Raw genomic sequence first — 144,179 nt, forward strand, 5'->3', positions numbered from 1 at the left:
AGACTTTACACCTGCCTACAGCGCCATAGGGCTCCAAACATCACTATCATTTAGGAGTAGAAGTTTTAGTTAGATTGTACCAAATGTGTACAATTCTCCCTGAATTAGACCCAACAACATATTGAGGACTGGCTTAGGAAGCAAATGCCCTCAGTCCTCCTGTCACTGAGACAGCAGCAAGTGAACGGGGAGATGTGGTGGATTGGCTGCCAATCCATCGATAGGCAGCCAGCTTCTCTCCCCCACACTTACCAGTTTTGCTGGTGCAGCTGTACTGGCAAAACTCCCCACTACAGCAGAATCGAAGAGTGGGATCAACAAATCAGACAAGCAAAATCAGCTTCATTTACCCAGCACTTTTATGCTGGTATAACTGGTAGGGATTGTGCAGCGAAGCGGTGTAATTAGAATAAAACAAATAAACAAACCTTTGCTGCCAGCACCCTGCACTGACCAAACTTGGAGGCGTGAATCTGTTTTATCCAGTGGTCCTCTACAAACCAGACACAAAGGACTATTGCAATTGTCCATGAAATGCTCCCGTCTTTGGGGTGAAATACAGAACCAGCTTAATACAGAAGGTGCTTTGGCTGAGGTAAGCAATCAAAAACACTGTAAGCTGCTGGAAATGGAGGAAGGCAGAGAAACAGAGGAGTGCTCTTAGGATGAGATTTTGGCCACTGTTGCTGTGGAACTGATGTATTTGGCCACTGGAGTGGAGACGCTCCGAGTTACTGGATATATGCATGCTGGGGTGTTTGGTGTCTCACAGCCGAACTAGAGACGGGAATTTCCCTGTTCGCACCATTTATTGGAATACCTGTTCAGATGTAAGAGCAAAAGAATCACTTTAGATGGGACCAAGAGACTACCTACCAGCATCCTGTCACTGAGGGGCCTAGGCAAGGAGCAGATCAGAGTGAGTAGGGAACTGCTGTTCCACAGCACAGCTCCCTGCTCCCAGCAAAGCTGCTGAGGGGGAACAGAGACTGCTCCTACACGCACCTTCCCTCCTCACAGCCTGCTCTGAGCTGCCTGGCCTCCATCTGAGTGCAAACCTCCTTTCTGAATGGGACCACACTTGAATTGTATTCTCACAAAACAGCCAAACCTTTCTGCTACAAAGCAAAGACAAGAGTTCAACAGTCAGAGCATGTCATACTTTTTTTTTTTTTTTTTTTTTTTTTTTTTTATGGGATCCATTTGCACATTGCCTAACCGAAACCCCTATGTATTGAAATCAGAATTAAGCAGGGCCGAAAATTGAAGACTGTAGAGACTTGAATTTCAGAGGGCTAACACTGAGGCTCCTATTTTAAGTCCTGTCAGATCTAAGGCTGTCAGTCAAAGGGTCACATTTGCCTTCAAAGACTGCTGTCCTATTAGGGATTTCCTGATGCTAAGCATCCTGGCTTAGCTGCCCGTTCGGTGGCTGGCTGGGAGCTGCAGGGAGGAAGCTGTGAGACCAATCACTTCAATGTATCAAATACCCACGAGCTCAGTGCTCTTGTGTGGGGGATACAAAAAAGTACATGAGCTAATTTCATTTTCAAAGTGGTGCTTAAATTTTGCTCTCCCTGGAGAGGGTATGTGACAGAACAGAACCGCTTCTCTTGTACAGTTATGAATCCTGCAACCACAGCTTGAAAAGCAAACCCATTGCCTCCTCTGCCAGGTAACTGGGGCCTTCTGCCAGGCTTGAGAGCTCTTTCCAAAAGCCAGCTGTAAGTGAAAAGTATGGCCATGGGCTCTACCACCTCAAAAACATTTCTCCTCTTGGCAAGAGCATCCTGATTCTGAGGGGAGGGCAGCTGCTCCCCTTCTGCCAAGGCACAGTGCACCCCTTAGTTTGGACCACAGCTTTTGCCCCCAGAAAAAAGGACTCAGTAGCTACAGCACTGGGCACTGCAGAACTTTGGCTCATCCCACCCCAAATCTGGACATAGAGCTGGAGATCTGGGAGGTTGTTTCAGCTGGGATTTGTAAACAGCAAAGGAAAGGCCCAAAGATGTAGGAAGCCCAGTGGTGTTTGAACTTACCTTGCTGACACAGTCCAAGGGCTCTGCTCCTGCTGTCTCTGCCTCCAAGAGGCCCCGGCAGTTTTTGCTTCCACTGTCTCCCCTCTCTCCAGGGCAGGTTCTCCGATCAGCTAACACAGCTCTGCTAAGAGGGAGGAGATGGGTGAATATAGCCATGAGGCCTCTACACAAGTGCCCTGGGAAGGGGGGGGCTCTGCCCAAGGCAGCAGCTGGCACTGACACACCAAGCAGGGCACAAATATCTCCCCTTCTCCTCCTGCTGCCTTGCCAAAGCATTTACAACTAATTTTGAGTTTCCCCAAGGGAAAAAAAGATTAAGGAATGAGTAAGAAAACCAGAGTCAGCTCGTACTCCCACTTGCACTTGGGGGTTCAGCTTTGATACCTGCAGCATGTGGAAACTCCCATTTTGACTCCCAGGGACCATTTTTTCACCACACCTTGTACTCCCACCAAGTTACCCTCCTTCACAGATCTGCCCCCAGATAGAGTACCTCTTCTGCCTGAAAGCTCTTCTCAGATCAAACCAGCAGTGCCTCTTTGTAGGGAAAAGAAATGTGTTCAGAGTTCAGTTTTGGCAGTGCATCTGTGCTGCTCCTTCCCCAGCCCAGAGCAATTCGGGTTTTTGTCTGGTCTGATGTCTGCACAAAAAAATCCCTTTACATTCTCCATGATACTAAAGGTACCCACAGCTCAGGCCATCAGGAGCCCTTACTTCCTCTCCAGGTGTTTTTATTTTATTTATGTATTTTTTTTTCATTTGTGTTACATGAAGACAGATTTGTTAAAAAAAAAAAAAAAAAAAAAAAGGAGCTGAAGTGTCTGCTGGTGAAAGGCACAGGCGGGGGGGGGGAGGTGAAGCTCCATGCTGGTCTCTCTGAAAGACCTCCCTTCACAGGTAAATTTGGCATGGCTGACCACCCAATCTGCTTTTGGCTGGCTGATTAACACCTGTACAACACATCTATGAGAAAAAAAAAAAAAAAAAAAACAATGGTGGAAATAACAGCCATTCCCATACGGACTGTGTTCCGCTCATGAACAACCTGTTCTGAGCAACCCCGAATCCCAACACCAAAAACACCAAAGCAGACCTGGGCATCAGCCCAGGTATTGACCAGAGGCAGCCCTTTCCAAACAGATCTGAGAGGTCTGTGGAATCGTAGAGCCCAGCTCCCTTTGCCAGCTCCACGTGCCTGCACTGATGCCTGCTGGAAAGCCAGAGTGTAGGCAGGGTTTGTCACACCTCCCTGCTGCTATCCCAAATCAGAGCCCAGCGAGGGGCTCATCTTCAGTGGTAACTGGTGGGGAATATCCTGACAGGGAATGTGTTTCTGTGTGGTGTGATGCTCTGTATTTACAGGAATACAATATCCACAAAAAATACACTGGGGACTCACCCAGCTGGCAGAGCCGTGGCGGTCTCCTGCAATTATACATGACATGCGAGAGATGGGATGCCAGCTAACACCTGCCTCGTGTTTATACAACACCACAGTACAACAGCTGCTCTATGCCCCATGCATCTGAGACTGCTTGGAAGGTAAATACACCAAGTACAGGATAACCTGAAACTGCTAGGCAGCTAGGGCAAACACCTGGTGCAATTGCTGTGCTCTGAAAAGGAAGGGCACTCACGCAGGGATCCTTACCAGTGCTGACAAGGTTATCTGGGAGGGAATTCCCAAAATATTGATGCCCATATGTGTTTGCTTCCCAGAAAGCCGCATCTCTTCCTTCTTTCCTTCAAGTCATTATGGTATTTGCAAAAGCCAAGTGAAACCTTGCAATCACACTTGAACAAACTCCGAGAAACAAACCTCCACCGACAGCTTAGCTGGAAGCACTGATTGCAAGAGCAAGCGAGGCCTCTAAACGCTGAGCAAAGCCAAATTTCAGCCCAGGTGAGCTGCTGTGTGCAGCGTAGGCATTCGTGGCTCTGGCTGTTGCCTCTTTACAGAGCAGGAATCAGATGTTGCGGGCTGGGCAGGAGGCACTGTGTGTAGATGACACTGTTTTATGATCTGGAGAAAGAAGAGACAGTAATTCACAGCAGAGAGCAACTCCTCACTGTCTTGCAGGACAACACACAGGCCTGCAGCACCACGCAGGGCAGCTGGCTGCACCCTCAGCTCTGCTGCTGGTTTCCTCCGTGATGCTGCAGGCGTGACCCAGGGTGGGGGTGCAGAGAGCAGTCCCCTCCCAGCTCCATGCTGCTGCTGGTCCCAGCACCGCCCGGTGCCCGCACACAGCCAGGCCAGCTCTGCCCTCCGCCTGCTCCTACGCCGACATGCTCGGGGCGAGTACTTTGCCCCATTCTCCTTGAAAGTGCAAGCAGGTGGTTAGCTAGTGCAACCCCAAACAAAAGCTCACAAACTTTCCCCTGTGCATTTTTAATTGCTGTGTGTAGCACAGTGACACTGAAGAAAATGAAGAGCAAGGGAGAGAGCAACAGAGAGAAATGGGCCGGGTTGGCTCTGAGCAGGCCAGATTCTGCCAGGCGGGCTAATTTACAGTGTGCAGCACTCGGTCCCTGTTAAATTTAGCAATGCTAAACTCTATGAAACAACAGGTAAAAGAATATTCACAAGTGCAGCTGCCAAAATACATCCTACTGGGAGATGTGACAAACACTCCATGGATTTCCTTGGGATCACAGCAAACCTATAGCCAGGGCTGGTATACCAGGATTTCAAGGTGACCATCTGATTTCAGTGTACCTTTAGTGTGGTTTCAGAGACAGACTTCGCCAAGAAAAAACAGAAGGAATTGAAAGACAAAAACAAAATCAGCAAAGGGGTTCCAGGACCTTCAAATCAGCAGATGCCTACGGATCTACACCACGAGGGTGGGTGGATTCCCTCCCTGCTGCCTGAGAAAGGCTGAGCCACCACCGCAGCGTGCCCTGCAATGGGGCCGCAGACAGAATCTCTTTCTTCCACCCAGCCACCTATTTCCACAAACCTCTAAGAATTTAATGCATTAGAGGCCTCTGCTTTTCAGTCAGACATGGTTGAAACTGCTCCTACAGGTTCCAGTCACTTGGGGTGGAGGGAGTTACCGAGGGCCTACACACACACACGGTGTGGTGGAACTGCACTCGTCTCACTTCTTCAGGCCCTGGGCTGGAGGAGAGAAAGTAGGGGCTGCACAGCACCCAAATACATCTGCTCGCCCCAGCTCCTAGGCAGACGAATGGCTGAGCCCCAATGGGAGGGTGGCAAAGAGCCAAACGCTCCCACTTCAAAGCTCAGCAAGGCGACCAGATTGTCTGTTGGCTTTTATTACGCTGCTATTGCTTGCGTGGTGAATTCCAGACAGGGGATGTAATGATAGACAGGCTAGAATTGCCTCGCTAATGATAAAGTTCAGGTACAATGTGTAGCCAATAAAGAACAAACCTCTTGAGTTTCATTTGGAAATAGCTGCTCTCAGTCACAGGAGTTTGCATAGCATGAATTCAAGGCATAATAACCGGCAGCGTTTGTCATTTGGGGGGAGAAGGTGAATTTTTAGCACGGAGTAAGTAGTGCAGGTGGTCAAAATGCAACAACCGAGTTTATTCTTGGTAAAGGCTGGCCAGGCTGCTGGAGTCTTTGAGCAGGGTGCTATCAGTGAGTGCAGTGAGTTGTGGAGCCTTCTCTTCCAGGCAGAGCTCAGCAACACTCTCCTTCCAAATCTTTCTCTCCTCTACCTCTTCCCCATAGGATGGAAGGAAGAAAGAACAAAGGATGGGGATACTTAAAGAAATAGCATGGGACAAGTCTCAAGAAGGAAAATCATAGGATCACAGAATCATTTAGGTTGGAAAAGACCTCTGAGATCATCAAGTCCAACCGTTAGCCTCACATTGTCAAGTCTACCGCTAAAGCATGTCCCCAAGCAACACATCTACGGAAAAAGGAAAAGTACAGCAGCAAGGCACTCTTAGAGAGCAGAGCAACAGAAGGGCTGGGCCATTACTATGCCTGCCAGTAGTCTACTGTGTGACTTTGGGGGAAGTCATGGCATTTCTCCACCTCACTTTTCCAGTCCATGGATTTATTTAGACAGCAATGTTTGCAAACCAAAGAACAAAGGTACGGTATATATAATAGGCCTATTCAAGCCCCGGGAGCTTCTGTTTGCTGTGTTTAGAAAAGGGCCCATATCTCGCTGTGTCTTTCAAAAACAAAAGACAGCCAATCACCTCTAGCTGAAATTAAAGACCTGTTTTCTTTGACAACAGCTCTTACACATATCTAATGCCCAGCAGTGGCCCAAAGGTGTAGAGAGCTCCATCAGTCCTTGTGGTATCACACCACTAAAGTGCACAGCAAAGGAGAAAACAGCACTGAAATACTATGAAGAGCCAAAAATTATCCTACACCATATTCACGAGCAGGTGATAAGTGAGTAACCATATAGCCTGAGTATTTGGGACTTCTGGCATGCCTTAGAAAGTGAGCCTATGGGCTAACATCCCAGAGGCAGGGCCTGGCACAGCAATGGGTTCGGTCACAGGCTGACAGCACCACTCCATATGGTGCTGAGGCTCTTGGAAAGAAAGGTGCTGATAGCAAGAAGGGGATGCCTGCCAAAACGAGCCTGTACTGCAGCTCGCTCACTCAGAGCTGTCAGGCAAACACCACAAAACATCACCTGGGGAGCCAGGCTGACAAGGCTGCTGTGCACAAGGGAACAGGCCTGCTAACAGAATTACACAGCACAAGCAGCCCCGCTCAAGGGACACCTGAGTCCTGGCCCAGCTCCAAACTAGCTCTGGTCCCTTTGAGGTGTGGGGACAGCTCTGTGTGGCTGGGCAGCACCCAGGATTTCCTATAGGACTGTTAACATGGAGTAGGCAGCAAGCAGTAGTGACACAGCTGCTTCCATCCCCACCTGTCCCTGGCAGCACCCTCACACCACCCCTGCGCAGAGTTGTACCCAGGCTCAGGGGGCTGCCAGGTCACTCATCTCCACACACAGCACGGTGAGGCAATAGCTGGAATATCCAGCAGAAGAGATATTAGTAGCCAGCTGTGCACATCTGGAGCAATAGACACAAGGAGGACACTCAGACACTCCTCTTCCTAAGACAGGCTGGAAATTCCTTGGATCCCCTAAGGCACTGATCCACCAAGACCAGCACTATTTGCACTGACATATCCTCAAAAAAGCTGGAAATATGCCCTCACTTTGCAGGAGTGACAGGCTGGGGAAAGGACCAGGGAATATGGGGAATGCCCAAAGTCAGACAGCAGTGAGCATGTGCTGAATCAGCTTAGACAAAATAAATCAATAGGCACTAAAATGGGAGGGTCCCTCACAGAGCCACGCAGCAGACAGAAACCCGCTGGAAGGACTGGAATGTGTTACTGGCAAATTAGCAGCTCTCTGTAAGATATGATCTGAACCAACCTGAAGCAGCCCCAGACAGATGCACCATCTGCTCAGAGCATTCCACAAGGACATCACAGTGTCAAAACCAGCAGACAGATCAAGGAGCGTTAATACAGAACATATCCGTGAGCCAGCCGGCAGGGAGAGATCGCGGCAGCCCTTTGGAAGGGCTGTCTCAGGACCATGCCTTCTGCTCGAGCCAGACTGGAATTTATCAATGACACAGTACACACAGAGGTGTGACTGCTGCTGTAATGCAATGGCTCTCTTGGAAGATGGAAAGGAATGGCAGGATGGACGTCAGACAGCAGCTGACAAATCATTCAACAAACGAGACGGCTGCCGCGAGACAGAAGATGAGGCATCCAATTTTAGTGCTCTAACAAAACAATCCAACAGTACAGGAGCCCCCATACAGGATCAGGTTTCACAAGTATCGTTGGTACGCTTGCAAAAAGGATCACTCAATCAGATGATAAGAGTAGCAATGAATTCACAGCACTCTTCTCAAGTTCACCTACTTGGTGTGGTCTCCAGAGAACTCCCGAAAGATGCAGGACGTGGCTAACAGGACCATGTGGCTCACAAGAGGCCTGCACATCTCCTGTCCTGGATGCAGCACAACCTTAAGATCCACTGTGCATCTCTGGAAGAGGCAGGTAACCTCTGCTCTTCTTTTCCTCGTGTCAGCTCCTGCAACAAGAAATTCAGTCCTGAGACCTTGTGGGCAGGCAGTGCAAGTCCTCCTGTTCCTGGGCCCTTTGCGGCACACAAAGCAAGGCGGGATGCTGGAGCACTGACTCCTCTACACCTCGCCTCCCCGCATGCTGCAGCGAGCACAGGGTTAGACCTTCAGTCTAAACTCCATGCGCCAGGCTTAGCCCCACAGACTCTAGAGGATGCCACCCAGCAGAGATCCCTCTTCCCCTCACCTGTGCCCCATGGACCTGGCAGCATGTGTGATTCTCAGACACCCTCAATTCCTTCAGCTCTCTTGCCACCATCATTTTTCAGTTGTCTCAGGTCCAGCAGTGAGGCAAACCAAACAAGTTAATTTTCGCTCCTGCCCCTCAGCTCCTTGGTATGTTTGATGCACTAGCTCTGCTGTCAGTACTCCACTCTGTGGCGAAGGGGGGGAGCAGGAGTCACGTTACAAACCCAGTTTTCTTCCTGAAGGATTTTGAAAGGGGATGGACATTACTGGGGAAGGTGAGGCTTATTCCTCATTTCTTTACAGGAAGGCTCTATCAGTAACAACACTGGTAATAACCAAAAGAGGCAGCTCAGGACTCTGGCTGAACATGTTTCTTATATCTTACAAGTAAGACGTCTCAGTGTAAGTAAAACAAACAAACAAACACTGGAACCAACCAAGGGCTAATTAGAGCTGTACAGCATTTGCCAGAAAAGCCCCCTGCTGAGATGCAGCTTACCCTGGCAAGGGCAGTTGTCTGTCTGTCCAGACAAATCGCATCCTGGACTAGCTCACGACCAGCTGATGGGCAAGACGGCTGCTGGGGGTACCCCTTGTGGCAGCTCCCTGCGACATCCTTACCAGCACCCTGCAGGGAGAGGTGCCACTTTTACTCCCAGAAGACAAGGCTACACTGTGAAAACTCATTTAGGCTCAAGGAATGCAATCACTGGAGGACAAGCCTCTTCTGGCAGCCTGGATTTTAAGAGCAAAATGTGAACGTTTTACAGGACTTGCAGGAAAAGCTGGAGCACCCCCCGCTGCTTGCAGTGCAGCCAGGGGACACTGCTGCTCAGTGCAACTATCCGCTCAGGAGGGCTCAAACACACAACATGTTCACGCCTGGCTTGTTCAGTTGATCTTATTCATATCTGAAAACAAGGCAGGCTATGGGAACCTAGTGTATTTACTGTGTTCGAGGTGCATTTTGAAAGCTTGATTCCTACTCCATTAAAATTGATTAACTTGGCAGAGAGTCTGTAAAAGACTTCATTTCGAGACATACGAAGAAATGAAGATGGTTAACGCAATTATGCTGACAGTAAAATGTTGAACTTAATTAAGATCTCAGCAATGATGACATATTTATGATGATTAAATTCAAGATCTGCAGATAAGAGGACAAAGGTAAATGTCTTGGTTCCCTGGACTCTCTTTTCTTACCTTCTATCCTAAAGAAAAAAAACTCACTACAAACCTCAGTCTCTTCCTCAGCCTGTCATTCCTTCCCAGGGATGTTCATAATCCCTAGCTAAATTTAACAAAGGATCAAGGATCATCGAAAAAAAAAAAAAATCAAGTTATTGTAAATTAGTGAATATGGGCACCTGGGCTGAGGTGAGCAATCCTGCAAGAGGAATTCACCTTTTGCTTGGCTGAAGAGGAAGAATTCACGGATATGAAGGAGAGCAGATCCAACCAGATGACACAAAGCCATGGGGAACCAAGCTTCATCGTTCCCAGAAAAGCTTGCCAGATGGCAAGTGTGAAAGGAGACTTTCTCCTGGAGGCACACAGTACACTACAGATGACATTAAAAGATAGCTTCATCTCTTTTGATGGCTACTTGTATTGCACAAGTGCTAAACAGGCAGCTTGTTACTGCACACAGTGCTGCACACCCAGAACAAGAATCCTTCTGCTTCCACAGCAAACTTTCCCTTGCTTCTATTGCAAAACTAAAAGTGAGTTCCAACAAAATTCCAGCCACCTGGGGCTGCTAGAACAGCCCCCTCCACTCACGCCCATCTCCTGGCCAGGGGGCAAAAATGACTGCTTTCTACACCTTTCCCTTTATTAAAAAAAAAATAAAAATGAATAAATAAAAATTAAAAAAAAAATAAAAGGAAAAGAAAAAAAAAATCGTACTGAAATAATACTACTCTAGTAAGCTGGAGCAGACAACTTCCATCCAGACTTGGGTTACTGCATTAAACAAAAAAAAAAAAAAAAATCCAGATATTTATATCGAGAAGCTCTCCTTGAAAACCCTGACAACACACTGGCAGTCCTACCAGCATTAATAGAGTCATGGAAGTGATGGCTGAAAGGGACCTGTGAAGGTCCCTTGTCTAAACCTCCTTGAAATAGGGCCATTGTCAATGGTTGATCAGAAATGGTGTCACTTTGTCTAACTAAGCCTCAGAAATGACAAAGGATGGAGATTCCCTGATCTCCCTGGGAATCCTCTTCCAGTGCTGGACCACTCTCCCTTGTGAGAGGCAATTTCCTAATATCTAATCTGAACCTTCCCAGCTGTGATGTGCAGCCACCGCCCCATGTTTCACTATCTGCCACTAATGAGATAAGCCTGGCTCCAGCAGCTTTGTAACTGCTCTTCCAGTCACTGTAGGACACTGCTAGATTGCCCTCAGCCTCCTGACCAGACGGAACAAGCCCACCTCCCTCAACCTCTCCACGTACCTCCAGGTCCTCACCACATTGGTAGTTCCCTGCTGGGTCCCCTCCATATTCTCACAATCGTTTTCACCCTGGGGCCCCAGAACTGGACATTACTGCCCTTGCCATGGGCACAAACCCAGAGCCCTGTCTGTAGGCTGGCAGTCAGCATTTCTGGAGCAGTCTGGCACTGGGTAGTCTTACATGGGTGACTTTTATCCAGCAGGACGACAGAAGAAGTGTTGAAGTGAAATACCGGACAGTCTAGAGGGAGAAAAACTTCTAATGATCTGTACTAAAGCGTAATATTATTGCTGAGAGTTACCCTGCTCAAACACAAAGTAGGCAAGTGCGGGATGCCATCCCTGTTTGCACTGCTGCGCCAGGACAGCAATCTGCTACAAGTACCAAATGGCGCTTCTCCTGCCTGCCCCAGACACTTCCAGCACACCATGATGGAGCCCCTGTAGCCTTTGGGGACCCTCAGGTAGTGGCTCAGTTTAAAAAAGGAAGAGGAAACTTTTATTTAGATGAGAAACTTTCAAGATCACTTCCTCCTTCACATGAAATCTGGGTAAATAACTTTATTGATACAACAAAGAGGCAGACGTCACCGGAGTAAATCAGTCAAGCACGCTCCCCATTCAGGCCTGAATACAAACATCATAAACTTTTTCCTAGGAAACACAAAATGAATAAAAGCAGGCCTTGGTGTTGAGACCAGATCCCCTCTCTTAACCACTAGCCTACAGGTCATATTCCTCCTCCTTCCAAGTTCCTCCTTGGAGCTCAGCTCTTCTCTTCTTTATAAACCCATAAGACATAAACGACTATTTAAAATCAAAATAGTCAGACTAACTTTTCCTAGAAGAGAAAATCCAAGAAAACACAAAGGGTTTTTGGCGAGATGACTGTGTGCAGGGAGGTGCTGAAGGAACAGCATGCACTCATGGTACCCACTGAACACAACCCACACGACAGCCAAAGGGAACTTGGGGAAGTTTCTCTTGCCTGTCCTTTGAAATACACTGACCACCAGAAGAGTTTCACTTAAAAACACCACACACTTTTGGCAGCATAGTGAATATTAAGGAGTATGTAAGTAACACGTTGATTGAGAAAATGCCTCTGAAAAACATAAGCATACGTCCATCTGACCCAGCTCCAGAGGATGTAAAACTGTTTGGGAGAGATGGAAGGAAGAAATGTGACAAACTGAGGGAGTTCAAGATGAGGTGACATGCCCAGAACGAAGGCTGGAATCACAGCCCCAGGTGGAAACAGTACTCATCTACAACTACCACAGTCATCCCCAGCCCTGCTGGGCATACTGCTCCTCACCAGTCTTGGCAGCAGCAGGGCTGGCAGTGGAGCAAGAAGCACATGTCCTGCTGCTACAGGAAGGCCCTCACCTTGCAGAGTGCGGTGCCAGGTCTGAGTGGCCCTCCTTGCTCCACAAAGAGCAGCACCCATGAGCACTGTCCCTCAGAGGAGGCTATGACCTGTTGACCCCGTTTGACTCTGCAAACCTTGGTCCAACCTTCCCAGTTGGCCACCCATGGCTGGCGGTGCCCTGCAGTGGTCTCGTGCTTCACCCCCTGCGCTGCAGGTCCCTGCCATGCCCTGGGCTGAGCTCTCCTTTCTTGTCAAGGTGAGGCCCAAGCTCTTTCTAGGCAGCTGCAGGAAGCAGGCTCAATCTGTGCCGTTTGCATTTCAAGCACCAACAGGTATGTACTTGCACTTTTGCCCATGGTTTCCATGATGAAAGTCCCTAGAGGATCTGTTTACATTGACATCTGGGGTCAAGCCTGAGGGTTGGCTCCACTCAGCTTTGGCCTACCTCAGAGTTTGCACCAAAGCCATCCACTCTGTCCTTCCTGACCCTCCAGATGAGCTCTTCAAGGAATCAGGCTTGTTTCTCCTTCTGGGCTTGTCTCTACATGTAGGTGTCAGTGACAGGAGGCAGGCCCCACAGCAGCTCTAAGCCAAGACCGGGCAGTTGAGGATTTGGTGTTGGCCAACTGCTCGAGCTTGTATCTTGCAGGTGAATGGTTTGATTCCAGCATGAAGGCATGAGACTGACAAGTTGAATTCTTCTCAGACCCTGGAGTCTAGCAAACCTGGGCCAGAAAGCCTCCCAGAGCAAAGCTAAAGGAGGCACCAGAGAAGATGGCTAGCAAAGCAGGAACTGGAAGTGTCTCTGAAGCCAGACTTTAGGGATTTCCCTGCTATGGCCTGAGACCACATCCCTGACAAATTTTGTGGTATATACCCACAAATGCTTGTATTTCCCTGACTATACAGCCTAATAATCACAAGTTGCTTGCTTCAAAGATCGGAAGCCCATCACGGATACTCCCATGACTCCCTGTCCCACCTTTCAGACCTTCCACATACATCTCCTCCACTAAACCAGTACTATTTTACAGACTACCTTTTATTTTACAGACTACCAGCTTCTGCACCTTCTCCAGCATATGCTTCTCGTGACACAAAGGAGCACAGGGGTTCACCAGCCAAAATCCCAGAATTCTTGCTTCCCAACGTTTCTCTTTCAAGTTACTGTTACTCGCCAAATACTTAATCAGGTACAAGCAGCTTTTGAAGTGCCTAATCTCCTACATTTCATTGCATTATTTTTATCCACAGACAGTTTAGGTAGCACAATTGTCAAAAGTGCTTGCTGGGATCCCTGTGGCTGACTACAAGCCATAGGCCACAAATCTCTATTACTGTGGACATGTTCCAGGCTGTCCACAGGCACTTCCAGGAAACACATCTACACAATTTGAGGCATCTCTTGCCATAGAGTCAAAAACAGGATTTATACAAAACATGAGCTACCAAAACAGGTACCAGGACTCTCAGGTAAAGGGCATTGGTCTCTGTTTCTAAAATATTTCTCATTTTGGCTTAGAAAAGACCGTGTTTATCAAAATTGACCATAAAATATATGCTATTCTTGCTAAACAGATGTGTTATATGCAATGTGAATGCACATCTGCAAGAAACTATGAAAGGAGACATTTTCTAGAGCATTTCACAAAACACACAGGGGCAAAGTTCAGAGCCTGATTATGTAGGTGTTAATCTGATAAATATAAAACCTGTGTCCTGTCAACAAACTTGGAGTGTCATTGCCAGAGGTACAGACTGGGAGTAATCCTGGCCATGCACTGCATGTCAGAAACAATGTTCTGAAGGGCACATATTTAAAAAAGCTTTCAGTCTTAGGATTGTGTTTAAGGGCTTCAATACCTTGTCTGAAGAAAAAGTAAATTAACCAGAATACTTGAAAGTCATTTAGGAACTGATGAAGATATCTTACAAAGGAGAACTGGTGATGTAAATATCACTGTTACAACGATAGACTAACTTGCATGATGAAGTAAGCTCCCTAATTAGGATAACTTTCAAATACCAGAAATACTAGAGAAATCAAATACAAGAGGCTTCCCCAGAAGTACCACAGAACTGCTCCCTCAAACACTGCAGGCAGATTTATTTTTTTTTTAACCTGACTAAAAGCACTCCATACTTACTTTAGACAATTTATTCTCACTTCCCTGAAGTAACTTCCACAAATACAATTAGATAGATTAAGCAATGGTCTTTCTAATCTCAAATGACATGGGATCCTGCCATTGTCACTGACAACAGACCACAGTCTCAGTGGTAAAGGTTCAAGCAGTTTGCAGTGTTGTATCTTAGACTTCTCTCTACTGGAGCCCAATAGGTTGAGGAGAAAGAATGTCAACATAATAAAAATGTCTGCTAAAATCTTTCAAAGCCAGATCTGTATTTAGGACTATCAAATATCTGAAAAGAACTGGTGAAGGTGAGCTGTCACCAACAAACTAGTGCTTAATGCTCAAGGATAACCTGAGATGGAAAGTCTCTTGGTAGAAACAGAGTCCTGTCCCAATGGACTTAAAGATACAACCAAGATACAGCTGAGGCAAAATAATGATGAACTTGAGGTCTTGGGAATGGTTACCATTTAATGAAAACAAAGTTGTGCCTATTTGTGGGCAAGAAGACAACACTACCACAGAAAAATAATTCACTGGCATGGGAAGCCATTACCTAAACAAGCCAGACACCAAAGAATGGGCAGGCACCCTTTCTCCTGGTCCCACCAGAGCCCACTGGCACACAAGGCTTTTGTCAGTGGAGCCTCACTGCCCAGCACCAACCCAAGCCAGCAGAAAGAGGCTCTATTGTCCTCCCTACTTGCTCACTACAGCCCCTGTCCATGTGTTGCATCTGAGCATCAGAAATACCTTTGCAGTGGCAGAAAACAGGGCACATCCTCACAGTCAAAGGGGATTCCCAGTTTTCACAGGGAGTGAATGTAATCTTGGAGCTCTTTTGTGAGTGGACATAAGCCCCTTTTGAATGTTATGCATTAATGTTGTTGCTGGCATGAGCCTTTCTTCTGTGCCCCAGAGAGGAACGTGAGCATTGCGCCAAGTCTGATGATAAACGACAAGGGATAGGAAAAGCCTTAGGGTTTTTCAAAGGGGCAACAGATCCTCAGTGCTCAAGGCAGCAAACGTGATTTGCAGTGGCAAACAGATTTGAGTCCAAGAGAAACTCAGCAAAGACTGATATTTAAGCAGATTTTCCTCTTAGGGTTAAACATCTCTTTTTAATAGTAGAGAAATCAATAGCAGTAGAGGGAACTACCATCAATTTGATAGGGAATGCTGCAATCCTCTCTGTACAGCTTTCCTCATTAACTTCATTTATTACCTATAACCTGTAGCTCTTCCAGATCCAGCATGCTCCCCTGGTCCTTGGCTCTGCGGAATGGACTAGTTTTCATCAGAGACTAGGCAGGAGACTAATTAAATGTACGCATTTCATTTGTGAAGGGACTCTGGGGAGATGAGGAGGGAGAAGATAGCTCTTTGCTTGCTCTGCCACCTAAACAGTTTGTATTTGTAAAAGTAATTCGGATGACAGCAAACTGATGCCTAAGGAGCAATTCACTCATTAACCTAACATCCACCACAGTTTACACCCACCACCATTTATATGCACCATTAATATTTATAAGGATGACGTGTCTCTTTGACTAGAACTTTTTTTTTTTTTTTTTACCTCCAACAACAACAGATGTTACACCATTTATGAAAGAAACTACTCAAGCATTTCCAAAGGATCCTGTCCATGCTCATCATGTCTTTATCCTGTGCTCTGATTATACTATGCACAGAGAGCCTGGATGACCTACTCAAAGTTCAGATCATGTCGGTCTCAAGCCCTAGAATATGGAAGGCAGCACATTTGCTGACAGAGTCATCAGAACTTCTCAAGTTGCATTATATCTCTGTGGATGTTCTTTGGGGAGCTGGAGAGCTTTTAAATGCAACTGATAGCTCAAGTGTGCAAGACATTACATGGCAGACTCTCCCAGCCCACAAGGATTTACCACTTACCCCTGGGTCTCTAAAACACACAGCGAACAGCCGAGGCTGCAGGATTGTCTTTGCCACTGCCGCCACAGCTACATTAGTGACCGCATATGATCTGCGAGGAATTAAGAACTGTTATTATGTGCTGCATGGTAGTGCTCTACATACAGACTTGCAGGAAAACACATTCTGCAAAGCTCTGATCCCATTTATCTCTACATAAATGTGCTTCTCTTTGGCTAAACTATAATTTACATCAAGCGTGGGAGGTGCAGCCTCTGGCAGGACATAGATCCCACTTTAGCAAAGTTAAACTCTCACCCTCCACGCAGGAGAAACCACACACACCTCACCATCAGCAGGCAGCAGTATGGCTTTAACCCGTAAAGAACTGCATGGCTATGTCGAGGGGCTTCCGAAATCTCTTTCAGGCACCACAATGCACAGGCAAGCACTGAGGTATTAGACAAGGTATCTAAGGTACATTTTCTTTTACTAGATTGCAGTTGACATTTACATTAAAATGCATGAGGTTATCATGAATCACTTCACCTGATGTGATGGAGCTCATTCCAAGTGGCACAAAAATGTCATATTACCCCTGTGGGCTAGAGCAGATAGCCCACAGTGACTTCTTCCTCAAAATGGCAGGTCTTGTAGTGCCCTGATATTTGTGGCACATACATTTTTAATGTACAGCACAAATGGCTCCAGCATTTGTCAACTCATCTGACCTGCAGCTTTTCAAAGAAAATATAAACAGACATACTCCACAGCAAGAGCTGGCCATGTGTAAAATGTGTGGCCATCAGTAGCCACCAAGTCAGAAAACAAATAGGAAGTTATATGGTCTCCAGCCATTCTTGGCCAAGCTCTGCTAGCAGGCCACTGTCTTCGGTGCACTTCAGGCTAGATCCTAAAATTAAAAACAGGTGAGACAAATCTCTGTGTGAATTCAGGAGCTCCTTCAATTCCTATTTACCTAGTTAGACAGCACAGCATCTCTAAGCTAGCTCTGAATCATACCTGATACAAACAACTGTGATTAAGAGACCTGGCAGATCTGGGGACTGAGTCTTCAGCCACAACAGCACAATGTTGCTTGTGTAAGCCAGCAGAATTCACAACAGCGTAAAACCCACTGTGTGTGTCTCTGACTACATGTACTAGGACATACTGAGTTTTCTTTGAAGGGAAAACAAGCTCACAGACTCTTTTGCAGTTCATCTATTACCACACAACTATATACATTCAGTGTGTTACTACACATTTTATAAAAGCGTGCCTGTGTTTTTATATGTTTTCATGTGTGTCTGCTGATGTTACATGCCCAGCTTTGGCTCAGAATAAAGACAGTCCCGTCCAAATCAACACCCATCACTTCACTGCAGTTTGCATCCACACATCTGCCTTTTTTTCTTACGCTAGGCCAGTTACGAATAGACCGGACACAAATTGCAGGCACAGGTGTCTCTACTTGTTTGAAGACCAAACTGCCATGCACCTGGCCCGGCCTAAGTGACACCTGTGCTTAGTCTGCATTAATTGTATCAACAAAAAGGATCAGCCCAGTTCAGCCTTGTGTTAGGTGGTGCACCGAGCTCGTTGGATCCGGCAGGATGGATTTAGCCAGGCCTTCCCAGATACTGTCCAATTTTGTTCCTGCCTAGCGCAATGAGATGTGTCACCTGGAGAGCGAGCTCTTTGCCAAAACCCAAGTAACCACCGCTTTAGCATACAGTGGCAAGAAAGAGAAACGTAACACAAGTACCTTTCTGACAATGAGATCTGCCAGCTGCAGCACAGAGAGGCTGAAGCTCAGGTCTCCAGCCGCGACGTGCCATGTGCCAGCTTTATCTCTGATGTGCTCCTCTCTGCGGCCGTGAGGGACGGCACCAAACATCTCTATCCCGGGTTCCCTTTATCGAGCAGGGACCAGCCTGCTGCAGGCAGCATTCACACAGTGCCTCAGAGACAGAAAGCACTACGAGGGCACGGCGGAGCTGACAGAGTGGCGTCACCCAGCGGGGCGGGCACCCACAGGTGACACAGGCCTGTGCCAGGCGGGGAGCACACACCAGCTCAGCAGAAACACTGAGAAGCTCAGGACCATGATTGCAGGCACAGACCACAGAGCAAGGCCATGGCATGGGGTTCATACACCCCGGGGATGCCCTGCCAGCGGCTGGCTACCCCCTCCCCCGGGGGCGCGCAGCCCACCCGCACGCAGCTTCTCTCGTGGCACTCGGGGAGCAGCAGCAGCAGCTCCCCGGCCCCAGGAGCAGGCTCAGCCCGCTGGGGCCGCCCCCGGAGCTCAGCACGGAGCAGGGCAGAGTTATGCCGAGCACGTCCAGGGAGCCGGGCTGCGGGGGGCTCGGCGCTGCCCAGCCGAGCAGGGGATGCTCTCGCCCCCCCCCTCGGGCGGGGAGGACGGGGCACGCATTAGCGAGGGGAATAAAAGGAGGGGAACAAAGGAGCGGGGGCGAACACCTGTCGCTCCCCTCGGGGACGAGCCCCGATGCTTTTATTCGCTGCCGTCTGTCGGGGGAACTGCAGCTGCCAACTGTCAGCAGCGTCAAGTTACCGCACAAAGCCGCCCGAGGCCTGGAGCACGGCGGGGCTCGGGGGGCCGGGGGAGGGCCGGGTGGGGGGGGGTCCCCGCTGCCAGCCCCCGGCCGGGTCGGCACCGAGGGGCCGGCCCCAGGCGGCGCTGCCCGCGGGCCGTGCTGCCAGGAGGGGACCGGCGTGCCCCAGCGCCTCCCAAACAATTAAAAATAAATAAATAAATACGAATTTAAATAAATAAATAAATAAATAAATGAAAGTCCCAAATAATTAAAAAATACCCCAAATAATTAAAATAATAATAATTATTAAAAAAAAAAGGACGAAAAACTTCCAAATAATAAAGCCCCCGATAATAATAATAAAAAAAATCCTAAATAATAATAATAACAAAAACACAAATATTTAAACATAAATAGAGACACCAGCGAGCCGCCCCCGCTGCCTTCGCGCCCCCCCGCCCCGCGGCACCCAAGGGCTCCCCCGCCCGCTCCCCCCGCCCCGCCCCGCCCCGCCGCGCCGCAGACAAAGCGTCCCGCTCCTATTGGCCCGTTCGCCCCACGCTCGGGCGGCTCTGTGCGCGCCGCAGCCAATGGGCTCATTGAGATGCAAATGAGCGGCTATAAGGCGGGCGGCGCGGCGCGGGGCGGGGGCCGGAGCGGGGCGCAGCGGGGGCAGGGGCCGGGGCCGCCATGGCGCCCGCGGGCAGGGGCCGCCCGCCGCGGGGGGACGGCGACGGGGACGGGGACGGCGGCACGGGGGGGGCCCGTGCCGACAGGAGGGTGAGCGGAGGGGCCGCGGGGAGGCGAGGAGGAGCCGGGGGGAGGCGGCGGGCGGCTGACGGCGCCGTGTTCCCGCAGACGAGGAAGCCGCTGGTGGAGAAGAAGCGCCGGGCGCGGATCAACGAGAGCCTGCGGGAGCTGCGGCTGCTGCTGGCGGACGCCGAGGTGAGGCGGGGGGAGGAGGAGGAGGAGGAGGAGGAGGGGACCGGGGGTGTTGGCGGGGGCCGGGGCCGTGCTGACGGCCTGGGCGCCCCGGGGCAGCTGCAGGCGAAGCTGGAGAACGCGGAGGTGCTGGAGCTGACGGTGCGGCGGGTGCAGGCCGTGCTGGAGCGCCGCTCGCTGGGTGAGTGGCGGGGCCGGGGGGCAGCGGGGGGGCGGCGGGGCCGGGGCCGGGCAGCGCCTCACGCCGGCCCCTCTCTGTCTCTGTCTCCCCCTCCCCGGGCCGCAGAGGGCGGGCGGCTGCAGCGCGAGGCCAGCGAGCGCTTCGCCGCCGGGTACATCCAGTGCATGCACGAGGTGCACACCTTCGTCTCCAGCTGCCCCGGCATCGACGCCACCACGGCGGCCGAGCTGCTCAACCACCTGCTGGAGTCCATGCCCCTCAACGAGGGCGGCTTCCAGGACTTGATCGCGGACGTTGTGGCCGAGCCCTCGCTCGGCCCCTGGCCCGGCAGTGAGGCGAGGGGACCTGCAGACGAGGCCTCCCCCGGCCTGGTGCTCCCTGCCTCAGCGCCCTCGCCAGCCCCCAGCGAGGAGACCTGCTCCGACTCTGATGAAGCAGAGGCTGAGTTGGGCCAGACCTCCACCGACGGACTGGATGCCTCCCGGACACGCAGTGTGCCATCGCCCAGCTTACCCAAATCCATGTGGAGACCCTGGTAATGGAGCGGTGCGCCCAGGAGTCGACGTGGAGCTGCCCGGCGAGGAGAGCGGCCGGGCACTGCACGCCCCTGTGGCTGTCGGACCTGCACGCCTGGCACTGCCGCATCCTGGGGCTGCGTAGATGGCACTCTGACACTGTCACCCCCCTGACAGGCTAATAGCAAAACACGTTAACATTTCAGCTGTGTGTATGTTGCGTGTGTGTGTGGTGTTTTGTAACTCGGGGGTTGTTTTTTTTATGAGAGGTCGGGGATGGGCTGGGGGAGGAGGGGGCTGGTTTTTTAGTAGCAAAGCTCTTTGGTGGATGCACACCAGTTATCTCATAACCCTGTCTCATGCTTTTGGCCCTTATAAGTGGCCCAAATCTCACTACCTTTTTCTCTTAAGAAAAAGCCCTTGTGCATTTTAAAGCTTAATGGTTAAATCCATGAGAAGTTCAGTCTGCATGCACAGTTTTAAGTGTTCTAGTGATAGCAAAGATCCCTGAAAGGGGTTGGTGTGGTTAGCATCTGTACGTGGTAGCAGTCTGGAGTCTCACCTTCAGTGAAGGAAGAGAGAACTAGAAACCTGTTGGAGTTAGATAAACATCTAAAATATTGGTGGCAGGGTGCCTTTTAGAAATGAGTGTCTTTATGCACATTTTGCTTTTAGCACATCTGAGTTTATTGTGACTTTATGTATATTAGGGTGTCAAATGTTTTTTATTTTAATCTTTAATAAAAAACTAAATTCACAACTGATTTTATGTGTTTTGCAGTGTGATACACTTTAAGTAGTTCACAAACTTGAACACAGTGCCCTATTGTTAACTACTAACAACACTATGTATATGTCTTGGAACAATGCTGGTAACTAAGCACTTAATTCATGTACTAAGCATTGTTAGCTCAAGTATTGGAATTCAAATGTTTCTTTTGTTTAATAGTAGCAGACACTTACCTTACTGCAGTGGGCAGTGTAGTACTGTAGGGTTATCTCATGCCCCAGGCTCCTGGGCAAGCAGTTCATGTGGACACCAGGCTCAAACCTCATCTCCCTGCAGGGGGTGGTGGTCATACAGCTGCAGTCCACCTTCAGAGGCACTGGACAAAGCTCCTGGTGGAGTTTTGTCTTGTGTTTTTGTTCTTGAATGCAGAGCATGCAGTGGACTTAAAGTATTTCTGAAGAGAAAAAAAAATTTTAAGGGGGCTGAACTCAGCCCTCCTGTACATGAGGTTTGTCATACCTCGTGTTCCTACTTCTGGGAGATAGCGAGTTACTTATGCTGTGTAATTACCTTTGAGAGCTGCCATTGTAAAGAAAGAAACAAAAACAATTGTGAAGTTATTTAATACATGGAAGTTCCCAAACACAGAACAAGCAAGAAAGGAAGCAACCTAACTACCAGGGGACTGGACCTGTAACTTTCTTTTGTTAATAACCCTCTGGAATAATAAAAATGGAAACTAAGATACCAGTAGGCCTCCTTTGTAATTTATTTAAAGTTACCTGAGGTGGGGGGTTCTTATTCAAAGATTGCCATCAGATTGGTTTAGCACAAAAGCCTCCCTGCTTTTCCCCAATTTCCCTTTGAACTGTGAGGGCAAAAACCAGCTTAACAGGAGAGCTGCTGTAATGACCTTTCTGCTTTAGGGAGGAAGGGAGGTCAGCATTTTGAAGTGTAAATGAAGGAGGAACCTGGGACACTTGCACTAAAAGTAACACCCTACACTCAAGCTGACCTCTTGGACTCACCCTGCACCTCTCTAGCTCCAGTGCAATGTCACTTTTTTTTTTTTTTTTTAAGCAAAGCTGCTTCCCCAAGGTGTTAGTGTTTGATACTTCACTTTTTGCTTCTGCTCAACTAGCCCAGGTAATGATACCCCCCTCAGTAACATGGTACACATTGTGCTACGTGACCCTGCTATGCCATGACAGTCCCTTTCAGTACCTAGAAAACAGCCCTCCTGTCAGGTGCCCTCACAGGGGAGGCAGAGCCACAGCCCCTGCCTGTAACACACAGGGCCAGGCAGCCTGCGGAGCTGGGCAGCTCGTGGTGGAGCACAGGACCAGAGGTAACAGCCACGCACAGCCCACCCTGTGTTCCTGCAGAACAGCAAGCACAGGGCTGCAGCCACTCGCCTGAGCTCACTGAAGGTTTAAGTCCTAAGGTTTGACATCCAGGGCTGCTCCGGGGCTGGCTGCAGCTGCTGCGGGCACAGTAGAGACAGCGAGGCTCAGCTTCATTTCCATGAGATGAAAGGCGGCCGGGTTAGGGCTCTTCTGCAACGCTGCGGTGAGAGCAAGTGCAAATCCTGACACTTTGGTGACAGAAACACAGCTGAGAGTCAACATAAAAGTGCTAGCTTTGGTTCAGCAGTGGATTTGGGGGGCTGGCAGCAGAGTTACCACTGGTAAGCAGCTTTGCAGACCGGTGAGGACCCTTCCTAGTTGAAGCCAGCCTTACCCATTTACCTGTTCCCTTTCAAAATCCAAAGTGCCGTTGCCCTTCCCAGAGGGAAGCCACTGGTGGGGCCCTAAGTGCTCCCTGCACACTTACACCACGACAGGACTAGAGAACCAGGCAGACCCTGCTACCTGTGGTACTGCAGAAGGAAACACAGAGGAGCTCCGGGCTGGCTGCAGCCTCCTGGCCAGCCGCATCAGCTGCTTTCCAAAGGCCACGATGGTCAGGGAGAGCCAGGGCAGGAGGGCAGCAGGACTTTCTCAGGCCTGTGGTGGTTGAAAAGAAAAAGCCAGGTCAAAGTGCCGCTATTACAGTTTTTTAGAAAGCATCAAAAGCATTTCCAGAATGTGTTAGCAATAAGGCTTTTTTTTTTTTTTTTTAAATCCACAAATTAGGTTCACAGAATGTTTACATCCTCTGATTAGGTGCCGCTGGATTTCTCCATTTGCATTTCTGTACCTTACTGCAAAGGTGTCAGATCTGACACTTCCCCGACAAAGGCAGGAAGAGGTGAGCTTTGTAGGGGCTGGACTGGGGAAGAGGGAGGGAAAGGAAGGTTTCCAGCAGCTCTGATGAAAAAAGAGCGAACCCTTTCAAAGCCCTTCTTTACAGAAAGGACTGCCTTTACTCTTTTCCATTCCAAAGTAATATGAACAGACTGACTGATCTGACAGTGCGCTGCATTGTAAAAGGAGAGAGGAACAGCACACAAACAGAGGGACTTTCGTTTGATATGCAGTTGAAGAATAATTGAAAGGACTCATCCTCCCCTCTCTTTGCATGTCAGTCACTCACACCTGCTGCAGGGGAGAAGCACTCCGTCCTACACCAGGTCAGCTGGGAGGACTTCTGTTCAAATCTTCTCCTGAGCTGCTGGCAACACAGAACAGAGCTTTGTCAGAGCCTCCAGCCAGGGGCAAGATCAGGCTTCAGGTTCTCCAAACCAAGTGACATCTTCTTTTGTCACCCACTAGCAAATATCATGTAGTTCTCTGCAGAGTCTTTCACCTCCAAATAAGTAAATCTTTCAGCCTCTATTCCAGTATAAGGTTGAAACAGAAAAGATGACAAAAAACAGATACAGAAAACAGAAGAAAATTTTAAAAAATCACTCCAGAACTCAGCAGCAGGGCTAGGGGAGGAGGCCAACTTCCATGCAGACATCTACAGAGGGAAATTTCTGCTAGGCAGACAATTTATTCCTGCCTGCAACACTGGCAGCTTATGGCTATTACCATCCAAGGTGCTGTCATTAAGCAAAGTGCTATTGAAACAAATCACAGAAAAGGGGGATTTATTTCTGAGATATGTGCTGGGATTAACCAACATTATCCCTGGCATCCAGAGCTTTGCCACGTTTTGGTAAGCTCTCCACAGATAACATCCCAAGGGGCCATCCAATCTTGACATCTCCAGCTGTTGGAGCCCAGTCTTAGGATTCAGTTTATGGACCCACCTCCAAACAATCAGCAACCTGCACATGAGCACACACACAAGCAGGTCTCCAGCCCTACTTCTCCTCCCCACGAGGATGTGGGTGCAGATACTTAGGTTTTACAAATCAAACCTTTAGCTTTTGGAGCACACCAAGACTTTTGCCTGAGCAGTTCGTCCTTCTCTCCACTGAAGAGGATGACCAGGCCAAACAGCATGTCCCCTGCTGAGCTTCCCCCACCAGCCACAGCTTGGCACCACTGAAACACACGAGATGGTATGGATAAGACCCAGGAGAACATCCTCTTGTTTGCATCCACAGATGGATGCAAAGGTTTGAACAAGGTCACGCAGGATCAAACAGTCCACCAACCCAGCTGGCTGAGCCAAAAGCCTATCCTTCTTCCGCTTCCTAAGACGTATTTCATTTTGTTGCATGAGATCCCTGGTTCAAAGCTCTTTTTTTATGCACTCTCATACAGATACCCTGAGCTCACAGTAACCTGAATGGATAGGGTCACTAAATAGTGTGCCTTAATCCTGTAAGGCTTACATGAGCTAAGAGAAGGGAAAAGGGGGGAAAAAAGCCAGTCTGTTTCCTTCCATGGGATTTTTAGCTGCATAAGGAATGTAAGCATTTCTTTGTTGTTTTTCATTATTGTTTTCAGCAACTGTAATCCTTATTTCTGCATTTTAAGAAAGTTAAAATACATCAAATCTGGTGCAGAAAACATTCAAGCATGAAAATACACATTACAGTAGGAAATTTTAAGCTTACTTTAGTTAAACAAGATGATGATTGATGGTGATCTGATTGGTCACACTGCATACGTTGTGTTACACTGCACTCCTTCCAGCTGAGTAAGTCATGGGTTCAAAAGGCCTTTTAATCCAACAAAGTAGAGTCTTAAATGCCAAGTGCTAGATAGGGGATTCAAACTGTTTGAAATGAGAAAGTAAAAGATTGAAGTCAGACACTGGAAAAGCCACAAATTCCCTTTTTCACTATGTCAGCAGGTCAGATGAGACAGTATTCTTCCAGAAACAATTTTTTTTTTTTTTTTTTTTTTTTTTAAACACAAAGGACTTAGTAAAACTACAACATACTGGCAATTAGACTGGATGATCCCTTCTGGCCTTAGATTTCTTAAGCATAAAACTACTTCACTTTGTAGTCTTTTAGTTTTTACATTGATCTCAGACTAAAATTAGAGTGAAAGTACAGTGAGTACATTTTAGTGTTGGCTTTGTTGTTTTTTTTCCATCTGGGAAAGTGCAGACCTAGGGCACCCTGAAGCACACTTTTGCAGACAGCTTCAGGAATTGCCCAGAGTGAATTACCCTCAGCTGAACTCTGCAAAAGCATAAACCATTTAGGTACAAAGTAAAGCAGCTGAATTTAAAATCACCAAAGACACAAACCTTAAAAATATCCTTAAAAGATGTGCTCATTAAGAAGAAAAGGAAGTTACTGGGCATCGCTTGGAGTTCGCGTATCTGCTCTGTTATGTGCTTCAGAAAGGACTTCATCTAGTGGCCTTCTTTGTATTCATTGTATTTGTTCATTTGGACTATCCATGAATGAGAGGCACACTAGCAAAACTTTAGCATTTCATTCTCACTACACTGACGTTGTCAGAACCAACATGGGCTGCAGAGAGTCACTACAAAATCCCTTCTACTGCCACCCTGCAAGTCTTCACAATTGGCATTCCACAGATGGAAAAGGGAAAACAAACTCCTGAGACATTGTCAGCCCCGTAACTTTTCCACCAAGGCAGAGGGGTTGTTCACAGCACCAAAATGTTTTTTTTTCAGGCCTCAGTGATGCAAGTCCTAGCTAATTTGCCTCCTTTGGGTCAGCAAGCACTAGCTGGTGTTTACTACCTGCTTTCTGTAATGAAGACACCTTTGTGTGTCTTCTTGAGCTGAACTGGCCAACTCAATTGAAATACCCCTTAAAATTCATATTCCAAGTCCTCCTATGGCTGAAATAGGAGACTTATTGGTATTGGGTGAACTGCTACAGTTTGGCATAAAGTGTCAGCATACAGTGTTTAGCATAAGCATTGATATACCTCAGTCAAATGACAAAGGTACATGCTCGATCTTCTTGCTTTATTTGCTCACCCAAACAGGTATATTAAGTCCTATCCATCTCTGCACACTTCAGAGAAGTTATCCTTGGCCAGCCTGGCAATGACCACACTGAGTCAGCAGCACACATGCATGTAAAATTAATAGATGTAAATGGCATAGACCATATGGGAAATGAAATATGCAAACAAACATAAAGAGAATCAGTGTAGTGTAAAATAGGTAGATCAAGAAAGAACAGTTACATGCAGTCAAGCATGAAAGGTCTTGTTGGTTTGCTTTGGTTGTTTTATGTTTTTTCCTCTTCTACTCACAAACAGCATACTTTGAAGCAAACTGGGAAATTTGGGGTCTGCCTACTTTGGAAAAATGGGTCCCCAGAGTGCTGGCAATTATAAGAGGGTTCTCAATTATTATCTCTTTCCTTGAATAAACTAGATGCTACTCCAAGTACTTCTAAGTCTCCTGTACACAAACAGGTGGGCTCTTTGGTCTAGTAATCAACCCTCCAGCAAGTTACCTTCACAATACAGCATACACAGTCACCACATTGAATCGTCAGCAAGAAATAGATCCTTGCTGCAAGAAACCAGCAATGCTTGGCCAAGCAAGAACTAAAGGAGTTAGGTGTGGATCCCAGTGTTCCTCTGAGTACATTTCCTCCAGAAATGCAGCAGAACCTTACACTGTAATGGGGAAGACTCACCCCTCTGGCCCAAACCGGAAGATCTGGCCATCTGGTCCCTTCTGTAGCTGAAGAAGATGTTCAGTGTTCAGCCTCCGTTGATTTCCTATTGGAATCCCACAAACTGGCAGAGGAATCAGTATTGCTGGAGCAATGCAGGGGAGCCTACCTGGTGCCACTGGTTTGTTTTCTGTAGTACTTGTAACCATGGCATCTGAGCAGCAAGAAACAAACACGCAACATCAAGAACGGAAGTGCTTCTACTTCCCCTGTCCTTCCCTTGAAACAAACACTTCACACGTTTTGTACTTACTGTTCTTGTTGTTAAGGAACATCAGTATTAAGAAACTGTCTAGACAGAGTTATTTTATACATCAATCTAAATAAAAACTACAGATGGATTCATCAAATGGCCCAAATATCTATTTAGGTTTTGGTTCTCAAGACCACCAAAATCTGAAGTATCTGGAGACAAAACTTTGATTTAACTTAGTTTTTAAATGTTATTTCTGAGTTCTGATCTGTACTTGGACTCTGACCATTCTGGCATTTGGGAATTTAGTTTACCAGAAAACCCAGGTGGACACAGCCCTTCTTGGGGGTTGGGGCTTGGTGCTGTAGCTTCTTTTGCCAAGTGCTCTAATCCTCACCTTTCTTCCCATCCCTTCTCCCCCTTTCTGCACGTCCACCCCCCCTCTTCCTTTTGTCTAGACAATTGTGCAATTTCAACCTTCCCTGTTTTGGCTACCTGCTCATTTGTTATGGTCATAGCCCATGGAGGTGCTCAGATTTAACCCCTTTGTCTACCTTTTGTGTCTGCATTTTAAACACTCCCTGTCTCAATTCAATTTAACTGATTTTTAAGGTCCAAGTATCCACAATGTCAGAGACATTCATCTCAATCTTTTTCCTCAAATTCTGACAAATAATCGTTATGTCTCTCCTGAAGAAAGATAAATGGTGTTTTGCTGTTGATAAAACTATTTTTAAAAAGGTGGTAAGTGATTTCAAAGAAGAGGCAGTGCCCTTTGGACCTCTGTCGTTATCCTCTTCCTTCAATTCTTTCTTGAAAGTCACAAACCAGAGTGCAGCAACCCAAATGTTTCCAGAGCAACAAACTGTCAGGTTCTATATATAGCCCAAGTGTCACAGTTCAATCCTCATCTTATCTAAGAGCCTTAGAGGTATGACACACACAATGCTTGGAAAGTTGTGGATACATTTAATAAAGCAGTTTACTCACAGTAAGTCTTGGCAATCAGCTTCAAGTAACTATTACATGCGCTGATGATGCCATGAAGTCAGGGAAGGCTGTAAGCACCCGTACACCTGGAGAACAAATAATACATGTCTTTCCCCTACATGCCCCTCTCAAGCCAAAAACACGTTTTATATCCGAAAGTTTTTAACATCCCAAAGTTTTTAAAGCCCTCTTCAGAAATACTTGAATAAGCAAGTTAGACTGGGCAAGTCAACCAGGTGATAAGAACTTGAGTTTATAAATAGAGATGGTATTTACAACACATTAGGACACAGTGCTATGCTTTTTGGACCTAATTTACTGCCAACCCATTCAGACACATCGACCACTTACATTATGCTGGCCAAGATATCCCAACCTTCCTTTGCATCACTTTAATTTGTCCTCTTGAATGGCGCCATGGGTAGCATTAATGCTCAACAGCTTCCAGAGCATTTGGGACCCTCTGATCCTGTCAAATACGTTCAGAAAGACTCCATCTGTAAAGCCACTTATCAGTGTAACAAGTAAACGTTAACACCATAAACTTCACAAGCCTATGAGCACTAAATTAGGTGACAGAGGCAGTCCTGTATCACTTCAAACTAATTCTGTCAGTAAGTGAAACCTGTAAAAAAAAAAAACCAACAAACATTTACAGTATGTACTGTGGTCCAATCTATATCATTCAGCTGTGAAACTGATGGAAGGTGATAAATGTTTTTACAGATTAGGATATAGACAACCTTATTTTGCTGTCCTGTTAGCTTGATTATCCCCCTTCTCAGCCAGCATTTTCCCTGAGAACCCGAACCACAAGTCCTGAAAACTGTTCTTTAAATTAAAAGATTTAAGCATTGCCTCACAATGGCAAAGTACATAAAAAGAAAAGATTTTAAGTGGACTGGTAGGACTGATAACACAATGTTGTTTTAATAGTCAGGCCTTTATATTGATTTCACTTAGTTTCAGTGCTCAGGTAACACAAGGTTGATTACCAGTAAAGAGCTTTAAATACACTGCCTAACTAGATCCAACGCTTTAAGAACGTCCATTCAAAGCAGTTTGGTAATTACCTTTTTGGTAATCATCTCTTCATTTGTACACAAATGAAGACAATGGAAGAAAGATTTTAGTTCTTTACATTGTGGGACTCCTTTGTTGTTGTCGTCAAGTGATTATGTCAGCTACCAATTTTAACATACTTCTAACATAGAGATATTTTATACATAGATATTAGGATTTTTCTTATACATGTATACTTGAATTTTTCTCTGAAAGGACATCAGGCAGAAGGGAACTTCAAGACAATCAACAGCACACAAAAGCCTCTCAGTGAAGCAGCAAGCAGGGAGGTGGCGTTTCAGAAGAGGTACACATCTTCTAGCGAGCAGACCCGAGCAGAAAGCACTCCTGGCCAGCCCTCCCCGTCTTCCTGGCCCAAAGAGCCTGCCCAGAGCAGCTGGGAGAGTCTTCAGTAGTCACAGCCTCACAGCAGCACTTCAGAAATAAAAAAATGAGGGGCTGGTAAATACAACAGCATACAGACACCAGAATTAAATTCCTGATCACCACATTCTTCACATTGTCACTTTTGCACCGTGCCAAACTTTGTTTTAGTTTCCCATACCCAAATTGCCATTCGTGAAGCCGCTGCTTTTGGCCCCACTCTGGCAACTGAGTCTCTGTACAAGAGCCTGAAGGCACGGATGGAGCAGCCCCAGGGCTTTGGGAGCTCAGCTTGAGGGCTAGGGTTGTTAACCAAGACTTCCATGCCAGTCTGGAGAAAATCATGCAGCCAGAGTGATTTCAGGTCATTCTTTCTTTTTTCATGCCCTGCGGCAGCCACATACTTTTCTTTAACTCCACTGCTTTAAAAAAAAAGTCTACAGGAAGTAAATTAAAACATCATTTATCCCAAAGAGAAACAATTCTAGTAAGTAGTTATTACATTGCACAATCCAAGATTGTAAAATTGATTTTAAATTTGACTTAAAAGCAATTATATGAAAATATACTGGTTGGCACAGTGAGTTGCATTTTATTCTTGCAATGACAATACATAAGATGTTATTTTGTTTCTCAGAATTCTGTATAGCTGCAGAAACAGCATTTTAGGACTCTAAATATACTGTACCTCTGGCACTACAGCTATCACAAGACTTTGCTGCTCCTGATTGCTTAGCACAAACTTGCTCTGCAATTTAATTAAATATTTTCATTGTAAGCCTCTGCTTTTACTAAATCTAGAAATGCAACTGAGCCACGGAAAACCTTTTTTTTTTTTTCCAGAATATGGGAAGACGTGTCAGGATTCAAAATTCAAACTGAAAGTTAAGGAGAGTAGGAGAAATGCATCAGCACAAGCACAGGAACACTCAGACCAATTTATGTATTACCTTCAGTCTTTAAGTGCTCCAATAGATTTGCATAAGCTCCCAGTAAAACAAACATTTGATGGTTGAAGAGATGCAGTCTGCAGGAGCACAAGTCAGAGCACACAGACCAGACATGGTGCAGAGCAAAGCCTTAGTATAAAGTGCCTGCCTACAGGCTGTGCTACAGACATGATCCTTACCTGGGCAGCTGGAGGAACTGAGCAGGTCTTGCCAGGACTCCACAGAACTGAGCCACTCCAGCGCTTGAGATTGTCCAAATGAGAGAAGAGGCAAATGCAGGCTGCCCAGCCTTTCTGCCGGTTCTTGCAGTACTGCCTGGCTTGAAATTTGTTTTCTCCTTCCGTAGCAAAGAACAGTAACAAAAATGAGATTCAGTTTCAACTTAGTCACAGGGCTAAACATTAACGTGCTACATGTTGTGACTTCGCCTTTTCACTGTACTGAGAGCACAGCAGCACTGGTTCCATTTCAGCTGCCAGGCCTCAAATTTTATTTCTACAAGTACTCTCGCACTACAAAGCTTTCTCCCACCATATTCAGTTTCCTGTTGTCACATAACAATGCTAGTTAGTTCCCGGCTATGGCAAGAGTACTTCGCCTGGCTTCCAAGGCACGCAACACAGACAAGATACAATCCTGGCAGCAGCAGCAAGAGCTGGAATGCCATTATCCCAGTCAGGAAAAGCAACAACACAAAAATTTGGGGAGCAAACAAAATACACCTAAAAAACCTGAAAATTAAAGCCACCTGGAGAAATGCATTTGTTAAATTTATCCAGCCAGCTTGTTATAAGGGCTTTTATAATTAGGTTGCTGGGTTCTCTGGTTTCTAGGTTTGCTTTTCTTTTGTTTCCCCTAGGGATGGGAAAAACAAAAACAAGAACACAAAAACACAAAACAATTTAAAAAAGCCAACACACAGGAAACGCAAAAGTGAGTCAGCTAGTGACAGCAGAAGGGAACAACAGCAAACCTTACCTTGGACAAGCAATAGTCAAATTCATTTAGAAGTACATCAATATGTGTTTTGTTTTTTTTTTTTTTTTTTTTTTTTAAACAGTGCAACAGTAATACAAAGAAATGGCTTTTAGACCATTTGACAATTAAAAGGGGGTAATAAGTTCGCTATATCCTGTATGCGTGTATTAATACAGTATGCCTTGACAAATCTTAACACACCAGGAAACTCTAATACATCTTCAGATTTATTCTTGTTTGGTCTAGTTAAAACACATGAAGTGCAAAGCAGCATGGCCAGCTAGGGCTGGTGTAATGCCATCCCCACCAAAGACAGCTACCCCAGTGGCAGCAGGTGCTTGAGATCCTCCTTGCTAACTTCCTAATTCTGTATTACACAGAAATCATCGTGTGCACCACAGGAAACACACGTTTTACCACAGCACCCACTCATTTTGATTAATCCAGTGTTGAAAACAGTCCAGTTAAAAAATACCACAAAAAAAAACAAAAAACGAAAACAAGTGTAAACTTGTGTCCTGTAACTAATATAAACAGCAAAGGGCCTGCCACCTGAACTATTTATAGCACCTTGGGACATTCATTGTCCTTCACTGGGAATTTTTTATTTTTGGCTAAAAAGCATTTTCTTTAGTAACAAATGGCAGGTGCTCTCATACTTCCATGTTGTTCATTAAGGTTAAAACAGTGTTCATGTGTTGCCATAGCAGCTTTTTTGCTGTTGTAGAATGAAACCCCATCATGCACACTTCAACCTAATGTACTTTTGAACTTTTCAGCAGATGCCAAGACAAGTACCCATGATCAAAACTCCAGCATTTCAGTTTCTTCCTGGACTTATACTTTTCACACTTCGGAAGCCTGACATAAGTCTTTCCAAAAAAGAAAAATGTTAACTAGTAAAGCAAACTGACCAAGCTAAAGACATTCTGTACCATCCCCTGAACACTGTCCTCTTCCACAGCCTCTAACAGAAAGGGGATGGTGAGCTGCTCGCTGCCCTGATCAACACATCTAATGTTTCTCAAGCTCACAAGCCTTTGTAATCAAGTAAACACTGGAATTTCTGGAAATTACTCTTAAAAACTTTGTTTTCCTTTTAAGTCATCAGTTTGTCGCTCTGCCAGAAGTATGCAGCTCATTTCATCATGTTTGAGTCAGATTTATCAATGCATTGGTTTCTTTCCACCCTTCCTGGGAACACAAGGAAAGAAAAATCGAGGATCTTGATGCTCGAGTAAAGCAAAACACTTGTTCTCCAAATTCATGCCAGCTTTAAGTGGACTAAAATCCGATGCTTTTCAGCAGCCTCTCTCCCTCTCCCAAGCAGAAAGTTTATATTTGTTTCCTATTTGTGTTGATTATCATTGGGCCAACAACTCTTCATTATGAGTTTTCCCACCACATTATCTGGAATTCTAGCCACAGATCTCTTATCAAATGATGTAAGAGCAAACTCAATAGCCCGAGAATACAGGAAGCTGAATAGAGGAAGTACAGTGGCAGCAAAATAGCCAGATTTAATCAAAGGACACCAGTGACGCCTAGGGGCTACAGAGATGGTAAAAACTCTGACAAAGACTGCTCCCAACAGCCCTGCCCCGTAAAGCAAGCTGTTATCTCTGAGTGCCGACAATGCAAATGCCTAAAGCCACATTTAACTCGTACTGTTATTACACTTATGATTTAAGAAGAAAAAAAAACACAAAGAAAAATACTCCTGCTTCTGTTTGTGTGTGCTTGTAACTGTGAAACATTACCTGGTAATTTACTGCAGCAGCACCACCGCTCTCCAACAGTTATAGATCCATTATCACAACTTACATCCAAAAACCAGCATAACACCATCTCTACTGAGTTGCAGAGATCCCCATATTTGGGCATAACTCTCAAATTTGTAGTTCTGTAAAATGCTTTATTGGTATCTTTCTTATCTGCGTGTTTCATTAAGCAAGGAACCAAGGTGCTATCATGACAAAAACGGATTTCAGATTTCATGTACACAGAACTGCTCATGTATTTAGGGTCAATTCAGAAGACTTCAAAGGGATTTGAGTGATAGGTTCAGCAAGTGTACCTTAGAACATCGTAAATTCAGGCAACAGTGCACACCACACAACAATTGTACCCTTGGTGTGCATGCAATTCACCTGCACAGTGCACTATTTTTTTTGCACGTAAACACCATGACTTTTGCAGCACATGTCTCCCTCATGACTACATTAGGAATTGTACCAGCTTTTCTGTTAAAAAAAAAAAGTATCCCAAAATAGAGTCAGGAAAAAACATACACAATGGAGTTATGATAACGTGGGTTCTTCCTAAACTGGAGGAGGGCAGTGGTCCAAATTTATATTCCTCACATGCTGAACTACATCATAGCTATGAGAATACACGTATTCACACCTCTCCACGTTCTCAACCCACCAGAGTATAAAACAGTAAAAAAAAACAGTAAAAGGGGTAAAATCCAGCATAAAAGTTCAAACAATCTTCAGTCTTATACCACCACTTAAGACTAATAATCATTGTACAAATCAAATTTATGGGGCATAACAAATTCTCTACCTCTAAAGCTAGAGATGGCTGCAGAAGAAAAGGTATTTAAAGATGACATTAAACAAAGCAAGAAAGGACAGCATGCCGTCTACAGGTTTTGAACATCACACAGAAAACCCAGCTGCATATCCACTTCCAGGTACTAAATGTGTGCACATTTTCAGCATGACTATTCAACATAAAGACTTGCAATTCATAACTGAACTTGTGAGTCAGGCAAGCTGGCAACAGTTTTCTTTCAGGATAGTGAGCCACCAACTATCTTCACAGCTTACAAATTCTTCTTTGAAATGCCACTTCATGTACTTGCTGCAATGTATGTATTTTTGCTTCTTACATGGAGTAGAAGGCTCAAGAAACAGAAAGGCAACTAAAAATATATCTGTTTTATTTACCAGTTTTCTAAAAAGCAAAGTCATAAAAATTAGTCACAAGTGGCAAAACCAAAATATATTGCACAGTGTACAGAAAACATTGTTGACATGTTGACAAAGTGTCATCACAAGTAAATCATCTTACAACAGTTTGGAAAAATTACAGCTTCAGAATCTTATCTATAAATGGAGGCATGTAGATTTAAAGTTACAGGAAAATATTTAATACCACCCTGTAAATGCAAACACTTTAAGGATGCAAGATTAAGTCCGTAAGTAAGCACATCCACAAAATGCTCTAAATATACTTCTCTCTTCCTTTCACTAAGTTATGGTTACAAGATGGTCATTGACAAAAAGAAATGAGAACAAAAAAAGTAACAAAACAACAAAAAAAACACAACCAGGAAAAAAAAAAAAGCATGCTAAAGCAAAGTTCACAAAGTGGTTGAGAAGTCCCTGAAAAAAATTGAATTATGATGCGCTCCTTTATATAAAGCTTTTATTTTTCCCAAACCCTGGTCCAATTAAAATTGTGTTTACTTGTAACAAAAAAAGGAATATGTAATATGCTGGTATAGCTGCACTGTTCCATTTATGATTAAAACATTTAATACAATGGACTTGAACTACAACATTTTTCAAAGTTTCTCATTTAGTTTATATTTACAAATAATAAAGTTTGACCTTGCTGAACTATTAAAGACAGGAATCAGATCATACTGGGTAGTGTTTCACACTACATTTAGATACTTTAAGTTGTAATTCTACTTGTTTCACAAGTTCACACTCTTTGCTAACTGAAGAACCTGCCTCCTTTGAAAATTTCTTTATGACACTGTCCAATTAATAACCAATTCCCTTACACATTTCTTCCACTAAGCAAATACCAGTTGCTTCTTCATGTTTTTGGTGGCGTCAGATCGACCTTCAGGTCCTCTTTGTATAAAAAGTGGACTTTTTGTAGAATGAAAATAACCTTAAGTTTTGGTGAAATGTTATGCTAATGAAAACAAAAAAAATATGAAACACATTCCATGAAAAATATTTTAAGACAAACATCAAAAGTTAATTGAATTTCTCTTTGTCTTTCACCTCCAAGACCTACAAGCTGGCATCTAGCAGTGGTGCAACTAAATGTCCTTTAACTAACAAATATTAAGTTACTTTTTCTCTTCCCACATCCAACATGTACAAACAGTGCAAGAACATAAAGCGCATATATTCAAGTTGATACAGTCTCAGAGGCATTAAAATTAAATCCTTTACAGCAAAGGATTCCAGTCACACCAAGTTTTAGATTATGCAGTTCAAATGTAATGAAAGTCAATGGTATTCTCACAATCTCTTATTATAAAAAGCATCTTCCAATTATGATAAATGGCTAATCCTTCCTTGCCACGTGCAAGTTTGATGTATGTTTGTTTAGCCAAACAGAAAAAAAAAGCAATGGCCAACTTCCTGAAGGAACAAATCAAAAGGAAGGTAAAAAGTTATACCAAGCTTTGTCTAACAGTCCCAGGAGCATAGGCAATTAACCTCTGGGGTTTCAGTTTTTAAATCTTTATGCTTAAAGATTTCCCATGTATAAGTTCTCAGAAATGATGCTTCAGGATAACAATCAGTTCATAGGATCGCAGCGTCCATTTAACAAAAGGCTACAGAGTAGTCAGCACTCACCCATACTTTCTTACATATCCATGTAAATATTTTAACCAAAGATCATTTTACAAAAGTAGTTTAACATTCCTCTGAGACAAAAAGTGTTACTATAGTCAAAACTACAAGAAACAAAGAAGATGAATTGACTGGTACACAAAGGGCAAGTGTGAATTGATTTTCTGGCAGGTTATTTCTTCTACTATGCTGGACCACTTCAGATATTAAGAGCAATGCTAAAGAGCCACTAAGCAAAATGCCTAGAACAATGTATAATGCTGAATCATTATCCAAAGGAGATTTGAAGAACTGTTATGTTCGCAACGGGATTTTCAGTACTCATTGACCCACTCAGTAGGCATCAATGAAAGCTTTTATAAAGAAATACTTGAGGCATGTAAGTGCAAAATATGAGTCTTTTTTAAAGAAAAGCTATACCATCTTCAACAATGTCCTTACTGGGAAGAGATTGCCACCATTTAAAAAGAGATTCTTTCACAAATGACTCTTAGAGCAAGAAAAACACATTTGTTTTACGAACCAGATTCATCTTGCTGGAAACAAGATTAAAACTTTTACGGATCATCACCATAATTTTGAAGCAGCTTTAAAAGCAACAGGCTCAAAGGCTATGTTTGTTCTTCACTGACTTGACTCAGAGAAACCAAGTTGTTTTCCCCACTGTCTTCAATCATTTCATTAAGGTCCATTTCATGGATTTCTTCATCATATGATGTATAAAAGTTGCTCTGTATATTGTCCTCACAAAAAATACATTCCTAGAGAAAAATATAAACATTAATAAGTCAAAGGAAAAAAAAGCTTTTCTAAACACTAGTCCATCTGTATGTGAACCCTGATTCCAAGGGAACCTTTCAATCTGTGCTACACCCGGTGTATTCCATTCCCAACTTTTCCTACACAATCATTTTATAACTTGTAGTAAATAATATAGATACTTGAGAGCTCTACTGTAAGCAGTTATGCACAGATCATTTACAATGCTGACATTTTATGTGCACTACAAATCACATTCTCCTACATTTGATTGCCAACACTGCAATAATTTGTTCACATCAGTTGCACTGCTAGGACTTCACTGCAGTTCTGTTACTGACTTTTGAAATGACTGAATAAAGAGAGCCTCTCCATTTGATAGCTGATCAGGGAAAAAAAGCTACAAGTGATGCTCAGCTTAGGGATGCAGAATGCAGTCAGTCATTTGTACATACAGTGAAATTCACAGATAGGCAGTACAACTGAAAGGATGCCATTTTGTTTTCCAAGCTATTAATCAACTTATACAACCAAGAGTTGATCCTGCAGGAAAAATTTAATACAAAAGTGAATGGGAATGCCCTGTTCCTCTGCATACTTTAAAGAAAGTTTAAGTTAGAAAAAAGAAAGCCTAAGTTTCTATACACAAGATTGAAGTTTTTCAAGTCATATGAGATTTTTCTTTTTTAAAATCAGTGCAGCCAAAAGTTTTATTACATACAAAATTGCAATTAGATACAAGAAAGCTAGAAATAGCAAGGACATCTCTTACACTGCATTCACCACTACTTTAACTTTCCCATTGGAAAAAGACCTGTGATAAATTAAATCAAGCCTGAAATAAACTTTTTCCCAGCATAACTGACCAAGCTTTTGCAGCAGCCAGAATGGAAAACTAACACAGGCAGCTAATAATTTAAGTGTTGTTATACACGCAAAAGTAACCAACTCATTTAAACTTACAGAATTAGCAACAGTTTTTGGCAGTCCACCTTGTTGGATCCATGGATGAACTTCAATGAGCTCTCTTTTCTGTTCTTCTGTAAATTTTGGCTGTAGTTTCTGCATTTGCTTTAATTTCTGCTTATCTTCTTTTAAGACTGTTTCCAAATCTCTGAAATAAAATATATTTAGAAATTGAGCTTGAACAGTTTCTGGGCTTTATGCCTACATAAGGTTAAACAAATACTAACATTTTTAAAGACTATTTTTGTTATGGAATGTTAAGCTTACAGATCTTATATTGGAAGAAAATTAAATGTGATTATTTCAGCCTTCTACACTTGCAGACAACTTTAACATATCTCTGCTGGCTCATTATCTTTCCAAATCCCAGTTAAAACAGTTTCCTTAGAACTATTCAGGCCGCATCACCAGTGAAACGAAGAACTAGAGTTTCCCCCTGCTGCAGTATGTTCCAAGTTCCCCTTCACTAGGATGACAACCCAAAACAGACACTAAATACATGTATGAAACACCAGAACCAAAGAAATAAGGTATGTTTAAGAAGGCCATCAAGAATGGATTTCAGTACAGGACAGAGGAAGAGATTTAGAATACGTAGCTCTATGTCAGCTGACAAAGCTCCTCCACACCCCACCTTGACTAAGAAACTTAAAAACAGGAGACACCCCACACCCAACATTTACAAGGTGTACACATCTGTAAGAGATGAGTACAGGAAGATTCCAAGAAACCCAGTGTTAATTCTTTTCCTTACGGCACACCTAAAAACCAGTTGGCTTCTCAATATAGGCCTAATATATATGCACCTCTATATAGGCCTAATCAAATAATTCTTTTTTAGGATGTATTGTGTAGCATGCAGAAGATAAAAAGGAAGCAAGAATTCTTCTTGACACCAAGCTAAACATTAAAACAAATTCTCTTCTTTTGAGACAGTAATTCATATCTTGTACACATAAGCATTTCATGAGGTACTACAGCATGAGAATTACCGAGAAGGTATCTGGTAAGTCATCATAACAGTGTCATCTGTGTTCGCCATCAAAAGCCATATAGGATCCTGAAGGACATACTTAATGAAGTGCTCGCTTTCTTCCATTTCTGCCTTCATTTTTGTTTTATGATGATTTTCTGAAGAGTCAATACTCCCGAAGTATTTGCTGGTATGACTAGTTTCACTACTACCTTTAAAAATAATTTTAAAGCTTCGTTATAAATTTTCAAATACATGGATTGTTTGAATATTTTCCAAACTAGAGAAGGCTAAAAAGAACTAAAAGTCTAAATACAACAACTGTTTTTAAACAAACAAAACTCCCCTTCCCCCTTAGGTAACTGCTTTGTTTTTAAAACATGAATTTTCAAGCTAAATCTCTATTAAATCGCAATAGAAAAATAAACTAAAGAAGTCTGAAGTGAGACGCCAAGGAATACGTTTTCCCTTCATTATTCCATCATACCTATGCAGAATTTTACTGGCTATTTTACATACAAAAAAAAGTTCAGAAGTTTTATACTGTAAACCAAGCATAGTAGAAAAACTATCATGTGATGTGATAAAAGAAATCTAGAATAAATTGTACCATGAGGATTAAAGACAAGAAAGATTTTTCCCATAAAGCACTCAATGTTCACATTATGCTTGTAGTGCATCATGCCCCAACTCCTCTAAAATGCCAGGAGTATTCGCTGCCAGGGTTACCTGTTCTGCTCCCTGACATGTCACAGCCATTAGAACCAGACCCTAGAGATTCAGCAGCTGCAGATACACCGCTCCCTGACGAAGCTGAGCCAGTGCCTGAACATGCGTCTTCTTGAAGTAAAATGTCAAGCAGGACACTGGACATGGAGAGTGCATCACTATTTTGAGCATCCATTGGAGATTCAGCCTGGTGATAGGAAAGCAAGAGAAACAAACACAGAAAATAAAGAAAATGAAGGCTATTTCATTGCTAATTGCTTACGTTTATACATTTATACTTCACATTATAATCTCATATGTTTAGTTATTCAAAGACAGACAACAATCAGTAACATATGCCAAGACCAACTTAGGAATAATGAAGGGGATTGGTTGGCTGACATATGGTCCCTTCCAGAAGATAGATATTGAAATACAATTTCTCTTTAAAAAAGGAAAACTCACTGTTTAATAAGGAAGGCATCTGCTACTCAGTTTTGACAGCCCCTACTATCCTGGACTCCTCAAAACTTAGCCAAATCCACTAAGACGTACTAACAGTTGGTTGCTCCTACTATAGTCTACCTCATATTTGCGTGAACAGTCCCTCACTTATCACTCTCAATACATGATGAAAAGGTAGTTGTTCCCAGATGCAAGCTGACAAAAGCAAAAGACAATTTGTATGTTTAAGGGAAAGAGCATTAACTATACTGATGTTGATTATTTTGTTTTTTAAGCAAGCAGTTACAGCACTGCCCCACTTACCCCACTTATATGGAATATTCAAAGTTAATGTTGACAAAGAATTCAGCAAAAATACATACCAGCAGTGGGAACTAGCTTCAGCTATATCCTTAATGCTTTCCTGAACAAATGTCTGTCTCGCCCTCATGTTCAAATGATAAGGAGATTAAGAAAGTAACGCCTTTCAGGTTTCTAAAGAATAGGAACTAGCCTTGTGAGTAGTCAAAAGAACGTGCCACCAGAATTAATATTTTGTTATCAAGCTTCTTTTAATCTAGTAGTGGCATCTGAGAGCATGCTGTAAGTTACAGACAGTCACAGATGCACTTCTTTACCAAAGCACAAGTCAGAATATGCTTATCTCTAAGCTTTCAGAGATGTCACATAGCACACAGAATACTTTAGTCCACAAAAAGGCACTGGATGCACATATCACTGAGAATCAGAAAATGGCATTTGCATGACCAGTGTGATACAAAACATTGTTTTCATTTAAAAAAATATTTGTTCTCAAGATCATGATCTAGCAAGCACTCAATAACAGAATGTAGTAAGTTTTTATGCTCTGTCAATCAAGTTTGGAAGTTCCGCTACAAAAACATATAGACTCCATCTCTGTTCTCCCTCCATTCATCCCCATTAAGAGTCAGTATCAAGAATATTAGGTAAAATAAATCATCTAGAAACCAAGCACAGAAGTTAAACACAAACATCTAAATGGAAGACCTGAATGTTCTTCAGTGGGGGGAAGAAGCACATAAGTTTTTCCTTCTTCTTCCTTTACAACTTCTAGTGTAGGTACGTGTTTATGACTTTGCTGTGTAGTCTAAGTCATCTAATCAGCTGTTAGCATCAACACCAATTATACTTTTGACTGACTACTTGCTGTAGTTGAGATCTCAGGCATGCCTATAAATAAAACCATCCAATGCCTCCTTTCCTTTATCAGCAACAAACCAAGTTCTACACTTTAACTACGTTATCACATGCAGTGAACAGCTGTAAGCCACAAGCAGAAAAGCGTAAGGGAAGAAGCAGTCACTCTAAAAGGTTTTGGTTGCATCCCAGTGACTTCATTAAAAAGATACCCTATGGAATCTTTAGACAACACTAATTAATTAGTCTACATCATCACCATTGTGGAAACCTTTACAGACAGTCATATGGAAACCTCAGATGGAGTACTATGGTAAGCTGATCCATCAAATTTAAACGAGACAGGAAAAAAGGTGAAGTTACCATATGGCTTAGTACAGCTTTAGAACCTTAGGTAAAACAAAGGAATTGCTAATATCTGCAAACAATTCATTCATTCATTACTTTGGCTAGTTTGTAAACAAAGAGGCGATTTTATTTACATTAGCTTCTTTCAAAACCACAGTTACAGATAATTTCCCCGCTTCACATAAGTTCACTAGCCCACAACTTTGTTAAACACTAAAAAAATAAAGTGCACAAATGATTTGAAATATATTTCAAATTACTTCCAATAGGAATATTTGAATTCAGATTAAAAAAGTAACACAACTATTTTAGAATTCATTTCCAGTTTCTTGTGTAACTTTAGGAGAACAACATTATTTTAATTTTTAAAGGTTAACATTATTCTAATGATTAGATCTCACTTTTAATTCAATCTGCTGAAATTCAAGCTTGCAAACTACAATTGTGAGTCCATCTCTGGGGATTATAGAGTGATTACTATCATTAAAAAATAAGGACCACAAAGTTTTCAAAACAATGTACCAGAGACAAGGAAATAGAGGGGGAAAAAGAATCATTTTTAGGCATCTGTATATATTAACAATCTCAGATATGTTCCGAGTACAAAGACTTGGAAAGAAAAAAACAAAACCCACCATAAGCCCATCAGCATACTTACTGGTAGGGATCCCTTTCCACTGCAGTTATCAGTTGTCACGATTTTGCTGCCTATGGCTCCTTCCTCATTTAAAGCTCCATGAAAACCCGCAGGAGCTCCACTTTCCACAGTTTTTGTGGTTTCCTCTAATTGCAGAAGATTCAGAGGAGAACTACACCTTGACTGGAATAAAGGTGGAGAAGCCTGGTCTTGAGCACCCACTGACTGTGGAGTGCAGGAACGGGATGGCTCATTTCGTGTCTCTGTGGCAGGCACCTTTTCACTTTCTGCTGGTGCATTGTAATGGAATGGTTGTGTTGGAAAAAACGCCTGCTGCGGGAAAGGGCTGGGAGTACTGAATGGTGTCTGTGCTGGAAATACTGTCTGTGAGGAGAAAGGAGATGGGGTAGGAAAGTTGGCTTGGCTGTGGTAAAGCGTTTGAGGTAAGCTACTGTTCATCTCTGGGTAGACGTAGTTGGGGAGCACAAGAGCTACAACGGGTGTCATGAGGGGGGCAGAGAACTGGGATGGTTGCATAGGGCAAGTATTTCCAGAGTCTGGCAACTGATTAAAACCAGAGAGCGAAGTCTCAGGAGCTGGTGGCACAGTCCCTGTTGCTGGAAAAACGGGAAGGGGATATGCAGGCATAACGGTGGGAAAAGACATCGCTGAATAGCTTGCTTGTGAAGTGTCTGATGGTGACCAAGCAGTAGTATTTAAGCCTTGAAGAGGAAACCGATGGGGAAATTTAGTTCCAGAAGTTGTACTGTCTGAAGATTCCTGTGGTTTAATGCGTTTTGACTTCCTGTTTTTTCCACTTTTCTTCCAAGGCTGATCCATTCCAGAAGTGCCATTTCTTTGTCCACGGCCACCTGAAGGAAAAAAGCCTGCATCAGGATGGGTCCCTCTGGAAATTTTAAAGATTCTCTGTGGTTTGGCATCCCAAGAAGTTGCTCAAAATTGTAGTTCTTTGTAGTTCTGGACTTAGTTTACCCAAAAGGAATGATCTGGGAACAGATCAGGCTCACTCTTTTGCCTCTAGCACAAGAGCTGAGCACACTGGGCAAGGTAAATCATGCTGACACACCATGGGGGAAATACAAAAAAAACAGAGGATAGCAGTGCATCAGTTGAGGCTCAAATGTGTCACCCAATCAGTACAAAGGAACCACTCCGATCACTTCAGCAACTACAGTGAAAGCAGTAGAAGAGAACTGAAAGCACTTCTAGATAGTTAAGGTCACACAGGTCTGTAACTAAGAACATGAAGAAAAAGCAGCACAGAAGAGAACATACACGTAGATAATTTTCTAAGGGGAAAGAACATGCTACCTTTAAAAACCTTAGGAAGAAAAGCATGGAACCAACCTTACTTTACAAGTCTGCACCAATCAACTCTTCCCTAGGTAAAGGCTGTCAGTTCTCTCATTACAGAGATGAGGAAATCCATAAAATATCTTCTATATCTAAATATTTAAATATCTAAAAGCTGCATAAGCTTGGTCTAAGTAAGCTTTAGACAATCTGAAAGTTTAGCAAGAATAAAGAACACTAGACTAAGTTTTTCCAGAGAAGGCTTCCTATGTCAAGGACTTGCATAACTATTTATATCAAAACAAAGATAAGAATCATGGGGGAGAAAAAAAAACCACAAAAACAAACAGATGCTCAGCAGTATCTGACTTTAGTTCCAGGTCAGGACTGAAATGGAAACAAAGTCAGGTCAATACCAAGCTCTTCTAAAAATGCCATCCTGGGTCCCTAGACCTAACAAAAACCAGTCTCACTATTACAGCTTGTCTGTTCCATTTCCGTCTGCCACTGGTCACATTATTAACTTAATAGCAACCAAGCCATTACTGTTTCACCAGTGACATGGTATTGCAACAGGAGAAACTGGATGTAAACCAAAGAGGCTGAAAAAAAACCAAAAGATAGATAGAAAGGTAGAAGGAAAAGAGCAGCAAGAGAATAGAGAAAGCAAACACAAACACAGGAAGGAAAACATTCTAAAGTGTGTATTTCTTGTCTCTTGAAAGTAAACGCATAACAGTAATAATGCAATGGATAGATAACTAAAACATTAGTTACTGAAGCATAAGTTAAGAGCAGAATATAGCTTTTAATATAATCTTCAAAGCAAGACTGTAACCAGAATTTCTCTATGGACTTAAACACAGTACGGAACTGTCGCTGTTCCCTGTGGTTCCACAACAGAGCTAAAAATGCAAGCATCATCTCAACAGGATTCACCACCTACATGAAGGCTACTTTTTAATTGTGAGAAGTATTGCCATACCACGTTCAGCAGGCCGTCCTTTGGGTTTATCTTGTAAGTAGTAATTGCAGTGGGACTGAAAAATATTAAATCTCTTTACTTCTTTGAACTTATTCAAAAAGCTCTGCTCTTCTTTTTGTGTATGCACTGCAAGGACTTCCTTTGTAAGTCCCAGTTTTTTAAATGACTCCTTTTCCTGATTTACATGTACAGAGCTGGATGGAGGTGCAGTAAGTTGGCTATCTAAGAGTTCTGCTCCACTCGGACCATCTTCTATCATTTCTACAGAAACAGAAGGGAAAAAACAATCATGATAAAGAACAGCTCTGGAAATTCACTTTAAGCTATTATAATCTGTACTAATTTCTCAGTAAGTTTAAGATACAAATTCTGTTCCTATTTATTCAATTTCTCTAAGAACATCTTAGATATAAGAAAATATAAGTCACAAGTAGGTTCTACGTGTTCCAATGTTTGAAGTTTAAACTTACTAGCAATCACCTTTTTGGAGATGACATATTAGCAGAAATCATACCTAATTCAGGTTGTGTTTTCTTGTCTCCAACATGAACAATGGTGCTACTGTAGCTGCACTGACTTGTGAGTGATACAACGCTTTCAGGCTTGCCAGGTAAAGCCAAAGAAGTTAAGTGAGCACCAACTACTGGGGGACTACTTGATTTGCCAGATGCCTTCAACACAGTAGGGCCTATTTAAAAAGAAAAAAAAAAAGTATGTTATACATTGCAGATAAGTAATATGTCGCTACAGCTGCAGAACAGCTGAGACTGAACTGTGCTTGCTGAAACACAAAATGAGCATTTTATTTATTTCACAGAATCCAAAAAGAATGTTTTAGAAATAGGATGATTTCTGAGCAACCAAATCCAATCCTCTACTTTCATGCAGACAAACCACATCTTGTCAGTGAAGGACTTCTTGATCTTTCCTGGGCTTTATCCATCTCTGATGGTATGACTTTAGAAGTTTCAAGTCTCCTCCAGCCTAAGATTAAGTCCCTCTCAGCTCCCATCTTGTCATATACTAATCTCTCATTACCTGGTAATTAGCTGGCAGATGCTAAGCTTTGCTATGAACATCTGCCTACTTAAGTTTTCTCACCTGAAAACTATAAGCAGTAATCCAGCACATCATACCAATGCCTCTAACCAGCATCAAAACATTCCTTCTTTAGTACAAATACTGAGCGTAACTTACACTGTAAGACCTAAAGTTTGCCTTTTACCTGACTAGAGCATGCTAGTGACTTGGTCATTGCAATCATCAGCACACCAAGAAGCTAGCGAACCTACATCCTTTCCTACCAGCTAGGACTGCAAAGACTCCAGATGACAGCATAAACTGTGTTCTTAACTGCATGATGCGAGTTCCACTACTTCTTCCTCTCTACTTCAAGGTCCTCCAACTCCTTCTAAAGGATACTTTGTTCCTCTGTATGCTGATTATATCTTCCAGTTGTATTCTAAAAACTACGTTAGATTTTTTCTTCAAGCTTATCAAAAGAAAATATTGATAAAATAATTCCCAAGACCAATTTTTATAAAACTCTTCTGGTCACCCCCTTTCAGCCTCTTATAATGAGGCTAAATCAGCAGGTACCTTGTTTATGTGTAGCTCTCTACTAATCTCACAACTCTTGTACTAACCAACCAGTTGCCTTTTCCACTTTAGCTCCCCATCCACACATGGACCATATCAAATGTTACAACTAAGTCCTAACAACTTACTGTTGTGTTTTTTTCCCAGCAGACTTTGTAGGTACCTATCTTCAGTAATCCCCATTGTTATTCCATGGCTGGACAATTCCTTTAGAATGAGTTCTTACACCTCACACAGCACTGAGAATAGCATTCTACCCGTTTTATCCCTTTTTAAAAATTCCCACAGAGAAGAAACAGAAGTGAAATATGCAAACTTAAAAATGGAATTTTTGCTGCCAATAATCAGCAGACAGGGTCTTCAGCTGGTTGTTCCTAGAAGTACTGACTGTGAAATGAAGTTTTCACATGTGGTAATGATTCAAGCCCTAAAACTGCAAATCCTGCCGTGTTTTGTACAGTATAAACAAGCTTGCTACATCTACAATCAGACATGATATTCAATTAATTATTTTAATTCTAGTGAAAATGTTAATGTTAAGTTAGTTTATCAACATGTAAGGTTAAGAAAATGGCTATGAGATCATCCCTAAGCTACACCTGTCATTATTTTGACAAGTAACATCCAACTAGCTGCTAAAAAAAATTGAAGTTGTAATGTAGAGATACCTCCCAAGGGTTGTATAGCATTAACAGCTGCTTTTTGTTCATGAACACCAGAATTCACACTTGAAGAAGGTTCACATTTTCTTTTTGCTGTACCAGGCACATTACAACTCTCCAAGTATCTAAAATAAAAGGATTTAGCAATATTAGATATGCAAGTCTTAAGTCTACAGATCAATGGTAATTTAAACAGTAGTTCCTTACCTGATGACACTGTCCAAACAGCTAATCTGTTGATAAGAATACACAGGTTGTTCTTTCCAAGCCAATTCTTCAGTAGCCACATTTTTAGGAGCAGCTGTGACCGCAGTATCCTTTCCTATTGCATCTTTCACCTGAGCACCAGGACCACTTTGTTTTTCTGTTAAGAGATTGTTATTATGCAATCACAGCATTAGTCTTTGGAGTTTCCCCTAAAATATCAGTAAAACAGTAAGAAATACATCCAAATAAAAAAAAAGTGCTGGAAATAAACCCAGCACTTTTATCAGTTAAATCTGATTAGAAAAGCCCCTGCATTACATCACATGCCATTGCAATAAACTAACACTTAGTTCTAGCGTCTTACCTGCAAAAGGCTCTCTCTTATGCTCCAGTTTTGCTTTATTGTCAGTGAAAATACGTTGTCCTTTATTTTTGACCTTCCTGGCATCTTGACCAATCTGAAAGCAGGTCATTAAAAACAGTTCGTATGAAATTGTTTCATGTATAGCAATTCCTCAGTAAGGCTAAATCTAACCTTAGTTAACTTCTACTTTACAGTTAGTCTGATCATGGGAGAAATCCTGATGTACAGGATTTTATTGTGCAGAAGCAGAATTTTAGGAACTAGAGAGCAGAAATGTAAAATAGTTCCTCATATACAATTACTCCATATTTTGTTTAATATGGTTGAATGATTTTGATAGGACAATATAAAGAAATGGTACAAGTAAGACTTCAGAAGAAAACAGTATCACTGGTAAATAAAATATTGATGCAAAGACTGAACTTCTTGCACTAGAAGTTTCATCAGGCACTGACAGGATGTTACAACATTATACTATAGTAATCATAACTATCTGTAGAAATGGTGAAGGAGAGGTAAGTATCTATTCCCCTCAAAATAGGCGGCCTCTTTTTCTACAAAGCTCTGAAATGTAGTAATTCATCTGTGAAACAAGATTTCCAGAAGCTTCACCTACTCAAGATGCTAGTGTTTAAGAACTGAAAGCCAGCAAAAGCGACCACCTTGGAAAGCACAGCAGTCTGCCATGCCTAATCACAGAAACATAAATCAAGTTCAGGAGATTCAGACTATGAACAATGTAATTAAGTAAAGGAGATAATTAGCTTTCAGAAATCAAACAGCATTTGGGAAGACTAATAGAAACGCCAAAAAGACTTTAGACGATAGTGCAGTTCCTTTGACTGCATCCACATTCAGGGTTTACTTTGCCCATGGAATAGCTCTGATAAATGTAGGCACAAGTTTAACTATGCTGTTTTGTTCAGACTAACGAAATTTGTAAAAGTTACATCTCACTGTCAACCGGATGAAACAATGACCTGGAAAGCTAAATGTTAAGCAAAAAATAATTTCTAATTCTATATTATTCAACGTTTTTGCAGCATAAAACCATTACTATTGCATTTTATCTTCGTAGTTTCTCTTGTGAAAACAAGAGGTACAGACTTGCACCTCCCAAAAGAAATTGTTTTTAAATATCCACAGCTGCTTTTCCCAGAAACAAGCATATAACATAAAATAGGTATTAGAGTATGTTAACACACCACCCAGGTTTAAATTTTTTTTATACACACTTACTTTCATATCTACAGGGTACTGAAGTACAGTTGACACTATCTATACCAGAAATGTTTAATATGGAAAAAGCTTAGAAGTTTTGTATCTCATACTTGACTAAAAAAGTAAAAACCTACTGTTTTATCCTTTTGAGTGTCTTCATTATTATTTCCTGTGCTGTCACTGGAGGATGCCACACTCATTAAGTGTTCATGTGAGCCATTGCTACCTAGGCTTCCATAGCCACTGGATCCGCTGTTGTGTACAGGCTGTTAAAAACAACAGTATATGCATGTATATATACACACACACACATATATATCTGTACAGCAGCTTTCAACACAGAACTGTTACCAATAATTCCATGTGAGATGAAAAACAATTTTTGGGGGGTGGGGAGTTTTGTGGGGGTAATTTTGTTTGTTTTCTGTGTGAGGACTCCATACATGTAGCTGCATGAAATCCATAAAACACCAACAGGAGCTTTAACACACTTCAGTTAAGTCATATCTGGTAATCATGAGTATAAATAATTTCCAGGATTGCAGACAGAAATCCCAGTATAGTAGAAGATAGCTATACAAAATTCACATGAAGGTAAATGCCCTTTCTTCAGTGGGAAATTAAAAGTGTGTCATTAAAGCAGATGCTGTACCTGCAATAGCAGCCGATATATTTGCTCTGTGATTTCCTGAACACTAGGGTGAAGGATTCTGTCCTCTGTATAGTTGGGAGCAGCAAAGACATCTTCATTTAAGGGACCCCTGCATAAACCAAACATTGGCCAGTCCATTACAAACTCAAGTACTTTTTCCAGTTTCAGTGCACATCTTTAATTTACCATCCCTATATAAGGATCACTTACCATCACTATTTAAGGATCTCTATATATTATATCTATGATATTTCAATCTCACAAGACATATCTTTACTCACTCTCCTTAAGCAACTCTTGACAGTACTGACAAAGCTTGAAGCATGTCAAATTTCCTTCACTTAAAGCAGTTACTATATCACCAAACCCAAACATAAGGAGTGAATAATTTGTATTATTCCTGCCCACTCACCCTGTTAGTCCCTTAAATCTTTTTAGGAATCACCATATGATTCCAATGAAAAAGAAAATTTAAAAATAACTGTTTATTGACTTACGTCCTAACTTTGTGTCTTCCAATGATAAACGAAACTTTTCGACTCCAAGGATTGATGAAACTGGACCAGCTAGTGTCCATGGTTATATAATCTCCATTTCTAGTGCAAAACCTGATTGGTGAATAGTCAAAAGGCTGTCCTCCGTACTGAAGAACTGCAATGAATGATTTAAAAAGTCAGTTTAATATTTACACTGTTCTACTTAACAATTCAGAGTTGTCACAATGATTGAAGAGACAGCTGTACGTTTCCATACATTAACAAATTAACTTGCCCTGAATGTCTTTCTTCTCTTTGACTATTTACAAGAGAAGACAGACTACAATTTAAAATATGACAAATTCTATCATTGCATTCGCAGCACAATTTTCTTTATGTATGAAATAATCATGTATGGTCAATTTGTTTACAGCAGACATGCTTCAACTCATTTTCACCAAACATGAAATTGAATGGACTTCTCACTTTCATCAATTTACATTAAGAATCAAGTTGTAGAGTAAAGGAATACTTCAGTATTTAATTACTTGCATATTTAATTACTTGCAGAAATTTTTTTCACCTCCTACTTGCTGAGGTCTCTGTAGCTGTTACTATTTACTTTTAGGAATAAAAAGAAAGGTATTTTTGCCACAGTAAAGAGACAACATACTTTTCTTGTGAATTGCTAGCATTAAGGGCCTGTCATTTGGGTGAAGATGCACCAAGACTGGTGTTCCTATTAAGTCCTGAGGTAGGTATCCCAACAGAGGTACCGCTCTGGGGAAAGAAAAACAAAGAATATTTTTTTAATTAAATCAAGCAGAATAAAAGTATACTTCAAATGGAAGCACTTAAAACAAATGTAAGTTTTACTTGCTTTTTCCTAGAAAAAGATTTAATAATTTTAAATCTGGGGTGCCATACCAGTACCAGCTTAATAGCAGTAACTCTCTTTGAGCAAGGCATTGATTTTTGTTTTGGTGTTTTGTAGTGTTACTGACTAAAGTGTTTAGAAATCTGCTACAGCAGTTCTCCTGTATTTTCTTATGCTGCCCAGGCTCTACAGGATGCGTACTTACCCTGAATTTAAAAAAGCATTAATAAAGTTTAATCTTATAAAACTCTCACGAAAGCAAAGAGCCCTGATCTACGGGCTGCAAGCCAATGCTAAGGTTCACACAGGATTTCTGTAGCTGAACTAGCAACCAGTAGCTGACTAGGGATCAAGAAAACTTTCTCACAGGCAGGTTAAGAGTTTAACTCAAAGGAGCTGCAAAGAAGCAAGCTTATTAATTAGAATAAAAAATTAAAAGTAATATTCCTGAATTCCTGCACAGTAACATCTTCTAATGACATGAGGAACTAGTTTATGTGATGAAATCACCTTAAGTGATCATTTAAAGCGTTAAGGAAAAAGAATGGAAGTTCACAAATGTCATTTTGTACCTTATCCTGAAAGCTATCCTCCAAAAATATGATTTGGTAAATATAAATTACATCAAGTAACGTTTAAGAAGCTGCCACACACCAAGTCACTTTGTGAACTCTGATGTATACCCTTCCCCTGCCCCAGTTGCTGATGAAGGCCTAGGGAGAAGTACGATGCTCAGCTATCTGAATGCTTTTAATGAGGAACTTAACCCTAGCGCACAACAGACACAAAACTGTGTTGTATTGGAACTCACAAACACTATGGAACAAATGCCTTCGACACTGCACTTTCAAGCCCACTGAAATTAGATCAGTTCCACAGAAGAGATGACATACCCTTCTGGTAAAGAGGCTGAGATATTCAGAGAAAAACAAGGAGAGCAACTTATGCCTTGTTAGTTAACTAATTGCTTCAGTAGTAAGACTTAAGAGCTTATTAACGATTTAAAGCAACAACTTCAAAAAACTGGAACTGGCATGACAACTCATACTAAATAATACCATTCTGACAATTAAAAGCACTGCCAAGGTCAAAGCAGCAAAAAAAAAAAAAAGAGTTATATGGCTAAAGGAGTTGAAAATACCTATCAACTCAGAATTACTTCAGTTAGAAAGAACTTCCTCAAATAAAGTTATAAAAAGAAGTAAACGTGTTTTTGTTGTTGTTCTTTCTTCTTTGCTCTGTTCCTACTCTTTGCTACCTGTTTTATGAAAACCCGTGCTGGAACAGAGCACTTACTCCCTTAGGATATCCAATTTTAAACTTATTTATTGCAGTTATAAAGGAAGAAGCAAATTCAGTAGCTTCAATGCAAAGGAACTACATGTTTTTAGACCAACATGAAGGTCAGTAGAAGAGTCAAGGATCTAGATTGTAAACCTATAATTAGAGATTGAGCTGGGCTTGCTTGTCAGATGAAGAGGAAGCTAAAGAAATGATCCAGTAGCTTCTAGGAATGATGGATTTATCTCAGATACTATTATTGTAGCCAACTTAATTTTCACTAAGGATAAAAAAATCCTACACATCATGTAATATAAACCATCACAAGTAAAATCTGACATAAAACAAGGAAAAGAAAAAAAAGCAGGAAAAGGAAGCCTCTGTTTTCAGCTCAGTAACAAGCTAATTCTCTTGTGTCCTTCAAAGTATTATGATATTTCAAAGTACAACCCTGTCCTTAAGAGCTTTATGATAATAACTCCTATTCAGCCTATGTCCCCAACTCTTCTTGAAGGAGTATCTTTTGTTCTTTTCATAGAGCTCAAATTTCCATCACCTAAACATCCTCTGACAGGTCATAGGCAAAAGCAGTCCTAAAGACTCAGGGAAAGCCTGGTTTGCACCTTCGTTCCTGAACCTCTTTGTATGCCTTAACATCACAGGCATCTTATGTGTCTCTGCTCTGAAACATGGGTAGTTTCATATGCACTAACTCTAACAATGCAACATGAAACCTTCAGCCAGCAGAATCTGAACCATTTCATCTCTGAACACAGAATGTCTTTTTACATGATCTAATGTTATATTTAAAAGACACTTCTCTAATTGTACCTCAGCCAACAGAAAGTAACAGCAGAATATTGTTTGCTAATAATTCGATCAGACTTAAAAAAAAAAAGTCTCAGATGCGTCATGCTTGCTGGCACAGGAGTAGTCCTGGCAGTGGGTTTCACTGACTGAATTTATGTCCAGATTTGCCCCAGATAGACGTAAAATAAGAAGAACAACTTGTTAGCAGGCAGTTTTACACTTCAAGTGTGAAAATGCATTACAGTGTGGTCTTAATGAAAACTGGGAGATGTACCCTTCCTGAGTTGAACAACTTATTGGTAGTTACACAAAATTCTAACCCCGTTATTAAACCCTAGAAATACCTGAAAAGTTACTGGACAGGTTGTGTAAACATGTGAAAAACAGTATTTAGTAATTTACCTCTCATCTACATCCTGGAACAAACAGGTTGGTGTGTGTGTAGTTGTAAAAATTCTTTTGTCAGGAGGAATTCTGGGTGCTGAAAGAAAAAAATAGCAGATTAAAAAGTATTTTTGGCATACATATAGTAGTTTACGCTGCAAGTTTCTATTAAATACTGAGTGAAGTCTAAATGTTTGCATAAGAGCACGTAGGAAAGCAGCTTGCTAGCTAACAGACTATCAGCAAGGGCAGAGAACCAAACCAGCTACCTTCCACTTCAATAAAACTTGAGGTCACTGACAGTACTCATGCAAGTTAGCTTTCTTAAACTGAAATTCAGTTTTATTAAACTGCTGAACTGCACAGAAATTCCTGTAGTAAAACAGAACAGTTCTTAATTTCATGAAACCAAATTACTCTGTCTGCTGGAAGGATTACCTTCATAACCAGAATGCACTTTTTCTGCAAGCAACACACAGCAAAGCTGGTCTTCTGCTACTTCCGGATCTTGTACTTTGATAAGGTAAGGAGTCATCCGAAACGGGTGATAGCAGATCTCATTTTCACGCTCCTTCCCTGCACTAATAATTAAACAGAGTTGATTTCAACAGATTTATCTCACACTAAACAATTTTTATTTACTGTAACTTTCTTAATGACAAAAAGACTGCATGATAGCTCCTAAAACAGCACCCAAAAATTTAGCTTCCTTAGTTTTCAGTAGAACAGAACCTAATTCTGATGGCACCCTTCGCATACCAACTACAATAAAGAATAGTCCTCTTTAGTCCTGAATGGTCCTGATGGAAGTAAGACCTACACGTGGAAGTTTGATGAAGAGAAAAACCCACTTCTTAATGATAAAGTTGTTTTATTGATCCACTAATCCTAATCTGATATTAATCCCCATTTTACCCTCCAAAGGAATGGCTTTATAGTTTTATTTTATGAAGACTGCTGTATTATCTCAGTTAAGAGATACCTTCTTTTACTCAATATGTATTTTGATTTTAAATAAGTCTCATAAATTCTTACCTATAACAACAGTTGCTAACTTAAGAATACAAAGCGTAACAGCAAAAACAACCATTCGCACAGTGACATATATATACACACACACGTGAAGTAATAAGGTTATAACAGCACAGCTTTACAAAGCTAAAGCTTTTGGAATCAATGTGAATTAGAAGAAAGGAAGTCTATAATCACGCCAGCAGTACCTTTACAATACATCCAATCCAACTCTCTGCAGTAGAACATTCTAATTTGTTTAAAACTATGCTCATATCTTAATTATAAGCATTTATTTACTCCAGAAGTAACTTATAGGACCCACAATTTCTTTCCAGAAATGCTACCAGAGAAGCAACAGGCAGCACGAAGGAAAACAAAAAGAACTATACAGCATCTAGTGACAGCAAAAAAGAGAAACCAAGTTACTCTCATACATCTACCTATACTGGACATACGGTATGAATTCAAGATCTGCCGTTAGTCTTCTAGAATGAATGAGGATCTGTGGCACATGCTAAACAGAATAGTTTAATTAACTTGAAGTAAAGACTTTCTGCAGCTGTGAGAGATATCGTATCGGCTCCATTCACAGTGCAAAGGTCAATATTCAGACTGATTAACTTCTAAGATGCAACTTCCTGCAACCACTTTGCAGTTTCCTGAGTAGCTTCTGGAAGTTAAATGACTAGAGGACAAGCATGTGTTTTACCTTATGTTCACACTATGCAAAAATACAAAACTTGCATAACATATGATTCTTATAAGAGTTGAATACTTCTGTAGTGCAATTTCATAGCATAACACTAAGTCTCATTATAGTACTGCTTTACCTGATGCGACAGAAAAAAGATTTCTCTTCCATGCAATCCTGGGTGGAAGACTCTAGAAACATTAAATATTTATAACAAATTACTATGAAGTTACAACATTTAAAACAATAATTCTTCCCAACAGGATTAAAAGTAATATAGTTTGAATCCATCAAAAATTTTAAGTTCCCCAAAGCCTTTTTTTTTTTAATTTATTTACTTTATGCTTTTCTTAGGCTGGTGTGTGAATCACAGCTGCTTGCTTCTTAAGTCTTCTGCCAAAAACATATCTAAACAGCTCTCCAGTTTGAACTGTTTGTCAGCTTTTTCACTAACTTACACCATTGATCAAAGAAGTTTCATTCTCCAGGACCTCCCAAAACCAGACCTCTTTCCTAGAAAGGACAGCTAAAGGATCAAATACTTTTGCTAAACTCCCTCTGCCTAGCCCACACTCCCCAGCAAAACCCAAACTTTATTTTATTTTAAGCAAAACCTTCCTTCCCTCCCCTATGAAGCTTATTTCCCTCCTTTTCAAGAGTAGCCAAGCTCTGATCTTTCAAAGGCCTCAATATGCAACACTTCTAAACACTAGCTAAGGCTGCCAATACGTGGAATAAAGTATGTAGTTCTACCTACTGCATTTTTGAAATATGAATCTCTTATAAACATAATAAAACTAGAGAAAAATGTTTCAGGAAAAATAGATTGTATAACTGAGTAACATGCACAAGGAGGATCACATGGTCAAAGTTCACAACTGAACCTTTTTTGACAGATGCTGGACTAGCAGCTTCACAATTACTGTGAATTGTTTTTCATGTTGAATATGGTTCACTCTGTCTTAACTTCATATACTTATTATAGAGGGATTGGAATTTCAAATATTCAGAGCAGACTTTGAATTTCAAGTGTTTGCTTAAAAATATTTGGCAGCTATTTCTCAATTCCCAACAGCTGTCACTGCACAAGTAAAACAACCCTCACACAAATATCAAGTGCCCTAAGAGGTCTAATCCTTCACCATCAGCATGCCTGACATCCTTTTTCCTAAGGCTAAAAGAACAGATACACAACTACACTTGGTTACTGCAGTGACGTTAGATGAAGTACATCTTCCTATACAGTAACCAAGGTGTACAGTACTCAAATCATACATATTTTAAAAGTAAGAAGACAAAAATATTGTGCTCCTTATATCTAAAGAGAATGTTTTTTTTAAAGAAAAATTGTGGTCACTTGATAGCAAGAAAATCTTGAAAGCAAATCCACTTTCAGCATGCATACTTTCTTTGCTTTCAATCATCAGTTGGATAAAAGTAGCCTATGAACCAATGAACAGTGGCAATCAAAAAGCTTTTAGCCAACAGACAAGCTTTGGCAATTCATAAAAAGCATGTTAAACACCTCATACTGTTCAGAGATGTTCTAGTAATGTGTGTTGCACTCTGATGAAGTGATGGAGAAGGATGAAAAGATATTGCAAAAATTGGTATTTGCATCTGCATGCCTGAAGGAAGGTCAAAGAAATACCTGCTGTGGAGACCACTCACCAGCTCTATTGCAAATATTCCAAGATGGCAATCTGTATGGGGTAGTAGAAGTATAGAAAACACTGACATCCTGAGGTGCCAGGAATTCCACAAATTTGGCATTTTTAAAATAACCTCTCTTACAGCGAAGAATAGAAGCAGCTTGATCAGAGATGTAGACAATTTTCCCAGTAATCAGAGAAACAGCTACAGCAAACATATCCTAAAAAGAAGTCTCAAATTTAGACAGTTGAAAAAACAACACATTCTTCAATCCATAACATATTGTTTAGACAGTAAGATAAAACAGGACACCAAGATAAAAGCATTAATAAGTTAAAAGTAAAAATTAAGGAAACTGAATAAAGAGAGTTAAATCACATTTGTTTAGGGGGCAGTAAAATAATTTTGATGCCCTTGTGAAGCAGATGTATACAGCACACTTTTTGATCTATGCAGTAAGATTAATACACTAGGAACTTATCAGGTTACATGCCTTAAACCAGTATTAGGCAACAATAGCATATTTTACAATGCAGAATTTACAAAGTAAGAAATGAGGAGCTTTCAACTTTAAAATTACACATTTTGGTTTCAAGAAAGCGTCAGACATATTTTACACCCATGAGATTGAGCTGTTTTGAGAAGAGTTGTTTGCCTTATTTTATTTATTCACCACATAATGAAAATAAGTACTCTATGCCACTTGATAAAGTAATGAACAGACAGGTGAAAAAAGAGCCCCAGACAACCATTCACAAATTCCACTTGCATCATTTCATGCATTTTTTTAATGTATTTTTTCCTCAACACAGAAGAGTTTCCTGCGTCACAACCTTCATTGCTCAATCCGGTATTACTATATACAAACTTAAGAACTATCGTCAGAATACTGGTTTTTACAAGCTCATGTTTTAGATCAATTGAGCAACGTTTATGATATTTGGAGTCCTCAGTTATACTCTAGATTGCCTATTTGTTTTACCTTACAGGCAATTCATAGGTACAACAAAAAATACCTACATGAAGCTAGGGAACATCCCCTATCTGTCCATTACTTTATTAATTTCAGAACTGCATACGTTCAGAGGGTTCAGAAAAAAATTGAGGAAGACAGGCTAATAAACTTATATGTAATTATTGTTTAAGACTCCATAATAAACACAGAACACTGAGAATACGGAAAATAAAATAATCATTCTGTGACTGTGATTATCATTACTGCTAAAAACTACATTGATCATCATAGTTGTTCTCATCTAAAAAGAGAAGACAGTATCACTAGATCATAGAATAAGCCTGTAACAGTTGCAAAGACCAGACAAATACCATAGAAGAGAACACAACAACACGCAATGGTCCAAATGCATTGGTCACTTTTAAGTCTCGTTAACAGAACTGTTGAAACATCAAATAACCCCTACTGTAAGCATTAGCTGAAACAACTCACCGTGTGCCTTGACTAAGCTTTGGACAGAGATACCCTCCAAGTTTAGCCACTATTCTAAAATGACAACTAATGATTTACACATCTTATACTGCACTGCATCACGTGGATATTGAGATGTATCATGCCATTGTCTCTAAGCACGAGGTATGAGTCAGAAGACCAAGAATTTTCACTTATTTCCCATTTAGCTGTCAGAAGAAAAAAGCTTTAATTGAGCTGCTATTGGCAAAGTCTACATGAAGGCCTGAAGTTTCTACTGAACATACACTTGAAGGTAAATCAGCTTCTTCAGATTTTGGCCTAGCCAGGAACTCCAACCTTGTAAGGAGAAGGCATGCCAATTCTAGAAAACATTTTACATACATGCTGCAGGCTTGTGTCAGCATACTCACTGCATTTTTCATGATGTATTCTGAGGTTATAGTTTCAACTTCTTCCACCGTGTAGGATGACACATTGAGTCCAGAAGGCTGGGATTCATTAATCATCAACAATTGGTAATACTCCTCATTGGCTACATGAGAACATTAAACAGTTTATAGTCAGAATTTAAGGTCTCATCAATAAATAGCCTGGAAGCAATAAACGGAACAAGTGGTTTTCTGGCATAAGCACAGAATGAGCAGTTGGAAAGTCTAGGTACTATTCCAAGTTAGTTGTTCTACAGTGGAGTTTCCTTATCAGCAACCCATACACATTTACCCACCTTAAAACACCCACGTTAGCATCATAATATATTCATCTACTGGCAACCTTTAAATCCCAAAGAAACCCAAGTTAACAGTCCACAAATGAGAAGACAAATATTTGCTTAAAGAGTTTTCAAACAAACTTAGCTGTAAGCAGACAACCACAATTAAATTCTTATTTAAATGTTTAATTTTATCCAGGTCATAATTATTTAAGCAGTGTCATACTTGATTACCTTTAACTTGTTTAATGCTTTTAAGGGCATATTTCAACGTTGTTAGGATACTAGATTTGCCTTTAACTCGCTTTTCTGAAGGAAGGTGAGCTTTCAGCTCTTGTAAAGTTTTCAACAACTCCTTTTGTGTTTTGGCTTTAGTGGACTGCTCGCTACTGTAACATTAAAGACAAATAATAAAAAGTCACTGGAGTGCTTGAAGTGACACACCATCCTCATAGAAACCCAAACACACTGACATTTGTCACATGCCTAATTTTGCATAGCTAGACATTAACTTTTCCACTACATAGTGTAAACATTCAGAATTTGTAGTAATTCTTATATTAGCTAGAATCACTTAAAATAGATTTATCACTACCTGAATTTTTAAGATATACCATCTTTTTATGAAACACACTTATACACAAAAACACCAGAGAACTTTTTTTTTGCACCAGTTTCCCTCCCCCTTTTTAGTGGTATATCCCTTAGAGTTCCTTTCAAATTCAAACTCTCAGAAATGTTCATGGACTTCAAAGTAGAGAGCAGGAGGTCCACTCAAGTCTTCACCTCCTGTTCGAGCAGGTTCTCATAGGAAAGGTCCCTGAAAAGGGAATGGCAGTGGGAGAGCATCAAGTTAACAAAACAAATGGAGAAATGCTTGGAAAAATGTATTCCAGTTAAGCATGGCAATACATTAAGTAAGATAAAGAAACTTGACTAAATATGAAAGGTGAAGAATCAGGAGGCAGCTGGAGACAGAAATTGTATTCACATTTCTTAGGTGCATGCTCAGAAGTACTGTCTCAGTGCAGAAGGTCAAACTACAGTGATAATCAGCGCAAATGTCAGAAAACTGCCTTCCTTTGCAGTTCTTGATCTCCTCATCATTTAAAAATGCTGACAAAAGTCAAAATGGAAAAGGAGGGAGGAGAAAGGACAGGAAAGACGACAAAAGATGGGTGGGTCAGGTGGGTAGGAAGCAGTGAATCAGTCACAACAACCTAGAGGATTCTAGACTTTTCCTTAAATCTTCCTAAAAAGCAATTCTTTCCTATCAAAAGGAAGATTTTCTATTACTACACAATCATCTTGGCTGTTACTCTCTGCAAGGTTACCCTATGGACCCCTGCAGAAACAGTGATCTTGGCAACTGTGCTGCCCTATCTGAAATGCCCAGTGAAGTGGCTTCAGCTTCCAGGTAACTTTTTCAAGGGGATTTCTGAATACTTTTCTGAGAAATTTGAAAAGTTCTTCAGGGAGACCAACTCATCTGACAGGTGTTGGGTATATTTCACCCAAAATGATTAGAAAGTGACAAAGCTGGGTTGTACTAGAATATGCAGTCATAGCTCTTGTTTACATCATAACATACTATGATAAACATATCATTCACTGAATCATTGCCCATTTTACATTGAGAAACAAAGACAAGGGAAAAGAAAATAACGTAGTACTCCCCTGGGAAGCTTCACGTTCACCCTGTACACTAAAATCTTATCTACAGTGTGGCATGACAGTTTCAACTGATGCAATCAGTGTCTTGTTAACAGAAGAACACTACACTGGGAGCAGGGAGGAAGAAAAAGGGAAAGAAGGCGAAATCACAGAGCATACTGTGTTCTTTGTAGCCTTTGGGCACGCTTCAATCAACATGGTCAGAATCTTTTGCAGGAAAAGAAACTTTTCCAAGTTAGCCTATAGTAGCTGCAAATACAGAAGACTGGCTTCCTTGGAAAAATCAGTTATATTTTTTTTTTCCCTGAAGAGACATTGTATTAGGCGCAGTAGAAAGCCACAGAGAAGGCTTGGCTTGCAGAGTAAGAATCAGTGAATTGCACAAAAACAAGAGCTTTCCATTTTGCTTTATGTGGACAGGAAAAGGTAGTTGAGTGGTGCCAACACTGAATTCAAAGCTCAGTACTCACTGAATCAAAGACTAACCCTAAAGCTTTTCATATTATTTTAATCATTCCTTTCAAGACCAATATCTAGGTATCCTCAGTCAACTGAGGTTGTCAGTCTTCCATTCCCAGAAGATGATCAAATTCTGCCCTGTACAGCTCTGTGCCTGACAGCTGGGGAAATACTGTACAATCTGGATTCACATTTATTTCTGAGCAGGGAGCTATTACTGAAGGTTTAAAAAAAAAAGGTATCAAACTGAGATAAGTAACCCTCCAACACCCTGCAGTAAAGAAAACTGAGTCAGTGGGAAAGGATGATTAAGAAATCCTTTTGGTTCACTCTGTCCTTGATATTGAGCAAAAAGTGAACTCCAGAACAATTTCCACTTGAAGATACAGCACGGAACAAGATCTTCTGGTGTCTGCAAGGCAGACGCTATGTTCATCACGCACCAAATGGTGCAAAGGTGTGATTTTAATTTACCACTTCTTTAGGCTCTGCATCATGTAGAAACACTTTCGGGCAGGTACATGTAGATAGGGATCTTAACATCAGCATGCTAGAGCTAGAAATTGCTCGATCTGCCTAGGATCAGGTTCTGGTCTCCTGATCAGAGGCTGACTTCATTAAAAAAATAAACAAGTACAGTAGGGCACTCAGAGGTGTCCAAATTTGAGCCTTCAATGCCATCAGGTTTCTCAAGGCTATCAGGGTCAGAAGCAGAGTTCATATAGAGGTATTCCTGCAGCTGATGTTGGTCTGTCCTTACAGACTTGAAGCTTGAATCCTGGCGAATGGAACACAGGAGAGGCAGATCACATGGCTGCTGGACATCAGAACACGTCCAACTCAATGGGTGAATTCTGATTTTAAAACACTACTAGGTTTTTCCCAGGAAAAGGCTTCAGACTAAAATCTGAAGAGCAGAAAATTTAAAGGAAAGTCTCAAAAAAAATACTATATTTGAAGTGAACCACAAAAAAATGGAGGTTAGGCTACCAAATCCAAAAAAAGTAAGATAACCTCTCAAGTCATCACACAGCTCACACGGAACAGCTACAAAAACCTCTAATTCAACCGAGTAGTTGAGAGGACATGATGCTGATTATGGACAGGAAGAGAATCAAAGACAGGACCACACTATCTCCTACATGTACTCCTCTAGGTTTAGCCAAAAAAAATACCCAACCTATTTAGTTTTCAGTCTTTGGCCTCACATACAAGCAAATTACTGAAAATATATGCATATTGACTTACCTGCATCCGCTGCTAGACTGATTGTGTTCAGAGTTTGCGATCATCAGACTAAATGCATTTGAGCTTGAGCTAGAACAAAGACATTAATATGAGTAAACTTAACGTAACACTTATTTCATTTCAGCTTTACGTTTTCTTATTCATGTCTGGCTGTCTAGAACATGAAAATTAAAAACATTCTACTTGGAACAACAAATGGAAACTATACATGTTAGACATTTAAGAAGGTTCTTCTTAATCTAGTTTTGCTCTGTACACTAAGCTTTTTAAAAGATGAAAATAGCACAGTTGCATCCTGACTGTTAAAAGAGGCTGACACTTTCTGCTATATAATTGAAGTTGGTTTACCAAAAGAACACAAATAGAACCAAGCAAACAAGCAGTGATAAAACATACAAATTAAGCTGGCTTTGAGAAACACTAGAAACCTGCTCTTTATTAATTATACAACTTACATTATACAAAACGCAGGTTAACTAGGGGAAAAAGAACACTAAGCCTCAATCTGAAGACACACTTTATATAATAATTACTTGGAAATTAGATTCAAATGGAAAAAGCTTTCAGTGCCACAAACACAAGTGGACTTTATTTAATACCAACTACTACCTTTTATGACAGTCTGAAGATTCCATGAGCATTGCTGAATCTTTCCCATTTTCATCAGATTCATGGCCATGAGAATCATGCCCGCTGGAGTAGTTTTCATTTGTTTCATTTCCACTGAAGTCATTTCCACTGGATCCACTGCTCATCTCAATATCTTCCTGAAGAACTTCATGAGAGTGTTCAGGCTTTGTCTGAATTCCTGAATCTTCAGCAATCATCTGGTTATGACTACTTGCAAGTCCAGAATACTCACTCATTTTCTGTTGCTCTTTTAAAGAGAACAATGAAGAAATGCGTTCACTGATACCAGGTTACTGCTCAGGGTTCTGCTCCTCAGTGCTAGAGTAGAACCCCCTGAACTTGATACTGTCCATGGGACACTCATTAGAAACACTGCCAAGATCAAGTCAAGCCACATTCAGAATTTTCTGTCTGTACAAATTCTGCCTGGAAGTACAGACCCACAAATCTGAGGAAGAAGGGAAGGAAGAAAAAAAACAAAACAGAAAACTGTTTTCTTGTTTGATTTTGCTGATAAACTAGTTCTTACTGAGCGATGAAATTAGTAACATTCACTGTTAACACACTCAGCATTTCAACAATGAGAAGTTTAAGTTAAATATAATTGCAAACCTAACACCATACATTAGTATTAGTAGAAAAAGTATTTCTTTTAGTGAAAACTCACAGAAAACAAGGAAGTGCAATAAACGTGAAGAACTCCTTAGAAGTTCAAATATTCTGTTTGCTATTTTCCTACCTAATTCTTCATAATTTTACTGCCTGGATTTGGACAATAGCTATTAAAGAACATTTTATTATTTTTATTTAAACCATTTTGCTGGCTTCTAGTTTACTGTGGTAAACAAAAAGACCATTCAGACATCAGGGATTCCTAACTGTTTGGAATCTTTTTCTTTTATTTGCCTTTTTTTTTTTTTTTTTTTTTGCAAAGATTACTTCTGCCATTTTGACCAATTCTTCAATTCTTTGTCTGTACAAAAGCCACTCACACAGGCAGACTGAACATACATTGGGAATCATCAACATTTATCAAGAGCAAAAATTAAGATACATATAAGCCAGAGAATAATTTTATCTGACTACCACTAATTCTGGAAAAAAAATCTTCATTGTTTAGAAATGCAAACTTAGAGCAAAACAAAAAATCCCTGCTTTTAAAGCAAATTCCAGGCTCAAAATTGAAGTGTAGAAGGAATTTAATGAGTAAACAGACTACCATTAAGAGCCAAAGGAGAAGTACTAGATAGGAGTTCATCTTCATGTACAAAATAGAGGTACTTAATCTGACTCATATCCTCATCTAGTTCAACAACCTACAGACAACAATACTTCAAAACCACCAACTAAGATCCTCTGAATAATGTAATTCAGCAGAGAAAAAAAAAAGCTTGTTTTAAAAGAACAGAACCATTTTTGTTCCCTCCTTTCTTCCTTTAAAATATTAAAGATTGCAGTTGTTGACCAATAAACCACTGGAATATTTAATGACCAATGACTATAATAACAGGAAATAAGAAAACCTGCACTTAAGTTTTGCTAGTATTAACTGCAACAACTTGCTTTTAAACACAATATTTTATTTTAAAGTTATTTTATTTTAAAGGCTAAATTAATATTCATTTAAATCACACTATGATTCTACTTCCCTCCCACTGAGTAAGCATCAAAACTATTTTTTTTACCCTCCCAACTGCTGCTTTTCCAGATATGTTTATTTGAAGTTTTTCAGGAGAAAATACTACTGTTCTCCTCCTTCCTTGACTATAGAAATATGCAAGGTATCTACTTTCATTTCAAAGACAAAGCATAGTTTAGGGACATTTATTTAAGCCATCAGCAATGGTGATATACTTTGTATCTTTCTATACACTTTATACACATAAATATTTTTTCCAACAAGACCTTATTAGATCTCCATTATGGGTAGTAAAAAAAACTTCAGATAAAAGAGAATACCAACATCTCACTACTGCATCTATTCACTCCAGTTCTGCTAAGCCAGACTATGTCAATATCCAGTTATGCTGCTGCACTCAGCAGCAGTACACAGACAATAAATTTTGCTTTAGTGCTCTAACAGTTTTTTTCTGGATTAAGTAAGCCACTTCTGTCTCAGAAATTACAGAACTGGAAAATGTAGTAACAGTATTTACTTAGATGAAATTCCACTATTATTTCACAATGGCACATACTCTGGTAGCCAATGATTAACTGGATCAGATATTTCATCTCCAATTTAACCTCTGCTGTAGATAAAAGCTCACATTTTCACTTGCCTTACCTACCTCCACATTTTAATTAAGCTCTGTCCCTGTCTAGAGTCCACTCTTATTATCCATGCTTGTAAAGAGCCCGACTGGAAGTGCTGCAAGTCAGTGGTACCCGTGCTACTATCTGCAGCATCACAAGTAACTATACAACTGGCTTTCTTTGCTAGTGACTGAAAACACTAAAGGAAGGGTAAATACAGAAGGCAGCACTGGGGAAATACCAAAGAGGGAGTACATAAGGAAAAAAAACTCACGTTACTGTACAAATAAGGAGCATTTTATAAAGTGTTAATCCATTCCCATCTAGTAAATGCTCTCACTACTGCAAGTATTGTATACATATGAGCATCCACCTGGTTAAAAAACACTGTTAAGAAACCATTCTCACCCTTAAGAAGCCACTTAGGCGTCATCTGTATTAATATTTCTCAGGGGGCACTGAGGTTGTGAAGTTCTGTGGAGAATTCAGTGAGTGGAGGTACTCCAGCAAGCTATTCAGCCAGCAATGGGATGGCCTTTGACCTTCTCTGTAAGGTTTAACGTGAGCTTGACTATCCATCTGCAGCCTTTTGCCCATTTCCAGTAAATGCCTTATGCACATCAAGACTGTGTAGTTTTGGTTTCCCATCATGATTTTCCATGACTGGGAGAAGACATCCAAGGCATTACCAGCCCAGTGTCACTCAGGAATTTAAGGTGAAATATAGCATTCCTCATACAGTATTTCTTGACTAACGCAGGGGCTTTGCTTATATTTTTCTGACCAAGAACTACTCACAAAGAGCTTAAAATAGAAGAGAAAACCATACTGCTGTAACTGAAACAGCACTATTGGCTAGTAACCTACACCACACAGTGGTTTTTTTTTAGAGGTAGGAAAGAAACTGCTCTTAATAAAAGCGCATGGGCTACTATACTTAAACCCCTTAAAGAAAGCTGTATACATCGCTACTGATAGATTCATAACCATGAACTGCCAGAAGGCAAACTGTTAGCACAGCCCTAAATACTTCACAGGTAAATGGTCCAATATTACAGTAATGCATAAGTCTGAAAATTTGCACTAATTAATGATTATGGCACAGCTTTCCTACTCCAAATGCAAACATTTAGTATATAAGTAAGTGTGTGAAACCTTTTCTCTGGAATTCTGAAGCCAAAGGGTATTATAAATGATGCCATAGTCTCAGTCTCAAGAGTTGCCTGCAATTTATTTATTTATTTTAGGAACAAGCTTTCTTTCCCCAAAGTCTTCTCTCTAATCTTTGGAAGTTTAAGAGTCAATGAAATTGTGCCATTGGCCAAATGCTGAGGTTTATGGTTTGAAATTCTGAGATGAGCAATTTTATTTATTTATTACCTCCAAATGTCATCCATTCTCTTCTCTGCTTTCCCTGACATCTAAGCAAGCTTTGCCAGGTATCTGTAGCAAATTTCAACAGAGCTTCTTCAGGTGGGAGAGGATTGCTCTCAAGAATATATAGAAGCTTTGCAGTGACTTTTGAGATATTTCACATGCCTCCTTGAACAAGAGCTTATTTATTTATATACTTTAAAGCAATGTGTTCAAATTAAGAGAATCACTAACAGAAGAACTAGGTATTGGTTTACAGGAAATATCATGAATTTGCTTCCTCTTGACACCTGACAAACAATTATGTGAGGAACTGCTTATGTTGCGTGACATCTGTCTCTAGCTAGCTAACCACCAGAGCTTTTGCAGGTTTGTGCACAGTAAGTAGTTATGTAGGAACAACACAGATATGTTACACTGACTACAATTTGGAGCTCAAGGACAGTGATGATAAAAATAAGTATCCCATTGATGAAGAGACAGGCTTGACCTTCCTTTTACAAGCACGTTTTGAGAAGAGTTGTCTCAACTCCTGGTATTTTTAATTCAGGACTGGAACATTACTGCCACTAAAACAAACAGTCTTGCAGAAAGTTTGTTTCAAAAAAATCTCAAAAGCCTCCATACCGTAGATATGTAACAGAGTAAGGACCAGAGAAAGAATAAGTGGGAAGAAACAAGCAAAAAGTATGACACTTCCAAGGGCTTTTTGGGGAAAGCCCTGATGCATTCACTGGCAACTGCAATCTCCCTAATGAGACAGACATTAGCTAGGTCCACAGTTAGTACAGAACTGTGCAAGAGAGGCAGTATTTAAATCCAGTCATCTTCGACTGCAACATCATGAAGGACCCCTTAAGAAAAATCCCCAATGAAAAAAATTTGTAAGTGCATAGGGAAAGGTGTAGAGGTTGGGGCATATGAAAGAAGGAAGAGGAGTGTTTCCAATCCAAGAGCTTGTATGATAAATAAAAAATTTTTCTTTTTGACAGTTTGCCTAAGTCTGGCATTAAACTGAACTTAACCAATATTCAAAAAAATCAAACCAACAGGCACACCACATATCATGAATTTAATTTAGTCATGTCAGGGATAGGGGACAGTAACTGTGTTAGGATCAGTAGGAGTCATTCCTCGTGGTTGGACTTGTATTTACTTGAGGCCTTTGCAATGAGAATGTTTTCCACATATCTTCTGGAGGACTGCTTAGCAAAATGGCAAAGTTTCCTTATTTGTATGATAAACAACTAGCAGTGATTTAATCATATTATGCAGTTTTAGAAAAAATGGAAATTAATGTCTACAATGAATGCACTCTCCCTGTGCAATTAGACTATAATTGAGTGCTTGGTAGTAGCAAAGTGTCAGGAAAAAAACCTGTAAACAAACAATCTGAGAAGTAACATGTCTCACTGTACAACTTCACCAGCAATAAAACTAAGAGCTTCACTTTTTGCAGCAGCAGAACAATTTACAAAGTATCTTCACTAGGACATATTCAGAGAATGGAGCAAGAAAGGAATTGCAGTATTTTCAGACTTCACTATACTAAAAATAACAAAAGATGTGTAAAAATTTCCTGCAGGACTGCTTAAAGATACCAAAATCATCCCTGCTTTTTTAATAGACTCCTCATCCTACTGCAAGCCATCATAAAAAAGTTTTTAAGAAGGAATGAAGTATAAGCTAGAACTTGATATCAATTTATGAATATATCAAATTACCATTAACATCTAGAACAACGCAAATACTTCACAATCTGACTTCACAGCATTTCTTTCATTTGTTAATAAAGATCCATCTTGAAGTTCAACAAAACCCTCAGTACAAGACCATTAGTTAAACAAAAGTAAACATTTTCAAACAGGTGATCCTACTTAGCCATCACTTACAGCTGCCATTCCCTTTACAACAGAAGAACTGGCCAAGACAAAGCCTTTATCCAGAGCCATCCAAGTGCCAGACCCTGAAGTAAGAGCAGCATCTATGCAGAAAGAGATCGGCATAGGCATCAGGCCAGGCCCTTGCATCTGTAGCAAAGACACTTGCATCTACATTGCTTTCTCAGTGGAAAACCAAACAAAACAACTCAAACCTGATTTTATGAATAAGCATACTTTAGCTAAAAAAAATAGTTTTTGCTTCAATTCAATAATGCAATTCCCAGTTTATATCCAAAAATAGTTCTGAATGAATATGTATACGACTGAAATCAAAGTTTAAGGTAAAAACAAACAGAACAATGTATTTTCTTCATGAGGTCTATGGGAAAACAAAAAAAATCTGTCCATTAATATCAATCATAACAATTATGCATGTTCCTTACCTGTTTCTTCCTATGAAAAGCTGGTAAAAATGTTTATCAAGTTCCCTCCCAGCTAGCATCAAAAGCATGAAGTGCCTAGGTCCAGAGTCTCCCACATGCATTTAATTCTTGTCTCATCCTCTTCTACTGGAAATCTTTGACCATTACAGAGTCCGGACACCTCTACAACTATAAAATATAAAAGAAATACCTGGGCCCCCCAACAGTGTCCTCTTCAAACAGATACCAGAGAGATGCTCACAGTTATGCCATTCCTATGTAGATAAACGTTGGTTAAATATGAAACTGTCATCCAGCAGAGGAATCAGATACAAATTTGTGTTTTAAACACTTATGGTCTACAATAAGGTCTTGTGAAGTTTTAAAATAGCAGAACCTTCCACACTAGATAAAATAACTTCTCTCAGCAATAACTTCTGATCCACTATCAGTATGGTGTCATACTATGCACAATAAGGTCTGCACAAACTGATACAACCACTACGAATGAAGGGCTAAACCCTCCAGTAGAGAAGAGCAAAGCGCCCAACGTATTCAACAGGAGGTCCACATGCTTCAGTTTATTTAGAATATCCAGTTTTAAGACTTGATCTAATAAATCTAATCTCATCTACATCTCTGTAGGCTTGCTATGAGACGTGGGGAGCTGGGGATCTGCCTCTTCTCACAGGTAGCTAGTGATAGGACTAGAGGGAATAGCCTGAAGTTGCACCAGGAAGGTTTAGGTTGGAAATGAGGAAACATTTCTTCTCAGAAAGAGCAGTCAGGCATCGAAATGGGTTGCCCAGGGAAGTGGTGGTGTCACTCCCACTGGGGTTGTTCGAGGAAAGGCTGGACCTGGTGCTTAGGGACATGGTTTAGTGGGTGACATTGGTAGCATTATAATGGTTGGACCAGATGATCTTGGAGGTCTCTTCCAACCTTAATGATTCTATGATTCAAGTTTTAGGCAGTAAGCAAACGGCAATTCACAGAATGGCTGAGGTTGGAATAAACCTGCGGGGTTTATCTGGCCCAACACCCTGCTAAAGCAGGGCCACCCACAGCTGGCTGCCCAGGACCACGTCCAGATGGCTTTTGATTGTTTACAAAACTAACCATTTTGGATGACAGCCATGCTAATATGCGTTAATTTAAAATGCAGCACATCTAGCAACTGCTAAAAGTACATTTGTGTTGGCCAGACTTAAGGAAGAATTTATTCACAACGTTCCATTCTGCATAATGTCACAATGCTGATGTGCTCTGCAAGTCTCAGATTATGGCACAAATCTGCGTACATTAGTTCTTTAAGTGTTTTACCTTTATCATCAATTGATAAAACAGAATTTAAATAAGCTTTGTATCTCTGGCCAAGAGAAGTGTTAGGAAATAGCTTTATTCAAAGATACTTTCAGATTTTGCAGATGTTGAAGATGTGGAGTGTCTTTTAAACAAAGATCTAACTAGTGTTGAAAGTCAGCTTTTCCACTTCACTCACAACTGACTCACCTCCCTGCATTCCATATTTCCTTTATAAAGTTAAGGTATATCACTAAGATACTCAGAAAAGTCACAAGGATTTGCCCAACTATTTATGAGGGGACACAGCACTTTTCTAGGTTAGTGAGCTCCATCATGACATTTTTACACAGAGGCTTAAAGTATACATTTGAAAATACGTATGCTATGTATGCTATTCACAGTAGCAACATGTATCATTTTAATTGCTTATATTGTTTTCATCTACTTAATGTAATTACGAAGGTATTAGAAAAAAAGTCTTGTAACTACTTAAAATTCTCATCATAAGCCTCTCTACAAATTAACAAAGCTAAGACAAATCTACATCAAAAGGAGTTTCATCTGAAACTCAATACAAGTCATTCAAGCCAGGGTCTTTCATCAGTCTGAGTAAAACTAGAGACAGTTGAATCTAATCTTCTGGTTTATTATTATCCAGAAGAAATACACAGTTGACTGAGTAAGCCTGGTTCATCTATCTATGGCATCTGAGAAAGGTCTTTTCCACAGAAAGTCTAAATTGATCAATATAAAAAGATTATAGAGTCCGTGAAAACACTTTCTTTGATGTGTATCTATCCAAAGCATAGAAGACTTCAACATTAGAAAAGAAGAAACAACCTGTTTTAGGGAACACACCTGTATTAGAGAACCCCAATCAAATAGACTTTCTGAAGAGCCATGAAGTCACACCTGTAGTATTGAAAAGAGAACAAACATCATTAGCTTTAAGAACCTACTAAGTTCAAGTTTTGTAGCAGCAGAAAAACTTTTTTCCTAATGATTAAAACAAAAATGGGTAGTATAGTATTAATCCTCAAAATACTCAGTTTCATCTGTCTTGGAATATTACAGTATTACCCAGCATGGTTGCTTCCCTCTCCTTCCTTAGGCTAATACTGTCCCGTTATCAGATCATATTTAACAAAATTAGACGATGTGCCTCCTCCATTAGCTGACGATCTGTTGGGTTTTCTTATTTTACCACACATACTCCACAAGTTACAATAAGCTTCTTTGTCATTAGTTTCTAACACATTCAACAGAAACATGTACAACTCAGTAGCTCTGATTCCATGCACTCAATTTCTAGAACCGTACCAGAACCATACCAGAACCATTATAAGAAGCTATAATCTACTTTACAAATCAAGTCTTATATTCATATTTTCCTTTTTTTTTTTTTCCTCCTGAACTATCATTCTAATTATCTGAACAACATGAACAACTTTGTTTTAAGACTCCTTAACACACCTTCAAGAGACCGGAATTTATCAATAACTATTGTACAGCAAACAATGCAGATGTGGACTAAATAATTTCAGTTTCCTAACAATTTAGAGAAGCCACATCATTTCTATGTGTTCAATGATTTGTGAAAGTCTTAAAAATAACATAATATCCTGATTATCTTTTCAGTTCTCAGCACTCTGACAGACTACAGCTCAAGGGAGCTATCCAAAGCAACAACAAAAAATCAGTTTAGAATAAACTAGAAATCACCTTCTTGAGGAGATCATAAGACACTCACTCACCTTGATGAATGTACTCAGTCTTTCCAATTCTGGAAGCGTCATCAATATATTCCTATACAACAAACAAAAAGTTAGAAGTTTTACATGCAAGATACAAAATTATTTATGAAACATAAATCAGGTCCATTTAATAATGGAATACGAGCCCAACCATATAAGGTATGTACTCCACAGATGAAGAGCAGTTAAAGACTACAAATACAAAATGAGAGAAAGTGTTGGAAATAGTAGATACCTATCAATAAAAATTATCATAACCTATGTTCCAAATTTCCCTCAAGGAAGGCATAGAGTAATTCACTGAATTCTATTCCCGTTGTAAATACAAGGGGAAAAAAAAGAATTCCATCTCCATAATATCCATTTATTTTTAGAACGTTGCTTAGATAGTACAGATATCAATACAGTTTACTTCAAAATCAACCACTTACTCATTTCAGAGCATCCATGCTGAAAATGAGTAAGACCTAGTATAAGATGTGGATCATATATTTGAATTCAATTTGTTTCTTCTTCTACATACTACTATTTTGAAATATTTCACCACCAAAATGCCCATTCCAAATTAGCCTTTGGAGATAAAATAATGCTGCAGAGCACCAGTTCAACTGAGTGAAAGTTCTGACATCACGACCAGGACTGGTTTCCAAAGTACAGGTATGCAATCTTAAAGCAAAAGCTGTTCTCAGCTTAGTAAAGAGATAGGCTTCTGCTGCTTACACCCGAAACATATAAAACGAATCACAGAATGGCCTGGGTTGGAAGGGACCTCAAAGACCCATGGCTCCAGCCCCCTGCCCCCAGCGCAGGCTGCCCCCAGCCCCATCCAGCCTGGCCTTGGGCACTGCCAGGGATGGGGCAGCCACAGCTGCTCTGGGGAGCCTGGCCCAGCGTTCCACTGCCCTTATAGTAAAGAACTTCTTCCAAATACCTGATCTAAATCTACCTTCTTTTAGTTTAATTACCCCTAGTCTTCAGCTGCATCCCAGAGAGCCAAGCAGAACACAAAATCCCTCAGAGTACCCCACAAATGGTTCCTAAATGCACCTACCATCAATAACTCTAGCTTCCTGAAGCATCCAAACTGACTCTATTAATTTATTTCCGTCCGTTTAAGATTGGTTCTGTTATTTTTAAAGCTGTTTTCTCCGTGGGGTAACTAATAGCAGTGTTTGCCTGAGGTAACCGGACAAAGTCAACTCAATCTTACTATGAATAGCAGGACATTGTTGACCTTAGCAAGTTTACCTCATGGAAGGTCAAACAATCTCACCTATGCTGTGCTCACTAACCTGGGCTGGCTCCTGATTCATCATTTGTTCTCCTGGAGCTGTAAGAAGCCAGTCACAGAAGTAACCCCCAAAAGCAGCCAGAGCAGCAACTCAGCCACCTGGCAGGGACCATCCTTTTCTGAGGCAAGCACACCACTCTCTGCCGGCCCCACCGTGGATCTGGAGCGATCAGCAGACAGAAACAGACTTCCTCACATCTACTCCTTCACCACGAGCAACAAACCCTGGCACAGAGCTAAGTTCAACTGCCAGCAGGGCAGGCACTTTTTGTGAAGAAAGAAGAGGTGCCAACACAGAAACACACCCGTGACAGACAAGACCGCTGCAGCCTGTGCTGGAATATTTCATGAAGAGGCTAAATGCAGTCTCCTTCACCTGTCCTGGGAGTTTCCAGGCATCCTTCCTTCCAGTACTACAATAGGTTTTGTGTACTTTTTAAAGGTGAACTAAAATGCTTTCTATTAAATGTAAATTTAAGGATGTTTGATTTTCTTTCTAAATAGAAAACTATTTCTGAGGGGAAAAGTTATTAAACGAGAAAACTGATAAGAACTCTGTTTGCATAAGTCAACTCTTCTCCTCTAGGGGCAAAATAAATGTGATACATCTGAGAAAGCATTGTCACAGAACCGAGGGAAAAATTAGCATGCTCCACCATCCAGTTACATATTTCACTACTAAAGCAGATCCATATTTCAATTTTACTGTTTGGTAAGAACTCCTCTCCAGGGGCTGACAACAGCAAAACTGCACCACGCTGAAGGTTCAGGTGAGTGCTGCTCTTTAGAGATGACTACAGCTCATGCCTCTTACTGCAGTCAGAATGGGAGTCCCACTCTGGAAGACTCTACGGCAAGTCATTAATACACCCCACAAAGCACAGTCACCTCACAAACATGATGTACTTGTCCTGCAAACTGGATACATTAGTACAGAGACAGATCAAATCACCCAGCAACCTATGGCAGAGATGTAATTGAGAGCAAAGAAGTGCTTTATGTACTGAAGTTCTTTGTACAATTAAAGAAACGAAGTAACAGAAACATAAAAGTACATGAAATAAGGTCAAGCACAAAAGTCATACCAAGATACAAAAGAGGGAAGGAATAAGGAGAATAGGAAGCAAGACCAATGAAAAATACAAGTACTGGACATCCTGAACACTTCATCTTGTATCCCTAAGCATAAATAATGCCAAATACAGGTGTTGTTTTCCACAATTTAAGGACAGCATGTTGGAAAGATGGTATGGCACTGGCTCTACGTTAAAAATGCTCGTTAGCAACACCTACACAAGGAACTCTCCAACAATTCTATCTATAGGAAAAAAAACAAGCATTAAAAGTTACTACAATATACTCAACAACAGCTGGAAGCAAAACCCCAACGCCTTTCTCCCTCATTTTGGCATACAAACACACTCTCTTCCCCCCATCTCATCTTTTCAGGATGAGCGTCAGCCCGTCCTGCCCACAACTTCTGCAGTCACGCTCAGTAACCTCATATTCCTGCGCACAGAAATGGGCTGCTCTGTGTATCTCAGTCTACTTGTCATGTATACAGCATGTTAAGTCTCTATCAGTAAAGCTTTGCTTTCTGCTGGGAGAAAATGAAGCAAAGCAGATCATACTCCATGGTTATTTATCTCAAGAGAGGTAAATTCAGCCTTATTTCTTACCATGTTCTAGAAGTGGAATCATTTAAATCAGACTACCAAAACAAACCACAGGAATCAGAAGGCTCCTCCAAGACTTCCACATATTATTTCAGCAGCATTTGAGCAGCAGCTGAGAACATCTGTACAAAACTTTTCTTGGCCTTACAGTGGCTCTCACACAAAAAAATCTCATAACCTCACTGGTGTGCATGGTGAGGAACACACACTCCCAACCTACTGCCTGTGCAGCTTACAAGAAGGTCGATACACTGCTGCCGTCCCTCAGGAACACGGCAAGAAGCACAGACAGCCACGTAAGAGAACCTTGTACCGGACTGGTACAGGTCTAACGCAGGCAGTTAGACATAAAGATCATATCTAAACTTGAAGGATAACCTTTGAAATACCAAACAGAGGCACAAAAGACTGATCTGCCTGTGCACTAGCGCTGCTGGCAGGCAGAGCAGAAGCAGGCTGCACAAGCATGCCTGCCTGGTGATCTACTAAGCCACTTACTAGAGTACCAGATCACCGCCCATGTGCTCAGACATGTGGATTCCCATGTGTTCGGGTGCTTCCCTGCCACACGGGGTTGCTGGTTCGCTGCCAGCAGGAACAGATCGTGCTCCAAAGAGTAGCTTCGGAGCCTCTCCTCCGCCTCTGCAGGCATACCCAAACGCTCTGATCCTCCTTCATTTCGGTCTTCTGCCGCTCCGTCTTTCGCAAGAGTGGCTATGGGTCACAAGATCTCCCAGCAACAGGTCACAAAACAAACAGCCCATGAAGTGTGTTTCTGACAGCCACCTTCTCTTCTCCAACACCCTCTAAACATGCTTCACAGAAGAAAGTATTTCACCTGTAGCTAAAAAAACCAAAAAACTTCTCTGCTTGTCAAAAGGTGGACTCGTTCTTGACTAGGCAACAACTAGGAAGCCAAAGGTTTGCCTCACTACCAACAGCACAGGAGGGAGCGACATCCTGGCCCCACAACTGCAGCATTTCAGCTCAGGAAACAGCTGTGAAGCAGGAGAGGGGGTGGGCACTTTTACGCACTACACAAACCATCGGCAAGCAGCATTACTATTTCCTGCACCCAACATCACCTGTACCAAAACCACAAGTCAAGCCCTTCAGAATCACAGAATTAGCATCTGTTATTCTTTGTGATATAATTGACCTATTTGCTGCTCAGTGCTTGACGAGAGAGGTTAACATAATAACTAGTCAAGAAGTTTCCAACTTGCGCAACGGGGATATAACTGGATGCGGACAGTCTGAGTGCAGCAGGATAATGCAGCTAGGAGTTTCTGTAATCCACCATCCTCAGCCAGGAATTCTAGGCCATGCAACCACCACTGGACACTAGAATTCCTTCTCAGAAACACCTGATTATCCAGTAATTATGATGTGGTAACGGTATCAATATAATGCAGTGGCTACAGTGCACTCATGCCAAGTATTACACAACACCCCCGTAGGAACATGACGTTCCCTTTTAACACAGGCCAACGACAGCAACCCTATATAAAACACTATAGCTGATCTAGACTAGTGATAATTTACTTGCTCTACTGGTTAGTGACAATTTACTTGCTTTTCTACTACACCACACCAAATACACCTCATCCCACAGTAACTTGCCCATGTGCCTATACTTTAAAAGGTTAAAGAAAACTTTTCTACAGCAAAGTGCATTTCAATATTGTAAAGGTGTTAGAAGAATACAGGCGTGGCAAGAACCCAGGAAGAAAAAAAATGGTTTATCAGTCTGCATCTAAAGCAAACACTTCCTGGTCATAACAAAGTCTGAGGTAGAAGAAAAGTCTAGAACTTTTACTCCACTTACTCTGATCTCACACTGTCGCGCACACACAAAAAAGTGTTTTTTCACAGCGGAAATTTATTACTATGAAAGTGTACTACCAAGGGACAGACTCAAATAAGTTTATTTGGTAAGCTGAGACTGTTACATATTTTAATCCTAGTGACTGAGAAAAGAAGCGGGGAAAAGGCATTACGCTAAGAGCTACCGCAATACGCTGTCTCTTTATGACTCCCTGTGGAAATATAAAAGGAATACAAGTAAAGTGTGAAAATGAAGATTACAGATTGCATTTGTGTTAAAACAAACATAGGAAGTTTACAAGTCATAGCAACTGACAAATAAACAAAAGTGTTGGCAAAACCACTTAGTCTTTGGGTACACAGCAGCCTGAATCCTTCTTCTTGCACCTTTATGTCCTGATTAAGGCAAGCCAAGTTGCAGGGCAGGACAGGTTCTCTCACCACAAGGCGCTGGACACTGCTTTACTTGGGTAGTTGGCAGCTTGGGTGTCCTCCCTTCTACCTTCAATTAAACACCTGGAACAGCCCAACACACACCAAAACTGAAGGATACGACTTTCTTCTTTCACCCTAGGCCACAGGTCCTAGTTTTTAATTTTGTGTCTAAGATAACCAACCTGCTCAGACCAACAGCAGGCCAGAAGGACTCCACATCTCAGGACATGCCCTAATCACAAGGCTAACAGCAAAGCCTGCATCAAGTGAGGACACTGTCCGGGCCTCCAGTAAAACTTGCTCATTTTGCAGAAAGCAAGCTGCAGTAAGAAACAGCAGAGACCAGAAGAGCATGCAAACACGCACATGCATAAGCAAGAGGGGAACTGATGCTACAGCACTACAGTGGGGGCACTCTCAGTGACATGAGCCCAATTCTAGGCCCTGCTCCTAAAGTTTGTATCTGAGATCTGCTGCGCACAGCATATACACAGCACTGGGCCCAAGGGTAAGAGTACTAAGGACAAGCGCAGACACTGAGGCACTCCAGAAGGCACGAAAAGCTTGAGTTTTATCAAGTTCAATGGCCTCAAGCGATCCAGTAGCACTTAGAGGCACTTACAGAACACACCACGTGTGTAACTGACAGCTTGGCATGACTGGGATTTATGAGAAAACGTGTGTTATCAAAACTAATCATTTGCACTTAGTTCAGTATTCCTCTCTGCCACCACAGCAATGGATTTGGTTTTACCTGGCCAACAATCACAGGCCAGCTCTGACATCCCGCTGTAGCTCTGAGAAGCGCTAACTAACGTTAGCTGCCACCTGCAAAGAAACTCGGTGGCCGAAACAATCCTGGCAACCTGAAACCGCTTCTCACTGGACTCACTCAGCTTCCCACTCTGCTTTCGGCTTGAGCAGACAGCCCCACTAGTGGGAACGCCACGGGATTTCCACTTTTCCTCCTTTATTTGTGAACGCACAAGCAGGAGCCCCTCGGTGGCTGATGCACCCGCCCGCACAGCTCGGGGTCCCACAGCTGGGCGAGGAAACACCGCGGGACGAGGGCTCCTCACACCCAGCACCCCCCGGCCGCGCTGCCCCGACCCCACCCGGGACCCCCCATCCCCGGGGCGGCCCCGCTGTGCCCTGGGCCCCCCTCCAGCCCCCAGCCCCCCCCCGGGCCGTGCCGCCCAGCCTCCCGCCGCCGCCCCGCGGGCACGGAGCCGGCCTTACATAAACCGTTTTGTAACCGCACATGGAGCCGCACGCCGCCGCCCTGCGCTCCCCACGGCCACGGCCGGGCCCTGCCGCCGCCCACCTGTGGCTACGGGCACGGCGCCGGGACCGGGACAGGGACCGGGACGAGCCCCTCCAGCTCCCGGTGTCCCCCCCTCCACCCCCTCGGCTCCCGGTGCTCCCGGCCCGGCCGCCCCCGGGCCCCGCCGCCCCCAGCCCTGGGCACAGCGAGGGGATCCCCGAGGGGCTGCAGGGGGGGGTGTGGGGGGGGGGCCCGGTGCCGGTGCCGGTCCCGCCCCCGCGGCGGCCGTTACGTAACGAGGGGCCGGGGGCAGCCCGCCCAAACCCCCTCCCTGCCCCCTGCCGCATCCCCGGCCGCGGGGCAGCGCCCTCCAGCCCCGCACTCACCGCGCGTCCCCCGGCCCGTCCCGTCCCGGCGCAGCCCTGCCCGGCGCAGCGCGGCGCAGCCCGGCCCCGACTTCATACAGGCAGAAACGTGACCGGCCGCCCGGAGCCCGCCCCCGCCGCGCCGCCATTGGCTGCCCCAGCGTGACGCCGGCTGCCGAGCGCGGCGGGGGCGGGGCGCGCTGCTCGCCCATTGGCTGCGCCGCACGCCGCTCACTTTACATAAGCCTCACGTGTGGCACCATGTTTCCAGCCGCCGCCGCCGCCGCCGCCGGGGCCGCCCCTCCCCCACCCCGCGGAGCCGCCCGTGACGTCAGCGCGCGCGCGCCCGCGGAGGGGCGGGGCTCGGGGCGGGGGCTCCGTGACGGGGGCCCGGGCCTGGCGGGCAGCGCTGAGGCGGCCCCGGGCTGAGGCGGCCCCTGTGGCGCTGCCGCCCGCTGGCCGTGTCCCCAAGCACCGCGTCCCCAAGCACCGCGTCCAACCCCTCCCTTAACACCTCAGGGACGGGGAGCCCTCGTAGCTACGAGGAGGAGCAGGGGACGCTGCCAGCCGTGTGCCACTGCATAGGTGCTGTCACCCCACGGGCTGTAAGGGAGCCATCAGGGCTTCCACTGTTTATCTGCAAAATGAGGTTAATGCTGCTGCCCTCTCGCCGCGGTGTTAAGGATAAGTCCATTAGGTACACGGATATTTAAGCAACTGCTGTGACAGAAACAGCTTGCGAGTAAAGCGCCCAGCAGTATTTAACTCCCGCAGGAGAGAGGGGGTGGGGAGTGGAAGCATTAAGACCAGATCCTGCAGCTGGATTTGTTGCAAAGCACCAGGCAGCTTATCGGGATCCCATTTTTAGTTTGTACTCCTCTGAGGAGTCTAATTTAAAGACTAATCCTAATTAGATATTCTCTGTATAGTTTGGTCAACTTACTGGTCTTAGTGCTTCACATCCGGAACCTCATCATCTGGTTAAATTCTCCTCTTTGGGGTTGGGGGGATGCAGAACGATGTTCTTGGGTTCCTTGGGATAATGTTTATCACATCACATGCCAAAATTACCCGTCTCTAGCTGGTGCTGAGGGCTCCACCTCTAGCCACAGGTTCCAGGTAAGGCACTTCCACCAAGCAAAAACTTTGAGGGCCCGCCTGCCCCCACCTTGTCAGAGTGCACACAGGGGGAACTGGAGGTAAACTGTGGCACTGCTCTGGAGCTGAATGAGCTCCCACAACAACCAGAACAGGAGACACATCCATCACTGTGGTGGAACGAGCCAGTTCTAGCAGGGGAACAGTAGTTACCTTCACCAGAAAAAGCCAGTACTTTCTCCAGCCTAGTAACAACCAGATGCATCACTTCAGTTCTGCTTACTTTAAAGGAACACTGAACAGTTATTTTGGTTAAGCTCCACACTTGCGGGGAATCGGTTTAAAGTTCTATTCTTGACACCTTTTAGTATTTATAGCTTTTTAAAATAACTTAAAAAAAGAAAAGAAAAAGTTACAGATATGGGGGAAACTTACTTAAAATGTGATTGTGCAACTGGAATCAGTCAAAAAAAATGCTACTGTTCCAATTTTCTGAAAGTTGGAATCGTGTACATAGATTCAAGCTATTCCAGGCAACACCAGTATGAAATGTCAGGCACATGTCTTCTAGACCAGTGAATATTACTGGTGACACAATAGCTCATATGTTAAGAAACAAAGCGAAAGAAGATGGTTGTACATTGCAACAGGATAAAATTCATAGCAAAGTGGTTTGTTTTGATTTTAAGGTAACTCTGCTTACTAAATAGCTATTGCATAAGGGTTTTAAGAGCAGAATAAGTACAGTACGTTTCCTTGCATGTACAAAAAAAAAAAAAAAGGCACAAAGAAGAATGTATTACAAAAACATTCAAGTGGTTGTGACTTTTTTTCTCAGCTTTGTTTATTCTTTTGTAATCAGTTGTAACTCTTGGAACACAGTGAGAACAAATCACTGATATATAAATCAAGTCCTTTACATATGTCCATTTGTTTGTTTCACCATATGGCATCCCACATCTCACACTAGAATTCACCCGTAGCAGCTTTTGTCTGGAGAAGTGGGGTGCTGTCCTGCTTTAAATTCTACCTGGCTCCCCCATTTAGTTTTGCAAGGCAACTACCCAATGATGTGAAACAGAGTGAAAGGCACCAGGCTCTCCTAAGGAGCATCCATCCAGAAGCAGCCAGGTTTGGGCCTTGCAGTTTTCTTTCAAATGTAGAACTACCATTGCTCAAACTGCCCTACTGATACGTAGTCTGCAGATGCTATTGAATATTTTCCTTGCCTAGCCTTTTTTTTTTTTTTTCTTTTCTTTTCTCCTCCAGCATGGTATATTTCTGAAACATGAATTGGTAGAGCTTTTTATTTTTCCCTCTTCTGTTTTTCTTATTTTCTAAAAAGATTTTACATGGGGAAAAAAAAGGCATTTAGGAAAACTTTTTGTGTTTGAAATTCCCTCTGTTTCTAGTACTGCTTAGTATTATCAGTACTTTCTTTTTTTTCCCCTCACAGTATGCTGGATATTTTCCCAGCATCCTGACCAAAAAAAACTTAGAATTTTTGCTTAACAAAAGTATCTTAGTCAGTTCTGGTAAGCAGCAACACATTGACAGTGTCAACATTTTTGAAAAATAAATAAATAAACAAATCCTTCAACGTGGAGGAAAAAATAGAGTCAGACTTCCTGAAAAACTACCTAAGAACTGTTTGCTTTGATTTTGTTACTGTTAAGGAAGTAAGTCTCATCTTTTTCAAGTAGCTATGCTTTCTTGTGCTTCAGCTTGCCCACTTGCAAAAGCTACCTGTTACGTTACATCACAGCACTGATGGAACTGTATATTGTTCAGGAAAAAAAATAAATCAATATCTTGCAGCTGGAGCTCACGACTAATTCTTCATTTCCTAAGTCTAATTACTCATCATTTACAGTGATGCTGACTTTCATTGATTCTTGCAGAGATCCGGAAAGGCATTTTGCTAATGAGCAAGAGGCGTCACCGTTGCCGTTGTACAGACAAAAGATGAGGGAAGCGAAAAAAAAAAAAAAAAACCACTTTCCTCATTACCAGTGACTATATGGACATTTTTTTCTAAAAGCATTGCCAAGTGTAAGAACAAAGTATAACAAGCAGATAGACAGCAATATCTATACAGTCTTGGACACTCTTTGGTTGAAAAGTAAAGAAATGTAGGCAATACAGAATTCCAACTCAAGCAGCAAACTTCTGATAAGTGGTACAGCTCAGAAGTCCTTTGCAGAGGTGTGTGTCTGTCCTTGGGCGGAAATCCTTTCATAAACAATTCTGGGGAATGTAGCTTTTCATTCTATCCCCCTTCTTACTGTTTTCTAGTTGTTTTTATTCCGTTTCTGTTGACAACCTCAGTGCAATTCTAAGTTTTGAGTGAAAAGTGACACATAAGGGAGCATTGAATTGTTCTGTTTTAGAATGACTGAAAGAATACAAAGGGCAGGGGTGTAGCTCATCCCTGTAGCTATGTATGCTAATACCCATGTCCCTTACGTGAATTCAGAAGCAAATACAGCTCTGTATTCCTGGCAAATTCTGGGCACCCCCAGGTCCAGTATCCTGCTGTTCGGTTTGTGTTAGCAACTCATTTTCTGCAGTCAGCCTCACAGAAGTCTGACAAAAGCCTGAACTTGAATCCATAGGGCTGAAAAAGGTTTTTAAGCTTCCCGCATAACTTGGAGTGCTAGTGTGTGGTTTCACAATCTACCTAAGCTGGTCTAAGACCTTACACAGCCACCAAGAGGAACAGTCACACCACCTCCACTGACTTAAAAAGTAGAGATTATGTAAGTGTACTGTCAACCAGATTAGGAAATCGATTTGACTGAAAAATCCCATGAAAGAAGTTTCTGGTTGGATCACATCACAGCTGCAGGACCACTAAAACCAAAACAAAACATGATGGATGACAGCACTGTGGGGCAGAGCGGAGGTTCCAGGGCCTATTGGTGTCAGCCAATGGTATGGGGAATTGGGGAGTTAGGCACTTAAAATGAAATTGGCAGGTCATTACACCAGGCAAGTCATTACCCTAGCATAAGAGCACTAGTAAGGGATGCTAAACAGAAAAAATGCATCCTCATTACTGCCTCCTGTGTTGGATTTATACACCCTCTTCTGTGCTGAAAGTAATAGCCTCCACCAGGCTGGTGTTCACCATTAAAAACTATCTAGTGAGGTGTCAAAGACAGCTTTTACAAGGGTTTTAACCTTTATCAAGGCGGGCTGTGCTGTCCCATCCCTACCAGTGCTAGTGCCTTGCTATTACCCCCTCATGGTTATATGGTCTTGACCCTTACTTTTGCCTATTCTTCTACTCGCTTGGCCCCTCAGTGATACAGTTTTTATTTATTAATTGATTGATCTGTCAAAACCCTTTCTGTGGTAGTTTCCTGACCATTAAGCAACTGAATTTGTTTCCTTCATAAGCAGGCACACTTCAGAGTCCACGTACGGCATGGACTGGCAGACATGATGAAACGAGTGGGAAAGCTCTTTTTACATGTAGAGACAGCAGAATAGCATTTCCACAGCTTTTGCTACCCGAGGCACACAACTTGCTGGGTTAACCATGGCCACACACAGCAGATCTCCTTGAGGGGCCTGGATTTCTCCACACACACCTGAGAGCCGGGCCTACGGCCAGGTGCTGGGTCTGCAGCAGCGTGACCTAGCCCTGGACTCTGCACAGCCACCGATTCCTGTCATGGTCTTGGTCTAAGGGTACACAGAGTTCACTGATTTCAATCACATTTACCATCTCCTTTCAGACTCCAGCGGAGTGAAGTGTTACCAGTCTCTTAATAAAATGGGGCGAGAGGCACACCTTCCTTTAAAGACATAATAAAGCTGGAGAGACAAGATCTGGGTACTGGCTTCCCCTCTGGTGAGCATTTATGCACCTTTTGTTAAGTAGTCATTACATAAATTATTGGACAAGGTCTTGGCACAGGATTGGAACTGGGCACTTTCTTGTTCCCAGCTAAACTCCCAGTCATTCATTGTGCAGTGGGGTCGTACTGCTGCCCTTAGCTGCCAGGACTCTAGAGGCACACTTCTTCTGCAATTTGTTCTCATTTTTAAGAAACAGATTATAACATTAACTGATTATAAGAGAAACATTTGTAAGAAATTGGATGCCAAATTGCAGACTGCTAGAATCTGCTCCAACACACCTTCAGTGAGACCTCATCACATTCACAGGCATAACTAAAGCCAGACAATCAGGCATTCCTTCTACTAAATCTGCTAATCACAGCGTAGTGATTTATAGTTGGTGAGGAAGGAAGAGCCAAATTTTAAATGATAAAGAGCCTATTTCTGTATAATTCTGAATAATTCTGAAGAGTGTCTCTTAATTAAAAACACTTCATTTTTAGATTGAGTTTCTCATTACTGTTCTGCCTCAATTAGTTTTCTAGTGTTAGTTCACACGTGAGCCTTTTTGAACTCAGTGCTGCTGCTCCTGAAGTCAGTGGAAGCTTGGTTTTGTTTTCAGGAGTGTGCATACTGACTGGCTGTGTTTGCTTCAGGAAGAGGTTCAGCCCTGAAGAGAGGCCTGACATACCTGGGCGTTGTACTGGGAAACAAAGTAGGGGCTATAATAAGCATTTTGGGCACTGCAGCACTCCCTTGTAGACCAAGTCACTTCTAGATACTTCAGTAAGTAAAGCTTCACAAATTGCATCTACAAACAAATTAAAAATTCTGATAAGTCACAAATTAAAAGAGAAATAACAGCTCACTTTGCACTCTTTCATTGATCCACGTTGCCAAGAACCAATACATACTCTATCAGGATAACTCCCTTTGATTTAAATAGTTTTGAGCACGTCCTCAAAAGAAGACAGTAAGTGAAACAAACAGGGCAGAAATTGTTCCCATCTTTGTGGATCATTTGGTGTTTAATCGGTATGAACTTTACTACAACCCTTTCCTCAGTGCAGCTCCAGGGAGACTCTCCTCATCTACCTGGTTTCCCAGATATCTAATTTCTTGAAAATTATATAATTTCTTGGAAATTATATAGCTCAAATATCTTTGGGACTTCTTCCCACTAGTCACATTTGTAGACACTGGCCAATAAAGTCAAAAATATTAGGTGAATGGAGAGAGGCAACCAAGCAGAGAAAAGCAGGGTGATCACGGGAGCCTTATTTACATAAAAACCCACAAAACTATAATACTTACTGCCATAATGAGACATTCAATCTGCTTGTAACATGTGATACTCTGTTAGCTGTAGCAGAACTTTGGAATTCAATGCTTCTGTTGTGTAACCACACAATAACAGAAATTAAACAAGCAGTTTAATTCAATCAAAAAAAAAAAGAGAAAAGAAAAAAAAAAAGAAAAAAAAAAAAGCTTTCATTCCTTAAAGGAGAGAGGTTAAAGGGTATAAAAGGAAAGCAGGGATTAGTAATCCTAAGTAATATTAGCTAATTGTTGCTTATTAGGGGAAAGGCTTTTTTCATACTAAAACACTGTGCTATAGGAAAGCTAAGAAAATATATTTAAGCAAAAAAGGGGCGGGTGCAACAAAGCAAAGGGTGAAAAAATCATACCTTGCTAAAAATAAAGTAAAATAATATAAAATTACCTATTGCGGAATTACTTTAAGAACTATGCAATCAGTTTCTTCTTCTTACCTGCAAATCAAAAATTTACAAATCAGGCCAATTTAAGCCTCTCCTTGCTTCTGCCTCTGGAAGTAATAAGAGAGGTCTCAATGCCAGCAGAATTAGAGGTGTTTTGAGGACATGCATTCTACTATTCAAGGCACTTCAGAAAGCAAACCAAAAAAAGGAGAGTTTTTAAAATGACAGATTTTATACTTCACTGGAACCTAATAGCCAATGAATCAACTTTTTCGTTATATACTGACTCTGTCCATTGAGACAATCTCTCCTCTTTTCAAGCTCTAAAATGCAATCAAAGCACATCTTGCCACCATCTAGAAGCCTTTACCTCACTTCAGACTTGATCATTAGAGCTTGAACTTGGGTCCCTCAGAAACACAGATCACTGCTCAAAACCAGAGACACAACACTCCATAACATGTCTCAAGGCATTTACAAGTAACCGTGCCTCAAATCTTGAGATTCGCATTGAGTTAACATGAATGTCAGTTACAGAATCCAAATCTGTATAAACAGTCTCCTTCCCCAGCCATGTAGTGGATTACACTAAAATAAATTGTACGTGGAGACCACTAATGCAGTATGCTTGAAAATTGCACTGTGCCCATCTGGACAGAGCCATTTCTGGTGAAGTGAATACATGCCATTGTTTCTACTGTAAGCTAATTAGGTAGGATCCATCCACTATAATAAAAATGAAACAATAGCAGAAGACCTTGTATGAGGACTAATGTATTGCACAGTCAGAAAATTTTGCTGCTATTTGCATGCTGCAGTGGCTGAACAGGAGATGAGACCCTGTTCAGAGTCAACAGGAGATGAACAGGAGATGAGTTCTACAGGCATAACCAAGAGGTTCGTTGTCGTCATCATTGGTGGAGTTGAGATTTTATTATACCAAAAATATTTTGCAAATAGTGATCAAGTTTTCAAAGTTTACACTGATGTTATAATTTCTATGATCTACTTTCTCTGGAAGAGCTTTACCCAAGTGATTATTGACATACCATAAGGTGGGAAAGTGAAGATGTAGTACGGGTTCATTTCTTAGCCCTTCTTAGGAGAACTGAACATGGAAGTCAAGCACTCTTTAGCATGAAGCCACATAACCAAGCCTCGATGGCTTGGTGAAACTAGACCCAAGTTTCCTTACCTGCGGAACCCTGCTTTCTTACCAACGCCATTATTACTGTCATGAAAAAATGATGGTATCTCCTCAGCATGCCAAAGTTTTGTAGTTTTAAAGCTTTTCTTGTAGTTTGTAAAACCCTGCCATCAATCTTCTCATCTGTTAGTACCGTGTTAGTATTGCTAGCAGTAGCACGTTAGTTTCTGTTGCTAGAGGCGATTTTGTTGCCAGGTCTGGGACATCAGAGGGATATTGTCATTGTGGAGGGACGGTTGCTTCTGTTTACGTGTCAAACACACTCGTGCAGCAGGGCAGGTGGCGTAGGAGAACACGGTGTGGAGCTGGCTGAAGAACGCTTTGTTCTCCTTTCAGTTCTACTTTACTGACTATGGTGAAACCACTCATTAAAAGGGAAGGTAAGGAATGTTCTTAAATGAGTCACGTTTGTTCTGTGACTGTCAGACTGCATCCGTAACTGGTTCAGTAGCTCTATTCAACTAGTGAGCTCATTCCCATACAGCACATGGCACAGGGAGCCTTTGTACAGACAGCTGCAGGCAACATGCTTCATATTGGCTCCGTCTTCCATGGAGGAACCAACAGGTGTATCTCCACATCAGTGTGCTTGCAAAAGGGATGAGAAATTTTGAGTGTTCCCTTCCAAGACAAAAGTGCATTTAAATTATATACCTTTTTTTTAAACAGGAATTGAGAGAATGTATTGAAATCAAGTGAGGCAATATAATCAGAGTCACCATAAGCAATGTTAAACCTGAAAAAGCCAGCATGTAGAAGACAACCCTGGAAGTATCAGGCGAGTACAAAGACTTTGATGATTTAGTCAACGTGCCACATTATGGCTATACCCAAATCTTCTCAATGCCTTTTCTATAGAGAAAGTGGGGAAACACAAGAGGTAAATTAATTGACTGGTTAAGTAATAGCCGAGATAAAGGGAGAATGGTATTTAATGCAGCATCATGAAAAGAGAACAGGTTACTGTGGGGTGGCACAGAGAGGATGAATGAGACAATGCCAAAAGTCACATCCCCAAAATGCTGTAAGTCTGAGACCACTTCAGAAAATGTGAAGCCCGAGCTGAAGTAACTCAGGTGATGAAAGAGATCTGAAAACTGTTAAAATCAGTATCTGTTACAGCAGAATGGCAAACCTAAGGGGCAGACAGTGCTGTTTAACCCTGTAGAGACAAATTGTGACTGAATTTGTTTTGAATTTGAATTTGTGAGTCTAACACTGTTAATCTGCATTGGTTTAATTTATGAAATACATTCCCTAGAATACCAGCAGATGCTGGGCAGTGCCCATGCCGTGGCAGAGCACTGCTGTTCACATTGGCTGCTGCTGTTTTTTGAAATTCCCCAGGCTGCGCACCGGGGGGGGGGGGGGGGTCACAGCTTGGGCTCCCCAGCTGCCCCTGGGAGCCTTGCCTCCCTTGCACTTCTGGGCAATGCAGCAAGCAGGCAGCTGAACCTCCACCCAGCTTAGACAAGTGAAAAGGGAGGTTGGTTGTTTTTTTCTTCATTAAGGACATTTTAAAAGCAAGGGAAGATTTTAATTATTTCCTTTTCAAAAAAAAAAAAGTTTAAAAGACAACCTTCATTCTGGCATTATAGATACATAGTGATGTGTCCACTCTTGCCAGCACATTCAGAAAGGAGAGATCAGTTCTGCAAGCTCCACAAATTCTGCTATGGTCTACGAAGAAAAAAAAAACCACAGGAATAGAAGCAGCTAGTTTGGATGGGTTGATTGATTTGATGGGTTGATTCCTTCCTCACGTCTGGGTCAAACAGGAGCAGGCATGTTAGGTTATTTACTGAAGGGCTCCCTTTATAAGGATAATGTACCTTTTTGCTTCTCCTAGTTTTAGGTACCGATGGTGTGACTGCGGTGTGTTGTTCAGCCATACACAACTGAAGAAGAGTTCACACTGCACTTCATCATGTAGTAATGATCTAACTGCCCAAAGTTCATTCTGTGGTAAAATCCAGACACAGGGATGCCTGTAAGACACTGGTGTCTTACTCGTGTCAGAAGAAGGCACTTCAGTATCCTACACAAGAGCTGATAAATCTGCATACAGTTAAGGGCAGTTCATAATGGGGAGAGCACCTCAAAGATGCTGCAACGTTGCTTCCACAGAGCCAGCTTGGCTTTCTTACTCCAAAGAGATTCAGGTTCTAGGCTTGGCTGCAGAGCAAAGTGTGGGTTGGCTCCTCATCTAGGTTATAGACAAACCTTAAGGACACTGCTGTTGCCTACAGCTCCCCAGAGACGCCTTCTCAAATCCTCAGCAAAGGCTGCTACTGTATTTTTTCCATCTATCCGACAAACCTAGGCATCTCAGAAATATTTGTATTTTCAACTGGCATTTGTGTTCAAAGGGAACAGACATCTGAGTGGTCAAAAAATGCTTACGATGGTGAGTGCAGTAATCAAGAGTTCTGCTTTTTGTATGTAGACACCCCTGAAAAACAAAACAAAACAAAACACAAAAACCACTCAGACTTTGAGACTTTTGGATGAAACAGAAGACCCTGAAACCTTTGGTGGTAGAGACAGGAAGATTTAGACTAAATGCATCTTTGAGGATATTGCTTACCATGGTTTCACTAATTATAATTTTTTGTTCCTAAACTATGGAAGTAAGAGATAGAGTAAAACAAAGGTTGTAACAGGGGAAGATTAGCATGACTGCTGTGGAGGCAGTGGTGGTGGCAACAGTGGTGTCAGTGTAAAATGTGGTTGTGAAAAATCCTAGTATGCTTGTAGGATGTTTCAGGCTTCTGTAGAAGAGATGATGGATGTTTGTGCTAGCACTAAAGCATTTGGTGAGCTCTCACTTGGGCGAGAACGCCTGCGGCTGCTCTGGTCATAAGCGGTGGAACTGGCAGAGATGGACTGCAGGGATGGTACATGAAACAGTCACATAGAAGGAAAAGAGCGAAGAAAAGAGTAAGGAATATACATTGTTCCCAGATAGTTGTAACCAGAACAATAGAGCTTTTAAGAAAGGAAATTCAGAACAAATCTGAAGTTCTAAAGGGGGCCAGGAGTGCACACGGTTATCAAACGGTGCCTGATAAGCCCACAGAAAGATGGCAAAACCATCAAGAGAGTTCCTGGTAGTAGAAATTGAAATTTGTCATCACAATTTGTAGGTGTCTACATAGCGGCTTAAAAGGAGGTGGAATTGCTCTTCACTGGTGCAATATCTATACCGTAATAAATCCGTATTTCAAGGTTTACTTTTTCTATAAAACTATATAAAGCCGTTTTACTTTCCCACCTCCTCAAGCAATTTGAATCCCAGTGTCCCTCATTACATTAGATTCTGGCACTTGTGTTTTGCTTGCAATTAAACAAAATCACTGGATTCTGAGATTAAAAAAAAAAAAAAAAAAGGAACTCTCTCCGCTCTCTCCCTTCCCCATCATTTGACAGGGACTAGGAAAGATTTGGGGTTCTCTCTCCTCTGTAGCCTTCTTGGGTTATTAGGAAGGAAGTTTAACAAACTATAGGTTAGAACAAGGCTATGTGATGCTGGTGACACCTTTGATATGCCCAGCTCTCGCAGTGCACTGTAGTTAAGGCTCGTGGCTTTTTACTACAGATTATATCACATAGCCCCGCACTGCCTGGGACTGAGAGGTCTTGCCAGGCTCCTGGTGAAGCTGGACTATGGAGCAGATGTTTTCAAGGCTAACCCAGAGAATACGCAAATAACACAGTGTTGTATTGTACATCCTTTAGTTAAAAGAACAACCTGCCAATTATTAGATAAGCACTAGAAATTTGATTCTCAAATCCACTGACTACATTCAGTGGAGTAAAGCTGCAATATGGCCAACAGAAGGCAGAAAAGCCAGGCTTACCCGCCTTGGTAAAGCGGTTCAGCTAACAGCTGTTAAATTATAATTAGACTGTTCAGATGCTACGGGAGAAGGAAAGGCTGTTATTTCTGCAGTGTCATTCTAAAAGCTGCCTTAAAACAGTAATAACAGAGTGCCTTTGATATCTGGAAATTCCCACAGTAAAATGTATTTAGTGTTTACCACATTTTTAATATTTACAGGTAGTATGAACTTCTGATAATAGCTGCCCAAGCCACAGGTGTTACGAGGTTATATTCTCCTAGGTTTGAAAGACCTCGGAAAGCAAAAAGAGGTGGTTTGTTTTTGTTTGTAGTCATTATCACTGCCTAGTTTGCTTTCACATAGTGTTCTAACAGTCTCAAGAGTATAAGCTTTTATTCTCAGATTGCAATTTGACCATTTTTTCAGTTGTGTGAGATATTTTTTGAAATTTCAGGTCTGTCAGGAAGACTTAAAAGCATCTTGTTCATTCACTTACCTTCATGTATTGAACTATCTTCGGTTGGCTTTCCAATGCATATGCACTTCATAAACCATAACTTCGTAAACCACAGGAAAAAGTCCTTTTTTCTCCCCGAGCTTCCAGTAATTAGATGGAATTGCTCTCTGAGCAGCATGCAAAATGCATTTGATTTTTCTCATTATCTTACCAGCCCTGCTATCCTCACCTTAATCTCTACATTATATAGAATTACATTTTTACAGTTTTACCCTTTTTTTTTTTTTTATTACTAAAGTTCCTTGTAAGTTAGAAAATGGGAAATCTGGACATTTTCTTTCAACAAAACTAACCTAACTACCCAACCAGACTGTAAGAGTGCTAATAGAGTATTACCTCATTGTGCTTCCTTAATAATTAGCACAAGCCTTGTTTGGGCTTTGATCAGTTTCCTTTGTTCTTCAGTCTCATGTTCATATGCACCACTCAACCTTATTCACTTCAGTCCTTATTTGCTATTTCACGTAAACAAGAATATTGACTGTGTGAAAGAAATCAACAATTGCTTTTTCCTAGCTTCTCCTTGGAGGCTCATAGTGCCCCCGATTAATCGGGGCTCTTGTTTAAGAGCTACCAAGGAAAAAATCTATAGCTTTACTAATAGAGAGCTGTCATATGAGGAAACATCTTGGTATTACCTGTTTCGGTGGGTTTGGATGGGGAGATGATATTATGCCCTCTATATGCACTGAGGTGATTTGCAGGAGAGTGAGGCCTGTTGAATGAGAACGATACCCTGTATGGGTGAAGGTACAAAGCTGTCTAGGGCTTACCGTTATGCTTATATATTTTAAAATGTAGGTGCCATCACTAGAAGGGGGGAAAAAGCAGCTTCCAACTCTTGCCCCTTCAAAGAGCTTAATTACTTATCAGCAATAAGGATGGCAACAGGTCCCATGCCCATTAAGCCATTACCCTCGTGGCAAGCATCAGCTGTTTCAAGTCAAGGCAGACGATGATCCTGCAGCAGAGTCTGTATCCCCCTCAGAGAATCCTTTCTCCCTTTAAAAAAAGCATCCAAAGTACACCAAGTGTCTGAACGAGCAGTACCTTCTGGCTGTGAGTTCCCTCAGGTAATGGTGCTCTATTGAAACGAAAACCTATTTCGCCACTGAGAAAGTTAAGAGTAAGATCACATGCACCGAACACATTCACGCATCTGTTCTTCATGATTCTTTAATGGTTATACCAGTTTCCCCTTGCCCTTTTTGAACATGGGCTTCATTATCATTTATACAACAGGTTTTGTTTTCTTTTCTGTTAGACTGAATATATAAAAACTCAGAGTGAATTAAAAAACTTAATTTCCAGAAGGCTTTAGCACTTAACGCAGAGAGGGAATGAAAGCTGAAAATGTTCAACTGTGCTTAAACCGTATGCATTCGGAACAGAAATGATACAAAAAGCATCCTCTTAAAACAAGATTTATTGGCACAAACATACATGTTACAAATGTATACAGTATTCTTGGAAAATACATTCACCACTTTCAAAAAAATCACCATCAACAGGAAAGTACAGTAATATCAAACTTGGTAAGTTGTCACAATTTTAGCATCAAAATGCATGCGGAATTTCATCATTTATAAACAGAATTCCACTGACCTCCAGGTAGAGCACTTTAAGAAATTTCCTGGTCTCCACAACATTTTTTTTCCCTCCCCAGGTAGCTCTAGTAAGACACAAATGGAGTGTTTTCTGTAGAGGCACAAAGCACAATTTCTTGCCCGGTACAGTCGGGTCTACAAGGTGAGAGGTGCTGTTCTCAGCAAAGACTTTCAGCTCCTCTCTGAATGCGTTCCTACATAGCTTAACACCACCCTGTGGCCTTTAAAAGGATGCAGTTAAAGGTTTGGGCTGGAGTTCAGTTTTCAAAAGGGCAACCGAAAACAAATTTCTGGTTATTCCTGGTAGAGGACGTAAAGCTTGAGGAGCTAAAAGGAAGGAGGTAGAAGAAAGGTTTTTGTTTTGCATTGCCATTCCAGCGGCAGTGGATGGGAGTTGGCACCGCTAAGGTGACTTGTGAGGAGAACTGGTATCTCAGTAAATCCCTCTTCTCTGGTGCCACTGTAGCAACTTAGCAGCAATGTTTTGCCCCTCACCTCAAACAGTGCAGAGTCAGACTACCAGATGCCTTGAATCTGTTTGAATGCTATCGATAACCTCAGTGTTAGTGTCAGAGGAGTGGGTTTCATGTATGCAGAAGGAAGGGAATGCACTCGGTGGGGCAAGGAATATACCAAGTGGCAGAATTCACTGTGGAATCGCCATCCTTGGAGACTTTTAAAACTCAGCAAGACAAATGTTGGGCAACTTGATCAAACCTCAAAGCTGGCCCTGCTTTGATTGGACTAGATAAACCCCAGGAGTCCTTTCCAACCTAATTTTTCTATAATATAAAGAAAAGGCTTTTCCTCTCCCAAAGTAGAACATGGCACAGATTCCTTATCACGCCTGGATTTAGCAAGAGCAGACGAGGTTTTTCATTGTCTCTCCCCATTAGTATTGGCTGATGCAGTATGCCCTCTCATCTCATGTGGTGGTAACAGACACATAGCAATGCAATTCTTCCCTCTCCTTCACTCCTTTCTCAGAGCTACCAGAGAACAGAAATTCTCTGTATGCTTAAGTGTGTGCTGAAGGACCTTCCAGAACTGGGCACACTTTGCTTTTCGCTCCTAGAAGGCCAGAGTGTGAAATACCCAACCATCTGCCCATTTTAAGGCTACACTGCTGAGTTGCTTTGCTAGCACCACCAGAGGCTGCTTTAAGGTGTTAAAACTCAAGCAGAAGTCGTTAAGAAAAATACTAATTAGCTGGCTGCAAACTCTCGTTTCCTGCAATGGCTAAAACAAGTTTATAATAAGAGTTCATATATTGCCACTAAGAGAGTATTTTATGTAGCAAAACTAAGTAAGAGTTTCTCACGTTGAATACTGGCTGTGCTTTACCTTGTTCATATTTGGAAGGAGAACACATGACCCAAATGGCAAATGTCTGTCTACGTATATATGTGCTTCTTTTGGGATGGGGGAGGAAAAAAAAACAGTTGTCAAAAATGTAACCTCTACAACAGTTGGTGTTTCCTCCTCAAAATGTATTTTTGCAACAGACAAAGGATGTTTTTAAGCCCTGCTTTTGAGTAGGAGGTACTAATTTCTAAATCAGGTGCTGATAAACACAATGTGACTAATATTTTGCCACGTATGTGGTCGGGGGAGGGAGGACTTTTCATTTGCAAGACAAAGTAATGATGTTTTTCATGGCAAGTAGTGGGCTATTGGTAACATTTTATTGCGCGGACCTGTGAACATGCCTTAGCTACATTAGCATTTTATTTTATATCTAATCTAGGAAAAAAGCAAATGGCAAATGGGTTGAACTTCGCATTCTAATGAAAAAAAAAATCTGCCATTAATGAGTGGGCTTTGGAAGCTAATTATTTGGGTATCCATATAGCTACTAATAAGTTAAGTAATAGGCAAAGAATACTTAAATAACTCTAAAACTGTATACCCATGGCCTTTACAATGCAGTTCTACTTTTATTTTGAGTCCTTTTTTTTCCCTTTGAGTTTCATGAAAGTGTCAGAAGGATGTCATTGCTGGCATACTGAAGTCCTTCCTGTACAACAAAAAGCCCAGTGGACATGCAGCATGTAGCTTTACTGCACCAAGCACTCTGGAGCCCTTACTTGACTGAAGTCCTTGAGCATTTCTGCAACAGACAAGAGTTGCACAGAAACTTTGGATGGTATAATCCCAAAGAGCTCTCTTTGCAAAAAAATAATAGATCACCCTTACTGCATATGTCTCCTCTGCTTTCAGGAAAAAAAGAGAAAGTAAATTCAACTACGGTCAACAAGTCATAGCTCATGTGAAGTAGTAGTCCACATACACCTCAACAGACTAGCACCACTTAGTTTTAATGTACGAAAGGTGCTCCTAAGTATAGCCACTCATTAAAAAGGAAGTTACTGAATGTTGGCTATATTTCACTTAAACCATTTCCCAATTTACTACCGTGTCATTATCACACTATCCTTTTTTGATGGAAGAGAGAGGAAACAGCAAATTTGATAAAATTACTGTTACTAGAAATGTTAAATAAATTTCATTAAAACTGCAGTGTTGCAATTAAAGTAGTTTAGCACAAATGCTGTTGTCTAGCAACCAGGAGCACCCTGCAGCATCATGTCATTTTGAACTGAATTATGATCTAGGAACTGCGTTCTGCCTGCAGGGTTCTCGTCCTGTCAGCAGAGGCCTGTCTGAGGACAGCAGGGCATTTTGGGGAGGAGGACATGCTCCAGTCAGGCCTACCTTGGCTATGATTGAGGCCAACAATAACAACAGGACAGAAGGCAGGGAGTCAATTCAGAGGGCAGCAGAACAACCCCAGCCCCAATATGCTATGCTCCAAAAACATTACACTCCAAAAACACAAAGGCTTTCAAAGAGAATGAAGAAAGACTTGAAGAATAATGGAGAAGCCAGCCACTGTGAGAAGAGCTAAATAATGGGCAGCTTTTTCATAATTATCTTTGTTGTTCTCTATAGCATTTTCTCTTTGAAAACAAGTACTTTGTCCTTTTAAACTTATAGCACATGGCTTCTTTGCTTGAATAGAGTGTTACGTATGAACCATGAGGATGTATTCATGTTTTAAACCAGTACAGGTTATGATTTTTGCTTTGGAGAATTAGCAGATGCGATCCAGTCATGACAGAATGGGGTTACTGCAGAAATGACTCATTGTTGGATAATCAAGTGTTTACTTCACCAAACTGCATGTAATCGGACTGCCACAGTTTTTTGCTTTATTGCAAGATGTAGCTTTTAAATGTCAGTGCATCAGGAAGAAAGGTATGCTCCTTGGGTGGCTCAGATCTCTTTTCATGCATGTGTTCAAAGACAGTCTTCTGAGTCTCAATGGAGAAAAACAGCCACTGAGAACATCAATGGAAACATAAATTAATGACATAAGGAAGGAAAATTAGTTGAAGAAGAAAACAAATTCATTTCTTGAAGTGGAATGGAGAAGAATTTCTGATGGAGAAAAGGAGGAAAAAAAGATGTGAGGTTCTGCTCTGATGGGTTTATACATCTCAGTCCAGTACCCCTACTGAAAATAATAATGTCACCATCTGAGAAACCTTCAGCCAATCATTTCTCTAGAGAGAAGTCTATTTTTTTCCAACTTCGTTCTTCAGCCTTCTTGCTTTTTCCATCTAAAGAAAGGAATTTGAGGGTTCTTATGCTTTGTCTAGTACGAAGGAACACATGCTCAAATGGATCACTTCTAGCAAATGGGACCTAAATCAGGTGGGAGAACTGAACTGGCTGGAAGAGCATCTCGCTCTTCTGACTGCACATGGGAACCAAAGGTTAAGATCTGTTATAGTCCTAAGGTTCAGGTCAGAACGTGAAGCCAGACCAAAGAGACTTTGGCCTCTTTCGGGCCTTTCTCCAGTACTCACTGTGTACATTGGGAGTGAGCCCAGTGTCTTAGACGTCTACTGATTTAGTCCTCTTCCCTGTTTAAAGGGCAGGGTCAAGATCTAAAACCTGGGTCACACCCAAGTACCCTCTTGTTTGTTGCAAAGATCTAGCATCAACACAAGCAGTAGAGATACTAGCATCCAAAAATACTAAGATTACACATACTTCCACTGGGTCAATAACCTCCCATGGGACAGAGGAAAAAAAAAACACTCCATAAAAGTATGAAGAAGAGTTCAGTAACCATCCGAACTTCCAAAAGTTCCTGAAATTTCAGTCTGCCATTATGGATGCACTTCTGAGAAACAGACCACCGTTTTACAGGTATGCTCGAACAGAGATGTCAAGTCATGAGCTTGCGTTTAAGAGCTAAAACCCATGGTATTCAGACAAGAAGTAGCTTGACTGTTCAGAAAGTTATGAGAAGGCCTGTCAGAGGAACAGGGAGAGAAACATGACAGTAACAGAGGGATTTCAAAAGCCTTTGCTTCCAAGACAAAAACACAGGAGACTGTGGCTGTTCTAAGTAGCTCCTCATATAGTTATAACTGGCATTGCAGATGTTTTAGTCACTTACCGCAGATCACCCTTTAAAAAGAAAAAAGCCAAGTATTTTACTTGCCTCATCTACTCCAGGGCTCACCTCATGCAGGTTCCAATGGAACTGAAGTGCCAGCTTTAAAAATCAAACTGACTGCATTTCTAAATCACTTCTTATCCTATAGATGCTTGGTTACATTCAGGATCTTTATCAGATTCTCCCCTCCTCCTTCTAATAATCTTGGATTATGTTGGACTAGGTTGGATTGACTGTGCTGTTACATAATGTGGTCAAGTGAAAAGCAGGTTAAGTGTCCCTGTTTGGGCTTCCTCACTACTTGCTCCTGCAAGCTCCATGTACCAGATACTTAAGTTTAGAGCCCTATTTATGTTATTGCAAGATGAGCTAAATTAGAAGGAAGAAGGTGTAATGCTCAAGCAGGACCTTAATAGCCTGTGGAGAGTGGTTGCAAATAACACTGCTTAAACCTTGGGAGTTAATGTGTAGTCAAGTCGAACAGCAGCTGTGGGACAAACCCAGACCAGCTCCTAACCATCCCATTTCAGCTGTGCTGTTCCTGAATGCCATGTCATGCTGGCATCCTAGCTGTCCAGCTGTAGCCCAGAAAGCAGGGGAGGGGTGCTTCTTATACAGACAGAATATGCAAGTCTCAGATGGTGTCTAACCCTGGCTAAAGCTATCAAACCCCTCGCTCCCAGCCAGAGAAGTCTTCAGTTCAGTCCCCAAGATGGCAGTCATAAATTAATCAGCCTTGCAGTCTCCTGAGGTTTTTCCACGAAGCAGGTAAAAGGGAGCCCCTCTGTGCCTAAGCCTGGGCAGTAATTGGTGATGAAGAGGCGTAGCTGAGATTCTGCACAGTAATTGAAATTCTAACTGGTGCTGAATAAACAAGAAGGAGTTAACCTTTATACGGAAATTTGCTATTACAAGTAGGCAGTTGTAGCTACGCATACACATTTTAAGTGCAGAGGCAATGAGCGGAAAGCAAATCAATCCTGCCTTAAACACAAATAAGATCTCCAACTGCGTTTATATAGATTGTCCTCTGTACCACTCTGTGTGTATGTGATGGTGTTGCACAATCCGTGACCCTGAGCAGTCCTATATTACCGTGTTCTCAGCGCAGGATAATTAACCCTCTGCAGGAGCAGACTCTGGGGCTGTACAGCAGGGAAGGACGCACTTGTTCATGCTTCCTGGGCTGAATTAGATATGCTACATGGCTCATCTTACCAATTGCCACCAGTCGGTGCAGCACAGCTAGCAGAGTTGAACATATACAAGCATGCTGTAGTGCACCCAAGTTAAAGAGTTAAACACATGAATTTAACACATTTTATTAGCACAGAGGAGAAAATCGTCTTTTCATGAACATTTCACAACCCACTAGAAGCTAGGTTTTGTGACTTCACTCTTCCTTGCAAATTCTTACCAACATCTAGGAGTCATCCCTGTTGGTTACTGTTTTGAGGGAGAACAAGTACACGTGCTACAAACAGGAGTTTCTCTTCTCCAGTCTCCTCTGAAGCTCCCATTTTGATTACTAACTTGCTTAAGCTAGGAGCACCTACACTCTGTATGCTTTCAGCACTCTCATTATAGTTTCATTTGGAAACTTTGCATCTTTGTAGCTAGAGGATTCAAACTCCTTGCTGTGTATCTGCTGCTTCCATCAGCTAAGTAGCCACTTCAGACTCTGGCAGGAAATCCCACTCTCTACATTAAGGATCTGTATCGGCATATGACCTTAATGACCTCATCTCCAGAGAAAGCTATCTTTAGCTCAGGAGTCCTTTCAGCATTCCTATAGAAAAGTCCCATGAGGATCAAGTCATGTTCAACATGGGTATGGGTGGGCAGGTCCCACCCTCAGGAGGTAACTTCTGAAGAGCTAGCCAAATATCTCAGTAGTTTAAAAAGGGTCCTGAAGTTGGATGGCTTATTCTTTTTCCAGCAAAGGCTCAATTATACATAGTTAATCAGTTGTAGCACTTCATGGAGTCAAGCCCTTAATGACAGCAAAGTTTTCTGTCTGATCCATGAGGATTTCAGAAGCGTTCACCTACTTAGGTGAGGAACTGAAGCGAACAGGGCATACCAGTAGCACGTTAGTAACTCTGAAAGTTATTAATGTTTGAAGGTTACTTCTATTTCATTACAACTGTGGCCACCTGCTAGTTAACAATATGAAACAGTACATGTGAAAATGAAGTAATAAATATATGGAAAAGTAATGCAGCTGAAACCATTCAACTAAGCATTACTTATTCTCTCCACAAAATTCTGCTTAAGCACAGTTTGAAAATAGATCCAATGCAATGAACTGGTCTAATTCTCTGTGTTGTTGTTGTTTGTTTTGTTTGTTTTTGTTTTTTTAATCTAAGACCACATCAAGAGAGATACTAGGAGTATTTGCTAATATCACTATTTTCAATGCCCTAAGTTGCAGGCAAAAACAAAAACACAAAAACATCACCAAAAACCCTTCTTTAAAAAAAAAATCTAGCAATTCTTAGAAGTACCAAAGAAGTTATCCTAAAACAACCCTGTCAGGATTGCCTGGCTCAAAATTTGATAATTCATTTTTAGCTTGGCTAAATATGTTTAAAACTTGGTATAACTGTCTCTGAATTCTAACCACATCCCTCTCAAAACAAACTATTCAGTGCTTAAAAAGGAAATCAAACATGGAAATTGAATATTTAGGAGCAACCCTACAACTATAGCATAGTTGCTATAGCATAGCAAGAATTTTCCCCAAACTGCAATATATCTTTTAATTATATCAAATGTTGGTTTAAGTATGAAAAGTATCTCAGCTGAGCACTTGATAAAGAAGATATAATTTATGAATCACACACACACACAAATTAATTTTTTTAAAAGCCTATTAACACCATCTGTTTGGAATAGTGTTTCTCTGTCTTCCTGGGCTCCAGGAAAACTTTGCTAGGCACCATTCCTTTCCTCGGCCCCTCTCTCTGCTATTCCTTCTGTTTACCACATCCTTCTCTTCCTGATTTTTAATTTGTCCTCACAGTGGGGACCATTTCTGCAAAACAGCGCAGAGGCAGCTTCCTACAATTGTGCTGGAAAGCCACAGACATCACCAAAGTCATCCATGTGCTTCAAGTTAGGGCAGAAAGTATTGGGATTTGGCATTCAGGAGAGTCCCATGAAGTCTGACAAACACCACCTCGAGTTTTTAGCAAGAGTCTGCATCTTGGTCATTTATGGTGTTTGTGTTACTATTTTTGCATTTCATGTAGCTTTCCCAGGATTCTGCTAGCTAATATTTTTTGGTTGTCATACAGGTTTCTTTCTGTCTTTCACACTGAGGGCTTCTTGGTTGTACCCAACACCCCACAAGGGAAAATTTCAATCCATAAAAGGCAGTCCTATTTACTTTCTGCAGGCAATGCGTGTAGGCATGGATACCACAACTAATCTAAAAACCTGTGTGTTCGGTTGGCTAAGTATAGATGTCACACATCCTAGGAATACTTGCAGACACCACTCTTTTCAAAGTGTAGTAGAGACTCACTGCCTCAAAAAGCTGCATCTGATAGCGGATTTTGCCATCCAACTTCAGGTGCTCAGACTGAGAGTTTTGGCCCTCGTGTTTGCTGAAACCTTAGTTTTGGGTCCAATCCACCTTACAGCATCCCTTTAAGCAGGAGCTTCCCCATAGCTGCTTTCTCTGATTCTGAGATGTTTGGAATGCTTTTCATATATTACAGTTTCTGAAGGTCAGTGCGTACACATTTTAAGACACAGTGATAAAACAGTGTATGGAACTACTTGGCAGTATTTGGCTGGTACAGTTTCTTGTGGAAACAACAGAATTCCAAAACACACCACATTGAATGCTTATGGGTTATTACAAGCAAAAATCCCAAGACACTGGGAATTAAAAAGCGGAGTTCAACAAAGGAACACTGATACTGTTGGTTGATATGAACAAAGTTGTGCCAAGTCGTCGTCCTTTGCTTTTTCAAGTGGAGAAATAAACTGGGAAAGGAAGCAGAAGGGGAAAATATGATGTACAACAGCAGTTATGACAGTTACCATTGTGCTTTAGCTCACAGAAGCATGTGCTCCCAGGGGAAGGCAGACACCTTCAGCACATCCTGCTGAAAGAGCGCGACACGTCTAGCACACAGCATGCCTCCCTGCTGCAACAGGGCTGCTGCCCCCCGCCAAAAGGCTCTTAGAGGGAGAGCTGGAGTGGAAAGCAGGGGAGACTGCAGCTCCAGAAACAAAGGGCAAGGCCTGATGTTGATGTGAGCAGCCACCCCCAGTTCCAGCAACACTTGCAGCTCTCCACAGCATAACTCCTTCAGTGAGCAGCCAGCCTGCCTTTCCAGGGCCCCAGCACCAGGACAGTAGGCAGCCTGGTTTGGGCCATGCCACCACCCGTGGCAGCTTGTTGCTGTGAGGAACTACCCTATCTATCCATATCTATAGCCAGCCCTGCACTGAGGGTATGATCTTGTTCACATTCATTAATAGCACTGGGGAGGCCATGCAGACCTCGTCTGTGGCAGCATTTGGACACTCTGTGTCAACCTGAATTGTATATTTGGGAGCATATGTGAATGAGTACACCACTGAGTGCAACACACAGGGTCCTTCCCAAAGCTGCCCGCTTCAGATAATATTACAGAAGGATCAAATAGACTGAAAAATAATTTTAAAACCAGAGCTTATATGCATTTAAATTTCACCAAACCTGCACTAGATCTCACTAAGGTGAGCCATGACCTGGGTTTGATGATGTGACATTCAAGTTTGTGATTCAATGCCTTAAAACACAACCTAAGCACGTCAAACCTTCTATTTCTGTTTCCAAACTTAGCAAGGCAGGCATCCAACATTTAAAACCATGAGGAAAAAAAGTTATTACTTATAATAGAATTACTTATATATAATTTCAGAGTTAACATTTAAGGAGAAATTATGAGCCATCAAGTCTGCTTTTTTAGTTTCTTGTTAAGATATCACAGAATACTTGATGATGCCTATGTACACAGCAGCCAGTTCAGTGGCTGCACATCTGTCTTCCCAGGCTGCTGCCCTAAGCTGCAGAACAAAGGCCTGTCTTTCCTTTGAAGCCACTTGCCTGGAGTACCCAGTTAATATAGTTAATTAATATCTAGCCATTTGCCATTCTTGCCGTATCAGAGTTACGAAACCCTGCAATCATTCTGGGTCACTCTGGTGCCAACGTTCGTAAGACTAATAAACTTCCACATGCATCTCAATCCATTTAGTCGTGTTTACAGGTGCTCCTGTAAGCCTGCTTTACAGAAGTACCAGAGGAAAATGGAAACATGCCAAAGATGAGGCGTGTAATTTGAGAGCTGGGAATTAATTCACATCCACGCTGTAGCCTCCTGGTGAATCGCTTCTGGGTTACTAGCTGTATTGTATAACTCCAGAAATCCCCCTTTTAGGAGTTAATGCCATGTTACGGGAGAAGGATCACAGGAGAGCACCTGAAGAGCAGCACAGAGGAATTCCAGCCGCTCCAGCTTCACTGGGCTCCCAACTTAAATGCCTCTGTGTGAGTGCGTGTAGCACGGGGAATAAACAGGAGGAGTTAGGGACGTGCACACGCCTGTCGGGCTATGATCTTACTGGCATCGAGCTGGAGCTAGCTGGTCTGTAAGGCCCTTTCCAACTCAACTCACGCTATGACTCCATGCAGTTATGTCACATAACAGCTGCTGCTAGCCCAACGGTTACATAACGAAATGTTCAGTTCCTGTCATTACGAGATCCCTGGCTCCCAACTAGCACAAAGGCCATAATTCATTCACGCGCTCTCCTTCCTGTAACAGGAGGGTAGAATGAGATGATCTTAGAGACAAGAAACCAGTAAGACTTTGGGTCACCTTTTACCAATATTTAGGTATTCAGCATACGAAGGGTTTCTCAGAAGCACCAGTATCTCAAATTCCAGATGATTTGGTGGAAACTAGGCATCTACATGCTTTTTTAAAAATATAATGTCCATTTGCATGTGGGCCTTTACCCTCATCTTCATAGGCATGAGCTAATTCAGTGATTACTGTTCTCACTAGAAGCAGCTAGGACTGTGGCCCTGGTTCTAATGAAGATATCTGATGCAGCATAAAAAAGCATACAAACATGAAAAGGGAAAGTCTTTAATCCTAGGGAAAGTTATGTAACTTGCTAATGTAAAATGCATTAAATGTCAGCAAATTCCACCTATGTGTCCAAGGAGCTTGCAGTAATTCTCACTATAACAGCATGACACTAGAAAGGGAGTTTCACAAATTCATTCGTTTAAACATTTTATATCCTTTTCTGTTGTTGTTGTTCTGTTTTCTAATTTATTAGCACTTTGTAAGTCACAGAGATCTCAGATCATAAGTGAAAGAAAAAATGAATTACTCACTTATAATTATAATGAGAATGACTGCGCATACTACACCAAGGATGATCATCATCTATAAAAAGAAAGTTATGAGAAAAAAGAGAAAGTCAGGTTTTCACATGAAAAACATTAACTCCAAAGGTTTTTTTTGCTTTTATTTTGTGGCCCTTTCTGCGCGCTTTTACTTCTTGCAAAGACTCACTGTATTCAGTGTGACTAAACCTAGCTCAAAATCTCTGTAGCTCCAAAAAAAAGCCCTGCTTCCTGCACCCCTTGGCACAACAACTCCTAGAAGTCCAGGCAAACTGCTTAGTTGAGTTTCTAACCTAGATCCACTTCTTTCTGGAGTGTTTGTACGTGTCCTTTACCCAGAATATTCTGTCTTGCTTTACGTTTCATAGCAGTGTGGACTGAAAAGATATAGCAGGTAACAACAGGCTGGTAAAAAGTGCATATTGGATTCTCCTTTGGAAACAGGTGGTTTTATGTGGCTGGACATGAATTGTCAGTAGCAAAGATGGTTTAGAAGGGAAATGGGAATTAAGCTGAACTTTTGGCATAGCTTTCATGGGTTGGTGGTGCATGAGTAGAAGGAAGCAAGGTTGTGGGGTCTTATATGAATAAATGGAGCTTAAGTTTCTGGGTCCAAAAAAGAGAGCTCCTGGAGAAGGTCTGAAAAAGCAGAGGAGAGTGAAATTCCCTCTACTTATGGGAAAGGATAAGGCTTTGAGGACAGCAGAGGAGACAGCTGGTCAGCTGGTTGATTAAAGATCTGCTCTACAATCTGCACCTCTTTAAAAGAGACTGGCATTTCCTCACTTCTCACAGCAGGTTGTGGAACACCCCCTACTTTTTTTTTTTTTTCTTTTTTTGTAGTTGACCATCCTAAAGAACAAGAAGCTGATCATCGCCCACTTATTTTCTCCAGCTTCTGGTATTCACTATGCCTGATTGGGTTTTGTGGTTCACACAGGGAACTCATGTGAATCACCATGAAATCTCTCCCATCTCTATCTGCAGACACTAACAGAGGCATTAGAATTTGGATCCAGATTGTAAATACTGCAGAAATGATCTAAAGAATAGATCTGGTAAAGATCAAAGTTGTTTGGCATATTATTTGGATTCTGGAGGTCAAGGCATCCTCTCTCCTTGACAAGAAGAGACCATTTAGAGATCCCATTCTAGAATCAAAGTCCCAATACATGATGCCTGCCATGAAGCTATTCTTAACAGATCTTTGTACTCCTTACCTTGCAATTTTTCCACCAATATTTTCTCTTCAGTTTTGCTGCACTGGTTTCAAACTGTGAGGCACCTGCTTGCAATGCATCTGCCCGGTTGTCAAGCTCTGACAGCTTCTGGTCTCTTTCTAGCACCTTGTCCACGTTCATTCTCATGATATCGACCACCTGCAAAGGTATAGCCCCATGTTAGAAAAGCCAAAGGTCACCCATACATTCACACTCTGAATTATATCATAGTGAAACCCGTCTTTTGCCATTTTGCCATGTGATGGCAAGCACTTGGACAGAGCTCTAACACCATGCTATGAAAACAGACACACTGAGAACAAGATAAACCCAGCTAAACTGTGCCCAGATGGCCTTAAAGGTTAAAAAAAAATAAATTATGAAACACAGTAATTAGTTTAATTAAAGCTTTTGATTTCCTTTAGCATGCAAATAACTGTTTCACTATAAGTACATAAAAACTGATAGAGACCAGTACCTCTACTACAGTTTGGTTGAAAATTGTCCAGTCATCACTAAACACAAGCCATTATTTTCCTTATGCATTTAATATGATTTCCTTATCTGAACTAGAGAAGTTGACTAGGTAAAGGCCATTCTAAGAAGAACAATATGTATTTCCTGACCAAGAAATCTGGTCATTCTGAGAGAGGGATGTTTTTCCTCAGACGAGACAAAATTCAACCTGAAGGGTAACAGGGAACTCACGTCCCATCAATGGAAAAAAACATGCACATCCAGTACACAGAAGGTATGGCCTATTCATGCATATATTTTATACACTGTGCTGGAGAAAGAGCCTCTTTCAGAAAGCCAATAATCCTAATGAGAAATCCTGTACAAACTCATAAATTGTAACAGAAACGTTAGATGGTACACCAGTCTCAGATTTGTTTCCTTTATCCACCAAACTTAAAATAAAATAAAACGTTTTGGTCAACTGAAATTTTCTTCATTACTTTTTCAAACCAAAACCTTCTAGGCATTTAATTTCATATCAGATTAAAAATAAATAAATAAATCTCAGCTGGTATTTAGTTAAGTTTTGTCTTCGTACAATGTATCATAGTAAAAATTTTGAACTATTTGAAAATGCTGAAACAAAATACTGTAAAAATTTCCTACCACTTCTCTCCTTTTTTGGCCAGAACTATTTATTGAATTTAACATGAATGCTGTGAACATTTGTTCATCCAAGACTGCATTTTTGTCAAATAAGTAAATGTTTGTCTAGCCTAAAAGCAAGCCTTAGAAAATAAGCTCTAGGATGCCTAGAGAAATTACAGGGGAAAACTCAGCAAAATACAGCTGGAATGCGGAATTCAGAGGACTGCAAATCATTTTAATAATGCCAAAAATTTGCTTTTAAGCAAAATCATGAGCTTTGAGTTTTGCTTTGGGATCTGAAGTGCTGTGCACCACAGCAGCTGGAGCAGAAGAGTAGCCGGAGCAATGTGGTGCTCTGCCCTGGTGTTTGCTGCCACCTACAGATGGCTTTCCCACAAGACATGAAAGAAAAACGACCAGGAAAGATCTAGTAGGGACGATCAGAGGAACGCTCAACAGATCAGACAGAGCCTTCTGTGCTGTAAGCCCCAGGGCCTTCACAGGACTGAAAGACCAGTAGTGTTTGTCTCCCTTGGCTAGTCACATGCTGTGATTTAATGATTAATTGTCCATTCCCTATTAAGCAATATCTGCTGGACATGCGATAGCCACTCAAAACTACCCCATACCAACCTCCACCTCCCTCTCAAACTGAAGCTGAAGAAAATGTGGATGCTAATTACCACCTGCATAATCCTCAAGTCCAAGAGCTACACATTCTCCTCTCCTACTGGGTGAGAGTTCCTGACAAAATGACTCCATTATGCTTCACAAGAACTTGCATGGGCTTCAGCGAGAATTACCAGACTGTGGAATATCTCAGACAGAAAGTGGGGGCTCACTGGAGCCATCTCCTTTGATGTGCTTGAAGAGCCCTATATGTCTGACCTGCATTACTCCTTTTAAGTAATGATGAGCAATTATTTTTCATTTTTTAGGGACAAATACTTTTACTGTAGCTCACATAAACAATTACAGCACCATTATGAAGTAATACGTTCAGTACCAGAAGTTTATTTCATTATTCTGACCCAAGACAGAAGCTGAAGTGTAATGCTCCTTTCCCTGCTGCAAGAGACACTCCATTAACATCAATGAAGTTACAGTGATGTGAAAATCAGTGATAATGAAAGAACCAGGCCTAGATATTTCTGCAGTCAGAGAATGTTCTTGTGATCAGCTCAAAGCATCAGCAAAAGAGAGGCCAGAAAGACCCTGGTTCAGGTTTCAGCAAAGAAAAGTTCTCAAAGAGACAAACCTCAATCTGACAGATGTATTTAATTCATCTTAAGAAAGGCATTTGAGTTGGATGTTGTGAGGTCTTTTACAGTATACCTAAAGCTTTTGAAAAGTGGCCTTTTTGCTGGTAAACAGCTATTTTCTATCTTTTATTTTACTGACTTTGAATAAAAGAATCACACAGGCCCTGGCCATTTCCACGTGGGCAGTAATTAAGTACTTAAGTCTTTGTAGGGGTTTAGCAAAACTCTGTACTAAGTAACCAGCACACAAATGTGCACAGTAAGTGTGCAAGGATGCTACAGCTGCTGCTGTACCCCTGTTACACTCAGGGTACACCCATGAGCAGCAGTATGCTCGGTCTCTCCCATTACCACGGCAGTTAGGTGGATGCTGGCATTACAGCCAAGGTGTCAGGGATTTTCTGTATACCACAAGAATTTAAGAATCCATGCTGGAACAGGCACATGTTCCTCCAGGACCATTCAGAAGGAGTGAGGACTTGTTAAAGATGTTGTTGTGATGTCATGTGTGGGTGCCTTTCTTTGGGGATAGATTCTGATGATTAATCGTTACAGCTCTGACTAATAAACACAGCCCTCACCTGTACAGCACTCATAGCTTGCATGTTATCTACAGGAGGCCAGAGGTTTGTCTCTATAAAACAGCCGGTGAGATTAGTATCCAAAATTTAGGAATGCAGGAACACGTTAAAAGAGCTGATTCACTATGACATCTCCTCCTAATGTGACTATCTGTGATGAATTCCTGAATCAGCACCGATGTCCATATTCATGCTGCGGAAGTGTTACCAGTACAAGAACGTTCACACTCAGAATACCTCCTGCACTGTCTGCCTCCTCAGAAATGCCATCCTTTGGAAAACCTCATTTCCTAGACCCACCATCTTCAGACAAGCAGGATCGCTAGTGAGGCAAGCATCTTAAAGAAACAGAAATCACAACACCAACCATTTGTTGTGAGCAACAAATCACGCAGAGCGACTTACCTCATCCACCCGGGCTTGTGTCTGCTGCAGCCGTTTGCTGCTTGCCACATTGGCAGGAGGTGGCCCTACAGCCCCAGCACTGGTGGCACCTTGGGTAGGAGGAGCTGGAGCAGACCTAGATCCAAAAGAGAGAACATAAAAAGTGACTGAATCCATCTTCACCTGTTCACTACTCTCTTCTGGAGCAAGTCAAAGGTTCATATCTCCTTTAAAAGGAGTTGTCCATTGTCTGACAGCCCTCCATTCCTGGATCACAGCCCTGATGTCCCACTCCATCCTACTCTGCAATTAGTTTGCATGCTATTTCTTGTTGGGTCCATATCAAACTCCTCCCCTCCCTTGCTGCCTCTTTAAAAAACAAGCAGTTCTGATCATCTACCCTAAGTTAGTCCAAGGACCAATCTGATCACGGGCCTGGCTAGCAGGGCAGAGCTTATATCCCACTAAGAAAACAGACTTTAGTCCAGGTATTTTGTGTTAATATTATGGGAGCAAGGGCTGCAAGCCTGTCTTCCTCTTCAGCATGCTGAAAGACGGGCTCCCCTGCTCCTTGATGTCGGGCTGGAACCTAACCAAGTAAAGATAAACAAAGGAGAAGAGAGAGAAACGGAGGAGGAAGTGGGGGCAAGAACCACACTGCATGGGGTTAGTCATCTCAGGCACTCAGCAATGTTTAAACACCCCACTGATGGCCATCAAATGCCCCCTCTGAGCAGCTGGCCAGGCTTCAACACCTGCCATGGACCCCAGATGAATATTTGCAGCAATGCTTTGAGCAGAGCCCTGATTTAAGCATCAGCTCCACTCTTAAGCATCAACATCAGTTTCCCCCAGGCTTGCTTTAAAATAACAGAAGACAGAGTGAAAGCCCCTCGAAATGCAACAGGGGATCAGGTCTATGCCAGTGCACGAGCTTGTGCAGGCACGTCACCTTGCTGGCCTGAACAGGGTCCGTCAGCCTCAGCCTGTCCTTCTTCACACCCTCACTTCCAGCATGTGAAACCTTCCCTTTCCTTTCAAGGGACCCCTGCCACCTCTTCCTGCAGGGAAATAAAACCCTTCCTGGAGCTGCAGAGGAAATCCCTTAAGCATGTGGACTGAAAAATATCAGAAATCCCACTCCTGCATTACCAATGCCTTCCCACATCGACAGACCGAGAGAACACAGTGTTTCTCTATGAATCATTCTCTTTTACACCCTGGGGTCTGATTAATGCTGCTGGAATTATGGCCCCATTAAGACACAGTCAAAGTGCCTAGAGGCACCTAAAGTTTGTTCCCTAGAGGTACCTAAAGCTGCAAAATTCAGTTTGACAGCACTGCCTGTGGGCTGAGATCCCTACAGATAACTGGGACCCTCACACCGACTCCCAGCGATGAAGCTGCTGTTAGCAGACCTGGAGCACTGCTGCATCTCACATTTCTTTTTTAAGCTGCAGGTGAGAATGGCATTGCCAAGCTGTAGTTGAAAGAAAAGAATTTGAGCTGTACAGAAATTGCTTACGCCTTGAGGACTTCACTGCCCCTATTAAAAACATAAAAGACCAGATGCTGTTGCCACCTGCAACAGAATGACATCACTGAAGGACCGTGGGCCGGGATCTCAGCAGAATTTATTCTGAGTTTATATGGTCATAACAAAGGATCAAAATCTGACCATAACGTATACGAGCCCAAATAACGCCAAACAAGATCACATCTGGAGCATTAGTAACTTCAAAAGCAATTCCTAGAACTATTCAGATCAGAACAACTGATCTAAAGTTGAAATTGTGAAATTTCTTTGCTGTCAAAGAAATAGACAGGCTTTTCCCCAGTCAACATAAGCAGGTATTTTTCTGGGGAAGCACTGTGTCATATTTCTCACTACTACAAATGTTAGCACAAGAGAGGACCTCTGTTACATACTGCCAGCATCCCGGAGACCAATTTTCATCTTTTTTTGTGTGTGTGTTTCCCTGGCTGTCCTTAAAATGATTTGGCATAAAGTAGACAGTTCCCAGTTTGTTTTCTCCCAGCTCCTTGCTGCCATCTCATTTAGTTTAACCTATTTTTCCTGGGGTTGCTCTGCTCCCTGCACAAGCAAGGAATGGTATCAGCAATGGTTGCTTTTACAGCTGCCTTTACGATCCGGCTACATGTAGCTACTCTAACTACCAGAGAGAGATGACAATCTTTATGCTAAGGTACAGCAAGCTTGTAATTAACAACCACATCTTAGTCAATTACGCAAAATCTAATACAGGAGCAGCCAGAGCTGGATGCTGCCTACAGAGCAGATGCACCCTTCCCCAACCTTTCGTCCCTGGAGTCGTGCTCTCTTTACAGAACACCAGCGCCTGCCTGACCCAGGGCTTTGGGGGTCAGAGCAGTGAGCAAGCAGAAGAGGCACAGCAGCCAGCAAGGGTTCCCAGCCATGCTGTAGGAAGGCAGCTAACGCCACCAGCGGGTCTTGCGGGTTAACAAGGCATAAGCCCTCTCACATGATTAGGCAGCACATAACATCCAAAAGAGGTGAAACAGGGACAAAAGTACCTGCATCACCTCCTTCTCCCAGCCTCCCAGGGTACTTCAGAGCAGGACTGAGGGTCTCCATGCTTCTGGCTCAGCCCTGTCAGTGTTTGAGCTCTGTAGAAAGGATCCCAGCAGGGCGGCAGCAGCAGAAGACGGTACTTCTATGAGCTACCATGGCTCCAGTCCCACAGGGTATTTGTTAAGAGTTTGTCTTTGAACCTACATTTTTTAATACAGAGGGAAGCGAAGACTTAAGGCACTGGAAAGCAACAATGCTCTTTGTGATATTCTGGTGCAAAAATGGTAGAATGAAAGTCCAACCTACATTTACATTGTGCTATTATTGCCTCTGTACTGTGTCACATCAACTTATAATTTCTCGGAAGCATTACTCAAACGAATTTATGCAAAACATTAATGCTATGTTAGGCTTTCTTTTAAAGTAGTGATGCTTCTTGTACTTCAAAGTCTTACTTCTTGTGGCTTGGCCTGAATTTTAGGAGCTATAAAAGAATGAAAAATCCATATAAAAACCCTGTCACTGGGCCCTTAGCCTTCAGACCTGTGTACTAATTTTTTTACAAGGGAGTAAATATAGTTATCACTGATGCTGAGAATCTCACTGTCAGGAACAGGTCAAATTTATTTTGCAAGAAATAATGCTCTATTACTGTCAGTGCAAAAGGGGTATAAATCCCTAGCAAATCTTCTTAAATAGCAAGCACTGTTGCAGAGCTCTGTATTACACTCTAGGAGAGCGACAAGTGACAAAGAAGCAATACCACAGACTCATCTAGGTTGGAGGAGACCTCCAAGATCACCGCGTCCAACCTCTGAGCTAACACTAACAGGTCCTCCACCAAACCATATCAGTAAGCTCTACATCCAAACATCTTTTAAAGACCTCCAGCAGGTTCAGCACGCCTGAGGACAGCCCTGCGTGCTTGGAGCAGTTAGGTCGTTCTTTATGCAACATCAGCTGTGTCCTTGCTCCCCAGCATGGCAGTTAGCACATGAGCAGTCTCACTGATTGAAAGCAGGTGCTGCATCTGTGCATGTACACAGCCACCTAGGAGGAAACATTTGGGAGCTGTCCTAGTGATTCAGTAAAATGGTCTCAGCTGACTCAGACTTCCCAGTTCTTTTGGTTGCTTGCTGGGTCTGAAGCTGTTAGGTCAAAATCATGACTAGCAGATACCTCACCTGTGTATTTTGGAAGTGGTTTACTACTTAGCTCTAACAGGAAAGGGGAGCTGAAGCTCTAATGAAGAGAGAACTGGGGGTATCTGGCATTACTGTTTTCCATTTCAGCACTCGGTGAAACACCATTAAGGATGACCATGTATCTAATGTCTGGGAATATTTGCCTGACACATACTACATCTTGGATCATCTCTGTGAGCTGTGTAGGAGAATTTTGGTGGTCAGACTAAGGGAGATGCACAAAGCAAATGCCAGGAAGATGCTAAGCCATCAGCATGGCTGCATGAGAGATGCTTTGGTGTAGTTCACATTAGGACCTCGACAGCTGTCTTCAGCAACTTGCTCTTGGTTAAAATCTCAGCTGTGGGACGTAGTCCCATCAAAGTCTTTATCCTAACAACATTGCGATAAGCTAAGGAAAAGCTATTATTCCTGCACACGTCTGGGAAACCGAGGGAGAGAGGTGACATGCTGTGTCCCAGGAAGGCCTGGCAGCCTAGGCCTCACCCTTGCTGTCCTCCTGCTGCCCTCTTCTTCAGCCACTGGCTCCTAACCAAAGCTCACAAACACATTTCTAAGAGCAGGAATCATCTTCAACCTCTCAGACTGAAAGACTCGCATAGTTAAAGGTTACAGCAAGGGGAACGCAAATGCTATCAGACAGCTGTATCAGCTGGCAGGGCTCAGGGGAGGGGGCAGGGAACCATGCAGCAGCAGGTTTGGCTCATGAGCCTTGTAAAAAGTGAAAGTGAGGAGGCAATTTTCTATGAATCCCAGTCTGACTTTTCTTTCCTCAAATCCTCTCCCTGTAACTAGCCAAACCGGTACATTTAAGACTCTGTTCTTGCATTTGGACCCTTTAAAAATCAATCTATCCACCTGCGCATGACTGCTTAAGTGAGGTTTGACAGTCTGTGGTTCCAAAGGCACTAAAAAACATGCAAACTGTATTTAATAGTAAAATAATAATAATAAAAAATCAGAACACTTCCTTAGCATTGCACTGTTGAGACTTAACTCTAAACCAACAATTAAAACCAGCTACAAGTGCAAATTCAGACACTATTTTAGTGACTAAGCATGTCAGTGAAGATCCAGGACTTAACAGTAACTGGAGAAAAAAAGAAAAAAGGCTCACAATTGTCCCTGGTACAGAGAGCGTTCATCTGTGAATTTAGATACCTCTGAAAGCTTTGAGACAGGGAGGATTTATACGGAAATAAAGGAGCTCTGCAGCACTGGGGGGTGGCTCTTAGTTTTGAACAATGCAAAACAATGCAACAGTGCAGCAATACAGTTTTTATTTTTTATTTTTTTTGCAGTAAACAATTTTTCTATTGTTGATTTGCAAGGGAGAACTTTTACTGACAATACTTAACAGTCTTCTGCTTTCTGGAGGGATTTGCTGGTTTCCAGTGTACTGATAATTGGATTCTTCCAAATGGGACCTTATTTCTGCAGCCGTCAGTTTAGCCAACACCAGCACAAATGATTTTTAATCAGTTTAGCTAAGTGCAGTTTGACACAGTCCCAAAAAACATAGCCTAACCAAAGAGGACAGAGTAAAATTCAAAGTAAAATTCATGCCATTTCTCAAAGGAATTGGCACCTTTAATATCTAAACTCCTTGAAGTTTTGGGCCTTCCAGCGCTGTGTGCCTAACTGTACAAACTTAACAATGATACAGGGCTAGCATAGTTGTGGATGGGCTCTCATGTTCCTGTTTGGGATCATGTATGTCTAGAAATCAAGTGTTATCTATCCCAATACCTCCTGCCAAACTTTTTGCTTTTCCCATAGCAAAATGTGATAGTGTCAGATGGCAGGTCCTGTAACTCTTTCAAAACCACACACTAATGTCAGGAGATGTCAGGAGATAAAGGACACTTCCAACAACTGAAAAATAAGTGTCCTTCAGGATTAGGTTTCCAGCCATCTTACAGGTTGATAATCATGTTCTCTGCCTGTCAGGTGAAAGGACTCTTCAAAAGTAAACCCCGGTTAGAGATCACAACCCACTTAGTTCTGAGATAGATGCACTCTCAACAAGGGACTTCTTTCAGTTCTGTTGCCCGCTAACTGTAGTATTTCAGGTTTCTAGTTGATCTTCCCCTCTCAAGTTACTATTCTCTGCTTCAAGCTAATTTTATCTTTGCTTTCATTCTACTAATCTCACTTTCACAGGCAAACAAAGCTGCTCTATGGGAGGAAAGAAGGTCATGATATTATAAAGCTGGTTAGAGTGAAAAGATAATTATACCGTTAACAGGGGAGTGTCACTGCTGGGCTGATGGACAGCTGCATAGCTGGGGATGGAAAGAAAGCAGTTTTCTGTCCTGTGAGGTTTCACAGAGGGAGCACAATGTACTCCCAACAAGACCAAACAGGCTTCCTTCACTACCAGGGAATACTCACAGTTGTAACAGAGATGATGTTCTTCGTTCTGCTTTTCAGTGCTCCATCTGAGACCTTCAGTGTTCAGTAAAAATGTGACTATTGCCAATTAAATGGCTACAGACTTTAATTTCAACTCATTGCATTCTCTATCAATTTTAAAGTGATTTCTCATGCAATGTAATAATTGGGTAGTAATGAGTAATAGTGAATTGGTGGTAGGAAAAAAAAATCACATATAAAAGGAATTAGCATTTTGAGATGTCTTAATTTTGTGGAGAAAGTTCTGCTTTGAACACGCTTCTGTTCCCAAATGTGATTTTCATCTACTACCAGCAATATTCTACAAGGACTCGCCGTTATTACAAAATATTTACTCTGCTCATCAGCCAAAGAATAATGCCCTACATTTAATGTCCTGGGAACACATTTAATTAAATATTCCCACCAGTTTATTATGACTGTATTGACCATCTGGTGTGCTAAATATGCACACAGAGGAAAAATAGAGGAACCTAAGACATCATCTTTAATTTGATCATCACTTGTTATGCTAGTAATGACTGACTGATTTATCTTCTCCAGTATCTTCTGTTCAAGCCAAATAAGTATTACTTACTTAAGCACCTGAATCCTAAATTACGCCAATTAGTTCAGCTGAATGATTTTTGTGACAAAGAATTTGCCAGAAAGAGTAGCATTATTTCCATAATTTCCCTAAATCACAGTCTTCACAACAGCCAGTTGTGGTGACTCAGGCGGGGTTTCTGTTAGTCACAAAAGCAACACAAGTCAGGATTCCTCTTCTGAAATATCAGCGCTCCAGATTTGTTTAGATTCTTCTTTCCCTTGCTGTCATCTTCTGCAAAGGCTGTGGCTTAAGATAAAGTCAACACAGTGTGGGGATATTGATTCATGTGTTTACCACTGACCACGCTTTGCAGAGTAGTCTGACAGATTTGCTTGAAGGATGATTAAGGGTGAGGTGACTCAGGGTGGCATTGGACACATTGTAGGTTCACGAATTGAAATTCAGAACAACACTCTGATGCCAACTATCAAACATATGTTAGTGTTAAGTGATCACCCACCCCAAAAGTACCTGCACACAGACTAATTCTATCACGTCTTTAGATCCCAGCTGACCACTCTCTTCACCCTTAGCTGGACAAAAGAAGGTTTCAACAAAAACATTTGGAACTAACGAAGCAGCCAGCCAGCTACACGCACTGTTATAACCTGTAGCCCATCTGGTCCACTTAAAAGAGCGCTCAGCCTGCAATTAGGAACTGTGCTGACCCTGGCTCTAACCACACTGTGATACGGGTTTTCTAAGCACCACTATTAGCTATGTTTTTATACCTTAGCATTTGCCTCTCCAAAAGCAGTGGCAGCGCTGAAGGCTCCCCCAGCCTCACACATATTACGGGGCACCCAAGGGAGCTGTGGGGCAGCCCCAGTGCACCCCACTGCAGTATGGAGCCTGCTCACCTCCTGCCAGCATGGCCTCGCTGCTGCCCTGCCCAGATCAGTGGGGGCCTTGCCCCAGCAAACCTTTGCATCAGGCTAGTTACAGATCTAGGTAATCTCTGATCACATTAGGTATGTGGTTTTTTCACAGCTACAAGGGCTGTAAATCTATATACTTATATAGGGAGTACTGAAATAGCTGAACAACTCCAAAATAAATAATCTCCTTTTGAGGTAATTTCCCTACACTGAACAGCATCTTTAGCCATTTTTTTTTTCCTTCGAAATGGGTTAACTCTCATTGTTTGCTCATAAGGTATACATAAATGAACGTGCTGCTACAAAAAGTACCAGATTCTAGTTAAAGTTCCTTATGCTCCATCAGCACCTCGTGTTTGGTTCTTAACCTGTCCCCTTTGAGCCGATGGAGCCTTCTGCTCTATCCCTGACAGCTCTGCCTTGCATAGTGATGTTACTTGATACACCTGGAAAAAGAAAACTAAGACCAACCATCAAGGAAGAGTTGCATTTTTCTCCCCAGGAATTTTAGTTTATAAATAGAAGAGTGCTTGTACTGGGCATTCAAAAACAGACACAACCCTCAAAAAGAGGACAAAGCAAACAAAACACATACACACGCACCAAAAAAAAAAAACAAAAAACAAAACAAACAAACAAAAAAAAACACAAAGAAAAGCTTCAAGAGAGAAATCAAATCCTGGATAACCCAAAGCCTTTATTTTCCTCCTGCTAGGTTACTGATCTGAATGTAAGGAAAGAGAAAAACTAGTTGCAAACTGAAACAACACTGGATTAAAGAAGAAAATCCCCAAAGCACGCTAAGCTGCGGGAAGGATGAAACCTAACAGAATGATGCTTCACTCAGTGTCTTACTGGGCTATGGCTGAAACAACTCAAGAATAAAGTGATAAATACACTGAAAGTATAATTGCTGGTGGTTTTACCCTCCCTATCAGGAGAAAAAGAAGAAACACTGTTTTTCTTGGAAACTATAGGGGCGATACATAAATACCAAATACCTCACTAAAGAAATGCTTCAGAAATTCAGGATTCTAGAGTCATAGCACATTTGAGCAAGCCAATGACATTAAACAACCTGGTCTGCTGGACAATCCAGACTTACAAAGCTCTACCTACAGCCTCTGGGACAATCATTAAGGAAACAGTTTAGTGTAAATGGTCAGCTTTAGACAAATTCCCAAGCCCTATTTCAGAACAGAAAGCTGATAAACTTGAAGTTCATGCTGACATGGTACAGCACGGTTAGACTTCACCTGTGTTCTCAGGAGTAGGAGCATCTCCTATTTCTGCCTTTCTGTGTAGGCTATCAGGATCAGGGGCTAAACCCAAAGGAGTAAACAGGCAGCAGCTGGGCTGGGAGTGGGAGGGGAGAATCTGGGCTGAGTTTGACTCAGTCACCCCCTACTCACTGACTCATGTACTGATGCAGAAGAAACTGCTGTAATTTGTGCTAGTTGCAGTCAATTATAAGATAACTCTAATGCAGAGGAGAAAGAAATGGTACAAGTGACACACTTTCCATGCTTTTAAGTAATATTTTTTGGATGGAAAATACTTCTTATGCCTCTCATTTGAGAGACCCAAATTAAAATATAGGATGCTTTGGGGCTTTCTAGTTGCTTGTAAATTTCTTCATTGCATTCTAATTATGTTTTACAAAGAAATTAACTATTATCTTTTTTTGTTGTTTTTTAATTAAAAAGCCCTACCAACCATAAAACAGCTGAAAGATAAAGTCACACTTCCATCAGCAGTGAAATGTTTCTGTAGTCTTGCTACATACAGCTCTATACAGCAGCAGTTTCATCAGAACTTAACTTCATAGGGTAATTACCAGCCTTACTTGTATTAATGCTCCATTACTAGGAGGCTTATTAAGCTTAAATCTTCTCTAACTACTTGGCCAAGATTACTGCACAGAACATTTTATCCCACCGACTTGTTACCTAAACAGCAAACACACGGTGTGCAAGAGTTAAGAGAGAACAGCAGAAGTACCTGCATAGAAAGCTCAGCTTTCATCCTTACTCCTCACAGAACATCACATTCAGGTCTTGGAGAGCTGTCGTGAAACATACCTACCATCTGCAAGTGACCATGTCCTAATCACAGGTGCTCCACCTTCCCATTGCATAAGGACTCAACTGGGATGTTTTTTCTGCCCAGTTTCAACATCCATCAATTACAGAAACTAGCCTCCCTTTAACCAGTCAAATATGCTATATTAATAAATGGAAACTTCTCATTCTCAAAAGGCTGGACTAGGTGATCTTTGAGATCTTTTCCAACGTAAATGATTGTATGATTTTATGATTTCAAACTCTCATTGAATCAAAAATGAAGAAAAAACAAAACAAAACAACAACCAAAAACCAAACACCACCACAGAACATTTTGAATACAATGAAACCACTAATGTGAAATTCTGCCTAACAGAAAATTACACTGTGCATATTGAAACACATTTTGAGCATTTCAGGCATGTAAAATAAGATTTGTCTCTATCAATGCAGCCATCACTCCTAAATTCTTCAGGGTCCCATCTTGATGGGATGACAGCTGTGTAGTTTCCCCTTAGACTATTCTCCTATCTTTTTCTTACTTTTTCCTCTTTCTCTTAAAAACTCTCTGATAGTTTTTATTGATAATCTTTGCTTTACTCAAAGACACGTTTAAATCACGTATTTCCAGATCTTTTAGTGTGATTGCAGAAGCTTACAGGAGTACTCTGTGGATCAGAGCTGAGGCTGACACGTGGCATCTGATTTTCAATGTTAGCTGAGATACCAAATTTGTGCACAGCTGTTTATTCTCAAACAGCTACAGCCCACAAACTGGGGTTCAATTTTGCCTTTTTCTTTTTCCAAATAAATCCATGAACTTCTACTAATTCAGTAAAGGCCAGTTTATCTTGGTCCTATCTTTTAATCTTGTTACACTCAAGAGACTGCCTTTGCTATCTGTTTCAGTGCATAGACACTTTGCTGAAAATCTGTTGTGACTTGCACCATAAGCAAGTTTGGGGTTCTGAAATAAATGGTAACTGTCTTCATTTCTGCTGTACGACTACCACTATTCTGCTTAGCATTCATCTGAGACTTGGAAGTTAATCATTTTTATAGTATTTCACAAGTAACCACTTTTTCCTTAACTCCTCCTTTTGAAAACTACGGGGTCATTAGGGTTGAGGAGAAATGCTTCAGATATAAATATGTGATACTTTAGAAGCCAAGGACTTACTCCTTTGAATTTGAACAGTCCATGTTACTCAAGTGAGAAGAAATTGGTAACAATCTTATTTAGGACAAAGCAATCCATTTCCAATTAGACTTGAAGTTCTGTTTTTATAAACAAAAAAAATCGCATCCCTGAAGCACTTGGGCTCTCTCACTCTATCCATCTGCGTAACATCCCTTGAAAGGCAAATTATTACCTTTCTGCAATCATGACTGGGACACAGACCAGGCTTTAGCTTAGAAGCAAATGCTATTTGTGGAGTTTCTTTCTGTTAAAAAGTTAACTTTCTACAGCTATCCCAACTGTCCACTACAAATTCACCTACTTACAGCGAGATTCAATGCACTGATAGAGCTATTACTTTTTTTTTTTTTTTTTGGATTCTCTTGGATCCTGCATCTTTTCTATTTTCCTCATGCTGGTGTCAGCACTGTAACGCAGGCCTGGCACAACAGGTTTCAGTACTTCAGACACTACTGGGAGCCTTGTGCATGGCAGACGTAAACATGAAGCAGCAGGGGAACGAATGCACAGGGCTATAACCCGTTCCCTAGGTAACAAAGAGATGCTATTAAAAGACAAAGCGGTACCACAGTGGTAAGTAAACGCATATGATCAGGGTGCATAAGCGTAACTAACTTTCCTGGATGCTGCAGGGAACAGAGAGGAGCAGAGCGTGCAACTTCATGCACCTTGTGTCTGGGAGGAGACAAATTCCTCCCCCAGCTAGATGGAATAACACCTCTCATTCACAAATCCTTTGTAGGCAGCCAGGAACGCTCTGCCTCCCAGCCCTCTTCCTCTTACCTCACTACTTTCCCAACTCTCTTCCATGTTACGAACAGCTCCTAAGCAACAGGGGGCTTGCAGAAAGTGAGTCACTCGTGTGGCTGAGTGCATGATGGAGATCAGTGACCTGGAAACGCACAGCCCCAAAAACACCGTGCTGCCAGGTAACCAGCATGGTCACCGAATGCCACAAAACTTAATAAATGATAAGTGCTTTAAAACAATGTGAGTCGTGGCTTATAATTACCATGGATGGAAGTGGAAGCCTAAAAAGAAGTCTGGAATATGCGGAACTGACATGTGGCACTAAGCATTCTGTACAAATAAGGTATTCCCTTAAAGTCAATATTTAAATCAGATTTTTATGATGCAATGTGAAAGCCTTAGGCTTTGGACTGATCGTGCAAATTCTGGACACTAAGAAAAAGGGAAGCGAGGCATAGCCACACAAGGTTAGCCAGTTAGCAATGCAAGCGACTAATTGTCACAGTACCGGGAGTGTTTCTGGTAGAAGACATCCTTTTGACTGATGTTTTACCTTTTTTTTTTTTCCTTTTTTCTCCTAACAGAATAATGGAAAATAGGAAATATATTCAGAAAAGGCCTCAGGAGGTCATATTGGCCATTCCCTTATCTCCAGGCAGGACTGACTTCTACTTCAGATATGAAACAGGTTTGTCTGCCTCAGCCTTCTCTGTTTTTGATTGTTTGTTTTTTTTTGTTTTCTGAAAGATTTCATATCAGGTGTTTTGATGGTTCACTTAGCATTTCTAACTCAAGCAAAGCCTACAGCACCAGACAGAGCTATCAGTCTTTGCAAAGATGCTTTGCAATGTTAGAGCTCCTAAGCAAGGACTGGCCAAAGATATCTGTAGCATAGGCCCCTCCAGCATGAATCAACTGAGGGACTAAAACATGAAGAATGGAAAGAGTTGTGCATATGAAAGATCTTAGTGCATGCATGTATCAGTCAGCTGCTATAAAATTCAGTGTGGGCCAGTGGGATTTCTGCATAAAAGCCTCCCTCTATTTGCCTTTAGAAATCTGCAGCCCAGAGCTGTCCTTTCCACTTCTTCAAAGTTGTTAGACTCTGGGATATTGGGTCATTGCTAATCTGAAAATGACACAGGACTTGTGCCTTTGAAACAAGATGTCATTTTGCACAACACTAGCATTGAGGCATCACCAGTGTGCCATATGAGGATACCTGGCTCATGGCAGATGCAGGGCCGCTTCATACGGTGGCCAAGCAAGAGTAAAGGACTTTTTCTACTTCCAAGATACTGATTTAAAGTTTTAAAGGAGCAAGACATTCAGAACAGCAGGACAGTGCTGTTTGTCCTCTCTCTGAGAAGTATCTCTCTTAAGCCATGCCTATTCCTACAATAAATATTGAGATTTATTTATCCAAAAAGACCAACCTGTTGTGGCCAAGCCATGGCACTCTGGTAATCCTATAAGCGCTTTCAACTTCTATAGTTCCCAAGTTCAACACTTCCTTTCTTTTAATGTCTGGATTATTGCCCACCCAGAACTCTCAGGTGCTGACTTTGGTAAAAACCACACTGATTCTGTGAGAAGCATCTAAGAGAGTTTTGCAGAGTGCATTTTAACCCATAAGGGGACCTGTTCTTCATGGTGAGGGTGAGGGAGCACTGGGACAGGCTGCCCAGGGAGGACGTGGGATCTCCTTCTCTGGAGATATTCAAGGCCCGTCTGGACGCCCACCTGGGCAACCTGCTGTAGGGAACCTGCTTTGGCAGGGGGTTGGACCCGATGATCTCTTGAGGTCCCTTCCAACCCCTACAATTCCGTGATTCTGTTCAAATCAAAGCTGGATTCACTGATTGCCTGTTTTCTTGAAAATTGAGTTGATTCAGTTTCATAGTCTTAATTAGAATTGGCCAAGTTCCTAAATACACACACACACGAAAACATGAAAATTTGCACTGCCTGCTGTCTGAGAATATTTCTGTGAGTTAACTAAGAGAAATGTTACCAGAAAGATTAAAAAAACTGCAACATTATTGGGGAAACAGATTTTGAAGCTTGTTTCTGTAGTGTTTAAACTGAAGAGAAAATTACAGAATTAGTCCAGCCTAAATGAACAGACCACATTTCAGTTTTTCCATGAGATTTCAAGTAGAAACAACTAACAGCTTGTCAGTAATTCAGTGAATAATAGTTCTCAGAAAAATTACTTGCGAATGATTTTTCAAAAAAATTGTCATGAAAAAAAATCTGTTAAGATGCTCAAACTTCTCATAGGCATTTCCAAATTGAGAAGTCAAAGGAATAATAATCTGTGAAGTATTGATTCATTTCAAAATCATAAAAGTTACTGGTGCAGGACTTTGTTATGCAGGTTATTTGAGAGAGACTGAGGTAATTCTACTTACGTATGTATGTATACATCTCAAATAAAACCTCAAACAGAAGTGACCACCAAAGCTTGCAAATATTTGAACAGGGATAAAGTTTTAGATACTATTCTCCAACCTTACAAATAAAAACATAATGGCTTGAGATTAGTGGGTTATCAATTCAAATTTTTAAGGGAAGGCTGGATTCCAAATAATAAACCCATGAACGTCAGCAAACCAATCCTTGCTGTGATTCAAACAAACTTGTGATTGCTTAAAAAAGTAAACCATGTGAAATAAAGCTACCGTACACAAGAAGTTGAAGTTCATTTAAAAAAGAAACACACACATAAACACGAAACAAACTCTATTTGAATTAATTAGATTTTTATCAGTAACTGCTAATTCAAATTTACAATAAAGTACAAGCCTCGGGCTTATGCTACTCACCACACCGCTACATCCAAGTAACATAAATCAATCTGTAACTTGCAGAAAAAAAATAATTTATAGGAAAAAAAAGTTATTTGATAATAATCTCATCTTCAATGGTATTGCTGACTTTTTTCTTCTATTTTGCTCATACATAAAGTTGATAAACATTAACAGAGGCTCTGAAGTCTTTTATGAGTCAGAAGACCAGGATACAGTTTCCGATAATGAACCAGTAATTACCATAATCTCAACAACACTCATCCAACCAAGTGTGGTTAAAGCAAGTTTAATTTTTACTTTGCACTCACAAAGGGAAGGAAAAGTGATGGAAAAAATATATACATGTATATCTGACTTCTTTTACCAAGGGAGCACTGGTCTAGCCTTGACCAGTCTTCCATTCTGTTGTGATCTCATCTGGTTAAAGCTGTACAAAATTCTGTTCCGTAAGCTTATTGCAGAATCAGGATCTCAAAAATATCAAAACATCTGAGTTACTGCGTAGTAACGCAGCTTTTTAAAATAAATGCAAGTTCTTACTAGTTGCAACAACTGTGTTACACTCACATAACTGTAGGCAGTCATCATATGTAATACACCATCTGTGTGTATGTGGATTAACAGAAATACTTCTGCGAGGAGCTTGAAACTAGCATAAGAGAACAGTTTGCGAGCAGTTATTGATGTCTTAAGACCACATAACTATTATTTATGGCGAGGTTTCAGAGAACCTGCTGCATAATTCTGTTATAATATTCCTGAAGGGTACTGCAACGGTAAAGAACTTGCTAACACTTCATCTAAGCATTTTTCTTATTAAGATTCTGACTAACATTTTATGAGATTGAGTAGGTTTGAGGGTCTGATATTCTGAAAAATCCATCATTTCAGAAGTTTGTAGTACTATTTTGTAGGGTTTTTGTTTGTTTGTTTGTTTGTTTTCTAAGAACTTCAACTCAGTCTTCAATCTTGCACATGCTGCTTTACAGCTGGAACTAATTAGAAACATGATTTACCTACCTACCTGACGGCACGTGCAGACAGTTCATAGATTTTTTGTGAATTTAGTAAGATTATTTTCCTCCCACCTTTGTAAAGAAAAAGTTGATACAGGTATTTCACTTGGGGATAAATGCCTTGATGAATTGCATTTAATCTGAAGAGCTTTCTAATCATGTAAATTCAGAGCATTCTGTCAAATGAATACGCCTGAATCACATACATTGGGTTCGACTCATACTGAAAAAATGACAAGAACTGCAGTGCTCTGTCATCTTAGGAAAGCAATTATAGTAAAATATTACTGCCACAACCCCACTTTGTATCAGGCCATGTCCAAGGTGCTTCTAACATCAGGGCATAGCTCCATCTTACTGTTTTAGTTGTCCTCTGCTGTGATGGGAGGCAATTGTCCATGTCCAAGAGGAAAACATATATTTGCTTGATTTGGTTAAAAAAAAAAAAAAAAAAAAAAAAAAAAAAGGCAGCAAATAAAGTAGGCATTAAAATTATTCTAACTATATCCATTAAACATGGACAATTTCCAGAATGTCTTTGTTCAACTCAATGTACGAATGCATTGAGTTGAACAAAGTAAAGAAGAAGCAGGTCTGAGTCTGCTAATTCTTGCTTTATTAACTTGTCAGTTATTACTTTGAAGATATGTATTGGATTCACTTAGAAATTTCTGCAGTGCACACCACAGAGTGAAGTATAGGTTTCAGTAACTGGTGCGAAAAAAAGTGTATTACTAATGGCTTACTTTATTTTTATCCTTTGTACATTAGTTTGCTTGGAAACAAAATGCATCAAAGCAGGACAAATACTCAATCCACTGGCTTATTTGTAGAGCAAATGCTAACTGTATAATGTCAGACTTCTTGACTTGGATACTTCTGCCTTTTCTGTGGTGAGTTTTTTATTGGTACCATGACTGAGTCTTATCCCTTCTACTTGAATAAAACACCAGCAATATGCAGAATTACGCCATTTATTTCTGTTTATGATGTCATTAATTAGAAAAAGCCTTTGCAAACTATATTGCAAACTGTTCCATGAGAATCCAAACCAATAAAGCCTGGCTTCGCATCCAAACTTGCTACATCACTTCCCTGTCACCAAAATACCTCCAGCTTACCTCCCTTGCCACCTTGCAAGACTAGCCAACTTGCAGTGCTTCCATTTCCAGCCACATCCACCAGCTCTCCTCCACCTCTTCCTCTTCTATGGAGAATCAGGCAGCAGAAGACTTTTGGTGGTGTGATGAGGTCCAGACTATCCCTTGGCATGGCTGGCTGCAGTAACCAAATAGCTCCCGGGCTTCCCTTAAAACTTTCCCTCATCTGGCAGCAATAATTTGTCTCTCACCTCTACCTATCCACTGATTTCCCAGCAATATTTAGGAATTGGTATCAGCGTGGTCTTTGCCACTCCACTGTGTTTAGCAGAGTATTGCAGATGCAATCACACAAGCCACATTTCCATGGGGGCACAGGCCAAAGTCTGCTCCGTTTAAAAGCCTTGCATCTAGACACCTCTTTTTCAGCCTCTGTTTTTGCTTCTGTTACTCAAACACGTTACACCTCAGTGATGTCAGTGGCTCTCCAGTAGAGGAAGACACTTCCTCTTAACCGAATGAGCAGGCAATTGTTCGTCTCTCAAAGGACGTTGCTGTTCTTGTTCTTTTCTTCTGCACTGTCACTCAACTGCCCTGAGTGAAATAAGACTATGAAAAACATGGAGCGTTTTGAAAGTACGAATAAAAGCATCCAACACAAATGTTTGTGTCAACTCCAGAATTAAATTCCAAATATTTTTGCCTGAAAAACCTACATATATGGTCAGTGAATAATAATATGCAGTCCAAACACATTCCCACTACAAAAAACCCTCCCAGAGGAGCATGGCGGAACAATTCAGCGCTCAATACTCAAAGTACTTTGAATCTTCTTCAGCAAACAGCAGTTCCAATGGGCTTCTGTCTACACAATAAACTCATATTGTAAAACAGCAGTTGAAGAAGATTTAACTTCAGGCTGAAAGAAAATGGATGATCAAATAATGAATATTATACTTGCCTACATTACTGATTAACCATTCTCATGCGATCAGTTTGGTGACACATTTTAAGTGTCATTTGGGATTTGTTTCCTAACACCTCTTTCAGAAGAGTATGATGGTACTCAGAGACTCTGACATACAGCAGTTGATTAACATGATCTATACTTGGTATCTGCAACATAGCATTTAACAAGCACCAGTAACTTATTGTTAGCCAACCATAAGCATATTATTCTCCGTTCCGCTTCTTTCCTTTTGTTTTTAAAAATTTCCAAGCATTTTAAAAACACTAGAAAAACAAATGGATAGCATATATACATGTATGACAGGATAATCTTTAGTTGAAAAAAAATGTTTGTGGCTTCAATTTATAGCAGCTGAAGATCTGCCTCAGAATTCATGTAGCAAACATAGCAGTCCTCAAGCACTGTTGTGAAGAACTTTGTTATTTCTCAAATCAGAGTAATTGATGTGAGAAAAAGATGCTGACAGAACAGCAAGAAACTGAGGAGAGAAAAAGAACCCTAAGCAAAAAATGACTTGTAACATCATTTCTCTAGGTACATTCCCCACAAGCTCTCCAGTGGAAAACAAAAAGGGAGAATTAGTGACACTTTATTTCGTTACTATTTACAGAGAGCACCTAAAAATTAAAATTCCTTCAGGACAGTAATTCAAAATTAATCCAGCACAAGGTCCACACTGTTCAGCTGAACACAACAGGCTTCCCGGCAAGGCAAACTCTGAAGATAAAGATGGATAGTCCTACTACCTGGTATGTGCTGTGCAGTGAGATATGGGCTCCTTAAATCAGAAATCTGCACTGAAGCAAACAGCCTCTGGAGGTAGAATTATACAGGATAAAAAAAAAAACAATAGCAGAAAAAACTGTGGATGTTTAAGAAATTCTATTTGGGTGAAAGACTTACAAGAGTTAACACATGACTTTTGCAACAAGTTTAAGAGGTTTATAGAACACTAAATCAGTTTTAAAAAAAATCAATTCAAGATTTTTGTAAAGTTTAATCTGTTACTACCTGCTGGAGACTGTGCTCTAAACTGAACAGACCTTTGTGAGCTAGTTATTACAAAGACCACTGACCATGAAAGCTACACCTTATTCAGTACTGGAGTATTTCACATGCTGAATTTCTCCTGTTACAGTGATGGTACAGACAGCCCAAATGCATTTCAACCTATGGTTCATTTACTCTACTATTCACTCTCAGGGACAAGCCCTGATCTTCAGGTTTGGCTGTCATTTTCTTGTAACTTGTGAATGCCTAGCCAAAACCTCCTGAGATCAAGAGGAAAGTAAATGTGCTTTTTCAATGGCTATTGCAGGATGAAGGGTTGTTTATAATGGGGTTCCTGTATTGCTTCTATTTGTAAGCATCTTTGCAAATACCTAACTCCCATCCAATTAGACACAAATCCTGAACAATCAGACACACCCCAACTCACACCATCTATAATGCAGATAAATTCTTTCTTTTCTTGTTTTATTTTTTGTTGTTGTTTTTTTTCCTCCAGTTGTTAGCTTAAATGGACAGGGAGCATCTCTTGCAGTATCTGCACATGACTGAGCAGAGCAGAGACTCTGAACTCCACTGCAATACCCAACACTAACAGTTTTAATGTGGGCTTGTTGTTCCTTTCAAGCAAGTATGGAAATTAAAGGAACACCCAAAACTCTGTGTCAGCCACACTAATCCTGTGAAAGCAGTGACTCACCTAGTTATGATTTTCCATAAATTAGGCAGCTAAAAATGGGTAGGAAGCGTGAAACCATTAACACTTCCCATAGTGTAAATTCTCTCACCGCATGTGAAGAAAATCCGTGGCAGTAAAAATAAAAGAGATTAAGGTGTCAGCACTCATCATGTTTAGATATGTTGTTAATAATTCAAACCTTCCTCCTTTGGAGCGTATGGCTTGAGAATGAATCACTCTTATTTCCTTTTTCAAATGAAAACTGAGGTTGTGTTGCTCACCGATTCCATGTGTTTTCTTCTCGGCTATTAGAAGGAAATAAATTAATATGCCTAATAGCATGTGTTGCCAGTATCAGCTCCTAGCAGCACCCTACTGTAGCAATGTTTTGTATGTTATCTCTCACGCATCGACACAGAAATGGAAATGATTGGTGGTATAACTGACAACCTATTAAAAAAAAACAGCAATACACAAGTTTGTGAAGCAGAAGGAGATGGAAGAGAAGGGGACACCGCATTTTTGTACTTGTGAATGGTCTTTGGGAGTAGCACTCCCTTACCCCACAGAGCAGGTCAGCCAGCTGGACCTGGCAGCAGTGGTGCGGTGAGCAGGGCCCACTGCGGTTACTGCCTCGTGGAGGTACAGCACGGTGAAACAAAGGCTGACAGCTGAAGTTTCAGTATCTAGGCTTGGGTGCTGCACTGAAATGGGTGGTTAAAAAAAAAAAAAAAAAAAAGCCTTCATTCAATATCCTGTGTTATTGATTTTGAAGGAATTAAGGAATGCTCTAACTATGAGGTGCCAGGCCTTAATATACACATCTCTGTAGGCACAGAACATAAGTGGCAAACAGCAATTGCTGCAGAGCTTGGTGAAGCTCCACAACTCCAAATATCTATTTTAGACGCTCAAAGAAAAAGATACAACCAGATGCCAAGCATAACGTGAAGCACACAGTGTTCTCATGCCACAGAAAGGACTGAAGCAGTGCTGGGCTTCCAGAAGTTGTGGGAGAGGCATGGGCCTTACACTGGAGCTGGCCAGGCCTCAACACCCTGACAGTTCTTGACATACTGCATAACTCACACAATGGCAGCTGTCTTTCAATTACTGCTTCTAAATTTATTTTTTATCCTATTGTCAGGAACTCGAGACATCAAATAATCAGGTCAAGGCTGCTTACCTTCTAATTTCTAGATACAGTACAAGAACCTGAACCAACGTTGTACTAGTGTTCTTCACCCGTGAACGTTTCCTAACTCGCCAGGCAGGTTTCTATCTTTTTCTTTCCCCCCTTTGATAAGCTCTATGTATTTTTCTTTACTCCAGCGGGACCTTATTGGACTATTAAAGTGACTTTACGAGTTATTACATCAGTTTTGCGTCAACCTGAGAGGGTCTGGTTGAGTTACAGGATACATTAGGCTGTCGTCCACTAGCACAGAGCAGTGCCGTGGAAGAGGAACTCACAGTTCAAAGGATACCTTGGCACCACACAGGTGGAGATCGTGCCAGGCACGAGGAAAGAAATCGCTGTTCCCACTAACAGCTCTTTAGCTACAACACATAATCTCAAGTACTTAGCTAGCCATCTATCTGTATCTCCAACAAAAAACACTCTTATCTATTTTACTCTTTTATGTTTCAACCTATTATTTTCTTCATATTTTTTAACCTTGTCACAATCCATTAACATTAGGTGCTTTGATCTTTCCATAGGGAATTTACTTTTCCTCTTCAAAGAGAGAAAGAGAAGATATTTTCCCCAGTCCATAGCTTTTATGTTCCCTTCACATGTTATAGCATGACTGCTTTTTTTTTTAATTACTTTTTTTTTGTTGTTATCAAGTGAGCTATGAAGGATATTTATAAGGTTGGTATAAAGGATACCTATAAATTTGTTACAAAGGACACCTAAAAAGATAAGCACCAACACCACATCTGGAAAGATGAGGGTACTCTCCATATCCAGATTGCCTGAACTGAGACATCAGCCATCTCATGGACTAGAGGCAAGGCCCCCAAAACAGGAGGCTGAATTCAAGCTTCTAATTTGTCAAGCAACTTCTGTTTTAGATAGTCTGGCAAACAAATAAACAAAACAAATAGCTTATAACAAAACCACCCGTCTAACGCACACACATCAAAAAGCACCAGCCTCTCAGGATTTTATTTCTAAAGACAGAACAAAACACTGAGTTGTCAAGTAAAACATGCTTTGCATCACAATGTCCATATGTAGAATAGCTCTTGCACAGCATCATGGAATCATCTACATCAGGTCCCCTCCATACCCCTTTGCACAAAGCAGCTGTCACTAAAAAAGTCAGCAGTTTGAAAAAACAAACACACTTCATGCTGCCAGGCAGAGGTGTTTGTTCCTGTTCTGAATATCTTTGCACCTAGAAATCTCACATTCCCATTAGAGTATTAACATCCTCTCTCTTAATCCTTGCAAGGTCAAATTATTTGTCTCTGATCTCCAAGTTCATCTGAATATACCCAAGAGCAATTCTACATAATATCTGTCATACTTGGAAATACAAAATATGTTGTGTTCTGGAAAAGTAAAGCTTTCCTCAGAAGAACCTTGCTTTGTTTCCAAATGCCCCCACATTAACTGGGCAGAGGTCTCGTGCTTAAAGATAGCTGAACACAGTCCCTGAGTCTTTTTCCTTTATTTTTCTTTTCTAAGGGAAAGGAGAACCAACTATGACATCTTCCCCTTGTTCCACTTTGAAGACAGGAGGACTGAGACAGCACTGATTTCCTTCTCTGTATCATACGGGAAGATGGTCTGATGCCTCATGTAGCAGTGGGTGGTGCTGTCCTACGTCCCAGTCTATCCCTGTATCTTCTTCACTCCATCTCTCTGTATCCATAGTTAAAAGAAAGCTGAAACCACCTACTCCATCCCAAAGACATGATCCTTGATTCTGCCCTACTACAGTGCTCATTGACAGACATGGGTTAGCAGCAGAAGCAATAGCATTGCCTCAGTAGGGCTTCCCGCATCAATACCACACAGGGAGATTTATCACGTTCCTTCACCTTGAGCAGGGCAGAGATCCTATTTCTCTTCACCATAATCCCAGAGTACACGTTCAATACAAAGCCTTCTGTCCAAACTTCTGTCCCAAACGTCCTTTACCTGGGACTGAAGGAAGGATGGCTCAATATGACCGACTCTACCTTTGCACATGTGTAACAGTAATCCTAGAGTTCTCCTAGCTGATGAAAACTTTGAGAAGGAGAAAACTTTGCTTAAAAATTCAAGTCTTGCTTAAGAGACGGTGTTGGGCTGTTTGGCCTGTTCAGAGGTCACGTGCCTTGTATTTTTGCACATACCGAAGCACCTGTGATGCTGCTGTTTGAGGTGTGAGCGTAAAGCAAAAGAAGCCTTCTCCATCCTGACAGCTCTCATTTTTCCTTACTGCTCCTGAGAGAAGGATTTGCAAAGTCGGAGCTTGGCAGAGCAGAAAACATAAAGGCTTTCCTGAGATTCACAAGTAATGTTTGGCATAAGAAAGAGTCAAGGCCCTCATCTTAATTCCTCAAATGCTCAAAGCGAATTGTCTGCTGACCTCAGCCTGCAATCAGCCTCGTCCCACACAAAAGAACGGAGCTAACTGTGCCTAGTTCAGTCTCTCAAGAAGACAGCCAAGATCAATAACCCCAGACTATTCTGCTCTGACCAAATTAGAGGAAATTGTAGCTCAGAGCAGAGGGATTCCCTTTGCTTATTTGACAACACCAGGGAATTACAGCCCTGTTTGCTGCCATCACCAACAGCCTGTTTGATACGTTTTCTGCTGCTGGAGCCCAGAAACACACATTGCCACCCCCAAACAGACTCAAAAGAGAGACATTCCCAGGGGGAGTTGGGCTAGGAGCCCTCTTGGAGCTGGAGCTGATGCTGGGTGAATCTTGATGCTGTAATCAAGCAGCCTCAGGAAGGGAGAAGTCTCAGACGCGGGCAGACAAGTCACATTCACCCCCGGGAAGCTGCAGGGAGGCAGGTTTCGAGATGGCCCATCCGCAGGTTAACAAGGGAGCACGCTGCCAGCAAGAGAACTGGGTTCAGCGTGAGTCACTGCCTGAGACACCTGGCTGCCAGGGACTGCCAGGGGCTGCTGCTGGCAAGACACAGAGCGTGGGCTTGGCACAGTGAGCTGCAAACACCCGGGTTTGTCTCCTCTTCCTCACACGCACTATTTTTCACCCCAAGTCACAGGTGACTTTTTTTTTTCTTTTAAGCTATCAAGACGATATTTATCAAACACCTCAGAATCACAGAATCACAGCATGGTGGAGCAAAGTTTTAAAAAAAGCACAAAATAGAAGAAGCACAGTTTAAAATTAAATGAACATTTGGCTAGTTACCGGTTAACTTGTTAAAGTTTTTTACAGTATTTGAGGTTCAGGTTCACTCAGCAGAGTATGTAACACACAATTCAAGGGGAGTTACCTGCTGGGCTACATTTGTTTCTACATTTCTGTAATGCTTTCCCTCACCTTGAGCTGTGCTGCTACAGCAGCTCTGAGCGAAGGTAGTCTGTACAGAATGCTTTAGCTGAGCCTGATCTAGAGCCAGCGGTCTTGGATTTGGGATTTAACTTCCTACACAGATCTGACTTCTTGGACTCCTTTTCCCTTTGCTGGTCAGCACCTAAGGGCCCTCAGTAGGAGTGATCGTTCAGTGCCATCACACTGAGGGTTTCTGGAGTTCTTTTACTTGCTACGAGAACTGAGATTCCTCCAAGGCTACAGCAAGTTACTCTAAAAATCTTGGTACCTGGTGTACATGGACAGGATTGAGGGTGTTTGAGAGAGAGGAGCTCTGCTCTTCTCCCTGGGAACAGCATTCCCTTCCCCAGCATGCAGGCCACCTCTTGATTCATCCACACTCACCATCTGTCCTGTTAAACAAATATTCCTCCTCCCCTGCCCCTCCTCACCTCCCCATGCTGTTTGATGCTGTAATTGCTCTGTTCCGCCCTGAGCCAAAGCCCCTCCTTTCTGCACGACCAGTGCCACCTCCCAGCCTGCTCGTGAGACAAGAACGGTGGGGAGAGGAGGCTCAGGCCTGAGGAGAAGCTTTACTTCTAAACCCACGGTGAAGGAGGTCCTCAGCGAGCAGCTTTTTGGGAGCCAGCAGCAAGAACAACATCACCTTGCAAAGTTCATAGCCGGCTCTGCCAGGTGGGGTTGAGCAAGAAAAGCACCTCTCAGCCCCGGTTCCTGGGGGTATATCGTACTGCTAAAACGTTTCGGTCTGCACAGAACTAAAAGGAAATCCACTCGCTCTCCAGTGGAGGTAACTGGCCAAAACTGGCTGGCAGAACAAGGGCAATCAACATGCTACTGCAAGGGTCTTCGCTTTAGCTGTGCTGCTATAGCCACGTGTCTGTTCTGGAGATGCAATACAGCAGGGCATATTGTTTAACGTGCACTAAGCAACTGGGAAATGACATGACAATTGTGCAGCTCCGTGTCACGATGCCACGACATGGGACATATTCTGCCTCTCCATTCCCTTCTCCAAGTCTCCCTAGGAGAATTTGTTCAACACAAAGAAAAAAGCATCAAAATGTTAAGTGACTTGGAATATTTCTGTATGTATATCAGCTAGTAAACAGAGCTGCTGAAAAAATGTCGCCGTGTGATCTTCATGTATGTGTGGGAGAGAAAATCAAAGCTGTCAGGGAACGACTGTACCGCTCCTTGCTGGAGAGAAATCAAACCTTTCAGAAGCAGACTTTCCTAAACCGGTGGGATCTCTGCTAAACACTTGGGATATCCAGCCTGTCAGTGCTTGCAGGAAGATATCTGCTGACTCACCCTGCCAGGGCCCGCTCTGAGCTGAGCTCTCCCGGATCCCAGCCAGCAGAAGGCTCACATCCGCAGCGCTGCCCCCAGCTCAGGGGGCTCTGCCTTCAGATCTGCAGGTGCTATGATGGGCTGGGAGCAATCGCCAAAGCTCTGCCTGCTTTACAAGCATGGGAGACAACCAGAAACCCAAAGCCTTCTGAAGGATTGCCGTCACACCGTGCCGTGGCGGAAGGCAAACAAAGCCACACTCGTACCTGGCTCTGCCCCCTGCGGCACGAGGACTCGGCCAGGACCAGGCCTGGCAAACGAGGCAAGCAGCATCCACCACTCCCCCCTGTAAAAGGGCTCTTTTGGCATCTCTGCATGTTTACAAACAGGCAAGTTAAATATCTTGTAATCACTGTTTTGGAAGGTTTGATCCCAGTGAGGACGTTCAGCTGCTCAAAGTGCCAAACATTTTATCTGCTCAGTGACAGCACAGCGTGCCCCACACCTTCCAGGGGTAGCTGACAACTTCGCTTCTGCTGCTGTTGATCAAAGCTTGTTGTTTCTTTGCCTCCCTTTTGCTTTCCAAATCCGAGTTGTCACCACGGGTGACAGTGGCTGGGTGCAGCTCCCCTCTGTACACACTGGGAATGGATCCTGCTGGAGGCACACGGAGCAGACAGAAGGGGAACCATCCTGCAGATACTGGCAAACTCAGGAAGCTTCCCCACAGATCAGTGTAAAGGGGGTGAGGAAAGAGGGAAAGAAGTTTTGTCATTTTTGCAGTGTTTTCCAGGATCACAGATAGCAGTAAGAAATGTTGAGTCTTAGAATTTCCCTCTGAACTCCCCAGAATATGGGCAAAACACTACCCCATGGGATAGGAACCCTTGCAGGCGACAGTCTGTGCCTGACAGCAGACACGCTTTGTGCTTTCAAGCAGCAGTGCCCTTTGTCTTACTGCTGCAAGGAAGGCCCTGAGCGCGGCAGACTCCCCAGCACGATAAGGAGGAGCTATTTTTACATACAAATTCAGATGAACAAATGTAATTTCTAACCATTAGCCTCCCGGAGTAGATAACAAGTGGGCTTAGGGGCAGTGAACGATTTTCATAGTTTCTAGGAAAGTTTTCCTAGGACCAGGAATTATGTCCAGCACAGTGGCACGTTGCCTGACTCAGGACCTCGGTGTATAAGAGGGAAACTGGCCCGTGACAACCCCCTGCCCAGGGGGTTTCAGCAGAGCTCCGTGCTTTCAGTGCACTGCTCTCCTTGATGGTTCAGGGATAAACTCCAGTGAGAACTGCCGCTCACAGGGCTCATGGGGAAAACCCACTCCTTATCAAGAGAGGTACAGGGAATCTGGACTGAAGGAGGACACAGGGGAGGTGCTGGGCTGAGGACCTGTCCTGCTGCTGACAGCCCCAGAAGAGGTGCCTGCTGCCTGCACGGCCTGGGGCTGGGACGGCCAGGATGGGGGTCAGGGAAAGGGTCTGCACCCAGAGGGGCTCGGGCACCGAGCGGGCTCTTTTCTAGAAGAGTTCGCTTCCGACCCTGTGATACTGAGCCCAGCAGATGCGAGTTGCCACTTGATAAATTAAATTTCTTTCTTGTTCAGTCTGAAATAAAAGACCTGCACTTTTTCTGCACATTTCTCATTAAATTTTGCATCTGAAGACATCAAGAAACTTGATTAGCTATCTCAGATCATTTGGTCAGGAACTTCCATTTTAATTATTTCACCTAGTACAGAAGCAACAATATAATTGCAGCTGACAAAACACTTGCCAATGTACAGACATCTATTTTGATGAGTTACTACTTTACACAGAAAAAAACGAGGTTTTCATAACTGAACGGTTAGAAAAAAAAAAACACCACCACCTTGCAATCACTTGGTGGTTGCTCAATGAATTATGGAGGAGAGTTTAGAGGGTTCAAGTACAGACAGGCAAAAAGCAATTGCATCATTAAAAAATGCCAGCCTAGTTAATTGCTGGTAATGGCTATGAATAATGACAGCAGACAGCACTGAATGACGTAGGAGAGAGGATATTCTCTCCGAAAGTTGTAATTGCCTAAGATGAGCAGGTCAGTCAATTTATACTTATTTGGGACAGTCTGTTCTGCCCCTTCCAGGGCACCAGAAACATTTGGCTAAAGCTGTCGGTGAGAATCCTCAATGCATCCTGCGTTCTTCCAGAAGGGCAGTAGAAAGGAAGGAAAAAAAACCCACAGTTAATACCTCGCTGCCTTCTCCTGACCTGTGCCGGTTCCTCCTGGGAGCATCCTGTATGTACGTGTGCACATTATGGGGAGTTGCCTGGTGCTCTACAGCCTAGATGGGCATTTTTCCGTGAGGTCTTAATTGCGCAAATTGCATCTAAAAAGGAGAAATGCTCCTTTGGCAGACCAAATCAGCTTCCAATACAGCCACTGCAAGTATCCTACAAGTCACTGTACTGCTGGAACCATCCACACAGACCTCCTGGAGGTCAACATGGACAAGCTATGGCCAACACAGAGCAGAATGACAGAGCTAAATCTCAAGGAAAGGGACCACTGAATTAAATATATTTGGGTTTTGCCTGCTCCGCATTAGCCTCTTTTCAAGAACATTTACCATGAAACACACTCACTTTGTCTGTGCTTGCCACAGATAGTTTCCAATTGCTCCCATCCTGAGATTATTTTCTTTGCTGAGGCCCTCAAGACAGCATTCGAGTTGATCTCCACCCTTTCAAACACTCATCACCCAAATATCCAGAAGATTTGTGACCTACTTGGGCCACCCGTGTTTCAAAGCACAAGCGCGTGTACCATGAATAACGCTTAACAGGAGCTGGAAGCATTTATTTCTAATGCATCATGTGAAGAAGATCCCTGACTGCATGGTGCCGCTGAAGTCAAGGGAAGCAAGCAATGGGCAAAGCAGGTACACGCTTCTGTTGATGTCTCAAAGTCACAGCTCCAATTGCCGATGCCCCTATTTCTGGGCTCCCATTCAGAGATGTGAGCCTTAGAGCCAGCAAACACAGGTCAGAATAAAATCATGCTGAAGGTGGGATCCTCTGACCTCCTCAGTATCCCCACCGCACTGAGCATGGCCCGGCTATCTTCATTACAGACTCCATTACATCCCTTATCAGTGAGAAAAACAACCCACTCCTTTGTAGTTACACTTGCAGGAACCAATACTAAAAGACCCTCAAATCATCAGCCCCTTTGGCTTACTGCAGAAAAATCAGTACCACAACATACCAAGGCTGAACCTAGCCTCTCTGAGTCCGAGGCAGCCGACCATGAGACGCAACACCCTGAGACCACGGGGGACTCAAACCTTCCTGCCACCACGGATTTCCAGAAATACTTTCCAAAAGAGCTCTAAGGGAACACCAACACTTACCAGCACGGAACAGCCGCACCACGTACAAAATTCATCCCTCCGTTTCATGCTATTTGTACTTTCTTAGGACACACTCTGGATGTACCCACTTTTGTAAGCCACTAAACTTCCTAAGAAATAGATGAGGACTGTGACGAGAACTGTACTAAATCAGTTTGGCTTTGTGGATCAGCACCAAGGAGGGGCAGCCTAGGGCGATTTTGCCGAGTTCTGTAAAATTACATCCACAAAAGGAGGGCTAAGTCCTGCTCTCCTAGCAGCAGGAGACCTTCACCATGCCACTCCTTCAGAGAAGCTGAATAGAAATCCAACCTGAACATATTCATTACAATTGGTGGAACCATTTTAATCCCATCTGTCCCCTCCAGGATATTCTCCTTGCTGCTCTAAAGCAGCCAGAAGGATTTTTTATTTTATTTTAGAAAGCCCTGACTGCTGCCCTAGGAAGGAGATACAGTGACGCAATTCTGCCCCAAGGGAGAGCCAGGTGCTTGGCTTTGCTGCGTGTCTCACAAAAGTTGTACCCTGCAATAGAGCACATTTGTATTGGATTAATGTAATCAAAGGCACCCTGCTGTCTGGTCACTGACCTATCTGTAAACAGCAGACGACACGATGCCATGAGCTTCTATTATATATAATTACCTATTGAGATGTGACCGTTGTAAAAGAAATAAAACCACGTACTTCACCTGCTGCTGTTAGTGTATTTCCCAGAGATAAACAGTGCCTATACACACCTTTGCTCTGGGCTCCATTTTCTTCTCCTCATCTCCCTACGCTGCTCCTCGTATCTCCTCCAAGTAAGTTTTTGTCCTCTCCCTTACATCAGGAACAGCCAGCTGCACTGGTAAGGTCCAGCCCTTCTCTGTTCTTGCTTTAGATCCCTTTAATCTCTCTCATCTTTTGTTAAACCTTCGTATGCCCCAACTTCCCCTCTGCCCACATCAAGGTGAGATGTCCATCAGCTGAGTGTCCCTGCCCTGCCGGTACTCGCTGTAGAGGCCACAGGGGCAGATTCCCACCTGGCGTAAATCAGCACAGGCCTGCTGGAGCGATAGTGACTGCCAGGAGTCACTGAGAGGGTGGTGAGTAAGGAACACTGATCACTGATTTCCAATGTAAGAGGTCAGAGTGAGTCTGGTGTCTGCTAGCTCAAACCCATCAGGCAGCAGTTCTCACACCCCGCACAGCTCCTGGTGGAGCTCCTTGCTACAGGACGCCACAGAAGGAGCAACAGAGCACCTGCATGAAAGAACACCAATAAAATCTACTGGGAGCTATGAAATACAAAGAACCTTCCTCTGGTTCAGACGCTCGGAGCCTCACACCAGTACAAACTGGGAACGCGCTCTGGGATCCACTGCACAGCCCCTGTTCCCCGTGCTCTTCCCTGCCAGCTGCCTCAGGGCGCAGCACGCCAGGGTGGACCCAGCGAGGAGTTCTGTATCGATGCCGCTTCACAGCAGCCAAAGGCACGGCATTGTGCCCACGTGTGTGCCTGTGTAGACATGCAAGAAAGGTGTCCGTGTGTGCAATACTCCAGGTGTAGCAGCAGACATAACCCTACAGAGCATTTGGTGGCCATGGGCAATTGGCATCTGTAGTCCAGTGAACTCCAGCTGTAGCTGCTGCTCCAAGTCCATAGCTAACACGTTTATCTCCTGTCCATCAGCAACTCAGAAGCTATTGGGACGTAATATTTGTGCAGATGTACAAAAAAAGTTTTCATTACAATGCCTGGCAATGCAACAGAAGCCAACTGACACTGCCAATGACAAGCAGCTTATTTGTCTTGGCTTTGTCTCAATTATCAAACTGAAAGCCTGAACTGCCAAAACAAACAAAAACTGCTTTCTCTTTCGCATCTAACCCCTGTCAGCAGCCTGATGCGAGGCCCCTGCAGCAGGACAGCCAAGTCCTGGCACCGCACCTCCTCTCCCGCTTACAAACACAAATTCTCTCACCACCACCCCAGCACGCCAGGGCAGGACCACACGCAGGTTCGGCTAAAGGTTACCTGAGCTGCAGCTGGGCTTAGAGCAGCTTCACTCGTGTAACGCTGCAGCAGCGAACTCCGGCATTACTCACCGGGGAGCAGCTCACACACTCCAACAAAAGCGTTTGGTGCCGGCAGCCGCTGCTCGCCGCCAGCCAGCTGCGGCCGCACCAAGTTGTGCCGGCACACAGAAAGCGCTGCCGGAGCGCTGCCGTCGGGCTCCCGAGGAGCTCCCCGCCGCCAGCAGGCTGCAGACCGGGCGGATAAAAACGCTCCGTGCCCGAGACCTGGGGCGGGCAGCACCACGGCGGACAAAGCCAGCAGCTGGTGTTGAGCCGAGCCCACGGTAACATCGGGCTCGTCGCTGCCCGACGCCTCTGTGCGCTCCCCCAGCCGAGCTCGCTTCTCGCCGCCTTCACGACCGACTTCGGCGGCTCCGGCCCCATCGGGCGGGGCGCGGCGGAGCCCGAGGGAGCGGCGGGCAGCAGGCAGCAGGCGGCGGCTGCCCCAGCCCCCAGCGGGGACCGGCCGGGCGCTGCCCGCGGGCGCTGCACCTGTTGCGGGGCTCGGCCCGGCGCTGCGGGCACCAGCCGGGCGGGCACCGAGCGCTCGTCCCGCCCCGGTCCCGTCCCGCCCCGCACTCACATGGCCGCCGCTGCCTCCCCGCTGCCTCCCGGCTCCTCGCGGCTCCGCTCCCGCTGCCGGCGGCTCCTCTCAGCGCGGGGCGGCTGCTGCGGGGCGGGGGAGGCGCCGCTACTGGGCATGCCCGCGCCGCGCCTCGCCTCACGGAGCCGCCCCGCCGCCTCCTGGCAGCCCCGGGGCCTCGCAGCTCGCTGGGGAAGGGGGAAAAAGGGGAAAGGGCGAGCAAAGAGGTGGCGCCTGCACCGTCACGGGGCAGTGCCTGAGAACAACAAGCAGGGGCGGGCAGGGCTGTGGCCGCTGCCCCTGACACACGGCACGGGCTGAGGCTGCTGGTGTAGAGGTGACAGCTCGATGGCTGCTTCCTCACTGACCGCCTCTAGGAACAGGCAGAGCGGCTGCCAGGCCCTCACGCCCCACACAACCCCTGTCCAGCTCCCAGCCTGGCTCCAGGACCCGGCTCCCGGGCGCATGAACCACCGCCGTGCTCGACAGAGAGCCCAAAGATGAAAGTTTACCTGGGTTGTTAGAAAGGGGGAGCCTCGCCCTGCTGCCCCCACTGACGGCTCGCTCCATCCCCTCAGAAGGGGACTCCTCCAGTCACTGCCCTGTGCTGCCTGGGGCACCCAGCACGGGCCTTTAAAACCAGCTCTGTGCCCAGGCAGGGCTTTCCTAGTGCTCTGAGGGGCTTCTGTAGGACTCGAGACCCCAGATCTTGGGGTGTCTGTAGGGGATGAAGTACATCAGCATCGTGAAATTAAATCCATGTTTTCTGTAGGCAGGAAATCAAAGACTGCTTGTCAAGGCAACAGACAAAGGTAGAGCTCTCCACTAGGGTGGAGAGCAAAGCATCAGGCCCAGTTCCTGAACTTGCTCTCAACCAGCTGAAGGTTTTCAAGGAGAGAAGGAAAGTAACCAGGGAATAGGAGAGCACCCCCAGCAGTGGGAACAGCCCAGACACTAGGACACACGGCTGTTTCCTAAGTCCACGCTGAGATGCTAACACAGCCCGGCTCCCATGCAGGCCCTGGTTCAGGGCCCTTTGCAGAACACACCTCAGTGAGCCAGGCACAGGAACCTCTCCCTCCCTCCCTCCACTGGCATTAAGGACTCCTCACTCGTACCGCCATTGGGGGTGATTCTGCCTCTTGTACCGGAGGTTATTGGCATGGGTAAGGATCACTGAGGGCAGCACCGCGAGCCTTTGTTTTCTACATCTGGCCTCATCACTGGGGGTTTGCTCTGCTCACTGTTGCATTCACCCTTACAACAGCCTGGCCTTGGGAAACTTTTCCTGATCAGGGGGAAAAAAAACTGTTCTAGCCAGACTTTCTCTGTGAAAGCCAGAGTTTCAACAAATTGACATGAGCTGATAAAAAGCTATCTTGGCAGAAGATTCCTGACCAGTTTTAAGCTTTATCCATCCACAGATCAGTCAGCTCAGTGCTTCTCACCTTGAATTCTTCCATAGCTCTTTTCTCGTGAGGACAATTTGCTTCTTAGATATTCTAGACAAAGGTATTATATGATACCCTTACAGCACACAGGTAACACCAACACCCACATGTAGGCTTGAGCCCAATATTGTGGCCATAGGCTACCAGGTACATTATCTTCTTAGTTCTCAAAACCAAAACATATTTGAAAATTGATGAAATGAAAAGTCATGCACAGCAAATGTGGCCAGGAACTCCTAGGAGAGAACTGGCTGTCTCGACCTTCTCACCCCTTCTACGATACCACTTCATGTCTCTAATCTACGGAGAGTGGAACAAGCAACTATTGATGTTAGACCAAAGCTTGGAAACAAAAACAAAACAAAAAACTTGCAAATACACAAATATCTTATTCCTAAAACTTCAGCAGTCTCAGGCTTGCAGGCTGGCTGGAAGTCTGGGTGAATTGTTTCACTCCAACTCTGGAATTCCTTCTCTTACATTTTTAATGCAAAGAAAACTCTCACCTGGACTACTTATTCCTTCTTCCCCAAGTAGTTTTATGTGAAAAGGGTTGAAGCAGCAGAGTAGTGCTCAGGTCAGGGGTTGCTGTGCAAGATCACTTCCAAGACAGTTTGAATAATATACCAGAGGCAGTCAGAAAGGTCAGCTAAAGCCCAAAGACCAACGCTTCCATCTGCTAGGACAGCAAAGACGTTCATGCATTTGTGAGGAACACTAATACACAATCATCACCTCAATAACCATGCAAATGACTACTTCATTCTCAGATTTTAGATGTTTCTTGCCAGGAAAAGAGAAGTAGGCCATAGAAAAAAAACACTATTAGGTAAGCAAAATTTAATCATGCCATTTGTGAACCGTTGGTAGTCAAGCTCATGTATTCCAAGTGCTTTTCAATTTTTCTACTGATCTGGCCTCAATACTAGAAGTAAGTTGATCCACATCTGGTACGAGGACACAATTGTACTTCTGTCAAGTTATCCAGCGCACATGGTACAGTGTTTATGCTGACTTCACGCCAGCTTTATCCCAATGGAGGGAGGATAGAAAATACCCACATAAAACAGTAACATAAACAGTAAACATAAAACAGTACTGAGAGATTGCCTGCTTTAGCAGGAAGTGTGTGAGTACAGGGAGAATGCCTCAAATTTCATGAACACTGCAGGAGAATGAGCTTAGGCTAGATTAGTGTACCATCATACAGCCGCAGCTTGCTTTGATCTAGTAGGGGAGAGCCCTCAAAAAAAAAAACAAATTAACTATATCATTGGACTGTGGCTTTACTTGCCAGAGAAGAAATTCCCACTGACTAGTGAAGGCATCACCATTCCAGTCCAAGCATCTTCATGATCATGAAGAAAACCCACAGCTGAGCTGGGGGACTTTTCCTTTAGCCCTACGTTTCTCTTGAAAGATAATGCAGGTTGCTGTTGAAGGCTACCAACACATTTAGTGTATGAAGAGATGCAGAGACACCCTGTGGTGGCAAAAAGAACATGATCATAATTCAAGCAAATTTAACTTGACACAGAACTGGATCAGAGAAGCTGCATCCTGAGGACACAGAAGACTTTCCCAAGCTGCTAATCATATCACTGCCTCTCTCCTGACCTCCCTCTTCCTGTCTGGAATCCTTTGCCCTGTGTGTTTACATGACAGTCTCTGCCACAAAGTTTACCTCTTGTTCTGTTCTTTTATCCCAGGGGGTATCAGCTGGGTCAGAGCTGCTGTGTGCTGCTGCAACTGGAGGCATGGCTGCAGAGATGCTCCGCTTCTGGGAAATAGTTTCCTGTATCTTAAGCCTACCATACCTGAGAAGGGAAAATTGTCAATCTCATTTGATTTGTAAGTTGCTTTGAAAAATAAAAATTCCAGAATTCATATTTGGTCATGAAATGTTATTTATATTACAGGAGTTACAGAGGTACCACCACGCTGTGCAAGTAGCCCAGGAATTAAAGCAGTCAACAGCAAACATCACTGCAAGGGAGTTTCGACATCTGAAGTCTTGTGGGTACTGGACCTTGCTTTTAAGAGACAACATACACATGCAACACTGAGGCTCCTAAAACACAGTCCACTCTCGTGATCTTCAATTGTTTCATCCAAAGGAAACTTATTTTCTCCCAGATATTTAAATAGGATTCCCGTTTTAAAGAGCCACTGAACAAGTTGTTTAAGGATTGGCCATATAAATTGCTGTTGCTACTTATAAAAGTTGGGGGCAATTAATCAGTATATTGAAAACAACGGTAGTCAAGTTTCACAAGAGGGAAAAACAAAGAAATCAATCATTCATTCAAATTCTGGGTATTCAGATCTTCTGATACAGCAACACATTTAAATGAAGCATAGGAGGAATTTCCCCTGCATCATTAGACTTGCATTGGGCACACAGCCAACCAACCGCATCTTGAAAAGGAGTAAAATTAAATACAATATATGTTCCAAAGTACCTTTTTTGTTATTATTATTGACTAAAAGGCTTTAGAAAAGACCCCTTCTGTGTATCTTTTATTCTTTGTCACCACTTTTCAAATACTTACATCTGTACTCTCAATGTTGCATTTTCTTCTCTTGATCTTTTAGACAAGAGGAATTAGTACTGAAAGATCCAGCAGTGAGAAGCCTTTGAAGCTCACTTCTTAAAGGTAAGATAGATTCCTGCCTCCCTGGTTGCTGCTTTTTATTAGCAAAAGATTGCTCTGTTCTGCAAGGCTTCACCTCAACACCACGGTATGCTTAATACAGGTCTTGAACTCACAGATTATTTTGTCACAAATTAAAAACTGAAGTCTTTTAATTATGAGGTGGGTCATTTTCTTTCATTCACAACTTTTATTCATTCCTCAATAGTATAGAAATCTGTTATATTTTCCTTGTACAGGTAAATAAGCTGTTTTTAATTTTTCATAAAAATATTTTCTGCCATTTGTGTGGGAGGAACAATTCCAACTTACTGCTAAAAACCTCTGGGGGTATCTACCAAGCATGGTAGCAAGATGAGTTGCTCTGTTCCTTCTAGGAATTTATACTTTCTTGTTAATGTCAGCATAGATTCTTGGCATGTATCTATCTATCTATCTATCTATCACTGAAAAACTTTTAGGTTCTCATCATGTAAAACACTGGCACGGTAAGACCTTATTTTCTGCATATATCCTACTGTAAGAACTAGTTATGTGAGAGTTGTATTTTAAAGGCTGCTTTCAGTGGGTGGTGGGGAATGTGGGTGAAAGACAAAGGGTTAAGTCAGAAAAGTGAGAAGTTCAAACTGGCTGTCAATTTTTATTTTTTATAAAACATAGAGGTTTTGATCCTACAAACTTTGTGTGACTTGTTTTAGAAGATGATTCATGAAAAATATCTTGAACAACAGGTAGAAACAGACAAGAGCCTCTAGTCATTAGGAGGGGGTGTACACTACCCCCTCCAAGCCAAGCAACCAAAAGTTAATGCAATTACTAAGTATCAAATGTAGAGCAGAGAGACTAATTCGATCAGTGAGGCTAAAGGGATAATTCTTGGAGACAAAGCAATGCAATGCGGAAATGCAGACTAATCAACTGCTTCATCAGAAGAAAAAGGAAACAATTTCCAAGCCTTAACTAAAATCCCCAGTTGGTTCTTCATCTTTTCAGGCTTCTGGTTTTTGCTTTGCAGCGTTTGTTCCATCTCGCAACATTTGTTTGTTTGCTCCTGTTCTCTGCGCAAAACTGTTTCATTGGCTCCTGGTTCTTTGCTTCTGTCAAATGAGCCTCCTTCTTTCTTGCTTCTCAGCAATGAGCCTA

At 42.3% G+C, this 144,179-nt stretch overlaps 3 protein-coding genes and 2 long non-coding RNA genes across 21 annotated transcripts in view; 2 read left to right on the plus strand and 3 right to left on the minus strand.

Moving 5' to 3' along the window:
• Positions 1 to 19,403: 19,403 nt before the first annotated feature.
• Positions 19,404 to 21,182, plus strand: HES6 (hes family bHLH transcription factor 6). Of its 2 annotated transcripts, none has more exons than XM_027464416.3 (4): positions 19,404 to 19,560; positions 19,639 to 19,725; positions 19,828 to 19,903; positions 20,009 to 21,182. In XM_027464416.3, the coding sequence occupies exons 1-4, from the start codon at positions 19,471 to 19,473 to the stop codon at positions 20,440 to 20,442; spliced, it is 687 nt and encodes a 228-aa protein (XP_027320217.1). In that variant the 5' UTR covers positions 19,404 to 19,470; the 3' UTR covers positions 20,443 to 21,182. The 2 variants fall into 2 exon arrangements, with proteins under 2 accessions (XP_027320217.1, XP_027320216.1); XM_027464415.3 differs by having other exon boundaries at positions 19,405 to 19,560; positions 19,822 to 19,903.
• Positions 21,183 to 21,696: 514 nt separating this feature from the next.
• LOC113844473 (uncharacterized) lies at positions 21,697 to 31,419 on the minus strand. Of its 4 annotated transcripts, none has more exons than XR_011811347.1 (8): positions 30,923 to 31,419; positions 28,699 to 28,816; positions 28,348 to 28,433; positions 27,126 to 27,318; positions 25,101 to 25,261; positions 23,686 to 24,582; positions 23,020 to 23,154; positions 21,697 to 22,712 (listed from the first exon to the last, which is right to left on the minus strand). It is a non-coding gene; the product is annotated as an uncharacterized lncRNA (long non-coding RNA). The 4 variants fall into 4 exon arrangements; XR_011811348.1 differs by having other exon boundaries at positions 21,697 to 23,154; positions 23,686 to 23,922; positions 24,456 to 24,582; positions 30,923 to 31,417; XR_011811349.1 differs by having other exon boundaries at positions 21,697 to 23,154; positions 23,686 to 23,758; positions 24,456 to 24,582; positions 30,923 to 31,414.
• Positions 31,420 to 34,651: 3,232 nt separating this feature from the next.
• PER2 (period circadian regulator 2) lies at positions 34,652 to 78,693 on the minus strand. 7 transcript variants are annotated; one of them, XM_027463950.3, is made up of 27 exons: positions 78,555 to 78,693; positions 71,676 to 71,727; positions 70,780 to 70,833; positions 68,828 to 68,891; positions 68,204 to 68,295; positions 62,664 to 62,931; positions 62,055 to 62,123; positions 58,908 to 59,062; positions 58,375 to 58,496; positions 56,554 to 56,755; positions 55,022 to 55,073; positions 53,616 to 53,758; positions 53,196 to 53,274; positions 50,499 to 50,605; positions 49,847 to 50,000; positions 49,350 to 49,458; positions 48,832 to 48,963; positions 47,477 to 47,570; positions 47,113 to 47,269; positions 46,912 to 47,030; positions 45,159 to 45,332; positions 44,645 to 44,905; positions 42,367 to 43,217; positions 39,759 to 39,945; positions 39,049 to 39,241; positions 38,054 to 38,204; positions 34,652 to 37,092 (listed from the first exon to the last, which is right to left on the minus strand). In XM_027463950.3, the coding sequence occupies exons 6-27, from the start codon at positions 62,918 to 62,920 to the stop codon at positions 36,943 to 36,945; spliced, it is 3,918 nt and encodes a 1,305-aa protein (XP_027319751.1). In that variant the 5' UTR covers positions 62,921 to 62,931; positions 68,204 to 68,295; positions 68,828 to 68,891; positions 70,780 to 70,833; positions 71,676 to 71,727; positions 78,555 to 78,693; the 3' UTR covers positions 34,652 to 36,942. The 7 variants fall into 7 exon arrangements, with proteins under 7 accessions (XP_027319751.1, XP_027319749.1, XP_027319748.1 ...); XM_027463948.3 differs by having other exon boundaries at positions 68,638 to 68,891; XM_027463947.3 differs by having other exon boundaries at positions 62,664 to 63,132; positions 68,638 to 68,891.
• A 13,482-nt stretch (positions 78,694 to 92,175) lies between these two features.
• Positions 92,176 to 139,192, minus strand: LOC110354297 (vesicle-associated membrane protein 2). Of its 4 annotated transcripts, none has more exons than XM_038183749.2 (5): positions 138,932 to 139,192; positions 107,842 to 107,956; positions 104,487 to 104,645; positions 103,255 to 103,306; positions 92,176 to 94,484 (listed from the first exon to the last, which is right to left on the minus strand). In XM_038183749.2, exons 1-5 carry the CDS (start codon positions 139,048 to 139,050, stop codon positions 94,432 to 94,434), a joined length of 498 nt encoding a protein of 165 aa, XP_038039677.1. In that variant the 5' UTR covers positions 139,051 to 139,192; the 3' UTR covers positions 92,176 to 94,431. The 4 variants fall into 4 exon arrangements, with proteins under 4 accessions (XP_038039677.1, XP_038039678.1, XP_027320048.1 ...); XM_038183750.2 differs by having other exon boundaries at positions 92,176 to 95,715; XM_027464247.3 differs by having other exon boundaries at positions 92,176 to 100,841.
• Positions 139,193 to 139,365: 173 nt separating this feature from the next.
• LOC140003203 (uncharacterized) overlaps positions 139,366 to 144,179 on the plus strand; it is an 8,758-nt gene continuing 3,944 nt past the window's right edge. For 2 of the 4 annotated variants that reach the window (XR_011811442.1, XR_011811444.1), the window contains exons 1-2: positions 139,366 to 142,402; positions 142,978 to 143,039. This is a non-coding gene — a long non-coding RNA (uncharacterized lncRNA). The remainder of the gene's footprint in view (positions 142,403 to 142,977; positions 143,040 to 144,179) is intronic. The other 2 variants (XR_011811443.1, XR_011811445.1) reach the window with 2 other exon arrangements.

Source organism: Anas platyrhynchos, chromosome 9 (assembly GCF_047663525.1).
Source record: "Anas platyrhynchos isolate ZD024472 breed Pekin duck chromosome 9, IASCAAS_PekinDuck_T2T, whole genome shotgun sequence".
Taxonomy (NCBI): domain Eukaryota; kingdom Metazoa; phylum Chordata; class Aves; order Anseriformes; family Anatidae; genus Anas; species Anas platyrhynchos.

Coding starts and splice junctions, on each gene's coding strand:
- HES6 (XM_027464415.3), top strand. CDS start 19,471: ATGGCGCCCGCGGGCAGGGGCCGCCCGCCGCGGGGGGACGGCGACGGG. Junction 19,561..19,638: donor GGGCCCGTGCCGACAGGAGG/GTGAGCGGAGGG, acceptor GTGTTCCCGCAG/ACGAGGAAGCCGCTGGTGGA. Junction 19,726..19,821: donor TGCTGCTGGCGGACGCCGAG/GTGAGGCGGGGG, acceptor GCCCCGGGGCAG/CTGCAGGCGAAGCTGGAGAA.
- PER2 (XM_027463952.3), bottom strand. CDS start 62,920: ATGAGTGAGTATTCTGGACTTGCAAGTAGTCATAACCAGATGATTGCT. Junction 53,275..53,615: donor AGTGCATTCTGGTTATGAAG/GTAATCCTTCCA, acceptor TTTTTCTTTCAG/CACCCAGAATTCCTCCTGAC. Junction 47,270..47,476: donor TAAGAGAGAGCCTTTTGCAG/GTAAGACGCTAG, acceptor ATCTCTTAACAG/AAAAACAAAGTGGTCCTGGT.
- LOC110354297 (XM_038183749.2), bottom strand. CDS start 139,050: ATGCCCAGTAGCGGCGCCTCCCCCGCCCCGCAGCAGCCGCCCCGCGCT. Junction 107,957..138,931: donor GGGGAGGCAGCGGCGGCCAT/GTGAGTGCGGGG, acceptor TTTTGGATCTAG/GTCTGCTCCAGCTCCTCCTA. Junction 94,485..103,254: donor CATTCTCATTATAATTATAA/GTGAGTAATTCA, acceptor TGTCTGTTGCAG/AAATGCTCAAGGACTTCAGT.